The following is a 126,371-nucleotide window of genomic DNA, read 5'->3' as shown; positions in this document are numbered from 1 at the left end:
AGGGCTTTTTCATTTGCAATGACATGGATGGAACTAAACAGTATTACATGGATGGAACTAAAGAGTATTATGCTAAGTGAAATAAGTCAATCACAGAAAGACAATTATCATATGATCTCAGTGATATGTGAAATTTAAGAAACAAGGTAGAGGACCATAGGGGAAGAGAAGAAATATGAAACAAGACAAAACCAGAGAGGGAGACAAACCATAAGAGACACTTAATCTCAAGAAACAAACTGAGGGTTGCTGGAGTAGAGGGGGGTGGGATGGATGGTGTGGCTCGGTGATGGACATTGGGGAGGGTATGTGCTATGATGAGCACTGTGAACTGTGTAAGACTGATGAGCCTGTACCCCTGAAACAAATAATACATTATATGTTAATAATAATAATAAAAATACCAGGGCTTTTTCAAGAAATAACTGATTCCAAGAAAATATGCAAAAGGGTCTAGAAATTATTTGCATACCAGAGAGCAAAGAAGCTATCCAAGATGATTAGGGTCATTTCAAAAGGACTCAGGAGCCAGCTAGAAAGGGCTCTCACTAATGAAAGATTGGACAGTCTGAACTTTATTGAAATCCACTAAATATGTAAAAAATTGATCACTTCCAGAAAATATCAGGGAATCAATTCACTGTCTTGAAAACATCACAATAAACTATTTAATAATTAAATTATTATTAATTAATTATGTAAATGAAGAAAACGAATCAACCATTTATCTTTCCTTTCCCATTTGATCTCTACCACTGGGCTACAAAGTAGTAGATGAGGGAAAGCATTTCTATGAAAGGATTCTCACTCATAAATAAATGAAAATTAGAATTTTCGCATTTTGCATCCTCCACTGAATTACTGTATCCAAGCATAGAGTGTCAACAGTCATTATCACAAAAAGAGAGACGGGTCACCTGGCTGCCTCAGGCAGCTGAGCATCTGTCTTAGGCTCAGGTCATGATCCCAGTGTCCTGTGATCTAGTCTCACACCGGGTTCCTTGCTCAGAGGTAGCAGCCTGCTTTTCTCTCTGCCTGATGTTCCTCCTGCTTGTACTCACTTTCTCTCGCGCTCTCTCTCTCCCCCTCTGACAAATAAATAAATAAAATCTTTAAAACAAAACAAAACAAAAAGAGAGACAATCGGACTATGTGCCTCCTAACTGAAAGAACATAAAACACCAAAAGGAGCATACGTAAATCTAATCCAGTCTCTTAATCAAACTGCCAATTTATAGAAAATACAGAAGATAAGAACATGTTGAACTGTACCAACAGTATGCACGCAGCACAATGCAGGTTGTAGGAATAGGTCAAGTATTCATAAGGAAGTTCATAAGAAAAACTGTAAAGAAAAGAAAGGAAAAGGGCACCTGGGTGGCTCAGTGGGTTAAGCCTCTGCCTTTGGCTCAGGTCATGATCTCAGAGTCCTGGGATCCAGCCCCACATCAGGCTCTCTGCTCAGTGGGGAGCCCGCTTCCTCCTCTCTCTCTGCCTGCCTCTCTGCCTACTTGTGTTCTCTCTCTCTCTCTCAAATATATAAATAAAATCTTTAAAAAAATTTTTTTAAAGAAAAGAAAGGAAAAGAGGGGAAATCTTACAGAGTAATAAAAAATTAGAAGACATATCACATTGGGTTTTGGGGGGGGTTAAGATTTTATTTATTTGAAAGACAGAGATCACAAGTAGGCAGAGAGGCAGGCAGACAGAGCTAGGAGAAAGCAGGCTCCCTGCTGAGCAGTGAGCCCAATGCGGGGCTTGATGCCAGGACCCTGAGATCATGACCTGAGCCGAAAGCAGAGGCTTTAACCCACTCAGCCACCCAGGTGCCCCTCACATTGTTTATTTTGGTGTTGTTTTTTTTTTCAGCATAACAGTATTCATTATTTTCGCACCACACCCAGTGCTCCATGCAATCCGTGCCCTCTCCAATACCCACCACCTGGATCCCCCAACCTCCCACCCCCGGCCCCTTCAAAACCCTCAGATTGTTTTTCAGAGTCCATAGTCTCTCATGGTTCACCTCCCCTTTTAATAAGCAGGATTAAACTACAGGAACTAGAAACGAACACTTGGGAGATAAAACGATAAAGAAAAACAAGCAAGCAATTAATATAGAATTAATTAAAGCAATTAATAGAAAAGTCAAGAAAGCAATTACTATTGAAGGAAGGAAGATTAAGGATTAAAATTGGGAAGGGGCACTTAAGAGAAGCATAGAGAAGTAGCTAGTTAGTTTTACAGTTTGACCTAGTAGTGGTCACAAATGTGTTTGCCTTATTGGCTCCTGTGTTTTGTATTTTAGTTCCTCTAAATAAGGTTTTTAAAATAAAATAGAATTAAAGATATAAACGTATAAAGATTAAAGATATAAAAGGGGGATGAGTGTTGGAGGTGTGGGGTGAAGGTGGCTAAGCCAGGGCAGAATCCGAACATTGTCAGGTTCCTTGGCAACAGCACCCAAAGCCATTATTATTTCTAATGCAATCTGAGGGATTTGCATTTGTTCAAGGTAGGAAAGTTGTGAACCACGGCACGTTCTCCTGGAAACAACCTTCCTAGTAGTTTAATTATCTTTAGTGCTTTTCCTTTGACCCAGGAGAACAATAGTGTTTATCTTGTAGTTTGCATTGTGAGTCCCATCAATTCCACTGTGGTAAACACAGAAATGTGCCCCCCAGATCTTCCTTCAAGAAAGAAAACACTTGTAGCTAAAGGGAACGGAGGGGACTAAGCAGCTATTATTCAGCTCCCAGATCCTCCAAATTAGCCTTAGCCACAGAGACCCTTCACCTGAGGATATAACCTTCCTGGGGCAGCCTACATCCAGTGACTAAGTGAGACAGAATATATAAAAGATCTGGCCAGTGTAGCCTGACAGTAGATGCTCTCATGGGCTACATTAGCTCCAGAGCTCCCCACCTGGCTGATGAAGGTTTGTGGGACTTGTATCACAGTTTAACTTCTTCTGCTGCTCCCTTTCTGGGTGATCATCCCTAATAAACACACTGCTTCAGCATCTGCTTCTGGAGAAACCAATCTGTAACATCCTTTTTTTGAGAGAGAGAGAGAAAGCAAGCGTGCATACTAGCGGAGGGACTCAATCTTATGACCCTGAGATCATGACCTGAGCCAAAATCAAGAGCCAGAGGCTTAACCAACTGAGCCACATAGGCACCCCCCACAACATCCTTTAAGGCCATGGTCAAGATTGCTACCTCTAAACAGATCTGAATAATGAGGTTGTAGAAAATAAGCAATAGTGCAGAAAAGAAATAAGGGCTGCTTAATATTCCTATACTGGTCAGAAGAGAGCAGCGTCATTTCACAGGGTGAGAGAATGCAGGCTTTCCAGGTGTGACCAGCAGGCAGGAAAATAAAGAGTGGTCCTCTGCACTGTTGAGAGCAGGCATGAGACAGAGCTGCTAGATGAACAGTTCATTAGTAAATGAATTAGAAAACAAAAAATTAGAGGATGGGGTAGGGGCGTTAAAATTGATGAGCAGAGCAAGTATAGATATTTTTCCTAGATGGTGTCAGAGGTGGGGGTGAGAAGGGTAGGGTCAAATAGGAGGAAGCAGATAGAGGTGATAGCTAAATCAAGGCAAAACAAGGAGCCCTACCTTGGCTTCATGCACTCGGGGCAGAGGGGCGGGGGGCAGTTATTCCTGGAAGAACAGAGTTATCATCCTGTGTACCGGAGAGGCACCTACTGCTCCAACTTCACATTGCCACCATCTCCCCAGCTCCCTTCTATCTGCCAAGTTAAATAAATCTATAAACATTACCCAATGCCTTTCTTGCCTCAGCACCTAATCTGGGATCTCTGGAGTCACAATGAAACTGGGAATCTTAATGTGGGGTTCACAAATACACAATACCCACCTCACAAGCAATTACTGATCTTAGTAAAAACATCACAGACACTCTAAACCATGAATTTTCCTTGCTCTTCCCTTGCTTCTCATTCTAACTATGAATATTCTTCTTACAGCCTCCCAGCTTATTTGAGGCCCTAGAGTTCAATCACGTGAATTCCTGCTGGAGCTATATAGAAGTTGTAGGCCCTGCTTACCACCAGATGGTGGTAAAGAGCCTTATCAGGAAAATTCCGATGGATTTCTCAACTTCTACACTGTTGACATTCGGGACCAGTTAATTCTTTGTTGCGGAGTGGGGTCTGTCCTATGCGCTATAGGATGTTTAGCAGCATCCCTGGCCTTTACCCATTAGATGCTAGTAGCATTCCCTGCAATCATGACAACCAAATATTTGTTCAGCCATTGCCAAATATCCCTGGAATATTTAGATTATTTTTTAAATTTTTTATTTTTTCAGCATAACAGTATTCATTATTTTTTGCACCACACCCAGTGCTCCATGCAATCCGTGCCCTCTCCAATACCCACCACCTGGATCCCCCAACCTCCCACCCCCCGCCCCTTCAAAACCCTCAGATTGTTCTTCAGAGTCCATAGTCTCTCACGGTTTGGTTGAGAACCACTATACAATAGGACCCTGAAGGGTTTTGAATAAAAGAATAAAAGAGAGAAAGAGAATCAGATTTTGATGAATTTTTTTGTTACTTTATTATTATTATTATCAGTTATCCTTGATTTTTTTTTTTTAGATTTTTTATTTTTTTTTATTTATTTATTTGACAGAGAGAGATCACAAGTAGAGAGGCAGGCAGAGAGAGAGAGAGAGAGAGAGAGAGAGAGAGAGAGAGGAGGAAGCAGGCTTCCTGCCGAGCAGAGAGCCCGATGCGGGACTTGATCCCAGGACCCTGAGATCATGACCTGAGCCGAAGGCAGCGGCTTAACCCACTGAGCCACCCAGGCGCCCCTCCTTGTTGATTTTTTAAAATAATATTTATTCATTGAAAAGAATTACAAAAATGAGGGGCACCAGGGTGGCTCAGTGAGTTAAGCCTCTGCCTTCTGCTCAGGTCATGATCTCAGGGTCCTGGCATCAAGCCCCACATGGGGTTCTCTGCTCAGCGGGGAGCCTGCTTCCCCCCACCTCTCTCTGCCTGCCTCTCTGCCTACTTGTGATCTCTGTCAAATAAATAAATGGGGGCGCCTGGGTGGCTCAGTGGGTTAAGGCCTCTGCCTTCGGCTCAGGTCATGATCCCAGGGTCCTGGGATCGAGCCCCACATCGGGCTCTCTGCTCAGCCGGGAGCCTGCTTCCTCCTCTCTCTCCGCCTGCCTCTCTGCCTACTTGTGATCTCTTTCTCTGTCAAATAAATAAACAAAAATCTTTAAAAAATAAATAAATAAAATCTTTTTTTAAAAAAAGAAAAAGAAAAAATTACAAAAATGTGGGAAGTATTTAAAAAGGAAATTTAAAACACACAAAATCCCACCACTCAGATTAACTTCTGTGAACATTTACAAGACCACCCTTCAAAGCATATGGACATATATTTAAATACATACAATTTGTCATGCATGATAATGTATAGTACACATACTCCCCTATAATCTCCTTTGCCACTCAAATTCTACAGTGGATATATTTCAAGATCAACAATATGGCGTATTTTAACACCTGTATAATTAATAACCCTTTGTATGTAATTAACCATGTCTCTACTGGTAGGCAACAATGTTCCTAAATATTCATTATTATAAATACCATTGTAATTAATATGTACATCTTTGCATAGCCTGAGATTGACAGTTTTCACACTCAACATTTCTGTGTATCTAGAATTTTGCCAGGAACCAGAGCTTTACAAAGTGAATTACACATAGATCTTATTCCAAGGATGTACACAGACTGGCTGGGAAAAATGAACACAGAACAAGAAAAATGTGGTAAATGGGATGGAAATGCAAGGTGGAAATGTTGACAACAATGAAGATACTATAAATAATTGTGCATCTAGGATGGATTCACAGATAGGAGCCTAGAAAGTCAGTATAAAAGTTAGTCTCTCAATACTATATATAGAAAACCCTAAATACTCCACCAAAAATTTTTGGTAAAAAATGAAGTCAGCTAATAAATGAATTCAGTAAAGTCACGGGATACAAAACCAATGTACAGAAATCTGTTGCATTCCTATTCATGAATAATGAAGCAACAGAAAGTGAAATCGAGAGAGCAATCCCATTTATAATTGTACCAAAAACAGTAAAATATTTAGGAATAAACTGAACCAAAGAGATGAAAGACCTAAACTCTGAAAACTATAAAATGCTGATGAAAGAAATTCAAGATGACACAAAGAAATGGAAAGACATTCCATGCTCATAGTCTGGAAAAAACAGTTATTGTTAAAATGTCTATACTACCCAAAACAATCTACATATTTAATGCAATCCCTATCAAAATACCAATGGCATTTTTCACGGATCTAAAACAAACAATCCTAAAATTTGTACGGAACCATGAAAGACTCTAAATAGCCAAAGCAACCTTGAAAAATGAAGCCAGAGCCATCATAATTCTGAACTTTAAGCTATATTTCAAATCTGTAGTCATCAAGACAGTATGGTGCTGGCACAGAAATGGACACATAGATCAATGGGACAGAATAGAAAACCCAGAAATAAACACACAAGTATATGGTCAATTAATTTTCAACAAAAGTAGAATGAACATACAATGGGAAAAAGACAGACACACACAAGAGTGACACATGGTGTTGGGAAAATTGGACAGCAACATGCAAAAGAATGAAACTGGACCACTTTCTTCACAATACACAGAAATAAACTACATCAAAATAAATAGTTTCTGCACAGCAAAGGAAATAATGAACAAAATTTAAAAAAAAAACCTACAAATGGGAGAAGATATCTGCAAGTGACCTGTCCAATAAAGGGTTAGTTCCAAATATATAAAGAACTTATTAAACTTAATACCTCCAAAATAAATAATCTAATTAAAAATGGGCAGAAGACATGAGTAGACATTTCTCCAAAGAAAATATACAGATAGCCAACAGACACATGAAAAGATGTTCAACGTCACTCATCATCAGGGAAATGCAAATCAAAACTACAAGGAGATAGCACCTCACACCTGTGAGAATGGCTAAAATCAACAACACGAGAAACAAGTATTGGCGAGGATGTGGAGAAAAAGGAAACCTGTGCATTGCTGGTGGGAATGCCAACTGTTGCAGCCACTATGGAAAACCGTATGCAGGTTCCTCAAAAGTTAAAATAGAACTACCCTATTATTGAGCAACCACACTACTAAGCATTTACCCAAAAAATACAAAAATACTTTTTAACTTTTTAAACACTAATTTAAAAGGATACAAGCATCCTGATGTTTATAGCAGCTTTATTTACAGTAGCTGCATTACAGAAGCAGTTTAACTGTCCATCAGCAGATGAATGGATGAAGATGTGGGGGTTGTGTGTGTGTATATATGTATACACACACACACACACACACACACACACACACACACAGGAATATTACGCAGCCATAAAGAAGAATGAAATCTTGCCATTCACAACAACATGGATGGAGCTAGAGAGAATAATGTTAAGAGAAATAAGCCAGTCAAAAAGACAAATACCATATGATTTCACTCATATGTAGCATTAAGAAACAAAACAAATGAGGGGCGCCTGTGTGGCTCAGTAGGTTAGGCCTCTGCCTTAGGCTCAGGTCATGATCTTGGGGTCCTGGGATCAAACCCCGCATCGGGCTCTCTGCTCAGCAGGGAGCCTGCTTCCCCCCTCTCTCTCTGCCTGCCTCTCTGCCTACTTGTGATCCCTGTCAAATAAATAAATCTAAAAAAAAAAAGAAAGAAAGAAACAAAACAAATAAGTGAAGGGGGAAAGAGAGAGAGAAACCAAGAAAGACTCTTAACCATAGAGAACAAATTGATGGTTAGCAGAGGGAAGGGGGGTGTTACCAGAGTGAAGGTGATGAGGATGAAAGGATATACTAATCGTGAAAAGCCAAATCACTATGCTGTACACCTGAAACCAATATAACATTGTATGTTAACTATACTGGAATTAAAATTTAAGACTTAATAAAAAAAATAGTCCCAGCTTGTTTTTCTTCAAGTGCTTATTTAGAACGATTATTTGTTTAAATGTCTATTTCCCAGGACGCCTGGGTAGATCAGTCCGTTAAGCATCTGCATTCAGCTCAGGTCATGATCTCAGGGTCTTAGGATTGAGCTCCACACTGGGCTCCCTGCTAAGCTTGTCCCTCTCCCTCTGCTGCCCACCGCCCCCCCCATTTGTGGTCGCTCACTCTTTCTCTCTGTCAAATAAATAAATAAGATCTTTTTTAAAAAAAAAAAGTATATAAATATACTCTTTGGAAATATTTTATGTTTATTGGATAAAATAATGCTTGATCACTTAGAGAGCCTCTCCTTTCCCTGCATCTCTCCCCAAAAAAATTTGGTGCAAAAAAATGTATGCTTCTATAATCTCCTGGCATTGAGAAGACACTAGCCTCATGCCGGTTTCTCTTGGTGGCTGCCAACTACTGGTATCTGGAGCACTGTCCTTTGTGCACCTAACTGCAGAACATTTTGTAGGATGCTGCTGCTGAATTGGCTAGTTAACGCAGAGTCTAGACTTTTGGCAAAGACAAGGTTCCTAAGCTACTGATGCTGAACCAAGGATTCTTCTGGCTGCAGAACATGGAGTTTACTGTCACATCTTCCACCTCAAAAGTTGGCCCAGCAGCCCAGTTCAGGGTTGAGTCAATTCACTCTGTTATGGTAGGCATATGACAGCCCACTGGGCTTCAACTAAACATCCACAACACATTAAAAACTCAGGGCATCTAGGGGTACCTGGGTGGCTCAGTTGCTGGGAATCTACCTTCCACTTGGGTCATGATCCCAGCGTCCTGGGTTAGGGTTAGGGTTAGGATTAGGGTTAGCATGTCTAGCATGTTGGGCTTCCTGCTCAGTGGGAAGCCTGCTTTCTCCTCTCCGTTCCCCTGCCCCACCTGTGTTCCCTCTCTCACTGTCTCTCCCTGTCAAATAAATAAATAATATCTTAAAAAAAAAAAAAAACCTCAGGGCATCTTTATAAAGTTAAACCCTAGGGCCTCCCTCTACCTGACCATGTGACTGCATACTACATTTCTGTGACTGAGTCCTGAAGTTAATAAATGGCAAAATCCATTTTGGACATCAAAGATTAATATTACTTCAGGCTTAGTTCTTTCTGTATTTCTTTTGTAAAAAATTCTAATCTACCTCCTGACAAATGAATGACCCTGATGGACTAAAGAAAAGCCCTAATCACGCCACCTTCATCCACATCCTCATCCCCAATTTTGTTGCGTCTGATAACTACAAAGCCTGTGCTCTTTTAACTTCACCTCTAGACCCTTAGATTCGAAAGTTTAAGGAGGTTTGAAAATTAGGAGGAGACAGACTGGAAGAAAACTGCCTGGTCACATCACATCATCATACTGGTCTTGAATTCTCACAGAAACATTCATATTAATTGTTAAAATCCCTTATTATAATTAAGAATCAGACATTTTAGAAGCTTGACCATTCATTCAATACACATTCACAGAATACCTACTATGTGCAACATACTCTGACAATGTATAACCCACTGTAACTTTCCTATTGCTGCTGTGACATATTACCACAGACTCGGTGGCTTAAAACAACAGACCAATTCTCTTATATTTCTGGAAGTATAAGGTACAAAGAGAGTCTTATGGGGCTAATTTACTGGGGATGAGTTAGTGGCAGGGTCACATTCTTTTGAACATTCCAGGGGAAAGTCCATTTTCTTTCATTGTCCAGCTTCTAGAGGCTGCCCACATTCCTAGGCTTATTACCTACTTCCATCATCAAAGACAGCAAAGGCCAGGAAAGTTTTTCTCATGGTGCATCACTCTATCTTTGACCCTCCTGCCTCCCACTTGTAAGGACCCTGTGATTACACTGGACCCACCTGGATAATCCAAGCTACTCTCCCACCTCAAAATTTTTAATCATATATATAAAATTCTTTCTGTCATGTAAGTTAACATGTTTGCAGGTTCTGGGGATTAAGGTATGGAATGTTATGTATTCATCAATACATATCTATCAGGGAGAAATAACTTTAGTGATTCAGAAAGCTATAAAAGAACTTATTTGTGGAGCATAACAAATAGCATGGAGGACATGGGGAGTTAGAAGAAGGGAGCTGAGGGAAATTGGAAGGGGAGGTGAACAATGAGAGACTATGGACTCTGAAAAACAATCTGAAGCGTTTGAAGAGGTGGGGGGTGGGAGGTTGGGGGAACTAGGTGGTGGGTATTAGAGAGGGCATGGATTGCATGGAGCACTGGGTGTGGTACAAAAACAATGAATACTGTTATGCTGAAAATAAATTTAAAAAATGATTTAAGGGGCGCCTGGGTGGCTCAGTGGGTTAAGCCGCTGCCTTCGGCTCAGGTCATGATCCCAGGTCCTGGGTTCGAGCCCCACATCGGGCTTTCTGCTCAGCAGGGAGCCTCCTTCCTCCTCTCTCTCTGCCTGCCTCTCTGCCTACTTGTGATTTCTCTCTGTCAAATAAATAAATAAAATCTTTAAAAAAATGATTTAAAAAAAAGAACATAGCTTTTTTGCCTTTTTTTTAAAATCTGAAACATAAGTTATACTAAAAAAAAAAAAAACCCACACAGATTACATGTGTACAGCTCAATGAATTATCAAAAACCACTCAGGTAACTGCCATCTAGGTCCATCCAGGTCAAGTTATGTAACATTACCAACATCCCAGAATCCATCCCCACCCACCCAATCAATCTCAATAATGCCCTCTTCCAATCACTATACCCTCTCTACTCCAGAGGTTGAACCATAGATTAGTTCTGGTTTTGAATAGGTAATTGGAATGATACATTGTTTATGTTTTGTGCCTAACTTCCTTTACTCAACATTGTGAGATTTAGCTATGTTGCTAAATGGAACTGTAGTTAGTTCGTTTTCATCATTGTATAATATCTCATTACATGACAATAAAGCAATTTATTTATTCGTTATACTATTGGTAAACATTTGGGTTGTTTCCAGCCTGGATATATTTTTCAAAGTACTGCTGTAAGCATTCTTGTATATGTCTTTTGTTGTCTATCTATACACCTTTACATTAGATAGATACTAGGAGCAGAATTGCTAGGGTATAGCAGAAATCTACCTATCTATAGCCTATATATAGCTTCAACTTCAGTAGAGGACACCAACCAATTTTCTAAGTCACTGTGCCAATTATTATATCCCTACTGGCCATGTATAAGAGAGTTCCAGTTGCTTTTTATATTTACAACACTTACAGGGGAGTGCTCAGGGAAAATGAAATTTTATCAGTCTTTTTTTTTAATTATTTTTTAATTTATTTTCAGCATAACAGTATTCATTGTTTTTGTACCACACCCAGTGCTCCATGCAATCCATGCCCTCTCTAATACCCATCACCTGGTTCCCCCAACCTCCCACCCCCCCTACCTCTTCAAACGCTTCAGATTGTTTTTCAGAGTCCATAGTCTCTCATTGTTCACCTCCCCTTCCAATTTCCCCCAACTCCCTTCTCCTAACTCCCCATGTTCTCCATGCTATTTGTTATGCTCCACAAATAAGTGAAACCATATGATAATTGACTCTCTCTGCTTGACTTATTTCACTCAGCATAATCTCTACCAATCCCGTCCATGTTGCTACAAAAGTTGGGTATTCATCCTTTCTGATGGAGGCATAATACTCCAGAGTGTATATGGACCACATCTTCCTTATCCATTCGTCTGTTGAAGGGCATCTTGGTTCTTTCCACAGTTTGGCGACCGTGGCCATTGCTGCTATAAACATTGGGGTACAGATGGCCCTTCTTTTCACTACATCTGTACCTTTGGGGTAAATACCCAGTAGTGTAATTGCAAGGTCATAGGGAAGTTCTATTTTTAATTTCTTGAGGAATCTCTACACTGTTCTCCAAAGAGGCTGCACCAACTTGCATTCCCACCAATAGTGTAAGAGGGTTCCCCTTTCTCCACATCCCCTCCAACACATGTTGTTTCCTGTCTTGCTAATTTTGGCCATTCTAACTGGTGTAAGTTGATATCTCAATGTGGTTTTAATTTGAATCTCCCTGATGGCTAGTGATGACGAATGTCAATCAGTCTTTTTAATTTTAGCCATTCTGGGTATGTAATACCATCTCAATCTAATTTTGATATGCATTTCCCTGATTACTATGAGGTTGTGCATCTTCTCATACTCTATTGACTATTTGGATATGCACGTTTATAAAGTGCCTGCTCAAGTCTTTTGTCCATTTTTATTTTGTGAAAATTTTATAGGAGTTTTTTTGTTTGTTTTACATATTCTATACACAAGCCCATTGTCAGTTATATATGTTGCCTACATGGCTTCTATAGGGCCAAGGGCAGGCTGCCCCAAGATGGGCACTTTGGTATATTGACTATTTTAAAAAGTTACTTGACAGCCTGTGCAAGAAAAACACTCAGACTCTCCTCTGTTCTCTTCAAAGCAGAAAATACATCTCCCATATGAAAGGTGCCTCCCTGTACCAGGAGATAAAGAGATAACCTTATCACTAGAGATTTTGGAGCTGAGAAGGCTATATAAACAACCCTCATTACTTTTTATGAATTTACTATCCCAGCCCAAATTATTTAGAATGCCTTTAACTAAAGTTCTTAAAGTTAAGTTTTCTTTATCCTGTCAATTCTCAAAGATTTATTGTCTCTTTGGGTTGTTGTTGTTTTTTTTTTTTGTCATTGTTGTTGTTTTTAACTTGGTCAGCATTATATATTTATGCCTCACACAGCTCTTGGCAAATAATAAAAGCTTACATATATACGTATATTTTAATCAGTGGGTATCACATATTATTGTCTCCTTGTCTTAAAAATTATACAAACTGCCTGCCTTGGTCAATTTCTTTATGTATCAACTGCATTATCAGGCCTCTATGCACATGTAACAAAATTTTGGATTTTTTTGTCATGTTGATCTATTGCATGTCAATTTTTTTAAAAAGACTTTATGTATTTGAGACAGAAAGAGAAGGAGCAGGGAGCGGGCAGAGGGAGAGGGAGAAGCAGACTCCCCACTGAGCAGGCAGCCAGACGTGGGACTCAATCCCAGGACTCTATGATTATGACCTGAGGCAAAGACAGACACTTAACTGACTGAGCCACCCAGGCACCCCTATTGCATGTAAATTTAATTTTTAGTCAACCTGGAAGGCTTTGAAAGGATAGAGAAGAATTGTTCTTTCCCTTCACTTCTCTGCCACAAGTATATGTATATAAAATTGAAATTTAAATATTAATTGATTTCTTATGGATTGAGTATCATTTCCTTATTTCTTAGTGCACAACAAAATATTTCACAAATCTGTGATAAGTAAGTCCTAAACATAAAGAGTAAATTGAATACTGAAAATACATCACCCAAAGAAATGAATGGGCAGGGTTTTTTTAATTAGTTCATGTATCCTTAGACAAATAATACCCAGTACTAAAGTGAGATTGGGTTCGGTGGAGATTAATGGAGAAAAAAAAATGAAGAAGAAGAAGAAGAAGAAGAGGAAGAAGAAAGAAGAAAGAAGAAGAAGAAGAAGAACAAGAAAGAAAGAAAGAAAGAAAGAAAGAAAGAAAGAAAGAAAGAAAGAAAGAAAGAGAAAGAAGATGACGAAGACAAAGAAGTTATTAGGTATGGGCCCCTTGGAAGTGCAGGGTGTAAGAAGGTATGATCAGGAATTAGTTGAAAAATGACAGCAATTAGATGTTAGAACAGGGCAGAGTAGAAGGCTGAAATATCATCAGGTATCAGGAGTTCAGCTAAAGGCAGGATGTGCAGAGAAGTGAATCTGAAGCAATGCGCAGACAGACCATGGCGGCGTTGGCGGGAGGCGGGGGGGAGGGGGGGGGGCGCTCCCAGCAAGTGATAGAGCAGTGGAGCACAAATCAAAACTTTTAGAAGTCTGCTCCTCTGAGAGACATCACTCCAGTGCCTAAGTGGGGGTGCAGCCCTCGTGGGGACAGTGTGGTCTCATGATCTGCAGGGACACAAAAACACCAGGGGTGTCTGAGTGTGGCAGAGCTTCCAGGTATCGGAATGGGGAAGCCAGCTACAGAGACAGAGCTGAGGTCAACGCTCAGCTCAGGGTTATCTTAAACAGTGATCCGAGGCACAGTCAGGTCACTGCTCTTCGAGCACAAGTGGCAGATCCTGAGAGACCCCCTCCTACCTTTGGAAGGAGTGGCACGGGAGCACGCTGCAGGAATCTTCTGGGTTTGGAGACTCCAAACAGGGCTGTGTGCCAGAGATAGAAACACTCGGTCACAGGCCAGGTGGACATGGTGTGCAGCCGGAGACCAGGGAGACGAGAGGGATTGATGGCTTTTCTCTGAAGGCGCACTGAGGAGTGGGGCCCCAAGCTCTCTGCTCCTAGGGGCTGGAGATTGGGAGGCCACCATCTTCATTCTCCTCCTCCAAAGCTCTAAGCAAAGTGTTCAGGGACCAAAGGCTCCGAGAGCAAACCAAGCAGAGTACTTAGCCAGGCCCCTGGCAAGGGCGGCAATTTCCACCTCAGACAAAGACATTTGAGAATCACTGCAACAGGTCCCTCCCCCAGAAGATCACCAAGAACATCCAGCCAAGACCATGTTCACTGATCAATGAGAACTGCAGAACTCTAGAGCCAGGGGAAAGCAATGCATAAAATTCATGGCTTTTTTCCATGACACTTTAGTCTTTCAAAGTTAAAATTTTTTAATTTTTTTTCTTATTCTATGTTTTTAATTTTTCCTCTTTCCAGTTTTAACATTTTTAACTATTTTATCATATCAATATCCTTTTAAAAATTTTTTTAAATGTTCATTGTTATAGGCATATTTTATCCCATCATTGTATTTAACCTTATTTTTTGTACACGTAATAGTTTTTTTTTTCTTCAAAATTCTGGGATACAATTTCTTCCAATAGACTAAATATACCCTAAATCTAGCACATGGCTTTGTTCTAGTCTCCAGCCTGATCACATTCTTTCCTTTTTTTTTTCTTTTTCAACCAACTTTTTAGTTTATCAATTCCCTTTTTAGAATATTTTTTAATTTTCATCTTTACAGTCATATTCCATCCCTTAATCATGTTTACCTTTATTTTTGTATATATATATATATATAAGTTTTCCTTTCTTTAAAATTTTGGTAGGTAGTTTCTTCTAACAGACCAAAATACATCCAAAATCAAGTGGGTGACTCTGTTCTATTCACCAGTCTAATATATACATATATTTTTCTTTCCCCCCCCCTTTCTTCTCCTCCCAATTTCAGGTCTCCTCTGATTTGGTTAGTGTATATTTTTCTGGGATCCTTGCTACCCTTTTAGTATTTTGTTATCTCATTCATCCATTCTTGTCTGGATAAAATGACAAGGTGGAAAAACTCACCACAGAAAGAAGAACAAGGGACAGTACCAATGGCTAGGGACCTAATTAATATGGACATCAGTAATATGTCAGAACTAGAGTTCAGAATGGCGATTATTAAGGTGCTAGCTGGGCTTGAAAAAAGCATGGAAGATATTAGAGAATCCCTTTCCGGAAAATAAAATCCCCTTCTGGAGAAATAAAAGAACTAAAATCTAATGAAGTTGAAATTTTTTTAAAAAAGCTATTAATAAGGTGCAATCCAAAATGGAGGCTCTTACTGCTAGGATAAATGAGGCAGAAGAAAGAATTAGTGATAGAAAAGACCAAATGATGGAAAATAAAGAAGCTGAGCAAAAGAGAGACAAACAACTACAGGACCACAAGGGGAGAATTTGAGAGATAAGTGATACCCTAAGATACCATAAGATATTAGAATAATTGGGATCCCAGAAGAAGAAAGAGAGGAGCAGAAGGTATATTGGAGCAAAGTATAGTAGAGAATTTCCCTAATATGGCAAAGGGAACAAGCATCAAAAACCAGGAGGCAGAGAATCCCCCTCAAAATCAATAAAAATAGGTCCACATCCCATCATCTAATAGTAAAACTTACAAGTCTTAGTGACAAAGAGAAATTCCTGAAAGCAGCTCAGGACAAGAAGTCTGTAACATACAATGGTAGAAATATTAGCTTGGCAGAAGACCTATCCACAGAGACCTGGCATAAGGAATAACATGGAGGACATTGGGAGTTGAGGAGGAGTAGTGAGTTAGGGGAAATTGGAGCAGGAGATGAACCATGAGACACTGTGGACTCTGAGAAACAAACAGGGTTTTGGAGGGGAGGAGGGTGGTGGGTTGGGTGAGCCTGGTGGTGGGTATTAAGGAGGGCCCATATTTCATGGAGACTGGGAGTGGTGCATAAACAATGAATCTTGGAACACTGTAAAAAAATAAATAAATAAAAGGATTATTCACCACAACCAAGTGGGATTTATTCCAGGGTTGCAAGGTTGCTTCAACATCCACAAATCAATCAATGTGACACAATACATTAATAAAAGAAAGAACAAGAACCATATGATACTCTTAATAGATGCTGAAAAAGCATTTTACAAAGTACAGCATCCTTTCCTGATCAAAACTCTTCAAAGTGTAGGGATAGAGAGTACATACCTCAATATCATCAAAGCCATCTATGAAAACCCCACAGTGAATATCATTCTCAATGGGGAAAAACTGAGAGCTTTTCCCCCAAGGTCAGGAACACAGCAGGGATGTCCACTATCACCACTGCTATTCAACATAGTACTAGAAGTCCTAGCCTCAGCAATCAGAAAACAACAAGAAATAAAAGGCATGCGAATCGGCAAAGAAGTCAAACTCTCACCCTTTGCAGAAGATATGATACTTTATGTGGAAAACTCAAACGACTCCACTCCAAAATTAATAGAACTCATACAGGAATTCATTAAAGTGTTAGGATATAAAATCAATGCACAGAAATCAGTTGCAATTCTATACACCAACAACAAGACAGAAGAAAGAGAAATTAAGAAGTCAATCACATTTACAATTGCACCCAAAACAATAAGATACCTAGGAACAAACCTAAGCAAAGAGGCAAAGAATCTGTACTCAGAAAACTATAAAGTACCCATGAAAGAAATTGAGGAAGACACAAAGAAATGGAAAAATGTTCCATGCTCATGGATCAGAAGAACAAATATTGTGAAAATGTCTATGTTACCTAGAGAAATCTACACATTTAATGCAATCCCTATCAAAATACCATCAACTTTTTTCAATGAAATGGAACAAATAATCCTAAAACTTATATGGAACCAGAAAAGATCCCGAATAGCCAGAGGAATGTTGAAAAAGAAAACCAAAGTTGGTGGAATCACAATTCCAGACTTCAAGCTTTATTACAAGGTTGTCATCATCAAGACAGCATGGTACTGGCACAAAAACAGACACATAGATCAATGGAACAGAATAGAGAACCCAGAAATGGACCCTCAGCTCTACAGTCAACTAATGTTCAACAAAGCAGGAAAGATTGTCTGGTGGAAAAAACACACTTTCTTCAACAAATGGTGTTGGGAAAATTGGACAGCCACATGCAGAAGAATCAAACTGTACCATTTCCTTATACCACACACAAAAATAGACCCAAAATGGACGAAAGACCTCATCCCCAGGGTGATAAGAAGAGCAGATGGGCAGTTGGGATGATGTCAGCAGAGTAGGAAGAACTTAGATTCCATCAAACCATCCTAAATGCCCCAGAAATCGACCTGAAGACTGGCAGAACAACCAAAGGTAAGATAAGAGAAAACACTGAAGAAGGTAAGACATGTAGAGAAATGGTTTGCAAGAAAAACAGATAGTGTTTGCTGCAGTGGGGAGAGAGCCAGGGCCACAGAGATGGGCAAGATACAGACTAACATATGGGAATGCACTTGGAAAATGAATTCCCGTAGCAACTGGCTAGGAAAGTAAGAGGGGCTGAATTTTGTGACTTCCGGCAACCAGTGGGTCTTAAAGCCTGAAGTTGTTTATGTATTTATTTTTTAAATTGTATTCATTTGTCAGAGATAGAGAGCACGCACATGAACACACACAAACAGGTGAAGTGGTGGGCAGAGGGAGAAGCAAGTTCTCCACCAAGCAAGGAGCCTGATGTGGGGGACTGCTCCCAGGACCCCAGGATCATGACCTGAGCTGAAAACAGAAGTCCAGCCAACTGAGTCACCCAGGTGTCCCTAAAGCCTAAAGTTGTAAAGGTCACCATGCTTGGCTTGGGAGAGCCCAAAGGCACTGGGACTGCTCTTAGAGAGAACACAGGCAAACAGCCCACAGACTTTCAGCCTGGAAACAGCAATCCAAAGAGAGCCCTCCAAAGAGGGCACACAGTGGGGTGATTATTTGCTTATCTCCAAACCCTTCCCAGAGAGGCAGTGTTAACAGAGAGGCCCCTCCAGGAACAAAGGAACTGGCAGCTTCCCTTTCCCCTTCCCCAGCCTTCAGCATAAGCACAGGGTCACCAGCAGAAACCAGCAAAGCACCTAACTTGCTTATATCAGGCCCTGACCCCTTGCATTCTAGTGGAACTGTCCCTTCCAGGATGCTTGCCTCGGTACCAGTGGGAGGGAGGGGACTCCCCCATAGGATGGGTCCAACCCCTGCCAACACCTCTTTTCCCAACATGGGAGTTTTATGAGGCCTTGGTTCTTGTGGCAGCATGAGTGATAGGTCTCATTTCACAAGCCGACGAGGGCACACCCAGTTAAAACTCATCATATTCAGGCCAGGGACCAAACACTGCCCCAGAAGGGAAGGAGAACCTCTGCAGATGACTGGCCTGCAGGATAGAGCATCCAGAACACAACAGCAGAGCACACACAGGGCACACACTTGGGAACGCTCCTGGAAGCACCAGGCCTTGGGGAACAGGAGACACTATACTGCAGGGCACTACACGACTTCTTCAAAAAGCCATTACCCTCAAGAACAGGAGACATAGCTGACTTTTCTAACACACATAAATAGGCACAGAGACTTAGACAAAATGAGAAGACAAAGTAATTTGTCCCAAATGAAAGAACAGGATAAGGCCACAGCCAGAGATCTAAGTGAAAAAGATATAAGTAACATGCCTAATGGAGAATTTAAAGCAACGATCATAAGGATACTCACTGGATTTGAGGCAAGTGTGGAGGACATCAGTGAGACCATCAACACAGAGATACAGGATAACACAACAGAGATAAAAAGCTCAATAAATGAAATGAGAAACATGCTTGATGGAATGAACAGTAGGCCAGAAGCAGCAGAGAAACAAATTAATGACCTAGAAGACAGTAATGGACGGTAATCAAGCTGAACAAAAGGGAGAGAAAAAAGAATTATACAAAATGAGATTAGAGGGGCGCCTGGGTGGCTCAGTGGGTTAAGCCTCTGCCTTCGGCTCAGGTCATGATCTCAGGGTCCTGGGATCGAGCCCCACATCGGGCTCTCTGCTCAGCAGGGAACCTGTTTCCCTCCCTCTCTCTGCCTGCCTCTCTGCCTACTTGTGATCTCTCTGTCTGTCAAATAGATAAATAAAATCTTTTAAAAAATAAACACAAAATGAGAATAGACTTAGGGAACTCAGTGACTCTATCAAATAAATAACATTCCTATTATCGGAGTCCCAGGAGAAGACAGAGAAAGGGGGGCAGAAAATTTATTTGAAGAGATAATAGCTGAAAACTTTCCTAATCTGAGAAAGGAAACATATCCAGATCCAGGAGGCACAGAAAACCTCCAACAAAATCAACAAAAGCAGATCCACACCAAGACATATTGTAATTAAAATGACAAAGTGTAGTGAAAAAGAAAAAAATTTAAAAGCAGAAAGACAAAAGGTAGTTACATATAAGGAAAACCCCATTAGGCTATCAGCAGATTTTTCAGCAGATGGAATCACTGAATCACTATATTGCATATCTGAATATATCTATTAGATATTGCATATCTAATATAACACTGTATGTTAACTATACTGGAATTAAAATAAAATAAAAAGTAAAATAAAAAGGACAGATGTTTGGTAATGAGATGTTTGCCTTACCAGACAGATAGGTAACTCAGATAAAATATATCTGTTAAAAAAAAAATAAAAGTTTTTTAAAAATTTTTAAAAATGTATCTCTGTTAATAATTCTTATTCTGGAAAAGACCCCCAATTTAGATTTTTCTGCATGATTAAGGGAGGGACAAAACTTTCTCTTGAGCCCACAGGGTCTCAAGTGTCTTCAGCTGAAAATAACCCACATGCCAAAGTGGCACATGGGGGAGGAGGGTGACTGTCCTGAACATCTTCACGACTGAGACATGAGTGAATAAAGATACTCACTAAGTATTTTTTTATTACTGAAGTTAATGAAAACACAGAACACATTTTGTAGAAGGTTATTTCCCAGCATGATTGTGTGAGAGAGAGAGAGAGAGTGTGTGTGTGTGAGTGCAGGCATACATGCACAAACAGGGGGAGGCGCAGATGGAGAGGACAGGAGAGAATCAAGAAGGCTCCACACAGTACAGAGCACAGAGCCCAATGCGGGGCTTCATCTTAGGACCCTAAGATCATGACCTGAGCTGAAATCAAGAGTCCAACATTTAAATGACTGAGCCACCCAGGCACCGCCCCCAGCATGCTTTTTAAAAATCTTGAATATTCTAATTCTAAGACAGATTAGATAGATGGACTTTTAACTCAGGGAACAGTGTATCATAATAAGATTCAAGATGGGCAAAAGAATGACTTTATTTTTTAAAAATGAGAGACGAGTTGATATGAAAAGTGAGGTGGGAAAAAAGAACCAAAATGCTATTTCTACTACAGACATATTCCTAGGCAAATCAATTTTAGAAGAGACATACGGAGGTTTAAGACCTGGTAAAAATTACCTTAAAATTATCCATGCCAGAGGGCACCTGGGTGGCACCTTGGTTAGGTTAAACATCTGCCTTCAGCTCAGGTCATGATCTCAGGGTCCTGGGATCAAGCCCCGTGTTGGACTCCCTTCCTGGTGAGGAGCCTGCTTCTCCCTCTCCTGCCACTCTCCCCTACTCGTTCTCTCCCTCTCAAACAAATAAATAAAATATTTTAAGAAAATTATCCATACATGTTTATCTCCTGCAGAGTCAATTTGTACGCCCAAGGGTATATATAACTCCTTTTAAAAATAGCTTTCCTAGAATATAAATGCTATGAATGCAGGAACTGGGTGTGATTTTTTTTTCACTGCTTTTGTTGGATATTTTCTGTTTGCCTCCCTAGATATACTTTCCATCCTTCTCTGTCCCAGTCTGTATATCCTGATACTGAGCTTCTTGCCTGAAATAATCCATTTTTTAACTTGTCCTCACCCTCCTTCTGCCTATAAAGACCTTCCATTTATACAACTCCTCAGAGCTCCTTTCTTTTTGCTAGATGGGATCCTGCTATACTCATGAATTATTGAATAAATCCAATTGGATCTTAGACAAAATTTACTCAATTTTTACTCAAATTTTACTCAAATTTGCTCAACTGAATTTTGCTTTTTAGCACAAGCAATGTACCTAGCCACATAGTAAATCCTCAATAAATACCTATCAAGTCAAAGACAAAGAGAGGGATAAATAATTGTTCCAAGTAAAGGTAAAATCATCCAGGAACACAGACAAAAAAAAATCAAAATCAAATTCTCTTTTTTAAACTTGTATTAAAAAAGACTTTAAAAAAAAAAAAAAGCACAGCACTAGGCTAGAAGTAGAGGAGTAGGAGGGGAAAGGAGATGCCTGAGTCAGAATCCTTCCCTGACCTTGAAGAACCTTATAATCCCAGCAGCAGGCAGTTCATCTCACTAATAATACAAGGAAATGAAGCTGGGAGGGGAAAGAACACCACATGAAGAGAGTAAGCCAAGTGGAAAGAGCTAGTCATCATTTCCAAAGGGAAACATCACCACAGATGGTTATGCTGATTTCTGTCCAAACTCCATGTCTCTCTACAGCCCTAGACCACCTCAATTTTAGATGCTTATACATCAATAACTTATTATCTTAAATTCAACTGCTTACAAGTTGTCTTGTTTCCATTTGGGGTGTGTTTGACTTATAGTTATCCTCAATATCCCAATGATTCTAATAGTGGGAAACTCATTTTAACTGATTCTAATATGATCACAATCCTATCTAATACCAGACATGGGCTCTATCTTTGTCTAATGCTTCCCAAAACACTGGATCCAAAGAGGTTTTAAGACTCCGACCTGAAAGCAAAGCACTTATCAAGAACCAGGACATATGATACTTCTAGACATTCAGGATTCTAGGGACAGAACCACAAGCTGGGTTAGGGTCTAACTGACAGTGGTTTTCCACCATCATTACCACATCCCTTCCTGAACTCCCCGTACTAGCTCCCAGAACATTGTTTCCCGGAAGCTTCAACAGAATAGGATGCAGTCATTCAGAGTATAGAAAAGAGATTATTTCTCTACTTAAAACACTTCTGACACCAAATATGTGGGTTTCCCACAATAGGCAACTCTCTAATTCTTTAAAGACACCAACTGGGGGTCCTACAAGCCAATTCTGATACTATCTGGAGTTAGCACAGACCCCACAGGTTAAGGGCTCAGTCTCCCACTTCAAGTTACAATTGCAAGTCCCAGGTTGTCACCTACAAAATGGGGTTTCCCATGATCCCCTCCTCAAATTTAATAATTTGCTAGAATGGCAGGAAAGCACTTTCACTTACTATTACTGGTTTATAAAAAGGTATAACTCAGGAACAGCCAAATGGAAGAGATGCATAGAGCAAGTATATAGGAGGGGAGAGGGCAGAGCTCCCATGCCCTCTTTGGGCATGCTAAACCTCCAAACACTTCAGTGTGCTCACCAACCCAGAAGCTGCCCAAACCCTATTGTTTAGGGATCTTATGCAGGCACAATTGACTAAATCACTGGACACTGGTGATTAGGTCAATCTCCAACCTCCCCAGAGGAAGGGAAGGCGCCAACTCTCTAATCACTCCAATCACATTGTTAGTTCCTCCGCTAACCAGCACCCCCTCCTCCAAGAGTCACCTCATTAGCTAACTCAGGTATGGTTGAAAGGGGCTTTTATGATAACAAAAGACACTCTCATTCTTATCACTCAGGAAATGTTCCCTCTGTGACAGGAACCTGGGCAAAGATTGCACACACACACACACATACACACACACATTATATCACAATATCACACTGGGGTTCTCTGTAGTAGTGCAGGCCAAGTCCAACCCCTTCTTCCAGCAGAAGCTATGAAATTTCATGTTTAACAGTTTTCTGTACACTGGGGTCTTTCTTTTTTTGTTGTTGTTTTTTATTGTTTATATTTTTTATTGTTTATTGGTTTGGTTTTTTTTTTACTTGACAGATAGAGATCACAGGAAGGCGGTGGGGTAGGGGAAAGCAGGTTCCCTGCTGAGCAGAGAGCCCAATGCGGGGCTCGATCCCAGGACCCCAAGATCATGACCGGAGCTGAAGGCAGAAGCTCAACCCACTGAGTCACCCAGGCACCCACTGGGGTCTTTATTCTTCAGCTGCTGCAGAACACTGCTTGGGACCACTTTCCTCACCTCTGCCAGTCTAGCTACCACCACCACCTCAGGGGCTCAACAGGGACTCTCAACAGTTACTCCAAGTCCTGGCTCACCCAGAATACTCAGATTCATCTGAGTACTTTCCTTGGAGACCCAGCTGGACACTCAGAGCTATTTGGTATCTGTTGAGAAGGAAGGAGCAATCTGCCCTTCTGCAAGCATAAGGAGGTGAACTATCTCTAAAGGATTTTAAAATAGTAATAAAACTAGGGGCACCCAGGTGGTTCAGTTGGTTAAGTGTCTGCCTTCGGCTCAGATCTTGACCCCAGGACCCCTGGGATCCAGTCCCAGGTCTATCTTCCTGCTCATCAGGGAGTTTGCTTCTCCCCTTCTCCCTCTGCCCCTCCCCCCCCATACACACTCTTTCTCAAATAAATAAATAAAATCTTTTTTCAAAAAAGTAATAAAACTAACCAAAAGTCAACCTAATTCTTTTACAGTACATTTTCTTAATTTAATTTCTTTTCACTGTAACAGAATTCATTGTTTATGCACCACACCCAGTGCTCCATGCAATACGTGCCCTCCATAATACCCACCACCAGGCTCCCCCAACCTCCCACCCCTCCCCCGCCCCTTCAAAACCCTCAGATTGTTTTTTATCACTTTACACAACAATGCTAAACAGATTTAGTGATACAATAACCCTCACATAAAAATCTTTTTTGGGTCTAAATTCTAGTTATTATGCTGTCTCCTGAGTTATAATAATATCTATGTAAGCCTCAAATTATCATTTTTTAAACTAATTCACTAACAAATATTTTATTCTACATGAAAAGTTAATTTGAGGAACTATCAGTGACACAGTCAAATTTGGCCACATACGTTAACTTTTCACAGTAAATTCATAAGAATTTATGATCTTCCAAATTCATTTCTGGTGCATTTTAGACTCTAACCCTTCTAGCAGAACATAGATAGCCCTACTTTTAAAACAGTAAATTTAAAATAAACAATTTTAGTTGCACAAGATTTTTCTTTTCCAAATTTTTTTTTAATTAAGGTAATGTATCAGATGAGGCCAGACACAAAAATATCTGCAACCACTAGAATAAGTCTTGAACAACACATAGTAAAACACCAGTGTTTAAAATTGTTCCATGAATACTAGCTTACAGAAACTGGAGAAAGCTATTAACTATGCAACAACAAAATGTAAGGAAATTGACAGAAAGAAAGAATCAAATTTAAAGATTGCCAGAAGAGACAAGGTATGATGGCTTTCATGGACAAAAATAATAAAGGACAATGTTTGGTGCCGTACGTTTTCACAAAGTGGACATTTCTTCTAAAGCAATGCATCAAAAGATGTCAGTGTCAGTCCATCTTCTCTTGACTTATGCAGAAGAAAATCTTCACAAGATTTTACCACTAGGGATTTATGATGAATTTTCAATTGCAGAAATCCTTAAAGCTGTAAGAATTAATCCCAAAGAAATAAGTCACAGACAATATTGCAATTTCTGGAATTTATGTGAAACAAGATTTGTATAAATCTATGCTAACGTATCCATATGTTTAAGACTTTTCCTAACTACTTCAGACAAAAGAAACTTCTCAAAATTAAAATTAACAAGAAGTGTTCTCTGGTCACCTATGAGCAAGGACAGACTGACAAATCTAAGTGTGCTATCTACTGAACACGAATGTGTTGTTAGTCTCCAAAAGCCCTAGGAGACTAATACCTTGGTCTACAATTTATTGTCTCATAGTCCTGAAGGATGAAAGTCCAAAATCAATGTAACAGCTGGGCCATGAATTCTTTCAAGGATCTAGGGAAAATTTTGTTCCATGTCTTTCCCTTAGTTTCAGGTGTTTTCCAGAAATCCTTGGCTATCCTTGGCTCCCAACTGCCTAACTGGGATCTCTGACTTCCCGGATACATGGCATTCTCCCTGTATGTCTCTAGTCCTCACATGGTTGTCTTCACTCTGTGTGTGTCTCTGCACTTGTGGTTTTTTGTTTTTTGGTTTTTTTTTAAGGACACCAGTCATTTGGATTAGATACCCACTTTACTCCAGTATGACCTCATTTAATAATTAATTGCAACTGCAATAACTCTACCAAATAAGGTCATATTCTGAGGGGAATGCTGTGGAGGTTGGGAGGGGTTTGGGCTTAACATATCTTTGGGTTGGATCAGGGGAAGACACAATTCAATCCACAACAAGGAGTAATTTTGACAAAGTGCACATTTGCAGACATTAAGACTCAAAAACAGAAACTAGAACGCTACTGAACATTAACACAAATGCATAGGTATGTTTCTCACCTTTTGAAAAAGTACATGGACATAATTAAATAGCATTAAGCCATTACTTTTCCTTTGACTTCTGCACTTTCTAACTGGAATGGATACTCCATGTACTTTAACAAAAGAAAATGTTCAGTTAACTGCGCTTCTTTTCCGAGCATCACTGTTATTCATTTCCCCATTATTACGGAAAATAATTTTGTGACAAAAAGACACGCTCAGGGTGTCAAACACGAGGACTCGCCACCGCTAGGACCTGGCTGGGCCAAAGGCTACAGCGACCTCACCCCTCCAGGAGGCCCTTCCCCTCAGAGACTCACTCTCCCAGAAGGCTCCGCGGCAGAGCTTCCCGTCGCCCTGGAGGCCACACGAAGACTGACGCAGCCCAAAAGAAACTCAACGGCTGCCTCATCCCGCACTAGGGGGCGCCTGGCTCCCCGGTCAGACAAGGAGTGCCTGAGGACCGCCCCGCTCGCCTCCCCTGGAAGAAGCCAGCACTTCTCCGCCCTCCCCCAGGTTGCCAACGAGGCAGGCTCTGATACTCATGCGCAAACACGTCCACCACGCACTTAGTATGGCGCATGCGTCCTCCCCAAGCCGTCTTCTCGGCGACTCCCTTCGCGTTTCCAGTTCCGGCCTCATAGGGGCGGAGAGAAGCTAGGAAATATGCGGCTGTCAGTTGCAGCCGCCATCTCCCATGGCCGCGTATTCCGCCGTCTGGGCCTTGGTCCGGAGTCCCGCATCCACCTGTTGCGGAACTTGCTTACAGGCTTGGTGCGACACGAACGCATCGAGGCGTCATGGGCGCGCGTGGACGAAATGAGGGGCTACGCCGAGAAGGTGAGGGGCGGGGCCACGCAAGGCGAGTAAGTTGGGGGCAGGACCTTTCTGTCCGCGGTGAGGCTTCTGGCCTAAGAGGCGGCTGGGCTTGGGGGATAAGTGGGATTGCCCTGGCAGTTCCTGCCCCAAGTCTGAATCCCCTAACACCCTGAGTTAACCCCTTTCCTCCGGCCTCTCAAATGGACGGACATGTTAGAGCTGCGGAGTTAGGACTCGCCTGAATTAGAGGGATAGTTTGCTAGTGGAATGAATGGGTTGCGGTCCCGCGTTAGAGAAGCTCGTTTCTTGCTCGGGTTGGATCAGTGATGTTATGTCCCCTCAGCTCATCGACTATGGGAAGCTGGGAGACACTAACGAACAAGCCATGCGCATGGCAGACTTCTGGCTTACGGTGAGTGCATCCTATCTCCCTCCCAAATCTGATCCTTTGCTCCCTGTTGGGGAAGGGGTTGTTAAAGGAAGGGGAACCTGGGCAGAATTAAACTAAGACACTCACTTGTGGACAGGTATCGTGAACTAAATTAAAAACGTGTATCTTAAGTTAGTTGAATGTTACGTGAATCAGCCTACATAAATGCCTGTAACCCCTCAGTGTAACTTTGACTCTACCGCGTTCGGGGGTGGGAGAGTTTTTGTGTGAATGTGTTTGGACCCTACTTTTGGAAGTGCTGAAAGTTAAATGTGTCTCCGCAGTGTTGCCTGACTCTGCTCTTTCCTGGATAACTCTCCCCCTCTAGGAGAAAGACTTGATCCCAAAGCTGTTTCACGTACTGGTCCCTCGTTACCAAGGTCAAAATGGGGGCTACACGAGAATGCTGCAGATCCCAAATAGCAGTGAGCAGGATCGGGCCAAGATGGCAGTGATCGAGTATAAGGGGAACTGCCTCCCACCCCTACCCCTGCCTCGCAGAGACAGCAACCTTACACTTCTAAACCAGCTGCTTCAAGGGTTGCAGCAAGACCAGAAAGCAAGCATCCACGGCTCCCACACAGCTCAAACACCAGGGATTTAACTGGGACCAGAGGTTGTGAGGCACGCTCATCAATGCCCATGATCACAGGCCTTTGGAGCTCTTTTAATCTCGAAGAAGAACTGGAGCTAGAGTTGTTAATGGACGGTCTTAATGGAGACAAGAAGCTTCTGAGGAACCAGATACTCATCTCTTTGCAGTAGATAAAATTCCTTATATGAATATATGAATGTATTTGGGTTTTTTTTTTTTTTCTGCCCTTGGGATTTCTGGACAATGAGAACTATCCAAATGCTCAGTCTCTGTGAGTTAGTAAATTCACTGCTAATGTTTCTGGCTCTTATTCTGAGTTTGTTAGGTTAGCAGTTTGGTGTTTTGTTTTGTTTTGCTTTAAGATTTTATTTATTTATTTGACAGAGATCACAACTAGGCAGAGAGGCAGGTGGGGGCGGGGGGTGGGGTGGTCAAGGCTCCCTGCTGAGCAGGATGTGAGGCTCAATCCCAGGACCCTGGGATCATGATCTGAGCCAAAGGCAGAGGCTTAACCCACTGAGCCACCCCAGGCCAGTGGCCTCTTGTAGCTTCTAGGGTGACGGGAAGCTCCACCGCAGAGCCTGCTGGGAAAGTGAGTATCTGCCACCCAGGAGCACCAACAGTTTTGTTTTTCTTAATGCCAGTTTTTATGGGGTTTATATCCTATAATTCCAAACTGGCCTCCAAAGGTGATTGAGTTTTGACATCTAGCATAGAGACTGAACCCCTGGGATATCTTAGAGAAAGATTACTTCCTGACAGGCTAGGAGAGTGAACATCTAGAACTGAATCTTCCATAATAATCTGGTACCTTAGGAAACTCCAAGGAACACTACAGCTATTCCTGTTTCTAGACAGGATCACATATTACCCTCATGTGCTCCCCTCAGCCCCAGATAGGCCTCAGAGGAGAGGATCTGAGGACTCAGATGTACCACCTTTCTGGCTGTGGAAGCATTCAGTAAAGGATAAGCTCCTTCCTTTTGGAGTGGAAGTCGGGGGTTGGGGAATAAAGAGAGGGTTGAGGTGGGAGGAGGGTTAGGAAGTTAAGTGTGCTGGGAATTTCCTGGAAGTTTTTATTGTTGTCAAACTGGCCTTCTCTGGGAACTCAGAAAAGGGAAATCCGGCTTCAGAATGGCCAGAGCATATGAGAAGTAGGAAGCTCCTTGATATCCACTAATTATTGTGAAGCCAGACTTAGCCCAGCCAGGCTTCCCATTCCTCAGGCTCAGAGGTTTGACTAGGGTAGTAGTCATGGAAAACTTGGAACTATCATCCCTGCCTGAACACTTGACAGAAAGGCTTGATAGTTCCCATATCTCCAGTACAGTGAAGAGTGATTTTTATCTTAGGCTGGAACTTCAGAGTATATTTAGCCTGCTAAACCCAACCATTGTCAGAAGGTAAGGGTGAAGGTGGAACAGGTAGATATTAGCTTCAGGGGCAGAGCTATTCTGTTCTATTTCACTGCAGCTGCTCAAGTCTTAACATTCATCTGCTCCCAACAGGATTCTCCCATCTCTTCCCTCAAATTTGTCCTTCATGCTACTGCCAGAAAGCTCTTTCTGACATATTTTGAGTGACATATAGTAGACACTCAAAGCATTTATTCAGTAAACCTACAATTCTGAATGCTTCCCTAAGATTCACCTCCTTCCTGTGGTCTTGGCATGACCATTCACCTCAGCTAGGTATCTTGGGAGTCATTCCTGACTCCTAGAGAAAGTACTTTCTTTAAAATTAAAACTACATCTGTTAAGTATTACATAGGTGGGTTATGGCTTGACTCTCAGCTTTGCCTCTTAGTCCCCAGAAACAGACCTCCCTTTGGGGCTTTCAACAGTTCCTTAAATGTTTAACAAGCATCTGCTAGTATCTAGCATCATTTTAGTCACTAGGGATACGATCTTTATCAAGTGTTTGGCATTATGTCAGGCCCTAGGCTAGATACTAAGGATCTAGAGATGAGAAGAAACAACCTTTGCCATCAAGGAGCTCACAATCTAAAGCAACACTTCTGCTGCCACAATGGCCTCATGAGACACTGCATCTTTAATATTTTGGCCCATAAAAGAGTACATAAGTCCTAGAATGTTTATTAGAGGCTTAGGGATAGCACAAGGGATATAAATAACCATGTATCCATTTGCTAATCTGGCCTATAAATGGTTACTTTTCACCTTAGTGCACTATGCCCTCAAACCCATCTAAGTACCTCTTTAAATTGTAAACCCCCGCAAGAGGGGCTCAGATCCAATGGAGTTCCCGCTCTACTTTCAAAGGTTCTCTGTCTCAGGCTCCAGTTCTTTACAGCAAGATTGATGGCTATGTCTACTTCCTTCAAAAAACAACAACAAAAAAAAAACCAAATTCACTCCAGCCTCAACAAACCAGTGACACAATATAAACCCAATATCCAAAGGAGACACAGCTGCAAAAGCCAAGTGCTGATTGCTTACACTCCACAGTCAAATGAGCAAGTCTTGTTGGTTTTCTTTCCATAGCGTTTCTCAAATCTGCAATCACCTCTCCCTATCCTGAAATCCAAGACATCTCTATCCTGGATTACTGCAAAAGCCTCCTAACTTGCCTCCCTCCACACTGCAGATGAAGAAATAGAAATCTGATGTCTTAATTCTCTGCTTGATGATCTCCAGTGCATCCTCCTTCCCCATGGGGAAAGAGTCCAGGTTCCTTACCATGATCCCCTTGGTGACTCGGCATCTGCTCCCTACTCCATTTACTTCACTTGCCTCTAATTTTAAGCTTAGGAAGCACGGAAGACCTTATTTTGACTTTAACCTACACACAGCTCCCCTTACACCTTTTGTTCACAGTCTTGACCATCCAAAAACCTCTCCCCATTTCACCTACCTAACTTGTACACAGACTTCTGGCATCTGGGTGGCTCCTCTGACCATCCCCATACCTAAATTCATTACTTTGTAAACCCAGGTGCTGCTACAGTATTTCCATAATGCACTGAATTTGCCACATTGCATCATAGTTCCCTACAGCTACAGCAACTGTTCCCAAACATTCATTAGTCTAAGGGAGTCCTAGTATTTCATCCCCTTGCTCTTAATGGATTGAGGGATGGACAGGCCTAGACTAATTTGAAGCAATGAAATCTGGTCTCTACTCAGCTGGATAAGGTAAGATAGTATGTTGTTCTGAGAGCCATGGGGAACTGGATTTAGGCTGAAGATGACAGAACAATGTCAGATCAGAACAACTAGAGGAAATGCTATAGTAATAATCTTTAGTGATTATTCTTACTTGCACTGGGTTTCCTGTTAATTGCTATCAAAAGTAATCTGAGGTATTAACTTGTACCTTTGAACCTTTAGACTAGTGTTTCTCAAAAATGTTTTACCCACAGATCAAAAAATACTTTACAGCAGAAGACTATTCACATATATGTAATTGAAACAAAAGAATCACAAAACATTATTTACCTTAACAAATATGATGCACACTAATACTGCCAACTCTTTTCTAGGTACTTTTTTAAAATGCTAATCCCAATTCACTAATTTTACAACTAATGGATTACAATCCAATCTTTGGAAAACACTGATCTGAACCATTATTACAGTGACTCACTGTTGACTTTGCTGGATAAAATCCAGACTTTTCTCATGACACAAAGGCATTCTGTGGCCTGGCCCAGCCACCTCTCAGCCTCTTCCAGCATTATTTGCTGTCACCCTTCATAAGAACCTATTTGTTCCCTAAATACATCACACCTTTGTACATGAGGTTGCCTCTAGTAGCTTGCCCCCTATGTCACATTACCTCTTATCATTCAATTCTCTCCTTAGAAGTCACTTTTTTGAGGCTACCTTGAAACTTCACATAACCCTCCAGACAGGGCCAGGTACCCCCTGTGTGCAGTTATAGTCCTCCAGGCATATGCCTATCAGAGCATTCATCACACTGTCCTACAAGTGCCTCTCTGCTTCACTGACTCGATTCAGCTGAGCTCCCAAAGCCAGGCACTAGGACTCAATCTTCTGGATAACTCTATTTCTACCATAGGACCTAGTGCATTATAGGTGCTCAATATATGTTTATTAAGTGAGGAGGAGTAAGCCACATGTTGTCCATGACATACTCATCTCTCCAGCTGAGTTTCACAAAATCAATAAACATGGTACTATGAAGTGACAGTGCTAAGTAATACTGCTGAGTATACCAGGACTACAGAAATGGTCTCCATCCTTTCCAGGGATTTACATGCTCATAATGACTATCAAGAATGTGTGTGTCTAAGGGGCACCTAGGTGGCTTAGTCATTAAGCATCTGCTTTCAGCTCAGGTCATGATCCCAGGGTCCCGGGATTGAGGTCTGCATCGGGCTCCCTGCTTGGCCGGAAACCCTTTTCTCCCTCTCCCAATTGCACTGCTTGTGTTCCCTCTCTTGCTGTCTCTCTGTCAAATAAATAATAATCTTGGGGGGGGGGAAGAATATGTGTGTCTAAGATGTTGGCAAGGGTGTGGAGAAAGGGGAACCCTCCTACACTGTTGCTGGAAATGCAAGCTTGTGCAGCCAGTCTGGAAAACAATATGGAGATTCATCAAAAAGTTGAAAATAGAGCTACCCTACAACCCAGCAATTGCACTACTGGGTATTTAACCCAAAGATACAACTATAGTGATCCGAAGGGGTATGTGAACCCAAATGTTTATAGCAGCAATGTCCACAATAGCCAAACTATGGAAAGAGTCTAGATGTCCATCAACAGAAGAATGGATAAAGAAGATGTGGGGTATATATATACAATGGAATATTATGCAGCCATCAAAAAGATGAAATCCTGCCATTTGCAACAGCGTGAATGGGACTAGAGTGTATTATGCTAAGCAAAATAAATCAGAGAAAGACAAATATCATATGATGTCCCTGATATGAGGAATTTGAGAAACAAGACAGAGGATCATAGAAGGGAGGGAAAAATGAAACAAGATGAAACCAGAGAGGGAGAGAAACCAAAAGAGAGTATTATCTCAGGAAACAAACTGAGTTGCTGGAGGGGAGTAGGGTGGGACAAATGGGGTCGCTGGGTGATGGACAGTGGGGAGGATATGTGCTATGGTGAGTGCTGTGAATGTGTAAGACTGAGGAATCACAGACCTGTACCCCTGAAACAATACATTTTATGTTAATTTAAAAAATAGGTATGTTTAATTCATTTTCCACACACTTTATATTCCAACTTCCTAAAATATTCTAACCAACCTACAAGCAGAAGATACCTATACACTTTCCAAGTTTTAGCCAAAAGCTGAAATTATGCCTCTTTTGTGAAGTATTCTCTGAATGCCCCCAAGCGAAGCTCAGCATGTTTCCAATGGTCCAGTTTCATGCTGTACATCCTTCATTGTAGCAATGGCACAATTACATTGTTCAGCACCCAGTTCTAGAGAGTAACTCCTTGGGGGTGGGGACATACCTAATTTACTCTTGGTGCCACACAATAGAGAACGTGGGACAAAACAAGCATCTATAAATGTCTGCTGACTGAACCAGTGTTGTAGTAAGTTTGTACAGCTCTGCATTTTGGTTGGGCTCAATAATTCCTCCCTGCCCTGGTTTCCTCCCACTTCATCTGAAAAAGAATTTCCTGAAAAGCTGATTGTCCATTGTTCACTGCTGGGTAAGGTCTGTACCCTTAGAGGCTTTTCCTCTATGCCCTTAAATTTGTGGGCATATTATAGCTCTCCTCTGACCCTGGGACATGAATTTGATAGTTCAATTTGAGCTGCCTTAATAGAAATAGTCTGTGTGCTTATATTTTGAGGAAAAAAGTTTAAACTTTCCTGACATTTTTACACTCTGTTCCATAATATATGTTTAATGTAAAAAAAAAAAAAAGGTTTTCATTCTTATAAGGTAAATATTGTACATTATACACCTACAAGCTTTCTGTCAAAATCAATGCTGTAAGAAGCTGAGCTTGTTTACACTGTGACTTCACATATACCTTGACACACTACTGTGTAGCACAGCATTGAAGTTTTACTGATCTTCCCTTCAAGGAGAAATACAAAATACAAAAGCTATACCTAGAGATAGTACTGAAAACTTTCTGCCATTATTCTGACTTAATTTCTACTTGCTTTTCCTTAATACAATCTCAGAATTTTTCTTACAGTCATCTTTTTCTTTTGCCCCAGAAGGAAAAATAGTTTCATTTTTGTCTGTACTGAGTTTGAGATGCCTGAGAGCATCTGGAACTTGGGCAAGAGTTCTTCACTGGGAGAACAGATTTTGGGAGTTGGCAATTAAAGCTAAGGAAATGGATGGGGTGACTCAGAGTGTATACGTAGAAGGAAAGGAGGCTGAGATCAGACACTATGGGACAGACAGGATACAGAAGCTATGAAGAAGACTGAGAAATTGCCTTTAAGAGAGGCAGGAAAACTTGCAAAATTCAACACAGTACCTAGTACAGTGTCTTCTTTGTGCATAGGAATCACTCAAAAAATAATTATCAAATCCATTTAGCCAGCATAATCTTTCTCCTTTCAAAGCACTATGGAAATACAGAAAATAAGGGACCCAACAGGCCAATTGGAGGGACAAGATCATAAACAAGTATAATATAGTCAAGACAGGTATTGCGAAAACGATGCACAGAGGCATACCAAGTACCAAGAAAGAAGGTGAGTATGGAACTTTTTGGAGGAAATGATGCAAGGGCTAAATTTTAAAGAATGACTAGGTATTATTCATTAAGCACAGGGTAGAGAAGTCAGCTGGGAGGATATTACAGGCAGCAAGATCTGCAGGTATAAGTGCACTGAATTATGAAACAACATGGAGTGGTTGAGAAATTCCAACTAAGTAATTTGGTACAGCTGGGATTTAGTATTTGAGGAAGAAGTGTAGGAAATGAAGCAGGAAAGCCAAACAAGATCAGGTTACAAAGGGCCCTGTAAGACATGATAAAGTGCGTAGTTTTTATACTGAAGACCAGGGAAAGCCACTAAAGGATTTTCAAATGGGGAGAAAAGGGATCAGATTTACAGTTCAGAAAGATCATTCATGCAACAGAGTGGAAGATGGGTTAGAGGGGCAAGACTAGAAGCAAGGAAACCAAATAGGAGGCTAGTTAAGGAATCCAGAGGGAGTTGATGAAAGACTAGATGAGGCCAGAGGCAGGGGAGATGGAGAGAAGCTGACAGACCAGACAGCTTTAGAGGAGACAACAGACTAGACATTGTGTGTGATTACATGAGGTAAAGAGGGTAAGAGTCCAGGTTTCTACCTGGGCAATTGGGTGGAATAATTATATTCACAGAAAACAAGGATAGCAGAGAAAAAGTAGATTTGAGATCACTGTGCTTTACTTTGTTGTAGACATATTTGTGTTAAGGAGCTGTCTTGTGAGTAGTTATTCTGGAGATCAGAGGATATGTGTAAGGTAACAATATGCATGTGAGAGTCACCCACATACATGGGAGTTGAAGCAGTTATACCAGATGAGATTTCCCAGCCAAAAAATACACAGTAAGAGAAAAAGAAGGCCTACAAGAGGGGCACCTGGGTGGCTCAGTCAGTTAAGCTTCTGACTCTTGGTTTCAGCTCAGGTCATGATCTCATGGTCATGAGATTGAGCCTCACATCAGCCTGGTGTGGAGCCCCACACTGAGCCCCTCATCAGCCTCCACATTTAGCAGGCAGTCTACTGGAGATGCTCTCCCTCTACCCCTCCCCCCTGCTTTCTCTCTCCCTCTGTCTCAAATACATAAATAAATGTTTAAGAAAAATAAAGTAAGAAAGAAAGAAGACCCAAGAGAGATCTGACTTTCAAAGGCCGGACAGAGAGAGAAAGAGGAGGGTGATAAAGACCACAACTAGAACATTGGTGTGTCAAAATCCAGGGAAAGAGGGTGTCAAAAATATCCATTTGTGTCTATCTCCCTCAGTAGATTGAGTTCTTGGGGGCAGACACTAAATAATTTTTGTATTCTCAGAACCTAATGTTGGCTGGGCTCCAGAGTAATGGACTAACGTATATCTTTGGCCATTGAACTAGAAAATTAGTGTGTTCACTGTTGACCTCTTTTTGCTTTTGCCTCTCTCAAGAGAGAGGCAAAAGCAAAAACCCTAAAGACAACATGAGAAGTGTGACAATGAAAAGGGAAAAACAGGGCAGAGATATACCAGCAACTTGAGAAGAAATGATTTAAAAAGTAAAATTTGAAGGTTAATGCATTCATTTCTTGCTATGGTCTAAATGTACCCCCAAAATTTGTGTGTTGAAATCCTAATGCCCAATATGGTAGTATTAGGAGCTGGAGCCTTTAAGAGGTGCTTAGATTATGGTGAAGCCCTTATGAATGAGATTATTTTTCTTATAAAGAAGACCCCACAGAGTTCCCTTGCTCCTTCTACCATGCGAGAACAGACTGAGAATGCACCAGCTATGAACCAGGAAGAGGGTCCTCACCAGAACTTAACTGTGGTAGCATCCTGATATTGACCAATTGAGCCACACAAGCTCCCAACACCTTGATCTTGGACTTCACAGCCTCCAGAACTGTGAGAAATAAATTTCTGTTATTTAAAAACTACCTAGTCTGTGGTACTTTATTATAGGAGCCTGAACAGACTAAGACAATTTTATGATAAGTACTTTTGCCAAGTCTTAGGTATGTTGACACATATATAAATTGATAGAAGAGTAAAAAATCTTGGGTTGAGGGCAAAGGGGGAAGGAGAGAACTTTCTCATTTTCCATTGTGGCTTCCTTGGCTCCTCTACCTTTATTTAAAGCTCTTTCTCTTTTGGGATTCAAAGCATTGGTTGTACCTCCTTCTTCTGATGGTCTTCTGATGGTCTTGGCCTAAGCTACTAAGGAATGCCTTACATGCCTTACAAGCTACTAAGGCATGACCCAACAACCTACAGGAAGTCAGTTGGCAAGCTTGCAGTTTGACCATGTCTGCCTTTGAGGAGAAAATATGCTAGTACAAATGAATTATTAAATTCAATCAGTCAGAGACCTAACATGATAGGCTAGGGCAGACAGACAGAATATCATGAATTCAAACATGACTCAGGAGTCAACATGGAACCAGAAGAGATAGAAGCAAACACAGGAATTCTGGCCAAAAGCATCTCTGGAGGAGTTTTGCAAACACTGAGAACTAGCTCCCCCCACACACACCCTTTTTCATAACAGGCTGGGTCATTCATGCTGTGCTGACTAGGGGTACAGTGTGGGGAAGACAGCTCTGATCATTCACACATTCAGTGAAGTCTTAGGTCCAGAGTCTTGCTCACCATCCCAAGACCTACTACCATTCTCCCCATTTGGATGCCCCATCTAAGACTCTGACCCCATAGTTCTTCATTGTTCTCTCCTGAAACTCATCCTTCCAGTCAACTCTCTTTACCAGGCCTTTGACCCTTTCATGACCAGATTTACTTTATTCCTGATATTTTACCCTTTAGAAGCTCTCTCTCTAAATCCAACTTCTTGCCTCTGCCTCTCTCATACCCTTGCACACATATCAACCTTTCAACTTCTTGTAACTCTAGTCCTTTGAGTTCTCTCTCCCTCTGCGTGACAGGACTTTCTTTTCAACCCAGCCTGGATGTCATGATCCAATACTTCATTTGATCTCATGGCAATTTCTATACAATCCCATGTCTTTCTCACCTACCGACCTGCTAATCCCAGATTTCTCCTCCTGTGTCCTCATCACTAAGAGCTATTGGGAAAAAATACCATACAACTGTTGGAACTGGAGCCAACAGAGCTGGACCCCAAACACAACTCAACAAACCTGGATTACTCAATCCTGTCATCTCTTCGACTCCTGCAAACATTCTCTGCTTTTCTAAAACTCTTTATATAATCTTCATCTCTTACTAGCAGCACTTAACTTCACCTCACACTTATCGGGGAAAAAAAATGGAGGCTGCAGACATGGTCTTTTCAATTTCCTACCCTCCTCACCCTTATCTGCATCTAGGCACTAGGCAATTAGTTGAAAATTTATTTACTGAAAACAATTCATCCAACGACCAAGCTACCCAAAAGTCAATTCATCAAATTTTTCAAATTTATCAATAAATTTATCACATACCTAAAACAAGTACATAATACTCACTTGATCAAGCTGATAAACCAAACCAATTACGACAGTCAAAAACAGCACTTTCTAAATTAGTATTATCTAGGCCAGTATTATCCCTGACACTAAAACCAGAGAAAGACCTCACCAAAACAAAACAAAACAAAAACAAAACACATGCGTGTGCGGACACACACACACACACATACATCAATATCCCTTAAGAATTTAGATGCAAAATTCCTCAACAAAATACTAGCAAACTGTATCCAGTAACATAGAAAAAGAACCTTACGCTATTACCAAGTGGTGTTTTTCCCAGAATATAAGGTTAGTTTGCCATTCTAAAAGTGAGTAATGTAATACAACATAGCAATAGAATAAAAAACAAAACCACATGGTTATCTCTGTAGACACACAAAAAGCATTAGACAAAATCTAACATATTTTCATTATAAAAATATTCAATAAACTAGGAATAAAGGGTATTTTCTCAACATAAGAAAGAACATGTATGAAAAACTCACAGCTTACATCATACTTAATATTAGAAGACTGGATACGGGGCACCTGGGTGGCACCGTGGGTTAGGCTCTGACTCTTGGTTTCAGCTTGGGTCATGATCTTGGGTTCACGGGGTCAAGCCCTGTGTTGGGCTCCATGCTCAGTGTGCTTGGATTTCTCTCTTCCTCTCCCTCTGCCCCTCCCATTCTCTCTCCCTCTCTCTCTCTTTCTCAAATAAATAAATCTTTAAAAAATTAAAGGAGAAGACTGGATATTTGTCTCTAAAAACAGGAACAGGACAAGAATGTCTATTCTTACTCTATTCAACATTGCTTTGGAGGGTCCACCAGAGTAATTAGATAAGAAAAAGAAATAGAAGACATCTATATTGGAAAGGAAGAAGTAAAACTACTTCTATTTGCAGTAATATGAACTTATATATAGAAATTACCAAAGAATCCACCAAAAAAAATTAAAACTAATAAATGAGTAGAGCAAGTTCACAAAATGCAAGATTGGTATACAAAAATTAATTGCACACAAAAATCATTTATATTTCTAGGCACTATCAAGGAACAATCTAAATAAATTAAGAAAACAATTCTGAGGGCTCCTGGGTGGCTCAGTGGGTTAAGCCTCTACCTTTGGCTCAGGTCATGATCTCAAGGTCCTGGGATCAAGCCCCACATCAGGCTCTCTGCTCAGTGGGGAGCTTGCTTCCCCCTTTCTGTCTGCCTGACTCTCTGCCTACTTGTGATCTGTCAAATAAATAAATAAAATATTCTGTAAAAAATTCTGTTTACAATAGCATTGAAAATAAAAAATGCTTAGAAATAGACTTAACAAAAGAAGTATAAGATTTATATACTGAAAACTACAAAACATTGAGAGAAATCTAAAAAATGCCTAAATAAATAAATAAAATAAAATAAATGAAAATGCCTAAATAAATGTAAAGATATCACATATTCATGAATTTGAAGACTTAACATTGCTAAGATGCAAATACTCCTCAAACTGATTTAAGGAACTCAGAATAGCCAAAATCATCTTGAAAAAGAAAAGGAAAGCTGGAGGACTTTACCTCCTGATTTTAAAAATTCTACAATGTAATCAAGTATGCGTGGTACCAGCATAAGAATATAGTTCAATGGCATAGAACTGAGGCCAGAAGTAAACCTACATTTAGGATGAATTAATTTTTTGACAAGGATGGAAAGAAAATTAAATGAGGGAAGATAAGTCTTTTCCACAAATAATGCTAGGACTATTTATATATAAAAGAATAAAGTTGGACCCCTACATCACACCACATATGAAAACTAACTCAAATGGATTGTAGACCTAAATATAAGAGCTAAAACTATAAAACTGTTAGAAGAAAACAGAAGTAAACTTGTCCTTGGATTAGACAATGGTTTCTTAGATAGATGCCAAAAGCATACACATCAAAAGGAAAATTAGACTTCACCAAAATGTAAAATTGTCATGATCCAAAGCACACCATTAAGAAAATTGAAAAGACAGGGATGCCTGGGCGGCTCAGTCAGTTAAGCCACTGCCTTCAGCTCAGGTCATGATCCCAGAGTCCTGGGATTCAGTCCTGCATTGGGATCCTTGCTCAGTGGGGAGCCTGCTTCTCTCTCTGCCTGTGCCTGCCACTTTGCCTGCTTGTACTTGCACTCTGTCTCTCTCTGACTAAATAAATAAATAAAGTGTTTTTTTAAATCCTTAAAAAAAAAAAAAAGAAGATTGAAAAGACAATCCACAGAATGGGAGAAAATCATATATCTGATAAGGATCTTGTACTCAGAATATATCAAGAATTCTCACCAACCCAAAAATAAAAAGACAACCCAACTTTAAAGTGGAGAAGATATTTGAACAGATATTTCTCCAAAGAAGGCATATATCCACTTTCTCATTTGACAAGAATTAGGAGCCCTACCAGGTTCTCATTGTGAAGATCAGAGAAAATTTTTTCATGCTTCCAAGCAGGAGGACACAAAACATAACCAGTCTGAATAATGCACAGAGCTATCTCTCCATTCTCCTTAGCAAGTCTTGCCCTCCAGGGAAACTATTTTCTTAGAGCCTAACCAACTTGGGTTTACCAAAGCCTAACTGACATAGAGGAAGGGAAATATCCAACTTCAGCTATGCCTAGCCTTCCTGTCTGTCCTAAGGCTAAGGTGGGAAGTGGGGAAGAAAAGCTCAGAGGCACTTGTGAAAGTCACAGACACAAGCTCATTAAAAGGACTATAAAAAAAGCTCTTCTTCCCCCACACCTTATCATCACATCAATAGAGCTACTCTATAATAATGGGAATCAGAGCTAAAAGAACTGCAAACCTCAGGCCCTATTTAAGAAGGAGTCTCTAAGGAAACCCAAAGACAACAGGAAGGACAAAAACAAGAGAACTAGAGGAAATTTTAGCCTTCAATACCATAGCTACAGCACACAGTAAACACTGTCTAACTCATAGGCAAATAAACATAAAATCTCACACAAAAGACCTATCTACCTCAGTTCCTTCTACATCATATCCAGTTTCAACAAAAAATTACAAGGCATCATAAAAGGCAACAAAGTTTGAAAAGACAAAGCAAGCATCGATATGGTACAGATTTTGGAATTATGGAACTGGAAATTTTCAATAACTACGGTTATGTCTAAGGAAGCTAATGGAAAAAGAGGGCACCATGAAAGAAGAAATGAATGATGTAAGCAAAGAGAAGGAAATTCTGAGAGAGAATTGAAAGAAAATGCTAGAAATTTAAAACATCATAATGGAAATGAAAAATGCCTTTGATGGGCTTATTAGTAGACTGGACACAGCCAAGGGAAGAATCAATGAGCTTGAAGATATGTTTAATACAAACTTCCCAAACTGAAAAGTAAAGAGAAAAAAAAGTGGGGGTAAAAAGAACAGAATATTCAAGAACCATGGGACAATAACAAAAATAACAAGAACTAGAACAATAAGAAAGTATGTATAATGGGAATGTCAGAGAACAAGAAAGAGAAAAAGGAACAGAGGAAATATTTGAAGGAATACTGGATGAGAACTTTCCGAAATTAAGGGCAGACACCAAAGAACAGATCCAGAAAACTCAGAGAACACCAAGCAGAATAAATACTGAAAAAAAAAATGCTATAAAAAAATTAGTTGTAAAAAACTACAGAATATTCAAACTACAGAAAAATAAACCACAGAAAATCAAAGACAGAGGAAAATTTGAAAGAATCCACAGAAGATATACAAATAGCCAATAAGCCTAAAGAAAGATGCTGAAAATAATTTGTCATTAGAGAAATGCAAATCAAAACCACAATGAAATACCACTTCACACCCACTAGGATGATTATAATTAAAAAGATGAACAATAATAAGTGTTAGAGAGGATGTAGAGAAATTAGAACCCTCACATGCTCTTAGTGGAAATGTAGAGTGGTGCAGCTGCTGTAGAAAAGTTTGGCAACATTTCCTCAAGTATTTCCTCAAAACATTAACCATTTAGTTTACAATATGTGCCATTCACTCCTAGATATATAACCAAGGGAACTGAAAAGCTATGTACACACTAAACTTGTATATAAAAATTATCATACCATTATTCTTAATAACCAAAAAGTGGAAAAAATCCAAATGTTTATCAACTGATGAGTGAATAAACAAATATGATATACCCATACAATGGAATATTATTCAATCATAAAAAGGAACGAAGTACTGATACATGCTAAAACAAAGATGAACCTTGAAAACATGCTAAGTGAAAGAAGCCACACACAAAAGACTACATATTGTATAGTTCCATTTATATGAAATATCCAGAATAGGCAAATCCACAAATATAGAAAATAAATTATTGTTTGCTTGGGGTTGAGGGGAGGAAAGACTGGGGAGTAACTCCTAGTGGGTATGAGGTTTCATTTGGGGCAATGAAAATACTCTGGAATATATTAGAATATACTCAGTGAATTACTAAATTCACTGTTAATAAACTAAACAACTCTGTGAATATACTAAAAACTACTGTGGATTATATACTTTAAAAAGATGAGCTTTATGGCATATAAATCATACTGCAATAAAACTACTGGAACGTAAAGATAAAATCAGAGTAAAAACTATTTAGAGGTAATAACAACTATATACTCAAGGATGAGGATAAGCAGAGATCCTTCTAAAGTACATTCTTCCTATTGTGATATGAATGGAACTGGCAGAAATCCTACAAATGTTTCTTAGATATCACTATTGGATGATGCCCATTTATCAATGGTCATCATGATATCTTAGAATAATTATCTTGAACTAATGAGATTATAACAGAATTTATATAATTAATTTTTATCACTTATTAAAGTAACTATTAATACCATCTACCAACCCATATGAAAATACAGTATAGTCATATTTCAGCCCATATTTATATATTAATAAAATTGCAATGAACAAAAAAAGTTTTAAAAAGGCAAATTATTGAACATATTTTAGAAGATAAAACCCCTCCGCCATGATTGTTTATAAAATTTTTTACATTTGAGTCATTGCCTAACACTTGCACAGCAAAATACACAAGAAGTTCTCATTCCCAAAAGTCACAGATTCGAAGTAAGGAAAAACTTAGAATACACTGAACTTTGGCCAGCCACGCCAAAATGACTTCAGTGAAATAGCTGCAAATAAATTAAAACTAAGAACAAGTTAAACGGAACTTCAAATGAGTCAACTGACACTGTAGAAATCTTCAAAAGTAGTAAAATCTGCCGAACCATGCAAGTTGTTGTAAACTATACAAATAACTTTAAAAGAAACAGAATTTTGTTTAATTGACAACAGTAGCAAATTTCAGCAAATTGAGCACTGCGAATTGAGATTCAGAGAACTGGCTTTCTTTACTTTCCATTCCAGAGGACTTCCTCCTCTATACGTGGAATCCTCCACCTGTGTTGTAGATACCATTCCCTTCTGCTTCCTCTGGCTCTTGTTCTGTGGAGGCAATCAGGAGTTTCCTTTTTTCTTTCCTAGAGTCTCTATGGGGAATTGAAATCCTTCCGAGCCTGGAAAATATACTTGGTCTTGGAAGATCCCAACTCAGACCATCCTGGACTCTGGCCAGTCTTCAATAATCCTGCTCAGTTTCTCCAGGGCTGGGCTGTACTGAAGAGCTCTGATGATTGCAGCTTCAGAGCATTGGAACAGGGGGCTAAGGTTTGGAGCAGTCTGAAACCAACACTGATGCCACCCAGTGCCTCTACTGGCACGAAGAAGAAACAAATGAATAACCGAGCCAGCAAGAATTGTCAACCTCCCATTCTGTCATTCAGAATCATCATTCACAAGGTAGGCCTCCTGGGTCATCTTCCCTTTCTCATTTGGCCATCCCTACACTGATCTCTCCTTTCTTTAGCCTTCTTAGGTTTTCCTTCCACTGCTTCCCTGCCATTTAATCCTTCTCATGGTGGACCTACCTCCCAAGTTTTCAGTTCTGAAACCTCCGTTTCATGATGATAACCACCTAAATTCTCAGCCCCTTTATATATCTCTGAGCCTCCACTTCCTGTGCAAGAGGCTGGCTTTACTTCAGTACTTCTTAACTTCTGCAAATCCTTCCACATGTCTGGGGAGAAGGGGGAAGGAGTCTCCAGTCTTAGGTCAAAGGTCCAAATGCAGACAGCCACTTCTCCATACACACACCAACATTTGAGAATCATACCATCTTGTCATACAAGACTCTACCTTCCTCAGTGCTGTCACAAAATTACCTCCCCTCTTTTTCAGCCAGAACTTCAGTGTGGCTGTGCCCATATCCTCTACCCTCTCACCAGCATTCTCAACTCCTTTGTCCTTTAGGCCTATAAGTCCCCTTAACAGTGCCTCCACTCCTTTAATACTCTTCTGAAGATCTCTAACATCTTGCCTCTCTCATGCCCTAACTTCCCTCCAGAGAGAATGAGATCATCTGATGGCCTCAAATTCCCGCCCTGTCCACCCTCCTCCCCACTGCCATCATTCCCTCACACACATGCACATTCTGCATCCTCCCCCATCTTCCCTTCCCATCTCTTCCACTAAAGGCCAACTGCTGCTTATATTCGTGGTTATTTCTCCAGTCCCTCCTCTCTCCTCTGGGACTTGCTACACCAGCCATTGCCTCTCCATTAGCTCCTCACCTACAGTGTCAAAGATGGTCCATGGTTTCTTCCAAGCAACTGTCCCTTAGTCCTTCCCTTCCCCACTCTTCCTCCCAGCCTCCTACTACCTGCCTCTCTCTCCTTACTGCACTCATTGAGTAGTTGTCCCTGATTCTGCTACATCCATAATATCCTTTCTTAATTGTGGAATAGCAGCACCCTTCATGTCAGGCATATACTTAACACATATTGAACATCACCTGTGTGCAGGTATGGCGTGTATGTGCTACAATGGTGAACACACCAGACTGATTGTTTAGGGGAGTCTTTACACATTTAATCAAGTATTCACACACCAGAAACTTGCAACTATGATAACCACCACCAAGAAGGAGTACTAGTCACCATGGGAACCCATCATATGGACTGACCTAGTCAGAGAAGTCAGGAAAGAGGTCTGTGCCTAAGTGATGCTTCAGCTAAAATCTGAAGGCTAAATGGGAGGTCAGTCAACAAAGGAAAGAACCAAAGCATGCCCTGGGCAAATGAACAAGTTTATGCCAAAGCATTTTTAACAATCATCCTAAATAGGAGCTGCAATCCTCTGAAATGTTCTTGCCTCTGCTCCCAAGATTGATCTAGATGGGCATGTGAGTCACTCCAGGCCATCTGGAGTCTTCAGGATTTCTGAAATTTTTGGTGTTTAATAAGGCCTACCTATTTTTTGGACTAATCATATATATAATTTTAATTTAAAATTAGTTTAAAGCATCAGAAAGGAGAAGAAATTAATCTTCCAAACAGAATAATTCCAAATAATATACTATATTACAGTATATATCATATGTTCCCCCCCCCAGGGGGTGGAGCTTAATTCCTCCCCCTCAGACTATGGGACTTAAAAACTCACTTTCAGGGATACCTGAGTGGCACAGTGGGGTTAAGCGTCCAATTCTTGGTTTCAGCTGAAACCATGATATCAGAGGGCTGGGACTGAGCCCCATGTCCGGTCCCCACATCGAGCCCCTTTGCTTAAGATTCTCCCTCCCTACCCCTCCCCCCTTGCACTCGCTCTCTCCCTAAAATAAATAAATAAATCTTAAAAAAAAGAAAGAGAAAAAGAAACTCACTTTCAAAGAACAGAATATGGAAAGAAGGGGGAAAAAAGAAGCTTTAAAAGTAGAAAGACTTGGGGCGCCTGGGTGGCTCAGTGGGTTAAGCCGCTGCCTTCAGCTCAGGTCATGATCTCAGGGTCCTGGGATCGAGTCCCGCATCAGGCTCTCTGCTCAGCAAGAAGCCTGCTTCCCTCTCTCTCTCTCTCTCTGCCTGCCTCTCCGTCTACTTGTGATCTCTCTCTCTGTCAAATAAATAAATAAAAAATCTTTAAAAAAAAAAAAAAGTAGAAAGACTTGGCAGACACAACCTTAGCCAAGTGATCAAAGTTAATATCACCTGTGATAATTCATATTGCTATCATGTATCCCCTGATATAATGGAATGAGCAGGTCACTTCACCTCCACGGTACTCTTTCCCAGTTTAATCATAAGGAAAGCATCAGAGAAACCCAAACTGAGGGATGTTCTTCAAAATGCCTGGCCAGTACTCTTCAAAACCGTCAAAGTCATGAAAAAAAAAAACCAAAACAAAAAACAACAAACCAAAAAAGCAAAACAAAACAAAGCAAAATAAAGAGAGAAACTATCACCGACCAAAGGAGACTAAACATGAAGACAAAATGTAATGTGGTATCCTGAATTGATTCTTGGGATAGAAAAACAACATTAGTGAAAAAAACTGGTGAAATCAGAATAAAGTCTGGAGTTCAGTGAATAGTGATGTACCAATGTTAACCTCTTATTTTTGACAAATGTATCATAATTATATAGGATGTTATTAGAGGAATGAAGGTTATCATCATTAGAGGATGAAAGGGATATGGGAATTCTCAAAACTATATTTGTAGGGGTGCCTGGGTGGCTCAGTGGTTAAAGCCTCTGCCTTCGGCTCAGGTCATGATCTCAGGGTCCTGGAATCGGGTCCTGGGATCGAGTCCCGCATCGGGCTCTCTGCTCGGCAGGGAGCCTGCCTCCTCCTCCTGTCTCTCTCTGCCTGCCTCTCTGCCTACTTATGATCTGTCTGTCAAATAAATTAAAAAAAAAATCTTAAAAAAAAACTATATTTGTAACTTTTCTATAAATCTAAAATTACTCCAAAATTAAAAAAAAAATAAATCCATAGGCAAAAATGAAGCAAAATAAAGTAAAATGAAAAACAGAAACTAGAGACACAGAAAAAGTCTTGATGGTATTTGTGTTCCCATTCCACTTGCCAGTCATCTCCCAGGTTTTGCACCATCGGCCAAAAACTCTGCCCTTTTTTCCTCAGTGTGATCAACTGGTTTTCTTTCACATGTCATTCTATTTTCACTACAGTTTACCTCTACTCCCTCCTCCTTTCTCTGTGGCCTGGTTTCTTTCCCCTCTTCTTTCTTTCTTTTTTTTTTTTTAAGATATTTATTTATTTGTTTGTTTGTTTGTTTGAGACAGAGTATGAGTAGGAGGGACGAGGCAGATGGAGAAGCAGACTCCTTGCTGAACACACCCTACTGTGGGTCTCCATCCTAGCGTCCTGGGATCATGACCTGAGCAGAAGATAGCTACTTAACCGACTGAGCTACCCAGCTCTGTCTTTCTTTCTCTTAACAAATTTCATTTATACAATACAGTATTATCAACTATAGTCACCATGTTGAACATTAGATCCTCAGAACTTCTTTGTCTCCTAACTGAAAGCCTGCATCTTTTACCAATCTCTCCCCATCTCTCCTATCCCTCACCTCCTGGTAATCATCATCCTACATGTTTCTATGAGCTCATTTTTTTTTTTAAAGATTCCACATGTAAGCGATACAGTGCAGTATGTGTCCTTCTCTATATGAGTTATTTCACTTAGAGCTATGCTCCCCATTTTCAGCTATGTTGACATGAGCAGCAGGATTCCCTTCATTTTTAAAGCTAAATAATATTGTTCTATTATCTATCTATCTATACTACATTTTCTTTATCTGCTTATCTGCTGATGGACACTTAGATTGTCTCCATGTTTTTGCTTTTGTCAATATTGCTGCAATGAACATGGGGTGCAGTTATTTCCTTGAAATAATGATTTCCTTTCCTTCAGATATATACCCAGAAGTGGAATGCTGGATAATGTGGCAGTTCTATTTTTGATTTCTTGAGGAACCCCCAATGTTTTCCATAGTGGCCATACCAGTTTATATTCCCATCAACAGTGCACAAGCGTTCATTTTTTCTCCACACCTCACCAGCATTTGCTGTCCCTTGTTTTTTTTTTTTTTTAAGATTTTATTTATTTATTTGACAGACAGAGATCACAAGTAGGCAGAGAGGCAGGCAGAGAGAGAGAAAGGGAGAAGCAGGCTCCCCGCTGAGCAGAGAGCCCGATTTGGAGCTCGATCCCAGGACCCTGGGATCATGACCTGAGCCGAAGGCAAAGGCTTTAACCCACTGAGCCACCCAGGCACCCCTCCTTTTGGTTTTTGATAAAGGACATCCTAACAGGTGTGAGGCGATATTTCATTGTGATTTTGATTTGCATTTCTCTGATAATTAATGATGTTGAGCATCTTTTCCCATACCTGGTGGTCATTTGTATGTCTTTTTTGGAAAAGTATTAAGGTCCTTTGCCCATTTTTAAATGAGGTTATGGGTTTTTTGCTTTTAAAGTGTGTGAGTTTCTTGTATGTTTTGGATATTAACTCCTTAACAGATATGTGGTTTGCAAATATTTTTTTCCCATTCCATAGGCTGCCTTTTTATTTTGTTGATGATTCCTTTCGCTGTTTGTTTTTGCTTTTGTTGCCTTTGCTTTTGACATCAAATCCAGATCACTGCCAAGACCAATGTCAAGGAGCTTACTCTCTGTGTTGAAGTTCTTCTAGGAGTTTAATGTTTTCAGGTCTTACACTCAAGAATTTAGTCCATTTTGAGTTGATTTTTGTGTATGGTATAAGCTAGTGAGTGCCCCATTTTCATTCTCTTGCATGTGGATATCCAGTTCCCCCAAATATCCTTTCCTCATTGTATATTCTTTGTTGAAAATTAATTGACAACATACATATGGATTTATTTCTGGCCTACTTATTCTGTCCATGATCTATATGTCTGTTTTCATGTCAGTACTTTACTGTTTTGATTACTAAGCTTTGTAGTACAGTTTGAATTGAAGAAAAGTCGTGCCTCCAGGTTTGTTCTTCACCTCTTCTCTTTTGATCACTGAGATCATCAGCTATACCCTAATTCCAAAATCTAATGGAAAACTGTCATACCTCATCTTATTGTATTTTTGTATTGTATTGCATTGTATTTTTACCCTGTTGACAATTCTTCTTTTTTTAAAAAAATATTTTATTTATTTATTTTTGAGAGACAGAGCACACATGAGCTGGGGGCAGGGACAGAGGGAGAAGCAGACTCCTCGCTAAGCAGGGAGCCCAATGCAGGACTCTATCCTGGGCTCATGACCTGAGCCAGAGGCTGACACTTAACTAACTGAGCAACCCAGGCACCCAACAATTCTCACTCTTATAGCTGCTTCTATCCTTGACTTGTATGATAATATATTGGACACTGTCCTCTTATTTAATTCTTACCTTGTCAGTTGCTTCTTCACAATCTTTCCTGTGAAATCTTCTTCTGTAACACACACCTTAACAGACCCTCTTTGAACTACATATTCTCTATAGGTGACCACATCCATTCTCATGGTTTCACGTAACCACCTTTACACTGGTGGCTCTGAAATATTTATCCTCAACTCAACAGTCTCTTCTGAGTTCCAAATTTTATATTCAACCACCTGCTAGACATCTTCATTTGGTCATTTCACATATATCTTAAACTCATCATTTCCAAAACCAAATTCATTATTATCTTATTTCTCTCCTCACAAACTTGCCCTTCCTATGTTCTCCCAACTTCATGAATAACACCACTACTATATGACCCAAGAACATGGAAAACATCTTAGAATCCTCCTATGTCACTACTCCTAGTCAGTCAGTCTGTAATTTCTCTCATGTCTTACTCCTCTTTTCTAATCCTATTATCACTTAATTAGACTCCCATAAAGCATAAGCTGAGCAACTGAAACTAACTCATATTTGGTCTCCTTTGATCCTCAGTATTACAGCCCTAATGATGTTGATGTCACAAAACTTAATCATTTCATTTCCTGTATTAAATAAACTTTCCATGGTTCCTCAGAGCCTGGACACTTTGTATGACATATAATAACCTCCATGATTTGGCCCCATTTACTTTTCCTGGTTTCTCCTTTCACACCAGCCCATATACCCTACACTCCAGGTAACTCAGTCTAGTCAGGACCCCCACCACTACCACCTGTACACCAACCTCCATGACCAGAAACTACTTTCTTGCATGCTGTTGTGATTTTGAACATGGTCCTGCTGTTTATTCTGCCCTAAAGTCTTTTCTCTGACCTCTCCATTTGCTATGCTTCTACTCATCCTACAAGATCCAGTTCCAGTATCATCTTCGTGACACCATTGGCTGACATCCCAACCCCGGGCTGGATGAGGAATCCCTTCTCTGTCCATAATCCCATACTTTCCTCTATCATTATGCTCCCCAGTGCCAATTTGCAGATCTGTCTTCACAGCTTACTCTTTAGTCATATCTTAGCTATGTATCTGAAGTATAAAGCTGGCATATAGTGGACATTTGCATGTGTCTTCAGTAGATAAAGGAAGCAAGGAATACATCTAAGTTCTCCCGTTTGAAAAATTCTGACCTCCTAAAATACCTGTCTACCCTCCCCCTACTATAGGTCTCTCTCCTTGCCTGCAGTCAAGCCTCTTTAAAGAGCAGGCTGTATTCCAAGTCTTCAGTCCCTCACTCCTCGCTCATTCTTTAACTCAGTGCCAACTAGTTTCCACACCTACCACTCCACCTACCCCATTGTCCCCAAGATCACCAGCAGCCTACCACTGGCCCAGCCCAGTGGGTACTATTCAGTCCTCACTTCTCTGGCCTCCTCTGTGTCATTCAACCCTTATGACCCTCCCTGCTTTGTGACTTTGTTCTTGGTCTTTCCTTGGGCTTCAGTTGCACCACTTGCCTCCCTTCCTCCCTTTCTTCCTTCTCCCTCTCTGGCCACTCCTCACTTTTCTTTGAAAGCTGTTCCTCCTCTTTTCAACCTTTAAGTGTTGGAGCTCCTCAGGATCTGTCTTAAGCACTCTTCTCTTCCCAATGTACATGCTGCCCCTGAGCAATCATATTCACTCCCTTAACTTCTCTTACCATTTGTCACATTTACCATATAAGGTAACCCAAACCTAAGGTTGGCACCTTAGGTGCCAAATGACACCTCACTTTCCCAATGAGAAAATCCAAAAAGGTTTTTGACCAACCTTTTTTTTTGACCAACCATCCCTATTTTTAGGGATAAGTATGAAACAGTCAAAAAGTCTATTTCTATTTGTTAATTTACTAAACATATATTTAAATTCATATATAAAATACTGATTTATAAATTTTCTTTTAAAAATTTGCTTACTTATTTATTTGAGGGAGAAATAGAGAGAGAACACAAACAGGGGAAGCGGCAGGGGCAGAGGCAGAGGGAGAAGCAGGTTCCCCATGGAGCAAGGAGCCTGATGGGCTCAATCTCAGGACCCTGGGATCACGACCTGAGCCAAAGGCAAAAAAACTAACTGAGCCACCGAGGTGCCCAAATTTGCTTTTTTCTATTCTCATAATTCAGTAGACCATTTTATGCATACTCAAAACATGCATCCCCAAAGCAGTGTCTTTTTTATTAGTAGGGTCACTTTTAGCCATCTTACCCATTTTCTCAGAATTGATGACCTTCTTTCTCTCCAGTCCAAGTGAAGAGTTTGGAATAGGACACAGCACAATTTGAATCCACATATGATTCAGTCACTGGAAACTTTATCCCAAGTCACAAGGGCCATTTGCCACACTAAGGCAGTTGGGTTTTGACCTGCATCCTGCAAGAGTATGTTAATGACCTCTAAAAATCACTTACTGTATTACTGTCTTTTTAAAATAATTTTAATTAATTTTTTTAATTGAAGTATAACATCCATACAGAAAAGGATGTAAGTGTTCAGCTCAAGAAATTGTCATAAAGTGAAGCACCCATATAACATCACTTAGGTCAAGAAATAGAATGCTTCCAGTACCCCAGAAGCCCCTCCCAAATACTACTGTATTACTTTTTAAAGCAATCTCAAAAAGCTTATTTAGAGACATCCAACATATGCAGTTGTGAGGTCATACTACCAAGAATAGTTACCAAAGCCGTGTTAAATTTCTTTGACAATGGATGCCATGGCAAGTGACCTACGCAAGCATCCAAGATAGCATTGTTGAGGACATTTCAGGTTAATCTCTTGCCCAAAGAGTAAAAATAGCACTTTTTGAGCAACTACTATGTGCCAGGTACATGGCACTTTACATATGTTAAATAATTTAATCCTTTAGCCCCACTTTATAGATGAGAAAACTGAGGCAGAGAAAAGTTGAGTAATTTTTCAAAAGCCACAAAGCTTGGAATGGCAGAGTCTGGACCCCAAGCCAGGCAGTCTGGCTCCAGAGTCCACAAGCTTAGTCACCATACCATACGGTCCTATCCAGTGGTTTGTTGTTCAAAATAAATGAGAGCAAACCCTGTAATATGAGAGACTTTGAAAGGACTCAAATATAAGGTTACTTCTTCTTTCCTGAGGGAAGATTTTGGAAAAACAAAAAAGCAAAGCCTCACCCTATATTCAAGCTTATACGGTATTTGCAGATGACTCCCAAATATTTATGCCCATCCCACACCACTCTTCTAAGCTACAAACCTAGCTACCCAACAAGCGTTTCAAAGTCAGCCGCCCAAAGCAAAAGTCATCGTCTTTCTATATAAACCCCCTGCAAGCTACTCCTGCTCCTTTTGTCTAGCACAGCGAAAGTCACTACCATCCACCCAGCTGCCCAAGCCAGAAACCTGGATGTTTTCAAGGGTCCAGCTTCTCCTTCACTCCTCCCTTTCAAAATCACACCCCCTTCTGCTTTAGCTGAAACTTTGTTTTCTTTTCTCAGAAGTTCCCTATTTCTTTGTACCATTTGTACACCTCTCAAATCCAGAATACCTTTGGACTCACAACCTACTCACAGTCATAAGGAAGGACAGAAGGGGAAAGGCCAAACTCTTCCAGCTCTTTGATACTCCCCAGCTCTGTCTGATTTCACATCTTCCCATTTTCTCTCCCAAGTTGACCTTCAAGCCCCTTCCCCACTCCCTGTCCAGCTTCCATCTCATTTTCCTTTTCTGGGGACTATACGCTTAGTTAGACCAGCAGCTGCAAATCTCTTCCTTCCAATACTTCCTTCCAATCTGGAACCTCAAATTTGGGATGAGAGAAGAGGGGAAGCAAAGAGGGCTAAGCAACAAAAAAGGGAAAAGGAATAGAGCATGAGATAAACAGAAGTGACTAGGAGGGTACGGAAAGATTAAGATGGAAGAAGAGGATGGGGGACAGAGGAGGATAGGGAAAAGACGGAAGACAGAAGGGAATGGGGAGAAAGTGGGAGGAAAGGGGGATGAGGAGGAGACAGGGAGAAAGGGAAGTGAGAAAGGGTTGGGGGAAAAAAGGAAGAGAAGGGAAGGACAGAAGGGGATGGGGAGATGCGAAGAAAGCCGAGTGTAAGAGAAGGGTTGAGAAAGGAGATGAGAATTTGACATACAAGACGCTGGGGGGAGAGGACTGAGGACACGGGGTGGGAAGAAGGGGGTGGAGAAAAATGGTGAGGAGAAGGGGTGAGAAGAAGGGGATGGGAAGAAAGGGAGAGGAGGCAGAGAGAAAAGGGTGGGGGGGGGAGAAGGGCTGGGCAAGAGGGAGAACGGGATGATGAGGGAGAAGAGGGGACGATGGGGGAATAGGGACTGGGAAAGATGGAAGAAGGGGACAAGGGAGAGGATGTCGAGATTGGGATGGGAGGACGGGACCGGGGGAATTGACCGAGAACGGGGACGTGAAGACCGCGCGGCGCTGGGGCCAGATCCGGCGCCGGGGACTGGGGCCGGGAAGTCGAGGGGCGGAGGGAGGACGGGCGGGCGGTGGGGGGGCCTCGGCGCGGAGTGCGGGTGGGGGCGGGGGCGGGGGCTCCGCGGGCGGAGGGGCGGGGGCTCGGGTTACCGCGCGGAGGGCGGGGGAGGGGAGGGGAGGGGGCGCGGGGCCGCGGCGGCGAATCTCGCATCCTCCGCGGGGCGGCTGTGGAGGAGGCGGCGCCCCCGCGGCGGCGGGGGAAAGACAGACCGACGGCCAGGGGCGCACGGACCGACGGCCGGCTGCCCAGAGCTGATCGCGGGCCCGGAGACAGCGGCGGCGGACGATGCGCGGCCCCAGGCCCCGCGCGGGCGGGCGCTGCCCGGGGGGCTGACCGCGGCCGGACGGCGCCCCAAGACCGGGCGAGGGAGCCCGCGCCGCGCGGAGGTCAGTGCCCGCGCCCGCCCGGCCCGTCCGGCCGCGCCCGCCCGGCCCGGTGGCCTCTCCCGGGCGGTGGCGGCGGCGGTGGAGCCGGGGGCTTTGTTCTGAGTCGGAGACAATGGGGGAGGGGGGGCCTGGGCCTGCGGGACGAGGGCGAACGTGAACGTGAGCGTGGGGGCAGGGCCTGGGGATCTTTGTGTTGCGTGTGTCATCGAGTGGAGTCGGGTGTGCTGCGGCGTGAAAGTGTTAGGGGGGTATGGGTGCGGGGAGCGCACAGGGTGTGTGTGTGCTACTCCGAGTGTGAGTGCATGGGCAGGGTGTGAGTCAGTGCGTGTCACTGGGAGGTTGTGTGTCCGTGTGTATCTGGTTGTGTGTGTAAGTGCGTGTCACTTGGAGGGTGTGGGGGTCAGAATGAGTGTGTGTCATGGTGAGCAAGTCCCAGTGAGGGTGTGTGTGTGTGTGTGTGTGTGTGTGTGTGTGTGTTGTCTGCGTCTGTGGGAGCCATGTGTCAGAATGTGGAGGATGGGTGTGTGACAGAGACGAAGTGAGACAGAGACAAAGAAACTAAGGGAGAGAAGTAAAGAGAAACAGAGGAGATACAGGCAAAGCCTGAAGTGGAGGTGAGTCACCCAGACTGGTGCTCTGAGTTTGTGTCCAGGATGCCTACATCAGAATCTTGTTCATGGGACAGAGGGAGATCACCGCAGGCCTGGTCCCACATGGGGGGGGGGGGCGCGGGGGCAGACGGAGGTCTAAAGGCACAATGAACTCAGTGTGGCGTGGGTTGGGCCCGCAGCCATGGGGTCATAGGCCAGAAAAATATTGTTACTTATGTCAACTCCTCAAATACTCACAGGGGACACAGTCACAGCCATACTCAACCCACAAGGGACACAGTCCTAGGAAATACATATCCACAAGAAATGACTTCACAGCCATCACACACCCCCAGAAAGCAGTGTCAGATCTAACAACACACACCTACAGATGATGCTCTCAGAACAACAAACACCCACTGCAGAATTGGTGCAGCCAACACATTCCCCCACGTTCATTGTCAAGGCCAACACATACCACTGGAGACACTATTGCTGCCAGCACCTCCCTGGAGACACTGACACAGCAATGCACATCCACTGGAAACAGTCACAGCCAGACCATCATCTGGATTATACTTCTCAGAGATGCCTATACATAGCAGGTGCCCCAGAAACCAGACACTAACAGAAGGCTGTGTTGCAATCATCCTGACCACACACTCACTTGTACAACCCACAGGAGACACACTTTCCTGTAACATGTATACACCAGGAGTGAGGTGTCACAATTGCTAAATAAGTTCCCATTAACTTATGATGCTCACACCATTACTCCTTCTCATCCATAGACCTCCCAGGCTTAACCTCTTATTCCCTGAAAACTGGAGACCTGATCAGTCTTTCCCTCACCCTATATCCTGCCATGATGCTAAGTGTCCTTCTAATATCCCAGCCTCACAGTTTTCTGAGCTCCTTAGCTCCAGTTAACTTCTCCATCCCTCCCAGGACCACTTTGTAGAACTGGTCAATCTCTAAAATTGTAAACTCCTTCATTCCATTCTCTGCTGGTAGCTTCCTATGTCCTTCCAGCTCTCAGATGCCCTCACTCCCATTACACTTACTCTTCAACCTCATAATGGCCTCTTGCCCTTGACATCTTTGCTTTCTCCCAATCTGCCCCGTTCTGACTTTGTACTTTCCTTCCAGTTTACACACCCAGGACTATCCCTTCGGACATTCCTTGGCCATTCTTTGTCCCATTGTCCTTGAGCGCACCCATGCCACAAAGCTTCAGCCCAAATTCCCAACTACACCAGGTGATGGATGCTTCTATAAATTCCACCCTCAACTGGCCCTCCATAAATAAATAGATGAAAATTTTTCTATTTTCTTCATACCCCTTAACCTCACATGCCTCACATCTCTCACCCCAGCAGATTAAATACTCAATCCACTGGTTCATTCATTCAGCAAACCCATATTAAGTACCTCCCCTGTGCCAGGCAGTGTGGTGGGTGCTGGCATTACAAGGGTGAATGCAATGGACATGGTCCTTGCCCTTGGGGGGCGCTCAGAAGAAGCTTTCTGAAGGAAATGATGTTTAAGCTTAAGCTTGATGGGTGATAAGTAGGGACTCAGCAGAGGAGAGGTGGAGATGAGGTGGACTGGGTGGGATATTTCCAAGCCATGGAAGCAAGCATGGGAAAGCCCACTTACAAAAAGTATTATATGTCTGAGAGGTAAATCAACCCAGTGAGCCTGGCACTAATAGCGTGATGTGAGGAGAGGTGAGGAAGTCTGGGTGAGGTGGACAGACAGTTAGTTAGATCATGCAGTTCTTATAGGTCATAGGAAAAAGATTATCTAACCCCAAAATGATGGAGAGACACCTGATCATTTGAAGCTATAGTGTGATATGATCCGATCTGGTGTAGACCTACCAGTCTGACAGTTCGGCTCTGAAAAGGAGGATGGTTGGCTGTTGCAGGAAGCCAGGAGGAGAGAAAGCTGGCCTGAACTGGAGTGGTGACAGCAGAGGGGAAAGTAGATGGTTTCAAGAGTTGTGTAGGCAGTGGGGTCAGCAGGGCTCAGTGGAAGAATGGATGTGGAGGCAGTAAGAGTAGATAACCTTGTCTCACTCACTGAGGGAGGCAGTAAGAGTAGATAACCTGGTCTCACTCACTGAGAAAAGTGTGGAGGCCATCCAGTTTGAATTCCCTTAGCTTCTTGCCTACTTCCTCAAATTTATCTGCATTCTCCTCAGTCTTTTCGCCTTTCCTAAAATTATGAAGAGGTGTCTCTTCTATTTAAGGCTACTTTACCCATCCTCTCCCACCTCCATGGGGACCTCACTCAACTAGTTATGCTGTGTCTTATCCATGTCTCCAGTGTCTCCCTTTATACCCCGTCCTCCTGTGAGCACACACAGAGCCTCCAGTCTCCCCTGCCTCCCTTAACTCGGTAATCCCCAGTGAGCTAAGCCAATGAGTTGGTGTGGTTGAGAATTTGGGTTGAGACTTTGTGGGATGGGTGGGCTCAAGAACAGTGGGACAAAGAGTGGCCAAAGAGTGTCTGAAAAGTGAGCTTTCACTTTGCTTCGCTGTGAAAGCGTCTTCTGCATGGAGCTGTTCCCACTTCCCCTTTCCTGCCCTTCTGGTTAGTATAATGGCTCTCCTAAGAGAAAGCGACTTCTCAACTGCCAAAACTAGAGTTCTTTTCAAAAGTCATCAACTGCTTGACCCCTTGGCATGGTCCGACATTGTTGATCATTCTTTTCTCTTTGAGCCACTCTTGTCTTTTGGCTTCTGAGCCACCATTTTATTCTGTCCACATTTAGTGAGCTCTCAAGTGCCAACCACACTGCTAGGTGATGGGAATACTATGAGAGAAGACAGTATTCCTACCCTCAGGAAGTTTAAACCTCAGTGGAGGAGACAGGCAGATAAACAGATGGTTACAATAAGGTAGAGTCCGTGCATCTCTCACCCAGAGGTCCTCCTCACTATTCCTTCTCACTCTGCTTTGAGGGCTCCCTTGGGGAGCCCCTAAATCTTACCATTCCTTAGGGTTCTGACTTGGATCTCCTCATTTTCTGACTGTAGACACTGCTCTAGATAATCCATCACATTTATTTCCAGGGCTTTATCACGCGTATAGTCTGACTCCCAAATATCTACCTCTTCCAGACCTCTCTTCTGACTTCCAGACCTCCATATCTGCTTCCTACATGATCTTTGCTATATAGCTCACAAGCCCCTAAATGTCCAAACCTGAACTCATTCCTTCCTCTCCCAAACCACCATCTCTACTCAGTTATCAGGATACACATCCATAAATTAACTGCACCCAAATCCTTCGCCACATGTCTTTTTCCAACCCAAAAAGTCACCGGAACCTGCTGGTCCTAACTCCTTTTCAGCTCTCTCTGGCATCCCATCCCCTTTGCTCCATGGCCCCAGCTACTGCACTCACCTCACCATTCTTCCACATAAATTACTGCAAGAGTCTCCTAACTTTTCTCCCTTGACTTCTGCTCTTCCCCCTTCCAGTCCGTTTTTTTTTTTTTTCATTGCAGCAAGAGGGATCTCTCTAAAGTGCAAGTCCAGCCATGCATTCCCTGCACAGTATTCTGCAGTATCTTTCCATTGTCTTGGGTGAACTCTCTACTTTATTGAGGCTTATGAGATCCCTCAGGATCTGACTCTGTCCAGCTTCCCCAGCCTCATCATCTGTCTCATTTCCCTACCTTCCTCACATTGCAAGTTCTAGCCATACCGAATTCCTTGTAGTTCCTCAGAGACACTGTATTCTTCCATGCTTCTGGCCTTTAGCTCACACTGCTCTCGGCCCAAAAAAGCCCTTCACTCCCCTCTTCTTCTGGCTAGCCCCTTCCCATCCTCAGATCTAGTCCTAAACCCTACCTCTCCTGACTCACCAAGTAGGCTAGGGATCCTCTCGTCTCACTCTTGTCATTGCCTCTTCCCTGTTCTGTGTCTTTGACTGGGCTGGGGCATCTTGATGGCACAGTTGCATGTTATATTTGTTATGTCCCCAGGGGCCTTCCACATTCCCATTCATGGCAATGAACAAGTAAATGAGTAAATGAGGCCCCTCACTGCACATACTTCACCCTCATTCACTTTTCAAAAGACTGACATGTGGTCTCAGCAGCCTACACAATCAAGACATTTCCATACATACCCATGTATCCCACTTGAGGCATTTCCACTCCCTTCCCCCACCAACTATCCTTCCTCACCGTATGCCCTCCTCTCTACCTTTCACTTGAGCTTCTCTTTTCCTGGATCTTCTTCCTTTCCTTCTCTGTACTTTATTTCTCTTTCATTTGGTTTGGCAAATTATTTAAGGAGCACCAGAAATTTGCAGATCCAAATATATTGCACCAAATATATTCCTCTCCTGGAGGGAGAGGAAAATGAGGAAGCTGTGTCCTACCACAAGGCACTACAGTGCCCACCATCTGCTCTGCTCCAGAGCAAGCCCCCTTCCTGGGAGGTGCCGTAGGCTGCTCCTCCCTCCAACACCCCTCACGCTCACCCACTCTGGACCCTCCCAAATCCTGGCACCCCTTGTCTTACCTCTCCCTGTGTCAGGTTCCCAGACACTTGTTCCCTCTTCAGCTTTTCAGTGGTAACAAGACTGGATGATGCCCTGGGACCTGCAAGCAAAAGCCCCTCCCAGGGGTTCATGCTGTTGGATCCCATCTTCTTCCTGGCTTCCTGCTGCCTGCCCTGTCCTCCTGCTCCAGGGTCCGTGTTTCCTGGGTAACCCTCTGACACCGAAATTTTCAACTACTGACACTTGAGAAATTTTCAACTACTGACACTTGAGAGGGGCTACTTCTCAGTTCCTGTGTCCCCCGGTGAGAGAGCACCTCCTCCCATCAGTCAGACCGAAACCCCAAGCATGCGTCAGGATGCCCCTTTGTGTTCCTTTAGCACACTAGAATGTCCTTGTTTATGTTTCTCTCTCTCTAAGCTGCTCATAGAAGGAGCTGTTATCTCTCAGAGCCTAGAGAGGCAACCACCCTTTTGGCTGATGAGGAAGGAGAAGGGGAAGGAGGAAAGAGAAGGAAGGAGATGGGTGGAGGCTACCCCTCTGACCTTCCAGCTACATCGTTTGCCACCTGACTGACCTTAGCTTCTCTGAGCTCTCCTTTCCTTGGGTGAAAATGTAGATAACATAAAGAGAGTTGTTTGAGAATTCAGAAAGAAAACAACTGTTAAGTATTCATCTGTTACTACTTGTAGTTTACTTCCAACATCTCAGTCCCCCTAATGGTTTCTGCCCTCCAGTCTTTCACATCCCTACACTTGTTCTTCCTCTTGATATCTCTGGTTGCTGCTATATTCTCCTTCCTCTGCTTGCTCCAGTCTCACTGGCCTCCCCTGCAACCCAGACTCTGATTGTCAGGGTCAGACTGAGGAAGAGGCCCTTGCTCCCCTCACACACCACCCCTTGCTCCCCACCCTGCCCTGCCTAATTATGAACACCAACAAAGGCATGACTTCCCATCTGTCCAAGTCACTGCTTTATCTCTACTGCTTGGGTATGATGGTCGGCCCAGCCTCTTCAATAGATGTTTGTTGAATCAATTAATTAATGAAGTCCTGTTCACATGCTTCCCTGAGCTTGCCTCTCCCCCATTTTCTCTATGTCTCCTAGAAACCTCCAAGCTCCTCTGATCCTGTTCTCCTGTCTCACCACCTGGCTCCATGCCCACCTGACCCTCTGCCTGCCTGGCAGTTTCCTCAACACCGGATCTCCTTTAACCTACCTTGTGCATGCTGCCGAGGTTATTCTATAACAGAATTTTGCTTGTTCTCCTTCCCTGTTGTGCTGTCTGGCCAGTGACATCAGGGCATTCTGAGCCTTCCAGCAGAGAAGCAATATACGGTAACAATGCACTAGCTTTGGAGTCCATCAGAGCTGTGTCTGCCATCTCTCTGCCACCCGCTGAGACCTAGTTTCCTCATCTGTGAGCTACACTTGTCTGGGGTTATTCTGTGTGCTGGCGCACAACCACAGCAGCTGAGATTTACTAACCCCTCACTGTGGGCCAGGACATGTGCTAAGTTTTGGTAACATTCTTTCATTTAACTCTCCTGCCAACCATTTAAAGAGGGGCCACTTTTAATCCCCACATTACAGAGGAGGAAACTGAGAAAGGCGAACAACTCACCCAAGGGCTTCACTGTAAATGGCAGAGTCAGAATTTGCACTGAAGTCTGCCTCACAGCAGAGCCCATCTTCAAATCACACTGTGCACTTTCAAAACAAGAACTATCTGCCAGACACCATTCTAACCACAAACACAGCATACTAAGTAACATTATTGTCCCTGTTTAGTAAGGAAGACTAGAAGCATTGAGAAACTGAGTGGCTTGCCAGAGGTTACACAGCTAGAAAGTGTGAAGCTGGGCAGAACCCATTTGGTTTGGCCCCCGAGTCCACATCTGCACCCCTGTCCTGTCCTACCCTATTGTGATATATTGCCTCCCTATTGTAGAAGTGCAGTGTGTATTGATGAATTGCTCTATGCTGACATCTGGTCTGGGGGGGGGGGGGTTGTTTAGTTGATTTATTCGCTATCATTCCCTACTGCAGGAAGCTTGCACCCTTTGGACTCTCCTGAAACTATTCTCCCCAGATCTCCAGTGAACGCCTTACTGCTAAAATCAATGGCCACTCCTCAGCCCACATCCTATCTGAAGTCTCAGCAGCCTAGACACTATCGATCCCTCCCTTCTTGTTGAAATATTTACTCCCTTAACTTCTGTGATACTGCCTCCTCTTTTTTTTTTTTTTTCTTCTCCAAGAAGAATTAAGGTCTCTTCAGTCTACCCCTTAAATGTGACTCCTCCACAGGGTACTACCCTAGACTCTTCTCCCTCTGCACACCCTAGCTGATGGGTCTCCATGCCCACGGTTTTCAGTTACTCCTGGATTTGTCCAAATCCCTATCTCTAAACCAGACCTCTCTCCCAGGCTCTAGACCTGGAAAGCCAACTGTGCCTGGGACATCACCACATGGCAATCCCAGTGGGCACCTGAGAAACGGCTTCTCTCCTCTGTGGTGTCCTAATGGCACCACTTTAGTAACCAGGCCAAAACCCTGGAAGTCAATCTGGACCCTTCCATTCCACAACCCTTCTCAAAGGGTTAGTGGCCAAGTCTTGTCAACCTCACCTCTTTTATCTGTGTCTTCTTGATCCCACTGCTACTGACCTGGGCTGTCACAGACACATCATACCTGGTCTCCCTCCTCCCATGGGTTCTCTTCTTCAGGCTTCCATTGTCTTGCTAGGATTCCATCCCTTCAGCTCGTCTGTCATTTCTCCCTTTCTCCATCTCTCCCTTCTCCCCGCATCACAGGCAACATGGAGTGCATAGTCTTGGGATCAAACTGGGGCTGTGTTAACTCAGGAAATTTTTTTCATGCTAAGCCTGTTTCCTCAGTGGAAGACAGGACACCTTCCTTCTAGGGTTCTTGTGATTACATGAGATACTGTCTGTGAACTGCCTGGCATAGAGCCCAGCACATTGTAAAAGTTCAGAAAAGAGGCTTTTCCCTGGGGCGCCTGGGTGGCTCAGTGGGTTAAGCCGCTGCCTTCGGCTCAGGTCATGATCTCAGGGTCCTGGGATCGAGCCCCGCATCGGGCTCTCTTCTCAGTGGGGAGCCTGCTTCTCTCTCTCTCTCTCTGCCTGCCTCTCTGTCTACTTGTGATCTCTCTCTGTCAAATAAATAAATAAAATCTTTAAAAAAAAAAAAAAAAGAGGCTTTTCCCTGACTCATATCTGTCCCCAGCCTCTCTCTGAAGTGGCTCCTGGGCACCAGTTCTCAGGAGGGACGCAGTAGCCTTCCCGTGGGCTGTCTCAGGGATACCCTGGGAAGCCAGTTTATCTGCCTTCTCCTCCCTTCCCGTCCTTCCCTTCTTCACCCTCCTCTCTGTACCCCAGCACAGCTCTGCCTCACACCTCTGTTTACCTCCGCACTCCTCTCCAGGCTAGCTGTAGCTGGCTCTGACTTCGCTCCCCTCTCTGACTGTAGCACCCCCTCTCCTTTGCCCTTTGCCACACAGGTGCTCTCTCTTTTGTCACACTAGCTCACTCTCCTGCAGGCTTACCCCCAAGCACCCCACCGGCATTCTCAGTCTCTTCTCCCCATTATGCTTGGCCTTCCCTTTGCTTACCAAGGCTACCCTCTTCTGCCACTTTTGCATCAATCTGCTTTTCTAGTAGTCGTTGTCGTCCCCCCCCCCCCCCCCCCCCCCCACCAAGCCTTGTCTTTCTGGTCCCTGCCCCTCCCTGGCCCTAGGACAGGAAGTTGAGGGAGGAGGCCTAGGTGGTGCCAGCTCCCCCAGCCTGCTTCCCTTCTGTACCTCCGCCACTCCTCTACTTCCTTCTGTAGCACCCCCTTCCCTTATGCTCCCCCTGCTTCTCCCCCCCAACCCACCTCTCTTTCCTCTCCCATGTTCCCCCTGCTCCCAGGTCCTGTAGACACACAGGCTGTGGTGGGGGGAGGATTGACATCACATTGCAAGCCCCAATGAACAGCCTTGCCCCTCCCCCTCCTAATGAGAACCAGCTGTGGTTCCAGAGGCCCAGATGTGGGGCTAGAGGGGGAGAGCAGGATGGAGCCAGAGGACAGAGCAACAGGACCGGGACAGTGAGGGCATGCAGTAAGGCACAACTGGGTGGGAAAGAAGTGACTGATCTGGGGGAAGGAAGAAGACAGGTCTGGGCAGGAGACAGGTGTCAGGTGAGGCCAGATCTGGGGGAAGGGACAGGACAGACCTGGAGAGGGAAAGAGACAGGAACAGGGAGGAGGAGCAAGTGCTGGGGAAGAGGCAGTGAGAAGCACTGGACAGATGGGGAGATGGTGCTGAGAGGAGAGCTGGAGAGAGGATGAGACGGTCTCTGGAGAGAGTCTGGAGTGCAAGTTTGGAACTGGAAGCCTTGGAGCAGGAAGTGATGAGGCACAGTCCAGACAGAGGCCCCAGGGACCGAAAGGTCACAGCTGCAGCCACAGAGCTGACCACGAGTGCCCCGGCAGCATGTGTGAGAGCATGCCTGTGCGTGGGTGGGTCTTCAAGTGTGTGCGCGCGTGCCTGCCGCTGTGTCTGTGCACACGTGGAAGTGCATCTGTCTGCATACGTGGGAGGGAGGGTGTATCTGAGTATGCCTGTGTGTATGTGTGCGGGAGGGTATCACGGGAATGTGCCTGTCCATGCGAGGCCTGTGAGAAAGTTGTCTTTCTGTGTGCACAAAAGCATGCCTGTGTGGGTCCCTCTGAATGCCTGCATGTGTGTTGGTAGGGCAGGGGGTGGAGTGGAGAGACAAGATCTGTGGGAATGACTATCCCATTTGTGTGTGTGAAAATACACTTCTCCGTAAGGAGGGGTATCTGCATATGTGCATATCTGCATATATGTTAAAGTGGCCCCTGACCGTATATGTATGTGTTGACTGTGCCGGTCTATATCTGAATCTGTACATCTGTGTATCTGGCTGTGTGGGGGTCCATGACTTTGTGAGTAGGCACCGTTGTGTGTCCACAGTGAGACACACAGTGCTCTGGACAAGAACCCAGGTTGGGTGATAAGGAGGGCAGGCTCTGCACATATTGGAGAAGGGGCATCTGTCTGGGCCTGAGTCCCTCCTCTTCAAGGCTGATCAGTCTCCTGAGCTTTTATCATATATCATTCATACATCGTTTCGTTCAGAAAACATATTGATCACCTACCATACTCTGTGCTACACACAAAGGCAGATGGGATATCATCCTGGCCTTCACAAAGCTGACATTCTGTCTCTGGATGGGGAGTCAGAGAACTATAATATAGTAATAAAAACACTGACCTCACTGTCCATTATCTTCTCTCCCCACCAATCATAACTGCTTGCTCTCCACTGATAGATTAAATGAATAGGACCAATTCTAACACCTTGACCCCTAACCCAGTCTCTAGACCTACATCACTGACCTGGGCCCCTGGGCCGTCCCTGTATACTCAGCCTCTCCCTCCACTGAGTCAGACCTATGCTCACTCAGACCTCCTTGTTCTGAATTCCTCTGACCTGTTATCCCATGTGGCAATTCCATGAGCTCCTCAGACTTGAGTCCCCAAGGACAGGGGTCTTAGTGCAGAGAACCCCAGAATGCTGAAGCCCAGGATGAAGGGATCCATCTACCAGGAGGATGGTACCCGCTCAGCTCTAGGCTCTTTGCTTCCATTGCCTCTAATTCTCACAGAACCATCTAGATTGGAAAATAACTCAAACTCTAGAATCCCTGCTCTTTTTATTGCCTCACACAGGTGGGAGAGATGGGGTTGGAAGTGTAAGCAAGAGGTCAGAAACTCCCTTGGGAGGACAGGCAGGCCTAAAGCAGAGCTAATACATTAAACCTGAGGACACACTTCTGTAGCCACAGGACGGACCATGTTGCCTCAGGGACACAGGCTCTCATTGTGTTTGTCATCTGAGTTGGCATGTCCACAGATGTTTCTGTCTGCGTCAACATGTGAGTGCGGTTGTGTAGAATTAAAAGGCTCTGACCATGCATTCAACACTGATTGACTGCTCACACTGTGCTGGACAGAGACAACCAAGACCATGAACTTGCTGCCCTCAAAGGGCCTGCAGTTCAGGGCTGCTGCGCAGTTTGTTGTCAGCGTGACCAACAGCAGTGGGAGTCCAATAGAGGGTAGGAGGGGCTCCTGCAAGTGTGGGGAGAGAGATGTCACGGAAAATTTCAAGAAGACAGGGCATTTGAACCAGATCTTGAAGTCTGAGTAGGAGATGGCCACTTGGAAAGGATATTTAAAGGGTATCTCAGGACAAGAGAGTAGTACATACAGGGCAAGGAGTGGGAAGGAGCTTGGAGATGGCTTTAGTGTTGGGATGCAGGGTGTGGTGGAGGACAGTAAAAGGGGGGGTGCTCTGGAGAGGCAGCAGGGCTCAGAGCAGGAAGATAGATTAAGGAAATTGTACTTTATCTTTTGGGTTAGAAGTTTTACACCTAGTGTCCATGAACCCCCTGAAACTGCAGATATGGTTTGTGTGTATGTGTATCTGCATTTTTTTTTTTTATGGAGAGGGGCAGCAGTTTTCTGCTATCAGTAATGGGGGACCCTTGGAAGCCTCTCTTCAGGAGTGATTTAGTGAAAGCTATGTGGATAACTCTGGTCAGGTGGAGATTGGTCAGACGGTCCAAGCCAGGAGGCAGGGGGAGCAGTTAGGACTATTGTAGGAATCAAAAGGAGAGATGACAGTGCTCAGACCGGACAGTGGCGGTGCAAAAGAAAGAGGAAAGGGCGGACTTGAGACATGTCTCATTGGGATGGTCTGGTTTCAATAACTAACTGGAAATCAGACTGAAGAAAAGCAAGGAAGCAAGGAGTTTCTGAGTGGTGGTGCTGCTCACAGTATAGAGAATGGAGGAAGAAAGTCAGCTTGAGGAGAGGGTTACAGATATGTTGTGAAGGAAGTCCAGTATATAGCTGGCCATGTGTCTCCAGAGCTGGAAGTGGAAGGAAACTGGAAAGGCGTCAGCAATAGTGGCATAAAAAATAAATGATACAGGGATACCTCAGTTGGTTAAGCTGGCTTGCCTTTGGCTCGGGTCATGATCCCAGAGTCTCAGGATTGAGTCCCACATGGGGCTCCTTGCTCAGCGGGGAGCTTGCTTCTCCCTCTGCCTCTGCTTGCCACTCTGTCTGCTTGTGCTCTCTCTCTCTCTCTGACAAATAAATAAAATCTTTTAAAAAAGAAATAACTGATGCAATTGAATCAGGAATAGATAAGATTACCCAGGCAGAATAGGGAGGAGAGTTGAAAAAGATGTGGCCCAGAATTGAGGCCTGAACAGCACCAATTTTTTTTTAAGATTTTATTTATTTATTTGACAGAGAGAGAGAGATCACAGCTGGGCAGAGAGGCAGGCAGAGAGAGAGGGGGTAGCAGGCTCCCCGCTGAGCAGAGAGCCCGCCATGGGACTCAATCCCAGGACCCTGAGATCATGACCTGAGCCGAAGGCAGAGGCTTAACCCACTGAGCCACCCAGGTGTCCCATGAACAGCACCAATTTTTGAGGGATGGGCAGAGGAAGAAGAACTTGTGTAGGAAATTGAGGGGTGGACAGAGAAGTACAATGGAAGCAAAAGGTGGGGTGTTACCATGTGAAGCCAGGAGGAGTAGGCTCCAAGAAGCCAATGACCAGTGATTCAGCGTTCCAGAATGATCCAGTAAGAGGGAGATTTAAAAAAAAAAAAAAAGTGGTTCATTGGATGTAGAGCATGAGATGATTGGAAGCCTAGTGAGAGCCTTGTCACAGGAGAGGAAGCCTCATGGCATGGAGGGAGGAGGATGTGAGAAGTGAGAAACAAGGAAAATGAACCAACTTGCAGAACGGGCAACCTCTCCACTGATGCTCCTCTCCCTCCGTCACTAAGGCCTTCATTATGGGGCTTGAGGTCTCCTCCCTCTTGAACTTATTCAGTATTTGAAACCCTGGCTCCCCTGAGCCTCAGAGGCACTGGCCTTCTCTGGGTTTCTTTTGTCTCCCTCTCTGGCCAGTTAAGAATACCTTTTTCTAGTTGATGGTTAAGGACAGAAATTTGCCTATCACCCTTGACTTCTCATAATCCCTCATCTCCTGCCTTTAAGCAGTCATCAAAACCCGCCTGTTTCTACCTCCTGAGCTTCCTGCAGACCTATCCACTTCTCACCATTTGATTGCTAACATTCATCCAAGTCACCATCAAAACACCGCCATCACCTACACTCCCCACAAGTGTGTTATAGGGGCTGCCCTAAGATAGTGGTCCCATGTGCATGGGTTTCGTTTTCCAAAGGGCACCTATCTATAGAGATAGTCACAAAATGTATTCATATCACAACACCTCTTCTTCAAATGCTTTTGTGGCTTCCATTTGCCCCTAGAAATAAATCCAAATCATCCTTATGACTTCTGAGTCCCTGCCCCATTTCATACTCCCTCCCCCCAGCACTCCACCCCTCTACACCTCACACACATTGTCCCTTTTCACCCCCAAACACTCTCAGCCCTTTCTTCACTATAGACCGTAGGCCTTCCCACTGTCTGTCTGTTCCCTCTTCTGAATACTCTCTCCTTTCTGTAACCCCCTTTTGCTGCCCACCACTGCCTAGCCAACACCTACTCTTTAGGTAGATCCTGACTTGGAGGTCACGTACTCAGAGAAGTTCTCCCTGACTCCCTGACTATGGCAAGCCCCTCTTCTATATATGCCTTCAGAGCTACCTGTACTTCTTACAGCCCTTCTCACACTTGTAATTACTTGTCCAGTCCCTGGACTGTGACATCCCTGAAATCAGGGACTGTTTCCTTTAGTCACTCATGTGTGCCCAATCCCTTGTTGAATGGAGAGGGAAGTGATGTTGAGGGAATATATACATATTCCTCTATACTGGAATTCCTATATACTTCTATTATATATATGTAAAACATATAACATATATGTATTTTATATATAAAACACACATGTAATATATAAGACATTTTTATATTACATGTTTTACACATGTAATGTTTTACATATATGCATTATATGTTTTACAAGAATATAATGGTTGAAGGTGAAGGTTGATGATTCAGGTAAGGTTACCAAAAGCACATAGTTACCTTTAGTCCTGAATAAGAGGAAAAATGAGAAAAGATTGGCCATATTTTTAAGTCCAGACATGAAAGGAAGGGAGTCCAAGGACGTTGAGACCTGAACAATAAGAACAAAACAACCTGCTGGAGATAGGGGGAGGTTAGGGTGGGATGGGGACCTGCCAGGGTAAGACTGGAATAGGTGCTAAGGAATTCTGAAGCAGGAGTTTCTTGGGTCTGAGATGGATGTGCGGCAGCACAAATGCTCCACAGAGGGGCTGAACATGCCAGAGTTTCACTGTGGCATAGATCCCCAGTCTCCCTGGACCATTGATTCCACGCCCCACCATCCAACCATGACCTTTTCCCTTCTGCTTTTCTCCCAGGTCAGGGAGCCTGAGCTGGAGCCAGGGCCCAAGCTGGACCTGATTCAAAGCCTGAGATCAAGCCAGGCCTGGCGCCTGGTCTGGAGCTGGAGCCCAAGTCATAACTGGACTGTCCCTGTCATGCAGAAGGAGGCGGGCATTGCACCTTCCTGCACTGGCATGCAGAGCTCCAGGCCCCCCCTGGTGCCACTGCTGCTGCTGCTGCTGCTACTGGGGGCCAGGGTGTCAGGTGCCTGGGGTCAGGCGGGGAGCTTGGACCTACAGATTGATGAGGAGCAGCCGGCAGGCACACTGATTGGGGACATCAGTGCAGGGCTTCCACCAGGCACAGCAGCACCTCCCATGTACTTCATCTCTGCCCAAGAGGGCAGCGGGGTGGGCACAGACCTGGCCATTGATGAACACAGCGGAGTGGTCCGTACAGCCCGCGTCTTGGACCGTGAGCGGCGAGATCGCTACCGATTCACTGCAGTCACTCCTGACGGTGCCACCGTAGAAGTGACTGTGCGAGTGGCTGACATCAATGACCACGCTCCAGCCTTCCCACAGGCTCGGGCTGCCCTGCAGATACCTGAACATACAGCTCGTGGCACCCGATACCCGCTGGAGCCTGCTCGTGATGCAGATGCTGGCCGCCTAGGAACCCAGGGTTATGCACTGTCCGGTGATGGAGCTGGAGAGACCTTCCAGCTGGAGACGCGTCCTGGTCCAGATGGGGCCCCCGTGCCAGAACTGGTAGTTACCGGTGAGCTGGACCGAGAGAACCGCTCACACTACATGCTGCAACTGGAGGCCTATGACGGTGGTTCACCCCCCCGGAGGGCCCAGGCCCTGCTGGATGTGACACTGCTGGACATCAATGACCATGCCCCAGCTTTTAATCAGAGCCGCTATCACGCTGTGGTGTCTGAGAGCCTGGCCCCTGGCAGTCCTGTCTTGCAGGTGTATGCATCTGATGCCGATGCTGGTGCCAATGGGGCTGTGACTTATGAGATCAACCGGAGGCAGAGTGAGGGTGATGGGCCCTTCTCCATTGACGCACACACAGGACTGCTGCGGCTGGAGCGGCCGCTGGACTTTGAGCAACGGCGGGTCCATGAACTGGTGGTGCAGGCACGGGATGGTGGGGCGCACCCTGAGCTGGGCTCAGCCTTTGTGACTGTGAACGTGCGAGATGCCAACGACAATCAGCCCTCCATGACTGTCATCTTCTTGAGCGCTGATGGCTCCCCACGAGTGTCTGAGGCGGCCCCACCGGGCCAGCTTGTTGCTCGCATCTCTGTGTCAGACCCAGATGATGGTGACTTTGCTCATGTCAATGTTTCCCTGGAGGGTGGAGAGGGCCATTTTGCCCTCAGCACTCAGGACAGTGTCATCTACCTGGTGTGCGTGGCTCGGCAGCTGGATCGGGAGGAGAGGGATGCCTATAACTTGCGGGTTACCGCCACAGACTCAGGCTCACCCCCACTGCGGGCAGAGGCTACCTTTGTGCTGCATGTCACCGATGTCAATGACAATGCGCCTACCTTTGACCGTCAGCTCTACCGACCTGAGCCCCTTCCTGAAGTTGCACTGCCTGGCAGCTTCGTGGTGCGAGTGATGGCCCGGGATCCTGACCAGGGCAGTAATGGTCAGGTCACCTACAGCCTGGCCCCTGGTGCCAACACCCGCTGGTTTTCCATCGACCCCACTTCAGGCATCATTACCACGGCTGCCTCGCTGGACTATGAGTTGGAACCTCAGCCACAGCTGATTGTGGTGGCCACAGATGGGGGCTTGCCTCCCCTTGCCTCGTCTGCCACAGTCAGTGTGGCCCTACAAGATGTGAATGATAATGAGCCCCAGTTCCAGAGGACTTTCTACAATGCCTCTCTGCCTGAGGGCACCCAGCCTGGAACCTGCTTCCTGCAGGTGGGTAAGTCCTGCACACAGTGGGATGCTGCTGTGGGCAGGAGTGAATTAAAGGGTCACAGAGGACCTCAGAACAGAAACCAAGCTTTACAGGTGTATCTGTTTATGGTAACTCACGTCAGAGGGTTTGATCCTATCCTGTGAGCTCCACAATCTGTGCAGAAGGTGAAGGCTCATGACAAGAGGAGAAAACAGGGTGCAAGAGCTGGGCCAGGTAAGGCAGCTGAGGGAGTTAAGATTGAATCTAGAGGAAGAAGTATCCTGTGGTGTCAAGAAGTGAGAGAGAGGGTGTGGTACAAAAACAATAAACACTGTTATGCTGAAAATAAATTTTATTTTATTTTTTTTAATTTTTTTAAAGATTTTATTTATTTGACAGAGAGAGATCACAAGTATACAGAGAGGCAGGCAGAGAGAGGTAGGGAAGCAGGCTCCCTGCTGAGCAGAGAGCCCGATGTGGGACTCCGAGATCATGACCTGAGCCGAAGGCAGCGGCTTAACCCACTGAGCCACCCAGGCACCCCTGAAAATAAATTTTAAAAAATGATTTAAAAAAAAAAGAAGTGAGAGAGAATCTATAAAATCTCAAAGTTGTTCTGAAAGGCAGAGATGGTGATTCTCTGCACCCATGTGGCTCCTGCTCCCCAAGAGAGCTGCCAGTATTTATGGAGCCCTCATCCAGTGCTGGGCTTTGCTGGAAGAAGCCCCCATCCCTCTCCTGGAGCTGAGCCTTGATGAGACGTTTTGTGCTCAGGCACAAGGATGAGAGATAACAAGAACTATTTGTGAGATCCCAGATCAGGAAGACCTCTCTGAGGAGGAGGTGGGATAGGAAGACCTCTCTGAGGAGGAGATGGGAGCACCGGACAGACTCTGGGAGCCACAGAGTGCCTGCAGGTCAGGCCTGGAGGAAACAGAGGGGGCATGAAACTGAAAAGGCAGGCTAAGACCAGACTACAGAAGTCCTTGGACACCAAGCTTTAAGGAGGTTAGGACTTTACTTCGAAGGCAAAGGAGGTCGCTGAACTTCTTTGAGTCAGAAAAGGGCATGATTAGATTTTGTTTTTGTTTTTCTTAAACACTATGTTTTTGGAACAGTTTTAGATTCACAACAAAATTGAGTTGAGGACAAAGATTTCCCATATACCCCCATCCCTATTCATGTAACACCCCCGCGGCCCCCACGCTATCTGCATCCCCACCAGAGTGGTTCATTTGTTCCAACTGATGAACCTACATCGACACATAATCACCCCAAATCCCAAAAAAATAGTTTACCCTAGGGTTCACTCCTGATGTACATCGTATAGGTTTGGACAAAATATATAACATATGTATAATGGATGTATATGACCTGCATTACAGTATTATACAGAGTAGTTTCACCATCCTAAAAATCCTCTGTGCCCTACCTATTCATCCCTCCCTCCTTCCTACAGATTGTTTTTTTAGGAAGCTAACTTGCTTTAAGGGTGAAGGATGGGTTAGATCAGTGGGTAAGTGATATATTCAAGAATTAACTTACCCACTATAAGCTTGGTGCTGTGCTGGTCCCAGGGAACAAAGAAAGGACACAGACTTGTTCCCAGGCAGGTCCCAGCTAGACAGGGAGACACACCAGTAACTAGTGCTGCATCACATGACATGTGAGGTGCTGTAGAAGTCCAGAGGAGGGGACGTTTGAAGAATCAATGAGACTTTGCCAAATGGATTATATAGATATAGGGATGGGGATTCCAGGCCTACAGACAGAGCTGCAGAACCCCAGAATGTGCTCAGGAGACTGCATTGTTCAGGTTGGCCTCAGCTATTCCTCTAAGAACTGCAGAGAGCTGAGACAAAATAGTAGACAAGGACCAGATTACAAGCAGGTCCAGATATTGTCTAATGTCCCCTCCAGGGGGCAAAAATCACTCCCAGTTGTGAACCGCTGCTTTATCTTAAAAATCACAGGGGGCTGGGGCTCTTGGGTGGCTCAGTCAGGGAAGCATCTACCTTCCACTCAGCTCGTCATCCAGGGTCCTGGTATCCTCAGCAGGGAGCCTGCTTCTCCCTCTCCCACTCCCCTGCTTGTTCTAGCCCTCTCTCTCTTCGTCTGTCAAATAAATCTTTTTTTTTTTTTTTAAAGAGATCATTTAAAAACCCACAGGGGGCCAATGAGGGGTTCTAGTCAAATCTGATATGTCTTTTGGGAGGACTGCTTTGGCTGCATCTTGGAGTATGGACGAAGGACTGAAAACAGGATGTAGGAAGGCCTCTTAGGAGACTAGTGCTTGAAGTCTTTACATCTCAGAAGTCCACCATATCCCTGAGCATCTTCTCAGGGGCTGCCTATTGGCCTAGACTTCAGGCAGTGCCTGGACCCAGCTGATGCCTTGCCCTCTGGCTAGACTCTGGGTATTTGCCTGCCTGGTGCTGTCCAGCTCCCATCCACTTTCCCATGTGTTTACTCTCCCTCTTGGCACAGGACCAATGGGTGACAGCTTCTAAATTTCTTCTTCACTAGTGCTTGAAGTAAGAGAGCAACTCTCCAGAGGGTTTCCTTGAGTTTTCACTCTTAGTAACTATAGGCAATGAGAGTAAAAATGACTACAGTGTTTGTATCTGTTAGAAGAAGTCTTAATATTGGATGCATTAAGTATACATTTATCAGGTATCTACCATGTGCTAGTCATTGTCTTAGGGACAAAGAATACAGTAATGAATGAGTCATTACCCCCTACTTCATGGTGTTTATAGTCTAGAGGGGAGATTATTGTGCAAAGAAATAGTTGCACTTCAATAAAAATTTAAAAAAAAATTCCATAACGGGGACTTATGTGAGGTACAGATAGGCAATTTGAATGCATCCCCAAAGAGGTGACACTTAAGCTGAGACTCACAGGCTGAGCAGGAGTTTGTGAGGGGGCTGGATGGTGTGGGAGAAGGGGTCCAGGCACAGGTGACATGCCCAGAGCGGAGGGAGAGCCTGACTTGTTCAGAAGCTACAAGTAGCTCAGTGTCTCTGGAGTTCAAGGTGTGTAGTGGGTGAGTGGAAGGTGGGAGTGCAAGTAGGCCACCCAGTGAGGAGCCAAGCCAAGGGTTTGAGGACTTTTCTTTAGAGAACATTGAAAATTTTCGAGGAGAAGTTTAATATGACCATATTTGCTTTCTCAAAAGATGTTTTTGGTAGTTAGTATAAAGTAGTGGTTCATGACTGGGAGTGATTTTTCCCTCTGGAGGGGACATTAGGCAATGTCTAGAGACTTCTGAAGGTCACAACTGGTGGGATGCTACTGGCACCTAGCACATAGGGGCCAGGGATGCTGTCAGATATCTTATAGTGCATATGACAGCACCACGACAAAGAATTATCTGGTCCAAACTGTCAGACATGCTAAGGACCAGAAATCCTGGAGTAGAGGACAGATTAGAGGGCCAGAAACCTATGAGAAGGGAATCACAATAGTCCAGGGGAGAGATGACTCAGGCCTAAATCAGGACAGTGATAATGGTGATGGAGAGGAATAGACAAATAGGAGAGATAATGAGGATTTACTTAGTCCCTAGTTGATTGATATACCAGGAGAGGAAAAGGGAAGAACAGATTTCTGGCTTGAGCAACTACGTGGATGGAAGAGTCATTAGAGGGGGTTGGAATGATCATGAATTTAGCTTTGGACAGGCTGGATTTAAGGTGCCTGTGGGACATCCAAGTGGAGATGTTGAGCAGGCATCTGGATGTACAGGTCTGGAGCTCAGAGGACTGGTCTAGGTCAAAGTGCAGACAATGGTCAAAGCCACGGAAGTGGAAGAGAAGGTCCTGAGGGAACATGTGGAGTGAAAAGAGGCCAAGAAGAGATTCCAGGGAGCAACAGTGTGTGAGAACAGGCAGGGGAAAGGGAGGCAGAGGAATGTGGAGGGGACGGTAGTGGGAGGAGAAGCAGGCGACACCTGGAAAGGAGGTCAGGATGGGGTAGATGCTGTAAGTTTGTGGTCTGGAAGGAACTTCAGAAAATTCACAGATAAGGGTCTTTATTTCCTCCCTGAATACTGCATTCGATAGAGCTAGGGAGTGGGTGGGGACAAAAGGAGAGAGATGAGCAAGAGAAGGAGCTGACCAAGGTTGGACTGGGAGGCAGGGCTGAGAGCCTGCTGGGAAGGGAGACAGTGCATTTGCAGTGGAACCTCTAAGCAGGAGCTGCACAGGGCGGGAAGTTCACTTCTGCCTTGGTCATTTCCAGTCAGTGGCCCCTACGCCTTTTGGGGTCACTTCCTGACAACTTCCCCTGACCACTATTTATTGCTTTCTTCCTGCAGCGAGTCAGAGGGCAAAGGTCTTTAACAGCTTCTGGAGATGGTGCCACAGCTGGGCTGCAGCCTGCCTGGATTGATGCGGGGGGATGTTTGTCTCCTGGGATATCTGGGCCCACAGCCATAGTAAAGAGTTGGAGCAGGAGCTGTTTCCAGGGTCAGCCATGGCAGGGTTTTAGAGTCTCTCTGGAGGGTAAACAGTGCCACAAATCACTTCCATCAAGGGCCTGGGCAACAAATCAGAAGTCCTTGGCTAGCCTTCTCTCTGAGGAACATTTTCTGGCTAAGAAGAAGGAACTCTCCAGCCTCCTCTTACAACATGACATGACCCTAGGACCCCTGTATCCACAGAGAGTACTTTGTCACAGTCTACAGCAGTCAGCACCAGCTAACACACTGTCAGAGGTCTAATGTGCACCCAATGTATAAAACTTAGTTTGAAAGAAGGTTTTGTTGTCAGGGTAATGAGAATGTCCATCTACTCATTCAACAAATATATGCAGAGAACTCCTGTGTGCCTGGCCCTGTCCTGGGCTCAGAAGCTTTCAGAATGGTGTCTCCTGCTGCCCTGGCTCTGAAATGTTTAGAGGCTCCTGACATTAATGTCCAATAGTTCAACTTTTCCTGAGCCAGTCTGGGGGATACCCAAGAATTAAGCAGGAGAGCCATCCCTACTTCTTAGTTTTGAGGAGCCCCCCTGGACATAAGACCTTGACTTCCCATAGACTAGCCATTCTCCCTCTCTCACTTCCAGGGAGGTTCTCATCATGGGCAGATTCTGTATTTCCAAATTTGTGAACTCTCTAAAATTTTATTGTAACCCCCAAGCCGATACTCACGGAGCTTTTGCAGTCGTTTCCCGACATGTGCAGAACGATGAGAAATTCAAGTGGACTGGTGGGCACATTCCAGGCAACGCTCTGCCTTCATGTTTCAGCTCATACTGTAAACAACGGTCCCTCCCGCGGTCTATTTAGTGCCACATTTTTCACATTTTTGTCCCTTTTGTTTGGTGATTTGCTCTTTAAAATGATCCCCAAGTGTAGTGCTCAAGTGCTGTCTCGTGTTCCTAAGCACAGGAACAGTGATGTGCCTTATGAAGATAACACATGTGTTAGATAAGTTTCATTCAGATGTGACTTACAGTGTCATCGGCTGTGGATTCAATGTTAATGAATCAACAATATATATTACATTAGGTGTCTTCAAACAGAAACACACTTAAAACAAAGTTATATATTGACCAGCTGACAAAAATGTTGTGACTAGAAGCTCACAGGAACCTCAACCAGGTGGTGAGGTCTGAGGCGGTGAGGTTGGGTTTTGGCCCACATCCTACTTGTCCCCTCTCTGTATCCTCTCTCCAGAGACCCTGGCACCCAGCTGGCCCAGGGCCTGCTCCTTCTAATTGCCACTTAGCTCTGGATCTTCTGGTCAAAAAGAAGGGGCATCACTCACCCCAGCCTCTCCCTAGGTGACAGCCACAGATGCGGACAGTGGTCCATTTGGCCTCCTCTCCTATTCCTTGGGTGCCGGACTTGGTGCCTCAGGGTCTCCCCCGTTCCGCATCGATGCCCACAGTGGTGATGTGTGCACAACCCGGACCCTGGACCGAGATCAGGGGCCCTCAAGCTTCGACTTCACAGTGACGGCTGTGGACGGGGTGAGTGGGCAGACTGTGGACAGGTTGCGATGTTGGGATAGGGCATTTATCAGAGCCAGACAGGGCCCATCTGACTTACTGCTGCCTGTCTCCCTAGGGAGGCCTCAAGTCCATGGTATACGTGAAAGTGTTTGTGTCAGACGAGAACGACAACCCCCCGCAGTTTTATCCACGGGAGTATGCTGCCAGTCTGAGTGCGCAGAGTACACCAGGCACAGCTGTACTGAGGGTGCGTGCCCATGACCCTGATCAGGGGCCCCACGGGCGACTCTCCTACCACATCCTGGCTGGCAATAACCCCCCACTCTTTGCCTTGGATGAGCACTCAGGTGAGGATCTCCCATTCCCAGGGCTTGTCCCCGGACCCCTCTTCCCACCTACTTAAATGAAGTACTGCCCCCTTTCCCATAACCTTTCTACCTCTATGCTGTTTCCTTATGCACTCTGCTTCTGTCCCTTCTCCCAGGGCTGTTGACAGTAGCCTGGCCCTTGGCCAGACGGGCCAACTCTGTGGTGCAGCTGGAGATTGGGGCTCAGGATGGAGGTGGCCTGCAGGCAGAGCCCAGTGCCCGAGTCAACATCAGCATTGTGCCTGGAACCCCTGTGCCACCAGTATTTGAGCAACTACAGTATGTCTTTTCTGTACCAGAGGATGTGGCACCAGGCACCAGTGTGGGCATAGTCCGGGCGCACAATCCACCAGGTATCAGTTATCATTAAACCCTTCTGGTGCTCTACCCAGCCACTCCAACATAACCCATCTCAAAGTACCCTAGAGTATCACACCATAGACAGCCGCAGTATAAAACATGCAGGTTCAAATCCCCAGCACATCCCTGGCACAGTGCAGGCACTCGCCTTCATCCACAGACACATGAAGTATCACCTTAGTGCCACCCAGCATCTCTGCCACCACCTGCCCCTCCCCCTAATAGTTTGAAAGACACAGTATGGATAGTCCTTAGCCCTCCTTGAGATCAGAGTCTAGGCCCCAACTTAGTAGATGTCTCCATTGCTTTCTTGACTCCTCTCTCCTTCCCCTAGGTCGCTTGGGGTCTGTGACTCTTGCCCTATCAGGCGGGGATCCCCGAGGACTCTTCTCCTTAGATGGGGCCTCAGGGCTATTACAAACACTTCGCCCTCTGGACCGGGAGCTGCTGGGACCAGTGCTAGAGCTGGAGGTGCGGGCAGGCAGTGGAGTGCCCCCAGCTTTTGCTGTAGCTCGGGTGCGTGTGCTGCTGGATGATGTGAATGACAACTCCCCTGCCTTCCCTGCACCTGAAGACACAGTGTTGCTGCCACCAAACACTGCCCCAGGGACTCCCATTTATACACTTCGGGCTCTGGACCCTGATGCAGGCGTTAACAGTCGAGTCACCTTTACCCTGCTTGCTGGGGGTGGTGGGGCCTTCACTGTGGACCCCACTACAGGCCATGTACGGCTTATGGGACCTCTGGGGCCCCCAGGGGGGCCAGCCCATGAGCTGGAGCTGGAGGCCCGGGATGGAGGCTCCCCACCCCGCACCAGCCACTTTCGACTACGGGGTGGTGGTACAGGACTTGGGGACCCGTGGGCTGGCTCCTCATTTTGACAGCCCTACCTACCGTGTGGACCTGCCCTCAGGCACCACCCCTGGAACTCGGGTCCTGAAAGTGCAAGCTCAAGCACCAGATGGGGGCCCCATTACCTACCATCTTGCAGCAGATGGGCCAAGTAGCCCCTTTGGCCTGGAACCACAGAGTGGTTGGCTATGGGTACGAGCAGCACTGGACCGTGAGGCCCAGGAGTTGTACACACTGAAGGTAATGGCAGTGTCTGGGTCCAAAGCTGAGTTGGGGCAGCAGACAGGCACAACCACCGTGAGGGTCAGCATTCTCAACCAGAATGACCACAGTCCCCGCTTGTCTGAGGAGCCCACCTTCCTGGCTGTGGCTGAGAACCAGCCCCCAGGGACCAGCGTGGGCCGGGTCTTTGCCACTGACCGAGACTCGGGACCTAATGGACGTCTGACCTACAGCCTGCGACCGCTGTCAGAAGACAGCAAGGCCTTCCGCATCCACCCCCAGACTGGTGAGCACTGGGGCCCAAATTCTGAGACCTCATAGCCTCATCCTCAGCCTGGTGAATACCCAGACAGAATCCCAGACCCCTGCTTTAGGACCAGGACTGAGCCGGACTTTCACCCTGGCATTTCCCTCCCATTCCCTAAACCCCAGCTTCTCAGCTGCAGGCCTCAGGCTGTACATCCCTAGCTACCCCATACATGATCCCTATCCTGCACTTCCAGGAGAAATGACCACACTCCAAACCCTGGATCGAGAGCGGCAGAGCAGCTACCAGCTCCTGGTGCAGGTGCAGGATGGGGGGAGCCCACCCCGTAGTACCACAGGCACCGTGCACATTGCAGTTCTCGACCTCAATGACAACAGCCCCAGCTTCCTGCAAGCTTCTGGGGCTGCTGGCGGGGGCCTCCCTATACAGGTATGTGAAGTGGCAGAACCCTGCCCTGAAAAAATGTGAGAGGTCATGGGGGGGTCTCCCCACAGAGCTGTAGGTGTAGGTAAGAGAGACTGGCTCTTGAAACAGGTGTGAGAGCAAGAAAGGGGCTCTGCCTGCATTCAAGTGAGGGGAACTTGATTAACCCTGAGATATCTCAAAAACAGGAAGGACACAGCTATTCGTGAGTTGTGTGTCCCCACAGGTACCAGATCGAGTGCCTCCAGGAACACTGGTGACAACTCTGCAGGCCAAGGATCCAGATGAGGGGGAGAATGGCACCATCTTGTACACACTAACTGGTATGGGGAGTGGTGTGGAGAGAAGGAAGTTGGTGGGGATGGCATGACCTGCCCAGCTCTGGGAAACAGGCCTTCACTCTTCTTCCTCTGCCTGTTTCCAGGTCCTGGCTCAGAGCTCTTCTCTCTTCACCCTCATTCGGGGGAGCTGCTCACTGCAGCACCCCTGATCAGAGCAGAGCGGCCACACTACGTACTGACTTTGAGTGCTCACGACCAAGGAAGCCCCCCTCGGAGCTCCAGCCTCCAGCTGCTGGTGCAGGTACCACTGACTTTCCTTAAATCTGTCCACTTCTTGTCAGCTACAGCTATGGGCTCCTCCAAGAAATATGCGTTCGCCAGAGTTCTTATGCCCTCTAGTCAGGCTACTCTGACTAACCCTTCAGCTACCCAGCCGGCCAGCCCAGACCCCTTTTACACGGGTCCCCCTGATTCTGTCCATTCCTCCTCGGTTCACAACAGGTGCTTCCCTCAGTTCGCTCCGCTGAGCCCCCACCGGATTCCTCAGAGCCAGACCCAGCGGCTCCAGTGCCCGTCGTGTTGACAGTGACAGCAGCGGAAGGGCTGCAGCCAGGCTCCCTGTTGGGCTCTGTGGCATCGCCGGAGCCGGCAGGGGTGGGCGCACTTACCTACACGTTGGTGGGCGGCGCCGACCCGGAGGGTACCTTCGCGCTGGACTCGGCCTCGGGGCGCTTGTACCTGGCGCGGCCCCTGGACTTCGAGGCGGGCCCAGCGTGGCGTGCGCTCACTGTGCGCGCTGAGGGGCCGGGAGGCGCGGGTGCGCGGCTGGTGCGCGTGCAGGTGCGCGTGCAGGACGAGAACGAGCACGCGCCGGCCTTCCCGCGCGATCCACTGGCGTTGGCGCTGCCGGAGAACCCGGACCCTGGCGCAGCGCTGTACACCTTCCGTGCTTCGGACGCCGACGGCCCCGGTCCCAACAGCGACGTGCGCTACCGCCTGCTTCGCCAGGAGCCGCCGGTGCCTGCGCTGCGCCTAGACGCGCGCACTGGCGCCCTCAGCGCGCCCCGAGGCCTGGACCGGGAGACCACACCCGCCCTGCTGCTGCTCGTGGAAGCCACCGACCGGCCCGCCAACGCCAGTCGCCGTCGTGCAGCGCGAGTCTCCGCGCGGGTCTTTGTCACAGATGAGAATGACAATGCGCCCGTCTTCGCCTCACCTCACGTGTGCGCATCACGAGGATCAGCCTCCCGGACCGGTGGCGCTGCACGTGGTAGCGCGGGACCCGGACTTGGGCGAAGCTGCACGCGTGTCCTATCGCCTGGCAGCTGGCGGGGACGGCTACTTCCGGCTACACTCCAGCACAGGTGAGTTGGACAGGGAGGAGGTTGGGGTGAGGGAGGGTGCTGATGGAAAGTGAGTGTTGAGGTTTCTTTCCAACCTGCCCTACTGCTCACCTAGGAGCGCTGTCGGTGGTGCGGTCCCTGGACCGGGAACAGCGAGCTGAGCACGTACTGACCGTGGTGGCCTCCGACCACGGCTCCCCGCCGCGCTCAGCCACGCAGCTCCTGACGGTCAGTGTCGCTGACGTGAACGACGAGGCACCCGCTTTCCAGCAGCAGGAGTACAGTGTTCTCTTGCGTGAGAACAGCCCGCCTGGTACTTCTCTTCTCACTCTGCGGGCAACTGACCCAGACCTAGGTAAAACCTGAGCGGATGAGTGGAGAGGGTAACTGGGCAAGAAAGGGTATATTTACCCTCTGATCTCCCTCCATGTTGCCCCTTCTCAGGGGCCAATGGGCAGGTGACTTATGGAGGCATCTCTGGCGAAAGCTTCTCCCTGGATCCAGACACTGGAGTCCTCACAACTCTTCGGGCCCTGGACCGGGAGGAGAAGGAGGAGATCAACCTGACAGGTACACATTGACTGGATCTGAAAAGCCTGGGGTGTTGTAAGCACCAGTATTACTTGGGCAGAACCCCCAAACTACCTTCTAGTAGCTTCCACCTATTATAGTACAGCGTGTTATATTTTCCTATCCCTTTGGGGAGGCAAGTGTTGGTCAGATGGCAAGGTGACCTGACTTCTAGGCTGTTGACATTGTGATCACACAAACTCTCAAATACATGATGCCACAGCTCTGTCCTTTAGGATTCCCTCAGATTAAACTGTGGCCATCTAACAGAAAAGCATATTGGTAGTGAGTACCATAGAGGTTAAGTGACTTGTGCAAGCTAACACACAGCTTGGAGGTGGTAGAGCTGGAACTTGAACCCACATCTTTTGATACCTTGTTGAGTGCCTTTTCTGTCACACTACGACTAATCCAAGATCCATCTTGCATGCAGTAAGATATGAAAAGTGGGAAGAAAAAAAGGTCTTCTGACATGTATATTTATGTGTGCATGTACACATGTAGGCACCCATGTACTTGCAGAGTGTGGAGAGATGGACATTTTCTGGTTCATATGTGCACCTGGTGAGCATGTGTGAATGCTGTGTTGTGTGGGTTTCTCCATGGATGGGAGCAGGCTACATCTTACTGATTTTGCTTCCCCATAGTGTATGCCCGGGACAGGGCCACCCCCACTGCTGACCCATGTCACAGTGCGAGTGACTTGGAGGATGAGAATGACCATGCCCCAACCTTTGGGAGTGCCCACCTCTCCTGAGGTGCCTGAGGGCCGACCCCCAGACCCTTACGTGCTGCGGGCCTCTGACCCAGACGTGGGAGCCAATGGGCAGCTGCAGTACCGCATACCTGGGGGAGAACTGTCCCACACCTGCCCACCTAGCGCCCACTTGCCCGGTTCTACTCCTTGTGTGCTTATGTCAGTCTCAGTGTGTCTGGGTTTCCTTTCTCTTTTCTTGGTCTTCTACCTTTTCAATCATGCATATATGTGTTTGAGTATCTCTTTCTATGCCTTTTCAGCTCTTTATATCCCTCTGTGTCTCTATTTTCCCGTTTCTTTCCTTTTTCTTTCTTGTTTCTCCCTGTGGAGCACTTATTCTCAAACTTTTTGGTCTGAGTAACCCTTGATATTTTTAATTTTTTTTAAGATTTTATTTATTTATTTGACAGACAGAGATCACAAGTAGGCAGAGAGGCAGGCAGAGAGAGAGAGAGAGAGGAAACAGGCTCTCCGCTGAGCAGAGAGCCTGATGTGGGACTCGATCCCAGGACCCTGAGATCATGACCTGAGCCAAAGGCAGAGGCTTTATTTTTTTTTTTAAGATTTTATTTATTTATTTGATAGACAGAGATCACAAGTAGTCAGAGAGGCAGGCAGAGAGAGAGAGGAGGAAGCAGGCTCCCCGCTGAGCAGAGAGCCTGATGTGGGACTCGATCCCAGGACCCTGAGACCATGACCTGAGCCGAAGGCAGAGGCTTTAACCCGCTGAGCCACCCAGGCGCCCCGATATTTTTAATTTTTGAGAACCTTGAAGAGTTTTGTACATGATATCAATATTTGTTGATGTACTAATATAACAAACATATATATAAATACATGTGTATTTATGTATGTAAACACCATGACATCAGTATTTGCTATATTAGATATTAAAGCTGAAAAAATCTTAAAATGCCATTGTAAAAAGCCAGTGAATATCCTGCTTACTGTATTACTTTATAGGCACAAAGAAATATTAGAGGTTCAAATAATTTGTTGGACAGCAAAGATTATAGCAGGCGTAACTAAAAGTAAGCAAGTAAAAATTGAATGAGTCAGATGCCTGGGTGGGTCAGTCGGTTAAGCATCTGCCTTCAGCTCAGGTCATAATCCCGGGGTTCTGGGATTGAGCCCCATGTCGGGCTCAGCGGGGAACAGCTTCTCCCTCTACCTGCTGCTCCTGTGCTTGTGCACACTCGTGCTCTCTCTCTCTCTCTCTTTCTCTCTCTCTCTCTCTTCTTCTCTCTCTCTGTCAAATAAATAAAATCTTTTAAAACAACAGCAACAACAAAAAACTGAATGAATCTCTGAAAATACGTTTATGCTCTAAACTTTCTATATTCTAGAAGACATAAGAAATTGTAAGCACATGTTGCATTACTACCCAAGTGATGTCATCACTTGTCATGCAGCATTCGGACTCTACTGTACATTTGTGAGATACTAAGAATTAACAAAGACATATAATGTTTTAATATTTCTAGAAACTAGTTTTGATTATATACTCCCTGAAAGGAGTCCCCAGACCACACTCTGAGAACAGCTGCTTTATAGTATTCTCCTTTACCCATCTGTGGTTCTCTTTTCTGCCTTTCTCCCAGTTTCTCTCCTCTCTACCCCTTCCCATTTACTGTTGCCTGTAAATCACCCTCACTCCCATGGACTGACACATCTTTGTCTATGTGCCACATGTACTTCTCTTGCAGATGGGACCCATCAGGAGCCTTTGTCCTAGACCTAGCTTCTGGGCGTGTGGCACCATGAGGCCATTAGACCGAGAGGTGGAGCCAGCATTCCAGCTGCGGATAGAGGCCCGGGATGGAGGCCAGCCAGCTCTCAGTACCACTCTGCTTGTGACAGTGACAGTGCTGGATGCCAATGACCATGCCCCAGCCTTCCCTGTGCCTGCCTACTCTGTGGAGGTGCCTGAAGATGCACCTGCAGGGTCCTTGTTGCTGCAGCTACAGGCTCATGACCCTGACGCTGGGGCCAATGGCCGTGTGACCTACTACCTGGGTACAGGTGCAGCAGGAGCCTTCCTGCTAGAGCCCAGCTCCGGGGAATTACGCACAGCCACAGCCCTAGACAGAGAGCAATGTCCCAGCTATGCCTTTTCTGTGAGTGCAGTGGATGGTGCAGCTGCTGGGCCCCTGAGCACCACGGTACCTGTCACCATCACTGTGCGTGACGTCAATGACCATGCACCCATCTTCCCCACCAGTCCCCTGAGGCTGCGCCTGCCCCGCCCAGGCCCCAGCCTTAGCACCCCGACCCTGGCTCTGGCCACTCTGCGAGCTGAAGACCGTGATGCTGGTGCTAATGCCTCCATCCTATACCGGCTGGCAGGCACGCCACCTCCTGGCACCACTGTGGACTCCTACACTGGTGAAATACGTGTGGCCCGCTCACCTGTAGCCTTGGGCCCCCGGGATCGTGTCCTCTTCGTCGTGGCCACTGACCTTGGCCGTCCAGCTCGCTCTGCCACTGGTGTGGTCATTGTTGGGTTGCAGGGGGAGTCTGAGCGTGGACCTCGCTTTCCTCGGGCTAGTAGTGAAACCATGCTCCGTGAGAATGCTCCCCCAGGTGGGTCCTCAACCATGTCTCCCAGCTTTGTATCCCTGGATGGGCTGGGGTTACTCACTAAAAATGTCTTGTAATCTCCTTCAGTGCTCCCATTCCAACCAATGTCATCCTCTCTGCAGGGACTCCCATTGTCTCCCCTAAGGCTATCCATGCGGGGGGCTCAAGTGGACCAATCACTTACAGCATTCTCAGTGGGAATGAGAAAGGGACATTTTCCATCCAGCCGAGTACAGGTAAAGGGCAGGAGCAGGGGCTCTGTGAGACGACAGGCTCCTTGGGAGATCCTCTTTGGCTGAAAAGGCCCTAGATGGGGAGGGTCTGCCCTTGAGGAAGGGGCAACAGAGAGGGAGGCTCCAGGGCAAGCAAGGGCTATCTGTGATGCTTTCTGCCTCCCCCCAGGAGCCATCACTGTTCGATCAGCAGAGGGCCTGGACTTCGAAGCCAGCCCACGACTGCGACTGGTGCTGCAAGCAGAGAGCGGGGGAGCCTTTGCTTTCTCCGTGCTGACCCTAACCCTGCAAGATGCCAATGACAATGCTCCCCGCTTCCTGCGTCCCCACTACGTGGCCTTCCTGCCTGAGTCCAGGCCCTTAGAGGGACCCCTGCTGCAGGTGTGGGATATGATGAGAAGATGGGGGACAGGGCTGGCCAGACTTGTCTATGGCCAGCCCAGTGCCAGCAGCCTCCTCCTCCCACCAGGTGGAGGCAGATGACCTAGACCAAGGCCCCAGCGGACAGATCTCCTACAGCCTGGCCGCATCCCAGCCAGCACGGGGATTGTTCCACGTAGACCCAGCCACAGGCACTATTACTACTACAGCCATCCTGGACCGTGAGATCTGGGCTGAAACACAGTAAGGCCTGGCCCTTTAGATTCCAAGACCCCATCCTGGCTCCATCCAGTTTCAAGCCCTGCCCTGAATCCCTCTCAATCTCTAGGCCACATCCTGAGTCCCCCAGATTCCCAGACTCTCAGGAGTCCTCCTAGCCCTGCCCAGGGTTCTCCCTTATCCCCAGGCCCCATCCCTGATTGTGCTCTGTGTCCAGGCTGGTACTGATGGCCACAGACAGAGGAAGCCCAGCCCTAGTGGGCTCAGCTACCCTGACAGTGATGGTCATCGACACCAATGATAATCGCCCCACCATCCCCCAGCCCTGGGAGCTCCAAGTGTCAGAAGGTGAGGTCTCAGTAAAGTGAGAGGTACAGAGGGTGGTAGGGTAGCACTTTACCCCACCCTGGGCTCCAGGGGTGTCTTGGACCATGCCAAACATACTTGTCCCATGTATTGCAGATGCACTGTTGGGCTCAGAGATTGCACAAGTAACAGGAATGATGTGGACTCAGGACCAGTGCTGTGGTATGTGCTGAGCCCATCTGGACCCCAGGATCCCTTCAGCATAGGTCGCTATGGAGGCCGCCTCTCCCTCACGGGCCCCCTGGACTTTGAGCAATGTGACCGCTACCACTTGCAGCTGCTGGCACATGATGGGCCTCATGAGGGCCGTGCTAACCTCACAGTGTTTGTGGAGGATGTCAATGACAACGCACCTGCCTTCTCCCAGAGCCTCTACCAGGTACTGATGCCCGGAGCTGACCCCACACCTGGGCCCAGGGTTGTTCACGTTGGAAGTGGCAAGGCTTGAAGTGTCTGAGGTGGGCTGGGTGTTGGAACTGACCTGAGGATGGAGCCCTGAGGATGGGAGGGTCCCATCTCAAACTAGCCTTCCAAGTCCTAGAACTTTGTCCAGGTTCTTCATCCTGTGCTTAGAAGTGGAGGAAGGTGGGCAGTTTGAACATTGAGCATGGGCTTCAAGATGGCATGGATGATGGATGCCAAGCAGGCTTCATGGGACCAAGCCCCAGAACATAGGCTGAGTGGACAATAGGGCAGCTGGGAAACTTGGCCATAAACACTTTTCCTCACTCCCCAGGTGACACTGCTTGAACACACACCTCCAGGCAGTGCCATTCTCTCCGTCTCTGCCACTGACCAGGATTCAGGAGCCAATGGTCACATTTCCTACCACCTGGCTTCCCCTGCTGAGGGCTTCAGTGTTGACCCCAACAATGGTACGTCCTTCCCAGGATCTGACCCCCTTATCTTTGACCATGACCGGCCATATTTTTACTCCATTCCTAGAATTTGCCTGAATTCTTAACTCCTAGATCTCTGACCCAGTGAGGAGATCCCCCCAACCTCCCTGTCTCTATTTTAAGCTTTGTCCTGACTGCATGTCAAAAGCCATTTCATAAATCCTGGAGATCATTCCATAAACTCCCAGCACACAGGCCATTCCATGGAGTCTGACTTCCAAAGCCATTTCCTAGGCCCCCAAAGGATCACCCTCTGCTCACTTACAGGCTGTGCTGAATGCATATTTCTCTCCACTCCCTTCTCATCTCAGGGACCTTGTTCACAACAGTGGGAACAGTGGCCTTGGGCCAGGAGGGGCCAGGAGTGGTGGACGTGGTGCTGGAAGCACGAGATCATGGGTTGCCAAGCCGGGCAGCACGAGCCACAGTGCATGTGCAGCTGCAGGACCAGAATGACCACACCCCTAGCTTCACATTGCCACACTACCGTGTGGCTGTGACTGAGGATCTGCCCCCTGGTTCCACCCTGCTCACCCTGGAGGCCACAGATGCCGATGGAAGCCGCACCCATGCCACCATGGACTATAGCATCGTCAGTGGCAACCGGGGCCGAGTCTTCCAGCTAGAACCCCGGCTGGCTGAGACTGAGGAAGGTAGTGGACTAGGCCCCCGGGCACTGGGCTGCCTGGTGTTGCTTGAGCCTCTAGACTTTGAAAGTTTAACCCAGTACAACTTAACTGTGGCTGCAGCTGACCGGGGGCAGCCCCCTCGGAGTTCAGCTGTGCCTGTCACTGTCACTGTGCTGGATGTCAATGATAACCCCCCTGTCTTCACTCATGCGTCATACCGCATGGCAGTTCCCGAGGACACACCCGTTGGAGCTGAGCTGCTGCATGTGGAGGCCTCTGACGCTGACCCAGGTCCTCATGGCCTTGTGCGTTTCACCGTTAGCTCAGGCGACCCTTCTGGCCTCTTCGAACTGGATGAGAACTCAGGTGCCTTGCGACTCGCCCGCCCCTTGGACTGTGAGACCCAGGTTCGACATCAACTTGTAGTGCAGGCTGCTGACCCTGCTGGGGTACACTTTGCTCTGGCACCAGTGACCATCGAGGTCCAGGATGTGAATGACCATGGCCCCATCTTCCCGCTGAGCTTGCTCAGCACCAGCCTGGCAGAGAATCAGCCTCCAGGCACTCTTGTGACCACTCTGCATGCGATTGATGGGGATGCTGGGGCTTTCGGGAGGCTCCACTACAGCCTGCTAGAGGCCGGACCAGGACCTGAGGGCCGCGAGGCATTTGCGCTGAACAGCTCAACAGGGGAGTTGCGGGCACGAGTGGTCTTTGACTATGAGCACACTGGAAGCTTCCAGCTGCTGGTAGGTGCTGCTGACGCTGGGAATCTCTCAGCCTCTGTCACTGTGTCAGTGCTGGTGACAGGGGAGGATGAGTATGACCCAGTATTCCTGGCTCCAGCTTTCCACTTCCAAGTGCCAGAAGGTGCCCGGCGTGGCTATAGCCTGGGTCATGTGCAGGCCACAGATGAGGATGGAGGTGCTGATGGCCTGGTGCTCTACTCCCTTGCCACCTCTTCCCCCTATTTTGGTATCAACCAGACTACAGGCGCCCTGTACCTTCGAGTGGATAGCCGGGCGCCAGGCAGTGCAACAGGCACTTCTGGGAATGGAGGCCGGACACGGCGTGAGGCACCACGGGAGCTGAGGCTGGAGGTGGTGGCACGGGGTCCTCTACCCGGTTCCCGGAGTGCCACAGTGCCCGTGACTGTGGATATCACCCACACTGCACTAGGCCTGGCACCCGACCTCAACCTGCTGTTGGTGGGGGCTGTGGCGGCCTCCCTAGGAGTTGTGGTGGTGCTTGCACTTGCAGCCCTGGTCCTGGGGCTGGTGCGGGCCCGTGGCCGCAAGGCTGAGGCAGCACCTGGTCCAATGTCACAGGCAGCACCCCTGGCCAGTGGCTCTCTGCAGAAGCTAGGCCGAGAACCACCCAGCCCACCGCCCTCAGAGCACCTTTATCACCAGACACTCCCCAGCTATGGTGGGCCAGGAGCTGGAGGACCCTACCCCCGAGGAGGCTCCTTGGACCCTTCACACTCCAGTGGCCGAGGCTCAGCAGAGGCTGCAGAGGATGACGAGATCCGCATGATCAATGAATTTCCACGTGTGGCCAGTGTGGCTTCTTCCTTGGCTGCCCGTGGCCCTGACTCTGGCATCCAGCAAGATGCAGATGGACTGAGCGATACATCCTGCGAGCCACCTGCCCCTGACACCTGGTATAAGGGCCGTAAGGCAGGGCTGCTGCTGCCAGGTACAGGAGCCACTCTGTACCGAGAAGAGGGCCCACCAGCCACTGCCACAGCCTTCCTCGGGGGCTGTGGCCTGAGCCCTGCACCCACCGGGGACTATGGCTTCCCAGCAGATGGCAAGCCATGTGTGGCAGGTGCACTGACAGCCATTGTGGCTGGTGAGGAGGAGCTCCGTGGCAGCTATAACTGGGACTACCTGCTGAGCTGGTGCCCTCAGTTCCAGCCACTGGCCAGTGTCTTCACAGAGATTGCCCGGCTCAAGGATGAAGCTCGGCCATGTCCCCCGGCTCCCCGTATTGACCCGCCGCCCCTCATCACTGCTGTGGCCCACCCAGGAGCCAAGTCTGTGCCCCCGAAGCCAGCCAGCACGGCAGCAACCCGGGCCATCTTCCCACCAGCCTCTCACCGCTCCCCTATCAGCCATGAAGGCTCCCTATCCTCAGCTGCCATGTCTCCCAGCTTCTCACCCTCACTCTCTCCTCTGGCTGCTCGGTCACCCGTTGTCTCACCATTTGGGGTAGCCCAGGGTCCCTCAGCCTCAGCTCTCAGTGCAGAGTCTGGCCTGGAGCCACCTGATGACACAGAGCTGCACATCTAGCTGTGGCCCAGGCTGGGCCCCGACCTGGGATGCGCACAGTGTCCCCAATGCAGGCCCCATCTGAGCCTGCCCTCGGCAGCCTCGGACCATGACTGACCACGGGGGAGGCCAGCTTCCCATCCTGAACCCCTCCAGTAGGGGCAGGTCCCACGTCTCACCCAGCTCTGTCAGAGCACAGTGCCACAGAGGCTCTGTGGGGGTACTGACCTGGGGACAGGTCCAATGTGGGGAGAAATAAGGAGGCAGCAGCCCTGGGTTCTCCTCAGTGAGGGCTTCCTGCCCTGCACCAGCACCCTGAGGTGGAGCTGAGACTTTATTTATTGGGGGGCAGGGGAATGGGGGAGGTCCATCCAACTTGTTTGGGCCCAGCTCTCTTGGGTTCTACTGACACCCCTGCCCCTGCACAGAACCAAGTGCCAATTCTCACTCTGGAGCCTTAATAAACTGCAGTTTGTATCCAGTGTCTGGCTGTATTCTGTGGGGGCCATGGGGATGGGGGATGATTGCAAGACAACTGATACACTGTGGACACCTCAGGGGGCACAAAGGGGTGGTGGACACAGGGGCATCTAGGGTGGGGACAGCACTGGGAACCCAAGCCTGAGGCTGATGGTCACATCTCTGCAGTTGGTCTTTCCCATTCACAAGGGTTGGAAGCCAGACAGAAGGCAGACAGCAGGGGCTTCCTTGAGGCAGTGACCTAGAGAGGAATTGGCTGGGTTAGGAAGGATCTTGGGGATAACCAGCTAGGCCTCAGGATCCATGTGTAAGAAAAGTTCACGTCTTTTAAGCCTTTGCCACACCAGGCTCTCTGCTGAGCAGTGTTCCTGTTTTACCTCTGTAAATGTTCACTGCAATCCCACAAGGCAGAGCACTTTAGATCTAACCACTTCCATATTCTAAATGAAACCTAGGCTCGGAGAAGTTGGGTGGCTTTCTTGATACTGTACAACTAAGGAGGAACCCCGGTCTGTAGGTCTGTGTGCCCCAGATCACTTTTTTTTTTTTTTTTAAGATTTTATGTATTTATTTGACAGAGATCACAAGTAGGTAGAGAGGCAGGCAGAGAGGGTTGGGGAAGCAGGCTCCCTGCTTAATCCACCCAGCCACCCAGGCGCCCCACCAGAGCCCCTCTCTTAAGTGCTCCCCTATACCCCTTGGTGAGTGCCAGCTGGCCTCTAGCAGCTAGGGGGAGCCCTGTATGAACCCAGTGGTCTGGGAGCCACAGAAGAAGGATCCAGTCGCAGCCCCACCCATTTGGAGGAGGAGCCAGCAGGGCACCAGTTTCTAGGCAGCCACGTGGTGGTGGTGGTGGTGGAATATAAGGCTCATGTGATCTGTCACATGACAGCGGATCTCCAGAAAGGCAGCATGAGACTCCGAACCTGGTGAGAAATTAGGAGACCCCGGGAGGAGGGTGGGAATACAGTGGCAGTCCAGCTCCCGCTGAAAACCGCCTGCCGCCTCTGCAGCTTCCTAGGGCTCCTTGCCCTCTTCGTCTCCAGCAAATGCAGTTACAGCCCGGAGCTGGACCAGCAGCGGACGTGAGTTGACTTAGCACACACTGCCCCCTTCCCTAGGCCCTGTCCTGTGCCCACTGTCTTGGCCCAGACTCCCTCACCCCTTACCAGCTCCTGGTATCCACTCCATAGTCTTATCCCCAGGTTCCCAGGCTCAGTCCCCAATCATTCACCTCCTGTGAGCCATATCTGCCTCTGGGATCCTACCCCAGGTCTCAGCCCTTAATCCTGAACCTTCCATGACTAATATTTCCCATCCCCACACTAACAAAGCCCATGTTCCTGACCTCTGACCCTGCAGGTTGCCCCCAGGCTGGGTGTCCCTGGGCCGTGTAGACTCCGAGGAAGAGCTGAGTCTCACCTTTGCCCTGAGACAGCAGAACGTGAAAAGATTGTCCGAGCTGGTGCAGGCTGTGTCGGATCCTGGCTCTCCTCATTATGGTGCCTATGGGAATAGGGATTGGGACTGGGAAGTGGGATGTTGTGAAAGGACCCCAGGCTGGGCTGACTGTGGGATGGCACACATAACGTCAAAGTCATGCTCTTGGTGCCTAGGAAGGTGGTGATACAGGGCAGTTGAATGGCTGTGGCTCTCGAGCAGTTTCTGAATTTAATAAAAGGGATCTGGAAGTAAACTGTCTAAAACTCACTCAAATTCTTTCCCCCAAAACTTTTCAACTATGTTTATCAGGCTTGAAACCTGAAAGTTAAGAGCACAGGCTGTGAGAGCAAATCTGGATTCAAATGCTGACTCTACTACTTAGCAGACACATGGGAAGTAGTACCCAGTAAAGACAGGTGCTCATTTCCCACCCTCAAAACCACACCCGTTTCCTCCTCCAGTCAGGCTCCAGAACTCTCATTTCCAGTTCTGGCTCTCAAAGAGCCTTTGGAGTCATCTGCTTTTTACCATTGCTTGTACCTGCCCACTCATTTGTTTATTCTTGCACCCAGACTGCTGCCCGGTCCCCAGTGGTCCACCCCACTCCCCACTCTGCTCCCTGCTCTGCTCTAAAACAGCGTTCTGTTCCAGTGGTCATGCTGGATGGCGTCCCTCCCTTGCATGAAGCCCTTCATGGTGGGGGGGGGCACTGGTATGTGTGTGAGAGGGCAGTCTCAGATTCACCCTGGAGCTGTATACATGACACTGTGCAGGAAAACAGTGACTCACCATCATGTTAAGCTTAAAATCAACAAGTATGAAGACTGGAACTGAATTAGATGTTACCTTATAATTGGTTCTAAAAGTTTGGAAAACTTTTCCTGGAAATAAACGTAATATGGAAAATTTTAATTTTTAACCTCATTTGTTGTTTGTAATTATGGCAATACAAGCTCTGATGCAGCATTTGCAACCTTCTGGCCTTTAGGGAAAATCCATATTTCTGGCCATGGCATTCCAAGTCTCCCCAGCCTTTTCTTCCCCTGGCCCCCAAATATAGCTTTCACCTGCACAGCCTGCCTTTGTGCTAGAAAGTTTCCACTTATCCCTGAAGACCCTGTTCCAGGGCCCCTGGGAAATTCCAATGTCTCCTGGTTGAGGTCCAAAATGAGCAACTTGGAAAAGCAATGAATGAAGGCAAGATCCTCTACTGAATTCCTGCAGGAAAATACCTGACCCTAGAGGATGTGGCTGAACTGGTCCGGCCATCACCACTGACCCTCCGCACAGTCCAAAAATGGCTCTTGGCAGCTGGAGCCCGGAACTGCCACTCAGTGACCACACAGGACTTTCTGACCTGCTGGCTGAGTGTCCGGTGAGACGGAAAGATTGCCCCATGGAGGGTACCAGTCATGCCATCTGGGAAACAAGTCACCCCAATGGGAGAGAGCTGAGAGCTGGTGGGTGCTTGTGGGTGAGAGCTAACAGGGAGATAAGGATGAGCAGTGATGCTCAGGTAGCTTCCTCTGCTCTGGTCTGTGGTTTCTGATCTCTGTTCTCTGATCTCTGACCTCCAGACAGGCAGAACTGCTGCTCTCTGGGGCTGAGTTTCATCGCTATGTGGGGGGACCAGCAGAGATCCATGTTATAAGGTCCCCACGTCCATACCAGCTCCCGAAGGCCTTGGCCCCTCATGTGGACTTTGGTAACACCCAGTGGGGTTGGTGGGTTTGAAGCAGGCAGAACCAGGGGCTGGAAAAGTTTAGGTGCCATGGGGGGCTTTGGGGTGGGGTCAGTGGTAAAGTCGGGGTTGGAGTCTAAAAGATCTCCTCCTTAAGCCTGACCCCTCCTCACAGTGGGCGGGCTGCACCGCTTTCCCCCCACATCATCCCTGAGGCAACGCCCTGAGCCACAGGTGTCAGGGACAGTTGGCCTGCACCTGGGGGTGACCCCATCCGTGATCCGTCAGCGATACAACTTGACAGCACAAGACGTGGGCTCTGGCACAACCAACAACAGCCAAGCCTGTGCCCAGGTGAGCTGGGCAGACACCTCCAGGGTCTTGACACCCTATCCAAGGAGCCTCTCCAGGCTGGGCCTTGTTCTCTGACTCCTCCCCTGGGTCCTCACCTCCTATCTGGAATAGTGTCCCCTGCCCTGACCTTGCAGCTGCATCCTCTGACCCATGATACCTGCTCTGATTCCTTCTGTAGTTCCTGGAGCAGTATTTCCATGACTCGGACCTGGCTGAGTTCATGCGCCTCTTTGGTGGGAACTTTGCGCACCAGGCATCAGTAGCCCGTGTGGTCGGAAAACGGGGACGGGGCCGGGCCGGGATTGAGGCCAGTTTAGATGTGGAGTACCTGATGAGTGCTGGTGCCAACATCTCCACCTGGGTCTACAGTAGCCCAGGTACTGCCAAGGGAATTGGTGGGTGGGGAGACTGGTGGTGGTGAGTGGTGATCACTGCTCCCTCAAGGGAATCCCATAAGCTAGAGGGAGACCCTAGCAACCTTCCAAAGGACCGCCCTTGTGCTCCTCCCCTCACCCCAAATCCAGGCCGGCATGAGTCACAGGAGCCCTTCCTGCAGTGGCTCCTGCTGCTCAGTAATGAGTCAGCCCTGCCACATGTACACACTGTGAGCTATGGAGATGATGAGGACTCCCTCAGCAGCGTCTACATCCATCGGGTCAACGCTGAGCTCATGAAGGCGGCCGCTCGGGGTCTTACCCTGCTCTTTGCTTCAGGTGACCTCCTACGCTAAACTTAGACCTTAACTCACCAGGAGTTTTGACCCCACAGGGAGCCCTGTGATCTCCGACTTACAATCTGAACTCAATAGGGACCACTCATCTGACCTCTAAACTCTAACCTCTTGCAGTAATGACTAACTCTTGACTTCCATCTTTGACATCTGAACCCATATATCAAGCTCTGACCAATTAATCTGAGTGCTAAACTTGGTCTTTCTCCCAGGTGACAGTGGGGCTGGGTGTTGGTCTGTGTCTGGACGACACCAGTTTCGTCCCAGCTTCCCTGCATCCAGGTAAGCACCCCAGCCCACCACTTACCTGTGACCACCAGTCTTCCGTCTATGGGTTCATGATCTGGAACTTTTGCCTTGACGCCACCAGGTGCTTCTGTAGCGAAGACCTCAGTTTAACCAGCTCTGATTGCTGCATTCCCTTCTTCCTATAGGTCTAGGCCTCATGGCTTCTGAGTGGAATGCATTTCCCAGTATTCCTCTTCTCAGTTCCAGGCATTTTAGTAGATTTGGTGAATGTTCTGTAGACAAAAGGATACACTGTTACCTCAGGCCATGCCTTGAGGGCTCAGAATCTCTTAGTCTTCCCCATGTACCTGCTTCCCCACAGAGTCTAGCCCCTCTATCAAGAGCTAGCTCATACTTACCCATCTCCATACATTTTGGAGGTCCTCTTGGGACCCATACAACCTGTGCTGTTTTCTGCTCTCAGCCCCTATGTCACCACGGTGGGAGGCACATCCTTCCAGAATCCATTCCGAGTCACAAGTGAGATCGTTGACTATATCAGTGGTGGTGGCTTCAGCAATGTGTTCCCACAGCCTTCATACCAGGTATGTGTATGTGATAGTGTGGATGGATGGGTGGGAGGGATCCTCTGTCAGCAGACAATACTCACTCAACAACATCTTTCAGGAGGAAGCTGTAGCCCAGTTCCTCAGCTCCAGTCCCCACTTACCACCATCCAGTTATTTCAATGCCAGTGGCCGTGCCTATCCAGATGTGGCTGCACTCTCTGATGGCTACTGGGTGGTCAGCAACAGCGTGCCCATTCCATGGGTATCTGGCACTTCGGTAAGAAATCAGCCTGGGTCCAAACCCCTACTCAGAAACTATCCTCACCCTCTATAAGACCTTTTACCCAGAATCCCTGACTCCTCAGAGACCTCTGATCCTTTCAAACATCCCTCCCTCAAATCCAATCACTCTGAACCCCTAACCTCCATTTATTCCTTCATTCTTCCAGGCCTCTACTCCAGTATTTGGTGGGGTCCTATCCCTGATAAATGAACATAGAATCCTCAACGGCCGTCCCCCTCTTGGCTTTCTCAACCCAAGGCTCTACCAGCAGCGTGGAGCAGGACTCTTCGATGTGAGTATGGAAGGGAAGGGTGTGGATTTTTATGAATATGGGGAGTTCAAAGATGAACTTGAGGGCAGTTCTGATGGGGTACTGAAATGTAAATACAAGGTAAGGGGGCTTAGTCTGTTAGTGCTGGTACGGACAGGCCCAGGTCTGATGCCTGCCTTCTCCCTAGGTAACCCATGGCTGCCATGCGTCCTGTCTGAATGAAGAGGTGCAGGGACAGGGTTTCTGCTCTGGCCCTGGCTGGGATCCTGTGACAGGCTGGGGAACACCTAACTTCCCAGCTCTGTTGAAGACATTAATCAATCCTTGACTCTTTCCTGCCAGGAGAGTGAACCTGTCCCCTGCCCCATAGCTGGTGGCTTGGTCCCTTATTCTGCACTGTTGGAAGCCCCGCTGAACCTTCAACCATAGACTGCTGCAGACAGCTTATCCCCCTAACCCTAAAGTGCTGTGAGCTTGACTTGACTCTCAACTCTACCCTGCTCCATCATGCTCAGGTCTCCCTACTCCTGCTTCATGTTTCTCTAAAGATGCTGTAACTAGTATTGTTTGGGAGCCTCCCCACTCCCAACACCCCCGCCCCCACCAACCTTTTCTTCTTTCTCTTTTCAACCAGGCTTTTTCTAAGAGTTGTCTATGCTGTTTCTCTTCATGCTGTCTCCTCAGTTCATTGCACCTTCTTCAGTTTTCAGGGCTTAACTTCTTTTCCCACCATTCCCACTTCCTCCTTCATTCCCTCTTCCTCTTTCGCTTTCTGTTCTTTCTCACTGAATGTTGATATACGTCACTGCTTCATCTTTACCCTTCTGCTCTTTTCAATCTACCCAAAGTTTCCTGGAACAAATCAGTCACCTGTATCCACAGCTATCACCGTCTCACTAAATCAGACTGTTGGACAATGATTCCTCAAATGCAAGGTGTATGATACTCAATACTTCATCTTCCTCCTTCCCAATTCCAGACCATTCTCTGGTTTTCCTTCTTGGCAAATGAGACTATGCTGCTTCCAATCAAGCCAGAAGCCCAAGTGTTATCCTAGACTCCCTATTCCTTACCTTCCCCTTCCCACTACCACTGTCAATAAGTCCTACTGATTTCACCTCTTAAATATATCTTTATCAATCCACAAGTCCTGCCAATTACATTTCCTAAGTATACCTAGAACTCATTTACTTTTCTCCATCTCTACTGCTACTAAATTAGCTTAGAACCATTATTTTCTCTTCTCTGAATTGTAGGAGGCCCTTGAAAAGATGTCCTCACTTACTGCATGCTCACAAAACCATTTTTCCAGAGTAAAATGCAAATCCCATCAGGTCATTTACTTAAAACCTTTCAAAGATTACTGATAAAGTTCGGGTTTTTGCTATGACTCACAAACCTGATCCTTTCCTTGCTATTTGTTCCTGAGTAACAAATTGCTTATTCTCCCTTGTTCTCCCTCACCGTTCCTCCACTTCCCACTTTCGCTTTTGCTTAAGATATTCTGTGCCCTTAACATGATCCCTGACTCCCTTTGCCTGTTTGGTTTCCAGGATTCTTTGAACACCCCACTCAGAAGCCGCCTTCTGTGAACCTTTGGCTCTCTGCAGCTAGCTGATTTTTGTATAGTAGAAAATGACTTGGTATAGCAGAAAAATCCCAGATTTTTTCAAACCAAGCCTGTTTGATTCTTGGTTCTGATGTAGACTAGGAAAGAGACTTGGAGAAGTCCATCTCCCTGAGTCTTTTACTTCCTCTGTTAAGTGGGAATATCAATACCTGCCTCTAACAATAATTAATAATAACTAAATGGAATGAAGTTGATAGAGTGCCTGACACAAAGAAGTAGGCAGCAGATGTTAGGTCCCTTCCTCCTTTGCACTGTGTACTGTGTGTCTACCTCTAGTATTGTAACTCCAGCCTAGTATTGAAAATGCCAGTTTACCTCTTTGCCTCCCTTTCCAAGACTGCTGGTGCCTAGAGGACTAGAATCTTGTCCTACTTAACTTTGTACTCCCAGGCCCTAGCTCAGGATTGGCAAATAGGAATTAAATAAATGTTTGTTGCGTTGAAAACCCCACCCTCCCTGGTGATTTTGCATATGTTGTTTACTCAAACTGAAATGCCTCCCTTCCTGTCTACAGCAGCTCTGTTCGCTTCCCTGCTGTCTCTTCTCCCGGCAGCTGGAGGGGAGTGGGGCTTTCGAACCCTTAAAAGGTTGAATAAGGGAACTAGAAAGGATGCAGACTGGCAGGCAACCTGTAGTTAGGGGGTGTCCCAAAACAAGGTCTTTAAGCGCTAAGTTGGAAGAGGAGTCCCAGACCTGCGGAAAAGCGTCTTAGACCTTGACGGTTCCCATCCCGGCGAAAAAGGCTTAGCAGTTTGGCCGCGTGGGAGACCGCCTGTCGGAGACATCTCACAGGCTGGTAAACAACCAGGAGGCGGGAGACGCGAGACGGACAGCAAACACGGCGAGGGAGGGGCGAAGCGCGGAGCGTGTGACGTCACCCGTGGTGTGTTCGTAACGTGAGCGGAAGCGGAAGCGGCTCTGTTCGCCGCCTCTCCCACCGGCCCGATGAGCTGCAGCGGCTCCGGCGCGGACCCCGAGGCGGCGCCGGGCTCCGCTGCCTCGGCCCGGGCCCGGCGCCCGCGGTCTCGGCCCCCGCAGCGTTGCCCGCTGGCACCGCTGCGGAGAATAAGGCCAGCCCCGCGGGGACTGCAGGGGGACCTGGGGCTGGAGCTGCGGCAGGGGGCACGGGACCCGTGGCGGCGCGGGCCGGGGAGCCGGCCGAACGGCGCGGGGCGGGTGAGGGCCGGGACGGGTGAGGGTGAGGGCAGCGCCCAGGGCTGGGTCCAGTGGTGGGTGAGGACAGAGGATTTAACCTAGCCGGGGCCCCGCATCTCCCACCTCCATGTCTGTCTGCTGGTTCTCCTCCAGCTCCGGTGTCGGCTGGCGGAGCGGCGCCCCCGGAGGGGGCCATGTCTAACGGGGTTTATGTACTGCCGAGCGCGGCCAACGGAGACGTGAAGCCGGTGGTGTCCAGCACGCCTCTGGTGGATTTCCTGATGCAGCTGGAGGATTATACGCCTACGGTGGGCTTCCTGCCTGAACAAGGCTATTGGCGCACTGTCAGGCCAACTTTTCTGCTACACCGCCTGGATTTCCAGCCTCCTTTTGCACTTGCTCCCCTACTAGCTCTGCCCACCCAAACTGAGCTTCCTGAAAGCCAGGCCTGCCCTCCATTTCCCTCCCCATCTCAGCCCAGGGCAAATACTGACAGTCGTCTCATTGATCTCTCAGATCCCAGACGCAGTGACTGGTTACTACCTGAACCGTGCTGGCTTTGAGGCTTCGGACCCACGCATGTGAGTACAGTCTGGGTGGGTAGATTAGAAACTTGAGTGCTAATGTGGTTTAATTGTTCCATCTCCTTCTCACACCACTTTTTTCTCTCTAGAATTCGGCTCATCTCCCTAGCTGCCCAGAAATTCATCTCAGATATTGCCAACGATGCCCTACAGCACTGCAAAATGAAGGGCACAGCTTCTGGCAGCTCCCGAAGCAAGAGCAAGGTGTGAGGGGAGGCTCATTGAATCAGTAATTACCTCCCACAGCGTCGGAGGCTTAATTGTCCTGAAATCCCTTTGGGGAAACCAAAGTCCTAGGGGAGGTGAAAGACCTACTCAGGGTCACCCATCTGGGATTGAAATCTGGGATTCCTGTGCTCAGCTGGTGCTCTTCCCTCTTCCCTCAGGACCGCAAGTACACTCTAACCATGGAGGACTTGACCCCTGCCCTCAGCGAGTATGGCATCAATGTGAAGAAGCCGCACTACTTCACCTGAGCCACCCAACCTAAATGTACTTGTCTGTCCCCTTGTCCCCACACCAGCCTGTTTTCATAATAAACTTTATTGTGACAGGCAGGGCTGGTCCCTCCCATGCTGGGAGATACCGTGTGGCAAGTGACAAAGCTCTGAGCCTAGCCCCTTTGGGGGCTGCAGTGGTAGGGATGGGGGCAGGGGATGGGCCCCATGGCTGGGATAGTACCATGACTGGAAGCAGGGGAGGCAACCAGAAGCCTGCTGCTTTGGGGAGACATACTCCCCTAACCGTGTCCTGACACCTCTGGAGTTTAGGCAAGGGCTTTCCAGCTCTACTTGTCCTGCATCTTCTCCAGGATAGGCACAATCATGTCAAATTTAGGCCGCTTAGCAGGGTCTTCATTCATGCAGATCTTCATGAGCTTACACACATGGGGGGAAATGCCTGGTGGGATAGTAGGCCGAAGGCCTTCCAGTGCCACCTGCAAATACAGGAAAAAACAAAATGGGTTTCAGAACTTGAATATCCTGTGGGGAGAGGCCTCTAGTCCTCAGGACAGGATTACTGCATATTTGAACAAATATGGGAAGAGCCCAGCCCTGCTATAGTTATTGTTGTCACCACCACCATTCCCCCAACACAAGTGCATACAGTTGTGCTCTCACCTTCATTCCAATCTCCATGTTGGAGAGGTCAGCAAAGGGTACCTCCCGTGTCACCAGTTCCCACAGAAGCACTGCAAAACTCCACATGTCTGCTGAGCGTCTGTTTGTATCTTCAGGCTTCTTCTGCAGTGCTGGAGGAACAGGACTTAACTGTTCCAGCTGCTTGTCCTGTCTCTGCCCCCTTTCATTACTACTGAGCTGGCCCTTCTCCACCTCCCAACATGATGCCCTCACTCACCTTCAGGGGCCACCCAGGCAGGTGCATACATGCGCCCAGGGCATTGGAAGGAGAACTTGACGTCGGCCATGCTGATTCGGGCAGTCATATCCTCATCAATCTGAGGAAGAGAAGATAGATAATGTGGAAGGAGGTAAGTCCTATTCTAGATAGGGAAAGGGGTCTGGGCCAGGAATGAAGTGTGACCTCACCATTACACTACGGCTATTGAGTGCATGTCGTGGGATGAGGGGCTCTAATGTGTGTAGGAAGGCCATGCCCCTTGCCATGTCCAACGCAAACTTCACAGCCTGGCTCTGGTCCACAACAAAATCTAAGGAGGCAAGAGTCAAAAGAGTTTGGGGAGGCTCACACACCCTGCGCCCATCCCATGAGATTTGGTATCCCCTACTCACTGGTGCCTTCATGTAATACATTGTACAGGGATCCATATGGCATCCAGTGTGTGATGAGGGTGGGGTGAGGAGCAGGTGGAGACTGGCAGGCACCTAGCACTGGGAGCACATTTGGATGCGAGAAAATCCTGGAAGAGGGAGAGTATCCCTAGCTGAGATCAGCATAAGAGATCTCCCTTTGGGTGCTAGTCAGGGTTCCTTGGAACCAGCAGCTTCCTGTTTAGGCCTTGCCCCACCTGAGACGGGGACACTCCTCATTGAAGTCCCTGCTCTTCCTTGTACTCCAGTCTCGAACCTTTAGCACCTTCACAACGATGTCATTGCCCTGCCAACGGCCCTTCCATAGCTGAGAGACAGATAAGGGTTAGGAAGCTTTAACTAAGGCCACTGCTTTTTTGTCCGCTAACTGTAAGAAAAACTTAAAACAGGTGCAGGGCAGGTAATTTGTAGGAGATTGGGGAGGGAGGGCCAAGAAAGGCAGGGTCACCTCTCCAGAGTGATTCTCGTTGAGCTTTGCCAAAAAGTTGAGCTGTTTGTAGTCAATGCCGGAGTGTTTGTTCAGAGTCCCATTTCCTGAGAATGTGGGCAGGTCAGGTACCCAAGCTTCACCCTAACCCAGCTCCAACAGCTCAGGGTTATTCCCTCGACCATCCCTCCCCTTACACCTGACTCACGGGGCCGAGTGCGGGTGGTTCCCTTCCAGAAAGTGTCCTTGTATGGAATACGGTTAAGGTTCTGGCCCATCTTCTCTGCCCGCTCTGGGGAAGAAAACAGCTTTGGCCCCAGCTGTAGTACGGAGCGAGGAGATAGGTAGGGACAAGACAGGATACAAACTGGAGTTGGGGGACAGACCTCGGAGGAGCTCTCTCAGGGGTGCCTTGGCTTTGTCCACAGGCATCTCTCCATACTTGTTACAAATGCTGACAAGAGCCCCATTAGCTACCAGGTCCTGGAATGAAAAGGTGGTTGTGATGACGGGCTCTGCTACCTCCCTGGCAATCAAAATCAACCATCAATACAGATATAGTACCAGATCTGATTGTCATATATTCAGCAATACTTAGAGAATGGATTGAAGGTTCTAGAATCTCCCATTCAGGCTCAGACGTTGCAACCCACTCATCCCAGGGCTCAGGGCTTTGGTACTCACCTCTGCAACCTGATCTTGGCCCCAAAAACAGGCATAGTGCAGGGGAACGTTTCCATGCTCATTCACTGCATTAATGTCAGCTTTATACTGCAAGAGCTGGTCCCCATGGCCAAGAAGAAGAGGCAGAAGACAGTCAGAGGGGAGATGGGAGTTGAGGCGTGTAAGGAGGGAGAAGAGTACACATAATGCTTGTGACTGACTTCCAGACATGTATGTAATGTATGTGACAGAACATTCATGCATACCTTCTGCACAATATCACGGTGTCCATGACTGGCTGCCAGGTGCAGGGGGGTGTCATCCCCACGGTTCATCACATTGATTCGTGCCCCCCGCATGATCAGCATCTCAACCACAGCAGAACGGCCCTCTCGGCAGGCCCAGTGCAAGGGGGAGAAGCCATGATCATCCCTTTGAGGAAGAGACAATGGTCATTGATCTGGAGGTGGGGCAAAGGCTTTGATATGGAAAAAACTGATAGTCATTCTGAAAAATCTCCCTAGAAACCTTGCCTGTCCAGGATTCTGATTCTGGCGACTCCCAAAGCCATCCGATTAAGACCTTCAAAGGTCTTCAGACCCCTGAGCTTCAAACCTAACCAACTACCACCTGAAATCTCAACAAATACATATGATTCACTGTCTTCATCAACATCTCCCACTAGCCTTTTTTCCTTGGCATGCTCCATCTCATTAAATGGTAGCATTTTATCTGGTTTCCTCTGCATTCCTTTTGCAACATCTGTTGGTCCTTTTTGTTTCCAATGCATTTCATATGCCCCTAATATACTACTTGTGGCACTGGATTGTAAACATCTTAATGAGCTGTCTTGTCTGCTAGACTGAATTCTTGAGAGAATGGATTGACAGAAGTTGTTTATGCATGTTAATACAAGAGAGGGGTGTTTTGGAGAAGGAAAGCCACAACTCATGGGAGAAGAAGCAAGCTTACTGATTGGCTCTGTACTGAAACCTAAGATCTAAAAATGGACTGGCATTAAAATAATGTTTTGGAAGGGTTTATAATGAAAAAGAAATACTTTTGATAAGTCATTACTAATGAGGCAGATATCAAATGAGGATTTGATTTGGTAAAACAGGATTCCTCTACTCAAGTAGTCTGAGTCCCAGAAAACAGGAATATAAGAGTGGCTTCTTTAGAAAGAAAACTGACTTTTCCCCTGCCAAGGACCTGTATATTCTAAAGTAAAAGAGCTGTACAAAGAAAAAAGAAGAAGAAAACACTTGGTGGGAGTTGGGCCTGCCTGACAGCCTGGGGCCATAAAAGGAAATTCCCTCCAGTCTGGTGTGTGTGAGGATCCAAGGGGCGGGACAGGGGGACGGTCTGTGGTCTGAGACCGCAGCCTCCGGATGCCTTAGTGTTGCGGTCACTTCCCTTGTGGGGGCTCTAGTTATGGCCTGAAACAGATCAGGGGTCTGACTGCAGCAGGCCATCCAGATGTCCTCCTCCCCCAGGGGATGGGGGGTGTGTGCATGACCTTTAATGACTTCCCTCCACAGCTGCCCTCATCTGCTCACTTAGAGATAGCTGAAAGCTTTCCTGGAAGGTTAGCCCCACCTCCCCCTCTCTGAAGCAACCATCCCCTACTTATCAGTGAGTTTTGCCTCCCAGATCTTTAATTTGTGCCCTGGTTTATCAGTTTCCTGCAGTCTGTGGCATAAGCAGGCCAGTGCCTGAGGGCAAAAATAAGAGCACAGGGTTCCACTCACTGTCAGACTGCCTGTCACCTCAGGGCCACAGACTATATTCCCAAAGAGTCCTGGAGGGAGTTTACCCCACCTCATATCCAGCATATACCTGCTTGGGCCCCCAAAGCCTTTCCCCTCAAACCAGCCCCAAAGGCTTCCAGTTTAATGCCACCCCTTCACCTTTTGGCACTAAAGAGTTTTATAAAATGCAAGTTCCCCTGGCAACTTCACCTAAGCCTTTATAACCCTACCAACAAAGTAAGAGTGCTATCTTTATCTGAGCACCCTTTGAAGAATTATGAAAGAATTACAGAAATTATAAATATATGAAAAATGGGAAAAAGTGACCAGGAATTACAGAGGAATAGCATAAAAGCTAATGAGAACCTGTGAAGTCTAGATGAAGATGACAGGTGATCCTTACCCCCTCAAACCTAAAAACTGAAGAAATAAAATTTTAAAACCCACCATCCTGAATCATCAGTTATCACTACTGCTTTTCTTGCCTGTCTCAGCTAACCTTGAAGAACTTGCCTACATTCACTATTTCCGCATCTCCCATTCAACCCACCACCACGCTGTTGCCTTGAGGGCTGGCATGGGCTTCTAGCATAGGAAGTGTCCACAATACTTTAAATGAAGGAACCGGTGTTGTCTGGTTTCTTCATCTGTTTTCCTCTACAGCAGCCTTCGCAAAGATCATCAAATACATTATTAATTGTAAATTCAGAAGTTACTTTAAAGTGCTAAAGTTCTTTAACTCGTCAACAGCCTATCCTACTGTTGACCACTCCCCCTTGGTTGAAACATTCACTTCTCTGAGCTTTACTAACATCTTTTCCTGTTTCTCCTGCACCCCCAGTTGCACTTTTTCAGTCTTGCAGGCTTCTCATCCCCTCTCTGTCACACCCATGTCTTCAGGTATCATCTATATGCTAACATCTCCCAAATCTGGGTCTCCAAGTCAGATCTCTCTCCTGAAATCCGAATCTGCATAATCAACAACCTACTCAACGTTTCCACTCTACTGTACAGTCACTTTAAAATGTCACAGCAGCAGTCATCATCCTTCAGCCATGTCCAACTCAGTAAAAGCAACCACTATCTACCTAAGAGTCTGAGCCAGAACCCTGGTCATCATCTTTGCTTCCACACTTCCCACACCAAGTCTCATCAATTCTTTATCCTGAAGATTTCAGGAATGCAATCACTTCTTTCTTTTTATATCAGCCTCCATTCTAGTCTAAGGCATCACCACCTCTGGCACAGACCAAGCAACTGCTTCTCCAAATGGCCGCCTGCTCTTGAGAAGGTATCCAAGATGACACTTAAATGGACAATCTCATCTTATCATAGCAGGGCTTTAAACTCTTGTTCTTAGAATAATAACCTTATTATAGTATAAATATCCTTGCATGATCTGGTGGGCTCTTGCAGCAGACCTCTCCAGTCTTATCTCCCGTGGTTTACCACTTGTACCCAATGCTTCAGCCCACAGAAGCCCATAGAAGTCTTCTATCCTCCAGCCATATGGACCTGTAGACAATTCCCAAACACTCCATTCTCTGTCTTGCCTCCTAGCTTTCGCCCGTGCAGTTCACTGAGGCTGGAAAGCTCTCTGCAGCCCATGCCTGTGAAACTCTTATTGAGCAGTCAAGATTCAGCAGGAACACAGCTTCCTCTGTGGAGACCCTCTGCCCCCCATAGGCTGTGCTTTGCACTCGTAGTACTGGGTAGGAAAGTCAGCCGCCCCAGCCAACGTGAACACCCCACATCGCGGAGAGGAGCAGCATTTGCCCTTCTCACCCACCAGCCACTTCAGCTCACCCCTGGTTGAGGTCGTTCTCCGTGTTGTCCAGCCACAGGCGAACGGCCACCGCGTTGCCCTCCCGGCACTGAGTGAAAATGTCGTCCATAGCAGCGTCCCGGCGCTAAGTCCCCTAGATTGGGGAAGCCTGCGGACTGTGAAGGTATCCACGGAAGGGGGGGTGAACCCCGAAAGCTTTGTCCCTTACCGGAGATAAGGGGGTGGGGGTCTCCCGCTGTCTCCTCGGCTAATGGAGGTCTGGGAAGGAGTTCGGCTAGGCGGGATGATCCCTGTGTCCCCTGGGCGCGAGGGTAAGGCGGGTCCGCGCGAAGTAGAAGGTGATTAGGAAGTAGAGTCCCCTGAAGGGGTGTCGGCGAACAAGCTCGGGGACCCTACCCGAGAACAGACCTGGGGGGAGGGGGAGTTCAGGCGCTCTATACCCTGAGAAAGGCGATCGGGGGTCCTTCCCGGGGGTGGCCCTCGTTCCCTACTCGGTATTCGGGCCGAGTGAAGGCTGACGGTTGGCAGGGGTCGAGCCTTAGGGGAGGGCATGGGTGCTCCCGCACTCACCGGGACTCGGGCTGGAGGAGCCTTCTTCGGGGAACTCCCGTCCGGCCGCGCCCGCCGCCCGGCCCCGCCCCTGGCCCTCTCTGGCCAGCGCGGGTCCCCATTGCTCCCTCCCTCTCGCCTTCCTTGCCCTTCTAGCCAGCGATACCTAAACTCGATGGTTTCCGGCGCCGCGCCGGCCACTCTAGCCACACAGATTTTCACTCTTTGGTTTCCGGCTCAGTTCCGGCTGCTCTGCGCGCCAGGTTTAGTAGAGACGCGCTGTGCACGTGGAGAGGCGTGTGGACGGTGGGGTTTCGCCCACCGCACCAGCATGTTTGAGGAGCCCGAGTGGGCCGAGGAGCCCCCAGTAGCCACGGACCTCCGGCCTGTAGCCTCACGGCCTCCGCCCGCCTCAGCCTCGCAAATCAAGGTGAGCAGCCCTGCGCGGAGCTCTTCCAACCGAGAAGCTTACCCTGGTGGATCCGGGCACTGGGGCTCGCTGTGTGTGTGTGTGTGTGTGTGTGTGTGTGTGTGCGCGCGCGCGTTGGAGCGGGGGGCGCCTGCGGCCAACAGAAGACCCAACTAAGTGAAAGCTGTTGAGTAGAAGTCAGTGAAGTGAAGATGAATTATTGGACGTGAAAAGCACGTGCAGAGGCCCTGGGGGGAAGAAAGCATGTCCTGTTGTTAAGGTCACCCACACAATTATCCGTGTGGTTGGAGCACAGAGGGTATGCCATTGAATTTGGAGAGGTTGAAGTTTTGCATATTTTAACAATAGAAGCCAATAAAATGGTTTTAGCAGGGGAATGATTTCTTAAGATTTGCATTTTAGAAAAGTCCTTGGTTTCAGTGTGGAGATTGGATTGGAGAGAATAAAAGTGAATGACAGTGAAGGATTTTATCAGCACTACCATTCTAAAGCAATAGTGCAGAGTGGGTACTGATAAAGTCCAGGTTAAGTGCCTGGCCTGGGACCTCCCAACAGGACTTCAATCCAGAAGGCCTTCCAGACAAGAGACCTTCTCCTTTAAGCCTTTGCAGATGTGAAGGCTGCTGTACTTCTCGGGCTCTTCTACCTTTCAGTCAGCATCCAACAAGGAATCCGCCTGCTTTTTCCCATCCGCTTCATCCCCTCAACCCACTGCTATAATCTATGCCACTGGTCTTTCCATCTGCAGCTTGTCCCTTTCCACTTATTCTCTATACTAAAGCTAGACTCATCTTAAGTACACACCTGTGATCCTGTCACTCTTGTTTTCAGAGACCTCTGTAGCTTTTTTTTTTTTTAAAGATTTTTATTTATTTGACAGACAGATCACAAGTAGGCAGAGAGGCAGGCAGAGAGAGAGAGGAGGAGGAGGCATGCTCCCTGCTGAGCAGAGAGCCCGATGTGAGGCTCGATCCCAGGACCCCGGAATCTTAACCTGAGCCGAAAGCAGAGGCTTTAACCACTGAGCCACCCAGGCGCCCCACCTCTGTAGCTTTTATAGAAAGATATAGAAAGTTGAAGGCAAAAGCCTGAGATTGAGTGTTGGAACTCCTGCTGCCTTGTGGCCTTACCACATTCCCCTGGGATACTCCGCTTTCTCATCTGCAAATTGAAGAGGTGGGTGGTTTCTCTGCTCTCCAGCCTCCCAGAGGTTGAGATGGTGACTTAAAAGTTGTTCAGGGTCTGGCAGGCTTCATGACAAGCTAGAGAAGTTAACTAAGAATAATCTAGATGCTTCCGCCAGCATCTGAATCAGGTCTCCATCTCTGCCTTCTTATTCTCCAGGCCCCATCTATTTACCTTACCCCTTTTCTCTTCCCTTGTTTTCCCTCAGGGCTCTAAGCACCGTCAGCTCTTGGCTACTTTACGGGCCCTGGAGGCAGCATCTCTTCCCCAGCAATCCCCCAGCCTGCCTGACAGTGACTCTGAGGAGGATGTGGTGGAAAGGAAGAAAAAACGCCTGAAAAAGTCCTCATCTGCTAGTGCTTCTATTGACGTAGAGAAGAAGAGGAAGAAGAAATGTCAAAAACAGGGTCCACATGGCAGTGACTATGAAGAAAAGGAAGTAAAAAGGAAGAAAAAGTGCCTCAGAGGGATTCTCAATGCCAGTGACCCTGCTGAAGAACAGAAGAGAAAGAGGAAGTGCCAGAAACAGGCCCCCTCAAACCCTGCCCAGCATCTAGACAAGGATAACAAAACAGGTACTAGTGGATTTGTATATGTATGTGGGACAGGGAGGGGCATCAGCTGATCCGATATATGGCACAGGTTACCTGCCACCATTAGGTTTGGGGTTAGTCAGTAAGAAATGTTTTCATCCAGGCCATAGTCTCTTTCTCAAGGACAGGGTATGGCCAGGATGATTGCCAAACCTCAGAATTCAGGGGCTATTGCCCCGAATATGTTCTCTCATCTCCCTCTCTTCAGGTTCCAAAGCTTGGAAGAGTACTGCTACAAATAATCAATCCAAACTGAGTCCTGGCTCTACTTCTGCCAACCCCCCCCAGACCTTGAGTCGCAAGCAGTGGCGGAACCGGCAGAAGAACAAACGTAGACATAAGAACAAGTTTCGGCCACCTGACCAGGCTCCAGCCGCAGCGCCCACAGAGGAGACAGAGATGCCGCCTGCCCCCAGCCCAGATAATCATGAGGATCGGGCAGGGGCTCTGCGAGCCCGCATGGCACAGCGGCTGGACGGTGCCCGATTTCGCTACCTCAATGAACAGCTATACTCAGGGCCTAGCAGTGCTGCACAGCGTCTCTTCCAGGAAGACCCTGAGGCCTTTCTCCTCTATCACCGTGGCTTCCAGAGCCAAGTCAAGAAGTGGCCACTGCAGCCAGTGGACCGCATCGCCAAGGATCTTCGCCAGCGGTGAATGGGGGTTGGGCACTCTGAGAAGCAATGTGGGTCAGTCATAGCTCAGACTAGACCAGTGAGTGATCCTTCCCCTCCACTCCCAGGCCCGCGTCCCTGGTGGTAGCTGACTTCGGCTGCGGGGACTGCCGCCTGGCCTCAAGTATCCGGAACCCTGTGCACTGCTTTGACTTGGCCTCTCTGGACCCCAGGGTCACTGTGTGTGACATGGCCCAGGTAAACCCTTCTATCTTTCTCTCTCTCTCTCTCTCTCTCTCTCTGTATCTGGCCTGTGCTCTAGACCCAACCTCTATGTGCTAATCTCTAATGCTCCCTCCCTTTACACCCCCCATTCTAGTGTCTGGTGCTGGCAGTCAGTGTGGAATTAATTAATTAATTAATTTCTTAAAAATATATTTTTTTAAGATTTTATTTATTTGAAAGAGAGCATAAGCAGGGGGAGTAGCAGAGGGAGAGGGAGAAGCAGGCTTCCCCTTGAGCAGGGAGCCCAATGTGGGGCTTAGTCCCAGAACCCTGGGATCATGACCCAAGCCAAAGGCAGATGGTTAACCGACTGAGCCACCCAGGCATCCCTCAGTGCTGGATTTCTGCTACCCATGTTGTATGCTTTGTACAGTATTCCCACTCTCTACAGGTGCCTCTGGAGGATGAATCTGTGGATGTGGCTGTGTTCTGCCTTTCCCTGATGGGAACCAACATCAGGGACTTCCTAGAGGAGGCAAATCGAGTGCTGAAACAAGGGTAGGTGCTCCCAGCACATAGATGTGTATATATATGCACAGGTATATGTCTGCATTTACACAGAATTTCTCACTCTTCTCAGGGGTCTCTTGAAAGTGGCTGAAGTCAGTAGCCGGTTTGAAGATGTTCGGACCTTTCTGGGGGCTGTGACCAAACTGGGCTTCAAGGTCATCTCCAAGGTGAGGGCCCCAAGAAGTCTTCCTATTTTTGTCTCGTTTGGTCTATTTTAGGGTAAGGATGTTGAGGAAAGAGGCCATACACGCAGACACAGATGTTTGCTCTTTGAAGGCATGACGTACGGGAGAGTCCTGGGAACCTTTCTGAGCAAGGGCGGGGTATGGACAGAGGTGTTTTGAGGAGCTGGGGGGAGGATTTGGCGCTCACTAGGTCTTTTCCACCCCTAGGATCTTACCAACAGCCACTTCTTCTTGTTTGACTTTGAAAAGACTGGGCCTCCTCGGGTAGGGCCCAAGGCTCAGCTCACAGGCCTGAAGCTTCAGCCATGTCTCTACAAGCGCAGGTGACCTCTGGGCCCGCCTTGAAAGAGGAGGCAAGTCTTGAACTCCAGGCTCATAACTGAAGACTATATCCAGCAAGTCACCGACCCAGGGACTGGTATATCCCTTTTGCCATCCTAAGACTAATGTGTGATTAAACCCCCTGGTTCAGCCCCGCTCTAATGAAGGCTTCTTGGTTGTGAGAAGCATAAAATGACTTGGGCTAGCTAAAGAGTAAGGAGTTTACTGTGAAAATTCAAGGGTATCTGGGAATTAGGGTTCCTCCAAATGTGGGAACTAGCTGGTTTGAAATTCAGGGCGTCTCTGGGTTTGCTCCTCTTTCCATCTCTCAGGAGCCACGTGGACTTTCTGCCCTGGCATCTCTACTCGCTTCTCATCTCCATCTGCTGAGAAAAACTACAGCCAGGGCTGGGTGTGTAAGAGGTGCTCAATAAACCATAGCTATGGCTATGATGTGTTGTAAGCCTTACTATTTTCTTAAGTCCTTCCCTAGGTAGGGTTGGAGGTCAGAGAGTGAAGAATGGATTTCTTGATTGAGGAATACTCTGGGAGAGCTCAAGATGGACCTTTCAATGGCCTTTTTTTCATAGGGTATTTAGAGAATATTGATAAGACTTTGAATTGTTCTGGAGGGTGGTAGTAAGAGAACTGGGTCTCTTCATAAATAACAACTGGTTGACATCATGGTAGGCTGGGGGATTGGGCTGTCCATTAGTACGAGGGTCTGTTTGTTGTGTCCAGCTTGTAGTGGGCCCAGATCACCATGTCCTGGAAAAGCTATGGGCAAGGAATGCTGGTGTTAGGAAAATGCACTGGGATGATAGACCCTTGGCCTCTCCTGGAAAGTATTTGCCATGTCCCGATATAAAGATGTAGCATCTTACCTATTTGGAAGGGCAAAAACAGAGTGCTCACTGGGACACAGCTTCCAGGGCTCTGAGCCAGTCAGATGCCCTGGTGAGGGGATCCAGCTTCGAGGTAGGCTGTGGACTGGAAGGCATGTTTGGAGGCTAGGCAGTGTGCCACAGTGTCTTCGCATGTGCTCTTCTGTCTGCTGAATACTCACCTGACTGATGAAGTCTTACTCATCCTAGCTTAGTTTTTCCTACTCTACCGCTCCTAAAGCAGAATTAATTTCTTCATCTACATTCTTCACATTGCATTGTGATTGCTTTGCACATTAGGCAGCGGTCCTTTCAAATGATATTTATCTTTGTATTCCCAGAGCTTGTTGGTGACATGGTAGAGTAACAGGGTTTAGCTGAGTAGGACTGACGAGAACAGGGTATTGCAGGAACGCAGGCTCAGGGTACAAGATGTGGGCACTGAGGACTAGGGATGATGGAAGAAGTAAGCAGATGGGAGAACTTGAACAGACAGAACAGGTGGGATAATGAGGGCTGGTGAGAGAAAGGAATCTGCAGTGAGTCTGGATTCTCGCTTGAGCAACAGGTAGGGCTGGTGCTGCTGTTCAGAATGTTGTGTTGTAGGTACCTGTTCGATACTCACTTGGAAAAGGGATGTAATAGTGTCGGGAGAGATCTGTCCTAGGATTTGGGAATCAGCAGTCTAAAAGTGGTCATTAAAGTCATGGGAATAGATAAAATATCAGAGTAAGGTAGTGAAAGGAGAAAATGGCTCCAAATAAAACTCTTGAGGGGCATCTGTTGGATGGGCAAGGGCAAGTGGACTAGTCAAGGTGACAGGATGAGAAGGTCGGGCCAATAAGAGTGGATGCTTTCAATATGGAGGGAAGGGATGGAGAGGTTGTCAGCTGTCAGACGCTGTTGTGGGGTCTGTTAAAATTTACAGTGAAGTCAGACTAGTGAGTGAAGTTGCTGAATACTATTGAGGGCCTGTTTAAATTTATAATGGTAGTCATGTCTTTTTAGTTATACCAGCCAGCCCAGTAGTATGGTTATCTTTGCCTTCTCAGGAATCTAGGTGTAGCTGTGGGGAAATTGAGTACTAAGGGATCATCCAGAGTTGGAATCTCACCGTGCAATGGAAATGAAAGCAAGCAAAGGCATTTCACACCATTCAGAAGTAACTGATCTCTCTCTGGATCGTGTACTATTGTAGAAGAGGTAGGAGAGTGAAAACAGAGGAATGGGTTGTTGCTCTGGGAATCATTAAACAAGTGACCTGGGCAGGTGAGAGGTGGTGGTCAGGAATTGGAGTGCTTGAATTATTAATGTTGGAAGCACAGCAGCTCCCGGTGATGGCCATGTCTAGAATGAAGCCACAGGGGTCAGTGCCTGAAAGGCAAGTGAGAGAGGTTACCTGTATGTTGGGTAATGGACTGAGGGCTCGGGTATTACGGGGAGATCTTGTCTGAATGGACTTTGAGGTTCTCCAGGGTGGTGGTAGAAGTTGGCATGGAAGAGAGGCCAGCCTCTCAGGGGAGGGGGCACATCCAGGAGGTCTGCAGACAAAAGGATGGGGAAGCTAGATGGTTGAATTTCAGAAGTGCAGGGGGGTTGGACTGCCTACTAGAGAGACTTCCATTGTGGGAGTGATGTGAGGCTGGTGAGTGGAGCTGGCTGCCAGGCAGCTGAGATAACTGCCTCTCGGCAGTCCTTTCCAGCGTGTCAGGAATTACTGGGTATTACTAGGGGAATTATTATTATGGCAGCTGCATGGGACAGGAGCCTCCCGGGAGAAGGGGAGGCAGGCCACAAAGTCCAAAGAAAGTGTTAGATTAGCTGTGGGACACACATTACCTTTGACAATTCCCTGTCTACGTTTTTGTTTTTGTTTTTGTTTTTTAAGATTTATTTATTTATTTATTTGACCAATCACAAGCAGGCAGAGAGGTAGGCAGAGAGAAAGATAGAGAAGGAAGCAGGCTCCCTGCTGAGCAGAGAGCCCGATGTGGGGATCGATCCCAGGACCCTGAGACCATGACCCGAGCCGAAAGCAGAGGCTTTAACCCACTGAGCCACCCAGGCGCCCCCCCTGTCTGCGTTCTTTTGCAAGTGTTTATATTCCTAGGTCTTGGTTAATTTTCCCCATTCTTTTTTTTTTTTTTTTTTCCTCAGCAGAACAGCTGGGGTCTGCTTTTTTCCTTTTCTTGTCCTCCTTACTTATAATTTAGATTCTTCCTTTGCCTATTCTGGCTCTCTCCACCCAAGTAAGTATCTCTGGGTTTGACTCAGGCCTTGGATTCCCTGTAACTCAGTCCAGCCCCAGTAGTGTCTCCATCAGTTGCTCTGATTCTGAAATCAGGACTCCCCTGATCTTGATCGGGGGCCTCTTGGCTCCATCTTCAGCTTCAGGACAAACTCTTAGGCAAGCCCAAGTCCCTGGAATCAGTGTTTAAGGCTGAGAGCCGAGGCTGGAGAGGGAACAGTGTATTTCTTTAAGAAATAACATAGCATGGCAGCTATTCAAAGAACCAACAATTTAAGGAACAGTTTGAGAAGAGATTGAAGGAAGGGCAAGAGTAGTAAGAGGTAAGTGGAAGGGGGCCGCTGTACTGTGCAAGGCAGTGCATGACAATCACCTAGTGGTTACCAAGCCCTCCCCCAGTTTCTGATTGAGGAGATCAGGATAGGGTTTGAGAAGTTCTGTTCTGGTTGCTTTGGTTTTTCACAGTGAAGCAGGAAGCAGGGTTGAGAGAGTAGCAGGGAAGGGGTTGGAGTTTTGAGGCAAGGAGAGCGTAATGAACAAATGAAGGAAATGGATTGCTGGTGGTATTAATAACGTGCTTGAGGTTGAAGGTCAGAAAGAGGATGCATGGGAAGAGATCGTGTAGGATCTTTGTAGAGAGCTTGCTGTTTTGAGACAGCACAGCTGGTCTGTGAGGGCCCACCCCCCTGACCTCAGCTCTTAACTGCGGACTCCACTGGGACCATTCAGGAAGCTTGAGGTATTTATATTCCTACGGCTGAGGAATGATGAGCCTGGAGTCTGACTCCTGCCCTGGGAATGTAGAGGGCAAGCAGAGGCTCACTAACTTTCAGTGGTAGAGCTGGGCGAGTGCCACTGCTTTTGCATTGGCCTGCGTTCCCCGAATTTGCCGTGGCAAGTGAGGCATGTGTGTATCCTGTCATCTTGCAGGAGAGAGGGAAGCATGCGGTGCTCTTGGTTCCTTTCCAGTAGGACCATTTGAGGAAGCAAGGAGACCTCAGCACAAAGCGGCTAGGAGTGTGCCATGTGGACTGAGGAGGGAGTTGCAGGAGACCACCCACTAAAGTTGCATCTGCCAGGGTCAAGGGCACAGTTGGGATGTCCCCTTTAAATATCTGCCAGCCCCATAGGGCACAGAACTGCCCAGTGCAGCAAGAACCTTCTTTCCTTTCTTATCCCCTTATTTCTGTGCCGCTGGGCCCAGAGCAGTCAGCATCTGTTAGGTAGATTGGAGGTAAGAAGAGCAGAGAGCATACAGACTATTCTTCCCCTCCCCAGCTGAGGCTCCTTGAGACTAGACGTAAGTGGGCCAGGGCTGGGAGGGGCAAAGTAGTTAAAGACAGTAGGTACAGATTATTTATTGCTATTATGTAGGTTTAGACATTCTGATTGCTTGAAATCATAAGACTGTTAATTAAGAATGAGCTGAAAAGTCACAGGCTTGCTGCAGTTTCTCTCCACATCAGGGAACAGTGCCCCCAAATGAAAAAAGTTAGGAAGGGTGGTAAGAGTCAAGAATATGTATAGTTGGGTTTGGATGGCATCCTGTGCCTTGTGCTTGTTTAGCATGCTTTGAGAGGTTTCTTGCTGCTGCAGCTTTTGGTGGGCTCCAGCTTTTGTTTCTGTAACACAGTCCCGCAGGAACACAATTCCAAAGGAAACAGCATGATCTTGGCAGAGACACAGTCCAGCTCTAAACACTCAGCCATTTACATCATTGCACAAAGCCCTTCACAGTTTTTCACAGACACAGACCTGCAATTAGAGCCTTCTATGCACAGGTCGACCTCTTCCCAGGTGACTTCTCAGATTGGCCGCCTGGTTCTAGGACGTTAACCACTGTCTTACCAGTCTAATTGCTTCCATTCCTGCCCCCGAAGCCATTCATTTCTCCACATAGCCAAGTGATGTTTTTAAAATGTAAATCAGATATGTCATTTCTCTTTTTAAAATCCTTCAATGGGTTCTCAGTGCTCTGAGAACAAAAGACATAGACTCATTCCCAGGCCCTGTGTGATCCTGCCCAGGCCTTGCTCTTCAGCTGCATCTTAACCACTCCTTCCTCCTGAGGCTGCAGCCACACGGGCTTTCTTTTCTTTCTTTAAGCATTCCAAGCTGCTCCTGCTGGTTCTTTATACATACTGCTCTGTCTTTCTTCAATACTTTGCTTGATGAGCTTTGCGTGATCATCTTCCAGATCTTCACACCAGTATCTCCGTTTCTTCTGTAGAAAAAACTGGCTAGATGCTCACCAAAATGTCCTTTTCATGGACACACAGTTACACTCCATTTCCTAGCCCCTTGCATCAAGGTGGGGCTCTGTGAATAGTCCTCACTAATGGAAAGTAAGTAGAAGTGATGTTTTGCTACCAGACCAAGGCAACTACAGAGTGGATGAGCGTTCTCCACACTCCCCCACCCCCTCCCGCCTGCTTCAGTAATCTCAAGCACATTGAGATTTTGACTGTTGTGAAGACAGTGGAGTCAGAATGTAGAGTCAGAGTCACTGCTTGGAGGAAAGCTGTTTGACCAAGAGCATCCACATTGGGCTTTTAAACAAAAAGAAATCTTTATTACTTTAAGTTACGGAGCTTTGGGAAGGTTGTAGAAGTTAGCATTATATACCCTGGCTAGCATATCTTTTCCACCTTACTCTAGATCACAAAAGCCTTTTTCTTTCTTCAGGGTGCTTCAAACATAACATTTTACCAGGTGCCAGTCAACACTCCTACCTGTCCCATAACTTTGATTCTTAAGAGAAAAAATACTCACATGAGCAAGTTGAGATAGTCATTTTATCAGTTGCATTTTGATTGTGACCAGAAGAAAATATCCCAATGGAGAATGTCCTAAATAAATTGTATTTTGATTCTAATATTACTAGAGACCTGAAGGTAGGTGGCTGTTGGCATTGGTTTGGGAACTCAAGGGTGTTAACCATTAGGTCATGGTCACTCTTGGTCTCTTGGTTCTGATGATCACAAGGTGATACGTTCTTGATTAGGCAAGGACACCTTACTGTTTGACTTCTTAGGAGTCTTGCTGATTGCCACAGCCCCTACCTATTTGACCTGACTTCAAGAGTCTTTCATTATTGTTCATACTGTGGTGTAAATATGTTTCATTATTCTGTACAGCATAACTGAGGCCAATCTAAAATATTAGCATTTTAAATATATTTGTCTCCCTCACTCCTTCCCACACCTCAGTGACCTCTGGGCAACTTAAAACAATTCAGAGTTGTTCTTCCTCCAGTTCAGTGGGGGTGGGGAAGCATGGTCTGTTTCTTTCACTCATTCTTTACCTCCTCTGTTACTTGGATTTGGGATGGGGAAGGCACATTGGAGGAGAAAAACCTAAACTATCAGTGTACTCCTCTAAGGCAGGCATTTAAATGCTGGCTCTCGTGTGAGGTATTGGGGTTCTCTCTGGAGGCCCCTTGGGGACTTGTGCACTGACTGGCTTTGCTTCCTTCCTTATGATAAACAATCTGTGCTCCCCTTCATCTCCTGCCCCTGTCCATGAATCCACAGCCTCCTAATGCTAACATCCCTCCCCCAGACAGCCCTTTTGGGAGAGGTCCCAACAAATACCTCAAGACTGGTTCCCTTTCAAGAAGTCCACCAGAAACTAATGCATATTTGTCCCACCAGACACTAAAAGTGCACCCCAGCAGCCCCTGATTCCTGTCCCTCTGCTTGCCCTTGCCAGGCCAACTGATTTCTCCATGTGAGAAATAAGCACCAATCTCTATGTTTGTAGGACTCCATACCCTCGTAAGTGATTCAGGTTCTGCCCAGGCTCCACTTAAGTGGTCATAAGGAGATGGCTCTGTTAAGTTCCTGAGTGTGACAGATCTCTAGCTAGAGACTGTAATCTGAATGACTATAAAGCCTGCCCCGTGTGGGAACACAAAGTGACTATAAATGGTTCTCTTGGAGCTCTTCTTGCTTGATTTAGGATTGAGGGAACAGCACTGCTCCTTTGCCTTTCAAGGAGGAAAAGTTTTCTATTCCTAAAAATTCCCATCAATGCATCTTTCATTCTCACTTCTTATACAGTAGAAATTTGGGAGGCTCTGGAGCAGCTTTATTTAACCTTAGAGTATATCCTATGTGGATATATCCAGCAGCTTCATTTAGATGTTTCAGTACCTGTTACCAATTGTATTCAGTTTTGATGCATTATCTAAAGATCTTAGACAATTGAAAAACTCATTTAACATCCTCTTATGTACATATTCCTAGAAAGCGTGAATTGTTTGGGTTAGTAAGCTCTATTTATAGAGTAACACAGTGTATTCTCACTTTCCCTCCCCCTCCTTCACTCAGCTGTGTTTTAATATCCACTTAGCTATCACCCAGGGCCCTGTCAGGAAAATGCAAGCCACACTAAGTGGTAAGTATTTCAAGTAACGGCATTTAATACAGAGAACTGATTGTGAGTGTTGGAAGGCTGAAGGAGTAGGAAGAAGCTGCTGATGTGATTCAGAAATTAGTAACTGGAGATATCAGAGAACATCCCAGGTGCTGGGAAAACAGGAAGAAATGGCATCATCACCGGAAACTTAGCTCAGAGAAGGGGCCCTTTTGATGAGACTCGGAACTTTGTGGGAGAAGCTCCTGCGTACCTAGTCTTGGACCTCTGAGGAAGGGCATGACTGCCCGTCTGTTGCTAAAATCTCTAACAAGTGTGGCAGAGCTGCTGCTAAATGCAGAAGCAGCTAGTAGCTGGAGACAGCTGCCTTCCGCTGAAGCAGGGTGACAGCAGCTGGAAAACAGGGATGGATGGCCTTCCTCCTGTCTTTCACTTCCAGTTTCCCTTTGGGATGTCCCACTGATAGGACCTCATGGAACCAGCTGGCACTAGATTCTGGGAAATAAGAGTTTGCAGAATCTCAGCTGCTGCAACACAACCAGAGTATGTGTAAGGGGGTGATGGTAGGGGTGGAGTGAGGGGTTGTCTTGTGGAGAGAGATAATGTGGTGGCTAAGAGCCCTGGGTAGGTAAGTAAAATATGTAGGTAAGGGATGTAATCCATGTAGTTTCTTGTAACTTTATTGCTTCTGTCAGCTGCAGTGTTCCAGGGTATGCATCCACCGTAGTAAATGTATCCATTCACCTGGTTGCTTCAAATTCTTTGCCACCTGGAGAAATTAAAATCCTTGGAGCTAGGTTCTTAACAAAAATTATGTTCTGGGGACGCCTGGGCGACTCAGTTGGGTAAGCCGCTGCCATTGGCTCAGGTCATGATCCCAGGGTCCTGGGATCGAGTCCCGAATTGGGCTCCTTGCTCAGCAGGGAGCCTGCTTCTCTCTCTCTGCCTCTGCCTGCAGCTCTGCCTGCTTGTCTGCACGTGCTCGCTCGCTCTCTCTCTCTCTCTCTCTGACAAATAAAATCTTTTTAAAAAAATTATGTTCTACCAATTAGATGCACTCACAAGATGTGGGAGGCAAGGGTCATCTTCCTGCTGCTTTGTTTTTGCTGCTGGAAAGAAAGTTTATCTAGATGTGTGGCTCTTTGCAGCCACATTCCCACTGACACCAGGGAAGAAGTAGGGATGCTTACTGTACGGCTGAACTTCCATGTGGGACGGAGGTTCAGTAGGTAAAATCCCATCTACTCTGTGACACCTCGAGTTTGGCAATAACAAAGTATGGTTAAGAAGAGAAAGTACTGGGAAGATATCAATAAGTAATTCACAGAACTCATGAGAAGTCCAAGGCGTGAGGCTCAGAAAACAGACCTGGACCAGGAGGGGATGGACAACTGTGAAAGACTTAAGGTCACACTTCAGAGTCAGTCCAGTTAGGATGGCACTGCTGGCACCGTGGCTCCTGGACTTGTCTCTCTAATTGCTACACAGATTGATGCTAAGAATTGAGTTAAGCCTCCAAAATTTATGGGCCTATTTTAGGATTGGCCCATGAAAGCCCCCTCTCCAGTTTCCTTTATTCTTGCTCTTCTCTTCCTCACCCCCAAAATGTGTTTGTTGTATGTCTCTAGATACATATGTATCTTTGTCCCAAATGTATGGTTTTGGGGGGGGGGGTGTGGGTGTGTGTGTGTGAGTGTGAGAGAGAGAGAGAGAGAGTGATGTGGTAGAGACTTGCCAGCTGTTTCTCATACCCATTTTCTTCCTGGGAAATCAGCTGGACCCTGTTTCCCAGCTTCCCTTATACTTAAGTGTGGCCACAGGATTGAGTCTAACCAATTGGATGGTAATGGAACTAGTGTGTGCTACTTGCAGATTTGGGTCCTTAAATTTTCCTATGCATAGTCCCCTATTATCCACTGTGGCCAGTTTCATGCATTTGCACATGTGACCTTGTAAGATGATGGAACCAAAAGATGGAGGGAGCCTAGATTCCTGAAACATCACTTAGAGAAGAGCCATCCACCAACTAGTGATGTAGGAAATGGTTGGGGTTCAGAGCTGACAGCCAATAAAGAATTCTTGTCTTTGGTGCAAAAAGATGGTTTTCTTAATGCACAGGGACAGGACCTGTGGACAGAAAGAGCTGCACTGGGATCCTGAGGAGTGGCCAGATTATATACTTTCCAGTTGGGAGCGGTTAGGGATAGCATGGGCTTTGAGGTATTTTGGAAACAATGTTTCTAGGGCCTTCAGGAGGCTACCTATTGTTAGGAAAAGGTCATTTATTACTGTTTAGTAAAAACTCAGTCATGAGACCCTTCAGATGTATATCAGTGGGCCATGTGCTTGGAGGATGATTGCTAACATATAGCTTGGGGGAATTTAGAGATAAAGGAAGTTTCCAAAGTAGTTTTTAAATGTTAAAGTTGACTTAACAGGATCCTCAGGGTCAGGCTAAGATTGACTTTTGCCCTTAGCAGACTATTAACATTAAGGCAGCTGAGGACATTCCTAGAGGAATGTCACTCTCTGCCTGTTTCCAGATTTTGTCAGTGGACTGTTAGGTAGTAAGGAAATTTAATTTTTCTTCTGCCTTTTTTTCTCGCATCATTAGGAACAATTGTTTTGGACTTCACATTAGTGAGAAACCATTTTCTTTATGGTTGAACCATTACATACTTCAAGATTTATTGTTACAGCAACTATTGTTGCTGATTTTTTCAAATCCCTTTTAGTTGAACACATCAGAAAAGTAAATAAAACACACATCCATTTAGAAAAGTAAATGCAGGGGCACCTGGGTGGCTCAGTGGATTAAAGCCTCTGCCTTCAGCTCGGGTCATGATCCCGGGGTCCTGGGATAGAGCCCTGCATCGGGCTCTCTGCTCAGCAGGGAGCCTGATTCCTCCTCTCTGCCTGCCTCTGCCTGCTTGTGATCTCTGTCTGTCAAATAAATAAATAATCTTAAAAAAAAAAAAAGTAAATGCAACAAAAATGTTTGGCCCATGATTTATCATAGGCCAGCACCCATTGTAACTACCATCCAAATTGAGAAAGCCTCAGCACCCGAAAGCCTTTTATGCTACCTCCCAAACATCAACCACTTTCTTCTCTCAACCGTATAAAGTTAACCACCATACTGACTCTCATGGCATTAATTTTCCTGCTTTTCTTTATAGTCTTACTAGTTAAACATTGTGATACTGTGATTTGTAATTTAAAAAATACGTATTTGGTCTTCTTCCCATTCCTAACACAGAGCTTCTAAAATCATTGGAATTCCCTACGAGATGTGAGCTGGGAAACTGACTTCTATTATGTTAATGAGATGACTTTTATAATGCCCCATGTCACCTAGGATGAAGCGCTTGCCTTCCCACATGCTTTGTCTTCAGCATCTTTTCCACCTGGTTATTCAGCTACATTCCTTATTGTATTCTTTTATAATAAACCAGTAAATGTAAGTAAACTTCTGAGTTCTGTGAGCCATTCTAAGAAATTAATTGAACCCCAGGAGTGGGGCGGTCATTGGGACATCCAGTATGTAGCCAGTCAGTTAGGAGCACCAGTTGGCAACCTGGCTTTGCAACTAGCATCTGAAGTGAGGGAGCAGGGCAATCTTGTAGGACTGAGCCCTTAATCTGTGGAATCTGATGCTGTCTCTAGGCAGATAGTGTCAGAATTAAGGTGAGTTGTAGGACACTCTGCTGGTATCTCAGAATTACTTACTGGTATGGGGACACCCCCCCCCCCACCCACATAGTGGAACTGGGTGCTCAAACTTCCTTTTTAAGTATCTACACCTAAGTAGTATATATTTCCATGTGTCTGGCTTCTTTTACTCAACATTATTAAGTTTATGGGATTCATCCATAGTGTTGAGTACAAATGAATTTCTTTCACTGTTATTACTGTATAAGTATCCTGTTTTTTTTTTTTAAGATTTTATTTATTTGGCAGAGAGGGGGAAGCAGACTCTCTGCTAAGCAGAGAGCATGATGTAGGGCTTAATCCCAGGACCCTGAGATCATGACCTGAGTCAAAGGCAGAGTCTTAACCCACTAAGCCACCCAAGCACTCCAGAAGATAATTTCTTACTATTGCTAGAGGCAGGGACTACTAATCTTCACTCTAGCTAATACAGTACATGCTTTCTTAGCTAACGCAGTACATGCTTCCAAAAGGAAGGAAAAGGGAACAGGGCAGATCACTCCCTAGAACCAAAAGTTTCCGCCCAAAAGTAACACGTCTTTTTTGTCCCTATGTAATTAATCAGAACAAGTCTCCTTGCCATGTATAACTTCATAGTTGGTAAGAACGTACACTCCCACCCTGTACCCGTGGTGGGAAGAAAAGACAGACAAGGTTTGTGAACCAGTTCCTCCTGCAAATAATGCTATGAATAATCTTGCAAATGTCTCTTATGCTTGTGTGCAGATTTAGGTTGGAAACATAAGTAGAACTGTTTGATTGTAAAGTATGTATATCCATAACCTTTAGCAGGTAATACCAGACTGCTTCCAATTTTTTCAGTTCATACTCCCTTCACCAAGAATATCAGTTTACTTAATCCATGTGAGAATTCACTTTATTTCATCTCTCTGCTGTCTTGTGGCATTTCCCCCCAACTGTATGTGTAATGTTAAGTCATTGGTTTTACTTTGCATTTCCCTAATCACTAAATCACTAATGGGACTGACCTTTTCATGATTCTACTGGCTATTTGAAAATACTCTTCTATAAAGTGCCTATTCAAGTCTCCTGCCCATTTTTACTATTGGATTATCTTTTTCTTACTAATTTTGGAGTTCTTTGGATATATACTGGATATAACCCTTTTTAAGTTATATGTGTTACTACAGTTATCCTGTCCCATTCTGCAGTTTGCCTTATCACTCTTCATGGGTGTTTATTGATGAATAGAAGTCTTAATTTTAATATAGTCTAGTTCATCATTCCCTTATGATTAATACTGTATGTACCTATTTAAGGAGTCATTCCTACCCCCCTAATGATGAAGATACTCTACTAAATTATCTTTTGGAAGTATTTGTATTTTGCCTACAATCCATGTCCAACTAATTTTTATGTGTGGTTTGAAGAGGAACCTGAGTTTAATTTTATTTCCATCTAGATACCTAACCCAAAAATATTCACTGAAAAAACTTTTTCTCATTTCTATGCATTGCCTCCTTTCCATATTTTTCTCTATATGTGTGAGCCTGTTTCTGGTCCTAATCCATTCCTAGGTCTTTATGTCTATCTTGGCACCAGTACCTCACTGTTTTCATTGTAGTAGCTTTCTAATAAGTTTCATATGTGGTAAGCATATCCCACACAATATTTCTTTTCCAAAAGGACTACTGTTAGCCCTCTGTATTTTCATGATTGTTGAGCTCCCCAAACACCCTGGGATTTTCTTTTCTTTTCTTTTCTTTTTTTAAGATTTTATTTATTTATTTGACAGAGAGAGAGATCACAAGTAGGCACAGAGGCAGGCAGAGAGAGGGGGAAGCAGGCTCCCTGCTGAGCAGAGAGCCCAATGCAGGGCTCGATCCCAGGATCCTGAGATCATGACCTGAGCTGAAGGCAGAGGCTTAAACCACTGAGCCACCCAGGCACCCCATCCCTGGGATTTTCTTATGCTGGATCATTTTGGGGGCAAATTATAATGGTGAGTCTTTCAGTTCTGTGGCCTACATGCTCCATTTCTTTAATTCCTGTCAGTAATATTTTATAGATTTATGTACAGAGTTCTGCACATCTTTTGTTAGATTTATTCCTTGGCATTTACTGTTGTTTTTTTTTTTAATGACTTAAAAATGGGATCTTTTAAAATTTCATTTTCTGCTTGCTTGTACATAGAAATAGAATCAGTTTTTGTGTGTTGACCATGGAGCAGAACCTTTGCTAAATAACCTTATTTACTAATTCAATTATATAACTGTATTTTTTACTTTTCTACATAGATACTCCTATTCTTTCTGCATACATCTATTTTATTTCATTCTTTCCAACTTTGTACCTTTTATTTCTTTATCTTGCTTTACTCCACTGGCCAGGAGATCTGTTACTGTGTTCAAGAAAAGTAATGTTGGTGGAAGTCTTTGTCTTGTTCTCAAACTTGAAAGAAAAACTTTCAGTATTTCATCATGGGTATGATATTTGCAATGAAGTTCTGATTAATGGTTGTCACATTAATGATGTGCCTTTCTGTTTGCTGTTATTTTTATCATGAATTGGATTTCAAATTTTGTCAAGAACCCTTCTGAATTGAAAGACCATATATATTTTTAAAAGTTCTGTCAGTGGGGTGCCTCGGTGGCTCAGTGGGTTAAAGCCTCTGCCTTCGGCTCAGGTCATGATCCCAGGTTCCTGGGATCGAGGCCCGCATCGGGCTCTCTGCTCAGCAGGGATCCTGCTCCCCACCCCTCTCTCTCTGCCTCTCTGCCTACTTGTGATCTCTGTCAAATAAATAAATAAAATCTTAAAAAAAAAAAATTCACTTTTAAAAAAATAAATAAAAGTTCTGTCAGTGTAGGGGCATCTGGGTGGTGCAGTCATTTGAACATCCAGCTCCTGGTTTTGGCTCAGATCATGATCTCAGGGTCGTGAGATCAAGCCTTGCATCTTGAAACTCCGCCCCCTGCCCTCCAGTCACACTCACATTCTCACTTAAAAAAAATAAATCTCAAAAAAAAAAAAAAAAGTTATGTCAGTGTGGCAAGTAATAGATTCATTTTCATATGTGAAATCAACCCTGAATTTTTAGAATATAATCACCTTAGTTGATTATTACCCTTTTTAACATATTGCTGAAATCACTGGTAATATTTTGCATAGGACTTTTACAGCTATGTTCATGGGTGAAATACATGAGCACAAATATCTTCCTATAACTCTTATTTCTCAGCACAGTGCTATTAATTAAGTGCTATACATGTTGCTATATGTACCTTTAACTCATTTTTCAGATACTCTGGTGGCTTCCAATCTCACTCATAACATAGTCCAGAGTTTTTACTAGGGCCTAAAAGGCCCTGTATTTTCTGAATTCCAGCTATCTAATATTCACTCCCTTTATTCATGTCTTTTCAGCCACAGTCACCATATTGAAAATGCGAGGCATGCCCCTGCCACAGGGTCATTGTACTTAATATTCCATCTTTGTGTATTGTTACTTCCATATCTGCGTGGCTCACTAGGCACTTTATTCAGATCTCTGTTCAAATGGCAGTTTTTATAGTCCCCCTCTCTGCTGCCACACCATGCTTAGTTTTTCTTCAAGGATCTTATCATCACCTTTTAAATTGTACATTTATCTGTTTATATGATTATTGTGTATTTCTCCACACTAGAATGTAAATTCCCGGACAGTAGGGACTTGGATCTGTTTTATTCACTATTGTACTCCCTAGGATCTAGGACTTACTCACCTCCAAGGTCTGTATAGTGTTCTATACAGGAATAGGAAATTCTAGAACTGAAAGGTATAAATAACTAAAAGGGGGGAAGAAAAGAACAATATAAATCACTCAATTTAAATAACAGAAAACAGACTGAAGAAATGGACAGGGCCTCAGGAACCTGTGGGATCATAACAAAAGATCTAACATTGTTACCAAAATCCCAGAAGGAGCTGAGAAAGCACTTGATGAAAAGTAGCTGAAAAAGTATCTGTTTAGAACATTTAACATATCCATTCCCCTAGTGAAGGACATTTAGGTTTTGCAAGTCTTGTGATCACAAAAAATTGGATAAAGAATTTTCTTTTAAATATTCTCTTAAAAATGTATGTGAGTCTTGCTTCCAGATTAAAAGTTAATTTGTCAGGCCTTTATTGCCCTAAAAATTATAACAAAATTAACAATTATAAAATCTAAACAAAATGTAAACTGAAAAACAACTATTTAAAGCCACTGAAAAGTGAACAAAAGCAGGCAAAAACTAGAGAATTTACCCTTAAAAGACTTCAGCTGCAATGGATAAAATGATACTGTGGTCTTTGCCTGAAGGTCCTTCCCAACTCCACCCCATCCACCAGTTCCAAAGGCAGAAAACCATAGCCTTACTGACTCAAAATAGCCAAGAACAGAGTTCAAGGCTGGTAAAGCAGCTGGAAATTTAAGAGCAGAAATCCTGGAAGTGAGAGAGTGGCATGAGGGGTAAAACCAAAATATGAACATAAACTCTGCCCAAGTCTTTGCATGACTGCTAAAGTACATATGCATAGAAGAGACAGGGGACCTAGCAAGTAAAGCTGGCAGAGTCCACTGAAGAGTCTGCCTTTGAATGACAGAAGTGCACTTGCTGAGATGGGCAAATTTGCTGCTTTTTTGACTGAGTGCATTCTTCAATTCATGTCCATCTGGGGTGGCAAATGAAGTGTCAGAGGACAGGTTTTGATAATGGAGAGCAGCTGGAAATTTAAAAGGAAAACCCCAGAAACAAAAGGACTATAGAGGAAGTGAGCCCCAAAATCTGAGCCAAAATCTGCTCACATCCTTCACCAGTGACTAAACTATGTAAATACAGGCGAGATGCCCTGAGACCAGGCTTTAAAAAAAAAAAAAAAAAGCAGCTGCTAGAAGCTGGAAGAACTAAGCAGAGCTATCTACTGTTAAATAACACAAAAAATAAAAAGATTTGCCATTAAGCCCACCCTCACCCCAAAATGCCTACTATAACTATACCACCAATAAATCTTCAGAATATAACAGAAGGAAAACTTACTACTACATATTATCCACAACAACCAGCTTTCAACCAAAATTACCAGACATGCAAATAAATAGGAAATAGTAACCCTGTTATAAAAACATGAAATTATAAAATTAAAAAAAAAAATAAGAGGGCACGGATTGCATGGAGCACTGGGTATGGTGCAAAAACAATGAATACTGTTACGCTGAAAATAAATTTTAAAAATTT

The 126,371-nt window shown here is 46.1% G+C and overlaps 6 protein-coding genes and 1 long non-coding RNA gene across 9 annotated transcripts; 6 read left to right on the top strand and 1 right to left on the bottom strand.

Moving 5' to 3' along the window:
- The first annotated feature begins 26,441 nt into the window (after positions 1-26,441).
- On the top strand, positions 26,442-27,986 carry MRPL17 (mitochondrial ribosomal protein L17). Its single transcript, XM_047690475.1, has 3 exons — positions 26,442-26,685; positions 27,008-27,076; positions 27,423-27,986. The coding sequence occupies exons 1-3, from the start codon at positions 26,512-26,514 to the stop codon at positions 27,696-27,698; spliced, it is 519 nt and encodes a 172-aa protein (XP_047546431.1). The 5' UTR covers positions 26,442-26,511; the 3' UTR covers positions 27,699-27,986.
- A 15,342-nt stretch (positions 27,987-43,328) lies between these two features.
- DCHS1 (dachsous cadherin-related 1) lies at positions 43,329-89,913 on the top strand. The gene is given in 28 exon segments (XM_047690479.1): positions 43,329-43,639; positions 68,558-70,468; positions 76,236-76,424; positions 76,522-76,753; positions 76,891-77,127; positions 77,469-77,968; positions 77,970-78,495; positions 78,713-78,906; positions 79,127-79,223; positions 79,325-79,482; positions 79,683-80,398; positions 80,400-80,545; positions 80,640-80,879; positions 80,969-81,094; positions 81,742-81,754; positions 81,756-81,793; positions 81,796-81,847; positions 81,849-81,953; positions 83,558-83,601; positions 83,604-84,434; positions 84,554-84,667; positions 84,834-85,045; positions 85,134-85,288; positions 85,482-85,612; positions 85,727-85,759; positions 85,762-86,009; positions 86,367-86,505; positions 86,841-89,913. Coding segments are annotated over 28 exon segments (10,104 nt in total). The 5' UTR covers positions 43,329-43,534; the 3' UTR covers positions 89,453-89,913.
- An 804-nt stretch (positions 89,914-90,717) lies between these two features.
- TPP1 (tripeptidyl peptidase 1) lies at positions 90,718-97,550 on the top strand. The gene is made up of 13 exons (XM_047690468.1): positions 90,718-90,840; positions 90,925-90,996; positions 91,274-91,413; positions 92,579-92,729; positions 92,932-93,059; positions 93,211-93,389; positions 93,568-93,766; positions 93,914-94,102; positions 94,332-94,401; positions 94,832-94,952; positions 95,035-95,193; positions 95,366-95,491; positions 95,658-97,550. The coding sequence occupies exons 1-13, from the start codon at positions 90,797-90,799 to the stop codon at positions 95,796-95,798; spliced, it is 1,719 nt and encodes a 572-aa protein (XP_047546424.1). The 5' UTR covers positions 90,718-90,796; the 3' UTR covers positions 95,799-97,550.
- A 480-nt stretch (positions 97,551-98,030) lies between these two features.
- TAF10 (TATA-box binding protein associated factor 10) lies at positions 98,031-99,420 on the top strand. Its single transcript, XM_047690474.1, is given in 6 exon segments — positions 98,031-98,100; positions 98,103-98,276; positions 98,409-98,563; positions 98,772-98,836; positions 98,929-99,043; positions 99,226-99,420. Coding segments are annotated over 6 exon segments (654 nt in total). The 5' UTR covers positions 98,031-98,045; the 3' UTR covers positions 99,316-99,420.
- ILK (integrin linked kinase) lies at positions 99,365-105,960 on the bottom strand. 3 transcript variants are annotated; one of them, XM_047690471.1, is made up of 13 exons: positions 105,830-105,960; positions 105,280-105,414; positions 101,989-102,154; positions 101,744-101,839; positions 101,446-101,542; positions 101,268-101,351; positions 101,081-101,166; positions 100,830-100,939; positions 100,594-100,721; positions 100,390-100,511; positions 100,199-100,298; positions 99,961-100,091; positions 99,365-99,776 (listed from the first exon to the last, which is right to left on the bottom strand). In XM_047690471.1, the coding sequence occupies exons 2-13, from the start codon at positions 105,366-105,368 to the stop codon at positions 99,627-99,629; spliced, it is 1,359 nt and encodes a 452-aa protein (XP_047546427.1). In that variant the 5' UTR covers positions 105,369-105,414; positions 105,830-105,960; the 3' UTR covers positions 99,365-99,626. The 3 variants fall into 3 exon arrangements, with proteins under 3 accessions (XP_047546427.1, XP_047546429.1, XP_047546428.1); XM_047690473.1 differs by having other exon boundaries at positions 105,280-105,392; positions 105,830-105,933; XM_047690472.1 differs by having other exon boundaries at positions 105,700-105,840.
- Positions 100,246-102,453, top strand: LOC125078228 (uncharacterized). Its single transcript, XR_007120830.1, has 2 exons — positions 100,246-100,331; positions 102,247-102,453. It is a non-coding gene; the product is annotated as an uncharacterized LOC125078228 (long non-coding RNA).
- A 49-nt stretch (positions 105,961-106,009) lies between the features above and the next one.
- Positions 106,010-110,399, top strand: RRP8 (ribosomal RNA processing 8). Its single transcript, XM_047690470.1, has 7 exons — positions 106,010-106,238; positions 107,632-107,998; positions 108,225-108,669; positions 108,759-108,888; positions 109,307-109,413; positions 109,496-109,592; positions 109,818-110,399. Exons 1-7 carry the CDS (start codon positions 106,140-106,142, stop codon positions 109,935-109,937), a joined length of 1,365 nt encoding a protein of 454 aa, XP_047546426.1. The 5' UTR covers positions 106,010-106,139; the 3' UTR covers positions 109,938-110,399.
- The last annotated feature ends 15,972 nt before the right edge of the window (positions 110,400-126,371 follow it).

Source organism: Lutra lutra, chromosome 10 (genome assembly GCF_902655055.1).
Source record: "Lutra lutra chromosome 10, mLutLut1.2, whole genome shotgun sequence".
Lineage (NCBI taxonomy): Eukaryota > Metazoa > Chordata > Mammalia > Carnivora > Mustelidae > Lutra > Lutra lutra.
Note: the sequence above shows the minus strand (reverse complement) of the source record. Positions and strands in the feature narration are given on the sequence as shown.

What these genes read in the sequence shown, in the direction of transcription:
- TPP1 (XM_047690468.1), top strand. Translation starts at nt 90,797, where the DNA reads ATGACAGCGGATCTCCAGAAAGGCAGCATGAGACTCCGAACCTG. An exon ending in ACAGCCAAGCCTGTGCCCAG is followed by an intron (nt 93,390 to 93,567) that starts GTGAGCTGGGCA and finishes TTCCTTCTGTAG; the next exon opens with TTCCTGGAGCAGTATTTCCA. An exon ending in GTGGAGCAGGACTCTTCGAT is followed by an intron (nt 95,492 to 95,657) that starts GTGAGTATGGAA and finishes CCTTCTCCCTAG; the next exon opens with GTAACCCATGGCTGCCATGC.
- RRP8 (XM_047690470.1), top strand. Translation starts at nt 106,140, where the DNA reads ATGTTTGAGGAGCCCGAGTGGGCCGAGGAGCCCCCAGTAGCCACGGAC. An exon ending in AATCGAGTGCTGAAACAAGG is followed by an intron (nt 109,414 to 109,495) that starts GTAGGTGCTCCC and finishes CACTCTTCTCAG; the next exon opens with GGGTCTCTTGAAAGTGGCTG. An exon ending in GCTTCAAGGTCATCTCCAAG is followed by an intron (nt 109,593 to 109,817) that starts GTGAGGGCCCCA and finishes TTCCACCCCTAG; the next exon opens with GATCTTACCAACAGCCACTT.
- MRPL17 (XM_047690475.1), top strand. Translation starts at nt 26,512, where the DNA reads ATGCGGCTGTCAGTTGCAGCCGCCATCTCCCATGGCCGCGTATTCCGC. An exon ending in TGAGGGGCTACGCCGAGAAG is followed by an intron (nt 26,686 to 27,007) that starts GTGAGGGGCGGG and finishes ATGTCCCCTCAG; the next exon opens with CTCATCGACTATGGGAAGCT. An exon ending in TGGCAGACTTCTGGCTTACG is followed by an intron (nt 27,077 to 27,422) that starts GTGAGTGCATCC and finishes CTCCCCCTCTAG; the next exon opens with GAGAAAGACTTGATCCCAAA.
- ILK (XM_047690471.1), bottom strand. Translation starts at nt 105,368, where the DNA reads ATGGACGACATTTTCACTCAGTGCCGGGAGGGCAACGCGGTGGCCGTT. An exon ending in GAGAACGACCTCAACCAGGG is followed by an intron (nt 102,155 to 105,279) that starts GTGAGCTGAAGT and finishes TCTTCCTCAAAG; the next exon opens with GGATGATCATGGCTTCTCCC. An exon ending in TGCCTGGGTGGCCCCTGAAG is followed by an intron (nt 100,092 to 100,198) that starts GTGAGTGAGGGC and finishes CTGTTCCTCCAG; the next exon opens with CACTGCAGAAGAAGCCTGAA.